The sequence below is a fragment of the Tasmannia lanceolata genome, unplaced genomic scaffold (genome assembly GCF_043159265.1).
Source record: "Tasmannia lanceolata isolate RefF3 unplaced genomic scaffold, GAP_Taslan_0.1 ptg000016l, whole genome shotgun sequence".
Lineage (NCBI taxonomy): Eukaryota > Viridiplantae > Streptophyta > Magnoliopsida > Canellales > Winteraceae > Tasmannia > Tasmannia lanceolata.
In genome coordinates this window covers 19,866,307-19,976,529 of record NW_027518693.1, presented here as the reverse complement: position 1 = coordinate 19,976,529, position 110,223 = coordinate 19,866,307, and the positions used below count along the sequence as shown (strand labels likewise).

Sequence of the window (110,223 nt, the reverse complement as noted above, 5' to 3'; positions counted from 1 at the left end):
TTGATTTTTTTTTAATTTATTTTGGGCGATGATTTTTTCACCCCCTACGATAATGCGGCCCACTTTTAACTTGAATTGTAGGCAGACATTCACATTAGCAGGGGGCGCATTATCCTACAGGGGGCGAAAAAATCATCTCCCTTCTATCCAGTTTGTCCAGGGAAAGGGAAATGATATTTCCACCCCCTTGCCAGCAATTCCTCTTCTTGTCTGTCCTTTCCTAAAATAAATCCAGTTTGTCCAGGGAAAGGGAAATGATATTTCCACCCCCTTGCCAGCAATTCCTCTTCTTGTCTGTCCTTTCCTAAAATAAAGGTTCTTGAGGAAAGGACAAATAAGAGGGATGTAAATGCTCTGAAAGGGCGTGGGAATATAATTTTCCAATGGGAAATTTGGGGGGAAATAAAAGGTTGGGACTTTATGAGATGAGCAGTTAGAGATAGGGCTCCAAAAAGGGGTTTCTCTTGAAATGATTACATGCCTTTTTCTATTGGCATAGTTTGTGGATCTTTCATGTTACTTTATGCATGAGAAATAAATTGGTCAAAATATTTTCATGGAATGATTATAAAGTTAGGAATGATTATAAAGTTAGAAGACCCTTTGATTCAACTAGTAATATCTTATAATTTCATTATGAGGAATTCTAGACTGAAGGGAGCCCCTGCAAAAAAGAGGTGAAAGGGCTCTCCTGTTGGCTACACTTCACCGTCATACATTAATAACGGCCGGAAAGTCAAGCATGATGGTGATATGTAGCCAACGGAGGAGCCCTTTCACCTCTCTTTTGCAAAGGCTCCCTTCAGTTTAGACTTTCTCTTTCATTATTTTCTTTTTTTCTTTTTTTTGAATGTTACATAAAGTGCTTTGATGATTTTCTATTTAGGGCACCCCTAATTTTTATGTAAAATACTAAAAAAAAATAGTGGCACTAGGCTCTTTCCTAACAATTACATTTTAGAGCCACATGGAGTGATCAGGTCCGTTGATATGACCAACAACCACTAGTGTGAACCATAGAAATGGAGCCCACGTGTCGAAGGCAAATGACACTATTGTTTACCATTAGGATAGCAAAGGTTTTTTTTTTTTTTTTTAAGGGAAATGTTACCCACACTACTTAATTTTGATGAGGGCACTCCTCACTTAATTAAAAGTACGGTATGGCCAGCACCATATGATGATCCAAACCTTCCATTGGATGGGCCACAGCCTAAATAGGTTGTGCCCCAAAAATCATTTCCATAGGTTGATCCTAACCCTCCGATCTATAGAGGGTTAGGATCAACCCTCTAACATTCTAATCCTCTTCTTAGATTAAATATTAGTACTGCAAAATTAGTGAAAAGGAGACAAGATAATTTCAAAATAAATTTATCTACTCGGAACTACCAATCACAAACACATTATCCAAGGATTTTTACTCCCGTGATGGACAATCACATCAGCTAATTAAATTTTTTTGTATGCTTGTCCATAGGCCCTATTTGTGGGCTCAATCAAGGGGCATTTTGCTTTCCTCTCATCTTGTCATCGTCCTTTATGTCCATTTTAGGGGTGTGTGTTTTATTATTGCTCGTTATTTCATGTCCATTGCATGGAAAAATCTAGTTTTTTTTTTTGGATTGGTAAGCTGGGGGTTTAGGCGGACCCCTAAAAATCTAGTTTTATTAGTTAGTTTGCAATAGATTGTTGATCATTAAAACATGGAAAATGATACGGTAACCATGAGTAAGACTGATGGGAGAACCTAAAGCCTATGGTGCCACACAGAGACCGACACCTTATTGCTGAAAACTCGTGCTTTCGTTGCTACCACCATTGCAAAAACTTGATCATCATTCAAAATGGAGAGCTCCCTCCCCGTGCTTCCTCCCACTAGCTATCATTTGTCCCGACTTGAGATCCTTCACAACAAAATCCCAACTCCCAAGGCACCTTTTAGGTGATTTCCCTAAACCTGAGGATTGGTTATACGCCACTTGTAATGTGGTGGCAACAACCCATTTGTTTGGTCTCGTGCTTGGTCTTAAAACCGGTTTCCCTAGCATTACTCTTACAAAAATGTCAACTGTGTACATAGCTAGATCGAGCTTGATAAGCAAGATAAGCTTCAGTTACACACGTAGGTGATAAGCCGCCCTAATTCCTTAAGCTAGTAGTGTAACAATTATTTCTCTATGATGAACTCCTTGTCAACAATCTTAAGCATTTGGTAAGCACCTTCATAAAAAATGTGCCTCTATCTACTACATAAATGACAGTTTATGGTGATTAGATCTATGGTTCTAGTGGGCCACCAATAGTGCGGTCCATTCTCTCGTGTCTTGTCATTATTCATGAGAGGAATTCTAGATTGAAGGGAGCCCTTGCAAAAAAGAGGTGAAAGGGCTCTCCTATTGGCTACACATCACCATCATGCATTAATAACGGCCGAAAAGTCAAACATGATGATGATGTGCGGCCAATGGGGGAGCCCTTCCACCTCTTTTTGCAAGGGCTCGCTTCAATTTAGACTTCCTCTATTCATGATCCTAAGCAATTGATCAGCACCTAAAAAAGGAAGGCATTTTTTTAGTATAATAGTCCACCAAATCAAAGAAGATGATTACCACAAAGTAGCAGGGAATTATTATGCTAATGTCATAATGATGCCATACTTTCGTAACATATCGTATTGCCTTCTAATCCCCTAGCCTCACACATGTGCAATGCTCGTCAAGTGCTCCGACATTTTCCCAGAGTCAGCTCACCTCAAGTGGCCTAGCCTTGTACCACAGGCAACGACACTTATAATGTGTTGGGACCCGGGTAGAACTCGCCCTTAAAAGCTAGCCGTTAAGGCGAGGGTGCCCATTCCCATATAAGCCCATCCACATCCTATTAACCTTCTGATGTGGGACCTTTGCTTTCATGTGGAACCCCCAACAATCTCCCCCTCCGCGTGGAAGCTAAGGCTCAGTTCACTTGCGTTCCCGGGAAAGCAAATCCCTGGAAAACAACCTCTTTTTTCCTTGACAAGATAGAATTCTGGTGTTCAATTGCTTTCCTGAGAAAGTAACAAGCCTAGGTGGAAAATGTCAAATAATGACATTGAAATTGCCAAAAATGATGTGGAAATGCCTCTTTTCTCACAAGTGTGGGAAACTAAATCCTACTATTTTGGTCGGATTTGCTTTCCCAGGAAAACTAGTAAAAAAAGGTGGGCAAACAGTTTCTTGGGAAATTTTTTCCTGCACAGTTCATGCGCACATGAACAAGCGCGGGAAACCTTTTCCTACACAACTTCCTTGGATTTCTTTTCCTAATGCCACGTCAGATTTCCGGAAAACCTTTTCTTTTCCTTTCCAAGGAAAACAAGTGAACAGAGCCTAAGTAGACAATCTTGCCCCTCCATGTAGTAGGAACATGGGAACTACAAGATCTTCCCCAAGGAGTTTTTCCATCCTCGGAGGCATACTGGTGTTATTGGGATCTTCTTGAGAGATTTTTCCTTGCTCGGAGGCACACTGGGGTTACAACGGCCCGGCTCCAATACCACTTGTTGGGATCCTGGTAGAACTCACCCTTAAAAGCTAGCCGTTATGGGGAGGGTGCCTATTCCCATATAAGCCCATCAACATCCTATCAATCATCTGACGTGGGATCTTTGCTTTCACGTGTCACCCCTGACAGAATGCTTGCATTGCCCCCACAAAGAAAGCACATAAGAGTCGAAAAGAAAGACCTGTATTGCTCCCATGAATGCTTATAGCTTAAAGAAATTCAGAGGTTTGGAGGTGAAATTCGGATGAGTGTCACACGGCTGTGAGGATAGGGGATTAGCAGGCCCGTGACGATAGGATGATCCTAACCCTCCGATCTATAGAGGGACTGCACATTATAGAAACATCTACAACCTGGTTTTCCTAGCATACATATTAAATAGGAACCCATGTAGTAGTGTTGTTGCCTCACCATATTACAGTGAGCTCGCGCCAAGAATGAATGAGAAACGCTTTAAATAAAAGACAAGAAAAACAAAATTCTCATATTTACAGTTTGTATGAGGAAAACGTGGCCTATCCAATTTCAAATCTCCAACGGCCACCTACATCGAGCCCTAGAAAGCCTAGACGGGCCCAATGGCGTGGGCCCCATCGACTACCCTGCCGTCGGCCAGCTCATACAGCACTGCTCCGACCACCGTCTCTTCTCTCCGGCAAAACAAATCCACGCCCGTCTCATCCTTCTCTCAATCACCCCCAACAATTTCCTTGCATCAAAACTCATCTCTTTCTATTCAAAATCAGGTAATCTCTCTAATGCACGCCACTTGTTCGATGAAATTCCCCAAAGAAACATCTTCTCTTTTAACGCCATGCTAATTGCCTATTCCCACCACAACCAACACTCTCAAACCCTGAACCTCTTCTCCTCTCTCGCCTCGTTGGGATCAATCCTTAAACCCGACAATTTCACCATCACCTCACTTCTGAAAGCTCTGTCTTCGTTGTTTCCGTTCTTGTCCGTACACCCGAGTTTGGGTAAGCAGGTACAAGCTTTTGTGCTGAGACATGGGTTTGATTCTGATCTTTTTGTTTCCAATGCTTTGGTTACTTTCTATGCGAGGTCGGGCGATTTGGGTTCCGCTCGAATGGTGTTTGATAGAATGCCTGAAAGAGATATCGTGTCGTGGAATTCTATGATGTCGGGGTATTCGCAAGGCGGATTGTATGAGGAGTGTTTGAGATTGTACCAGGAAATGGAAGGTTCATCCGGTTTGAGACCAAATGGGGTTACAATGGTGTGTGTTTTGCACTCGTGCGCCCAGTTGAAGGATCTTGCTTTTGGTATGGAAGTTCATCAGTTCATCATAGAGGCCGGGATTGAAATGGATGCTTCGGTTTATAATTCTGTTATTGGACTGTATGCGAAATGCGGGAGTTTAGATTATGCGCGCGGGTTATTTGATGAGATGATCGAGAGAGATGAGGTGAGTTATGGTGCGATGATTTCCGGGTACATGAATCATGGGTTTGTTGATAAAGCAATGGAGCTTTTTAGGCAGATGGAAAACCCTGTTTTGAGCACTTGGAACGCTGCTATTTCGGGTTTGGTTCAGAACAATTGCCACACCGATGTACCGAAACTCGTCCGGGAAATGCAAGCTGCTGGAGTCAGACCAAATTCAGTTACGCTCGCAAGTGTTCTTCCAACATTTTCATTTTTTTCAAACCTCATAGGTGGGAAACAGATACATTGTTATGCCATTAGAAATGATTATGATCGGAATGTTTATGTGGCAACTGCACTGATCGATACATATGCGAAAGCTGGTTTGCTCCGTGGAGCACGCAATGTCTTTGTAGGAACGAGGGCAAGAAGTGTTATTGTTTGGACTGCAATCATCTCTGCATATGCGGCCCATGGTGATGCTGATAGTGCTCTTACCCTGTTTCATGATATGCTTGCTAGTCGGACCCGACCTGACCCTGTCACTTTCACTGCGGTGCTGGCGGCTTGCGCGCATGCCGGGGTGGTAGAGGAAGCTCGGCGGATCTTTGACTCCATGCTATCAGAATATGGAATTGAGCCCGCACTGGAGCATTTTGCGTGCATTGCCGGAGTACTTAGTCGGTCAGGGATGCTTGAAGAAGCAGTAAATTTCATCTCTAATATGCCGATGGAACCAAGTGCAAAGGTGTGGGGTGTGCTTCTTAATGGTGCATATGTTTTTGGTGATGTTGAGCTTGGGAAATATGTTTCTGATAGATTATTCGAGATCGAGCCCGAGAACACGGGGAATTATATTATTATGGCAAATATATATTCTAGAGCTAGGAAATGGGAAGAAGCTGAGAAAATTAGGGAGAAGATGAAGGATAGGGGATTGAAAAAGATCCCTGGTTGTAGCTGGATTGAGACAAGCAATGGATTGCAGAGCTTTGTAGCAAGGGATACATCGAACCTACAATCGCATGAAATTTATGGGATGTTGGAGGGCTTGGTTGGGTTGATGAGAGAAGAGGGTTATGTTTATGCGGATGAATTGGATGAGGAGAGTGTCTGCGCTTAAAAATGAGAAAGACGAGGAGAGTATTGCCAATCTTATGGGCATCATGTTGTCCTTAACCACACTGATAGTGAAGCTGTGGCTTCTGTCAAACTCTGATGATTCGCCTGCCCTTATATGCTTAAATGAATTTCTCTGGACTTGTTGCGTTGTTGAACTGTCCAATCCGAAAACATTGCATTCAATTGGTGAACTGAAACACATGCAGCACACAGCCTTGTCATCAAAGATTTGCTCTGTCATTCTTGGTTGCCCCACGAATGGCTGTTTCCAAGCAGCATCCTCACCCAATACGCTATGCTAAGCGCAATGATGTGATCAATTGCCAATTTCTAATAATTGACCGTTGCACCATCAATGCCAGAGGTTATATGGATTATTTTGGTCACCGTCACATGATAGATACCTATGGAAGAGTAGCCATTGCCAGATTAAATGGAATCACATGTAATTCCATCTTTTACTTCCAGTTGTATTAATGGATGTCCTCCTAGCCGAGTCTATACAAACAGGATACATACAATGTTTTCTGGGTTCAGCTATTTTCACTTGACGCTACGTATGCTGAAGCTCTAAGATTCATCAAGTTCTCAACTCGACTAAATGGTATGCCAAATTGGAATGATTAGAAGTTCTTCACTTTTCTCACAAAAATCATTGCTATCTTAGTCAATTAAGTTATTGTTATTTGAGATTTAGTTGTTTTAAATAAGATCCGAGCTTTTAAGGTGGAATAGGATTTCAAACTTGGTAAGATGAAAATGGTGTAATTTTGTGACTTTAGTTTAAAGGGAGAAAAGGGTGTTTTGTAGAGAGAGAAGGTACTTGTTTTGTAACAGAATTTGTTCTTTTTATTTTTATAGTTAAGAAAGATTTCTTTCTCCTTCTACTTTATATGGAAAGATTGATGAGGTCTTATCATTCATCAAATAGGAGGCGATTTCTGTGACTCTATTTTATTCATTACAAAGTCTGTGGCTCCTAGCTTTAATCTTATCAGTATGGATTACATAATTATCTCAAATATCGAAATTGCTGAGCAATGGAAGACCCAATTGATATGGCAGTGATATTATCAATGAAGCAGCTCAGGGAGGTGACTGTCTATTTGAGGTAAGTATCTATGTTAACTAACATAGTGGAAGATATGCAGTACCTATATCCACTTGATGATTATGTGGAAAATAGTTGTGCAGAAATCATGTTGTCGAAATTAGAGGGTATTTGAGAATTGTTACATCTTACTCGTCGAAACCCAACTTAAATGACTGCACTTGTCGGAGACATAATATGGTCAAAAATTTGTTCAAGGTTTGAATAATTGTTATTGATTATGTGATCTGCAATATTATCATGTGATTCTGTCAAAGGAATCATCGAAACCCAACTTAAATGAATGGAAAAAAAATAATCATGGGTGGAGTAATTGTTATTGATTATGTGTGATCACTTGATGATATTACAGATCTATTTACTAACAGACAACCTAAGGAGTTATCTATCTTGATATCAAGGTTGATGAGGCTAAAGTTTGTCTAATGAAATAACCTGCAATGGAAACCCAGCCTAAATGACTGAAGATACCAAGAACTAGGTTGAACAGAAAAAATAAGTTGCTTAATGATTTGATTGGAGCACTATGACAGATATTAACCCCAAGGCCTCTCTCTATGGTATAAAACTATAAATAATGTTTATTATAATGTGCAGAGGATGAGTCTTATACTCTGAATGATGTCATTAGCCGATTATCAGTGGGGTGTAGAGTTATAGTACATCTTTGATAGAATCACTTATATTCCTACGAGATATAGACAAATCTCTAAAGCACTAACAAAAAAAGCAGGATAAAGCATAAGATCAACAAGTGCAAACCTGTCAGCACACGATTATACTTGATATTATCATGTGTATAATATGCTGTCTTGTTTTCAAATACGAAATAATTGGCTCAAGACACAGTTTTTTTGTTTGTTTGAAAGATGCATTATTCTTAATGCTTTAAACATGTTATAACGCAGGGACAAGGTTTCCCACTGGTATAACTAACCTCTCATCATCCCCAAATACATATCTCCCGATCAGCACTATAGTTGTCATCTTACACTGCCCTCTCAGCCTCCCCTCAATTCCTTTTCGAGATCTGCCTATACGATGACAACCTTTTCTCTTTCCACCCCTTCTTTTGCCAATTTGTCGGCTACTTCATTGGTGGACCGACTCATATACTGAAATTTCGGGGCTAAGAATGCAACTAGGTGACTAATTTCCGACACAATGTCCGCAATCGCCCAAGGGCCGATCAACTTTCTAGTAGCCCACGATATTACGTTTGATGAATCTCCTTCAATGATCAAATGACCACTAACATGATTTGCGAACCACTTCACTCCCCATAATAATGCCTGCGCTTCCGCTTCATTCGAGTCGCATTGCCCCACCGGTCTAGAGTATGAGAGGAGAGTAGATCCGCTTGAGTCCCTGAATAATCTACCAATCCCCACTATACCTGAATTCCCTTTTGAACTTCCTTCAAAGTTCCACCTAGGCGCTTCACTTTGCTTCTTCTTCTTCTCACCAATGATGATCTTCCACTTTCTAAAGATCTTCTCTAAGCTGTAACTTCTTCCATCCTTACCGATGCTGCTCCAAGCTATGATAAGACGTTCAAGTTCAATAAAATCTGTATTGGTGCATTAGTCTATAGACTTGTTCAAATCTTTACTTCAATTTTGAAATGGGATTTTCTAGGGTCCATCGCAAAAGGCATTTCGTGGGACGTGTGTTTCATGAGAAAGCAGCCACATAGGCTCACTTTCCAACAGATTTTGTCATCATTCGTGAGGTGGCTGCTCTCTCATGCAACAGACTTTCCGCGAAATGCCTTTTGCGATGGACCCTAGCAAATCCCATGAAATCCCCCAATGGGAAAATCTTTCACATGTGTTTTGGTAGTCCTCAACTAGGTTTCCTTATTTGTGGTTCTGTCATTACATTTTGGGAAATAATATATCAGCACAACCATGTTTTTATAATTGCAGAAACTGAGTTTGTCTTTTCTTTATAAATTGGCTTGCCAGAGCTTTTTGGTAACTGTAATAACCTTTGACAGCACTTTAAATAATGAAAGACAAGAAAGAGTTGGTGCAATTATTAAAACATGGTTGTGCTGATATCATCTCCCTACATTTTTACCATTTTTACTTACTAGTACAACATGCTTAATGTTGTTGTGACACTATTAAGGGTGTGATCTTATCACTTAAGAGAGCCTCTCCATAGAGTCGTAGTTACATAACAAGTTTACTCTAAGAAAGATACAAAAATCTATAATAATCCATAATCCATAATCCTTTCTCTTTGTTTCTTCTTTTGTGTGATTTTTCTCATTATTTCTTCTGTGATTTTTCTCCCCTTTTCTTCTCTTTTGTGATTTTTCATGGGCAAGTCCTGCTTATGGTATCCGAAGGACCATCAATTGGAGTATACACACTGTCCGCGAAGGGATTGTTATATCCTAAAGACGATCAGCGCTTGAATCTCATGCTCGTGCACCTTCATAGAGTGGGAAGATGATTTCATCCTAAGAATAGCATCAATAAACACGCTCCTTAATCTGGTATTCAGATAAATTTCTTCTAAGCATTGGGTTTTTGCTTCACTGATTTTCATTAAGGACATCATAAGATTTACATGGTTAGTTTTCATTGGGTATGTAGATATCAATCCTCTATTGAAAAAGAAAAGAGTTCATGAAGCTAGTATATATTGGCTGTGTAGATATCAATCCTCTTTTGAAAAAGAACAGAGCAAACTTTCTTTTTCTAAGTTTCCACACAATTTTCCATGGAGATCAGGGATACCAAACAGTGTAAACATTACTCTCCACAATTTTCTTTCTTGAAGAAAATACTCTACAGAAATGTCCCTAGGGTTAACCGCACATACGTAACAGCCAAGGTTTCAAAGGATTGATTTCTCAAATCACATTTGCCCATGGATGATACTGAGAAATCATATATCTAGCCGTTCACAGGTCGTCAATTTTTCATTTTTAGATTATTTTCAAAGGAGAAAACTTGCGAATAAATGGAAAAAAATATGTGATAAATAAAAACTATAGAAAATCAACTGATTAAACCCTGAAATTCTAAACAGGGGTTTTCCGATGGAGCTTGCTATTTTACTGAGACCAGTTTTGGACCAAAACTGTAAGTGAAGACCCGGGAGCTTTATCCATAGAGGAATTGAGGACAATTTAAGCTTTTCAAGAGAGCAACCAGGAGCCCATTTTTGTAAGATGAGAGGCCTCCCCCCAACATTGAGAACCTGGTTTTCGAGAGCGGTGGTGCAATCTTCTCCATTTGAGAATCTTATGAGGAAGAAGTTCTTGGCCATTGGATGGATTTGGAGGTCCCCTTTGGTTTTCCATTTCCGAAGAAGAAAATCACGGAGGGCTAGAAAGTAAGGTTTTTTACCCAACAAGTAACCAAGGAGACAGTTAGTCCATTTGTTTTTGGCTTCAAGGAGATCATTATCTTGGAGGAAGACTTGTGTGGGTTCAAGGGTTTTGTTTAGATTATCAGGGTAATGGTCAAGGGTTGTGGGTTCAGATGGCTCAGTCTGGTCATTGAAAAGACCTTTCCAGCTTTTGGGGGGTGGCTGAATCATACAGGGGGCAGGGGGTGCTGGATGGGTGGCCTGGGGAGAAGGCGGATTTTCTTGGTTTTCAGTTCTTAGATGGAAGTGGACACAGGGAAGAGGGTTTCTCCTGGACTGGGGGATGAGATGGCTCCCTTGGGACTTTCGATGTTCGGGAATGGAAGGAGAGGGGGGAGTAAAGATAAATTTTGGCATTTGGTGAGTGGTCCAGAAATTATTTTTTCAAACTTGCCAGCTGCGGCAAGCCTGGGATTCAATAAAGGGCTCAGACTCTGGGGGGAGGAGATGACTGGTTCGTGAAGGTTAGGATTGACGGGAGTAGGTCCTGCAGCATTCGAAGTGTCTAAGGGTTTTCTAACAATAGCAAGATGGGCATGGCCCAAAGCAGAGATACCGGAGGAGAGAGTGTTCGTCCCGCTTCCATCATCTTCACCGGTGGATTCTAGATAGAGGCTGACAGTAGGAGGTGGAGGAGGCTTGAATAGTTCCTCGGTTTCTCTATCTCTTGGAAGAGGGATTTTCCTTTTCTGTCTTTTCTTCTTTGTAGAGGAGCTAGAATCCGATTGGGAGGATCCATTCTTTTTTGGGTGATTGGATGGGTAGATAGGAAGATATCGGGATGCATCCGATTGAGACTTTCCCTCACGCAGCGCATTAATCCTTTGGAAGATACCTTCAGGGCTTTGTGATGGGTTTGGGATTCTAGGTTTCTCGGGCTGGAGATTTGGGGTTGGGGACAGGGTTTTACTGTCTTCTTCTTCAAGAGTCTTTGCTTTTTGGTAGTTCTCTTTTAGATTACCTAAGAAGCTGAAGAAATTATCGGAGGGAAAATTCTGCGTCGGCCACCCTTCGCCTTCCATTCTCCGTGGGAGAAAGGGGGAATCCTTCCCTGGGTCGGGGGGCTCCATGAATCTCGGCAGGGCTTTTCAATCAGAAACCCTAACGTCTTGCGCAAAACCCTAATTCACTTTTTGCGCAAAACCCTAATTCACTTTTTGCGCAAAACCCTAACATCTTGCGCAAAAAAAAAAAAAAAAAAAAAAAAAAAAAAAAAAAAACATGGTTAGTTTTCATTGGGTATGTAGATATCAATCCTCTATTGAAAAAGAAAAGAGTGCATGAAGCTAGTATCTATTGGCTGTGTAGATATCAATCCTCTTTTGAAAAAGAAGAGAGCAAACTTTCTTTTTCTTTTCCTTTTTCTAAGTTTCCACACAATTTTCCATGGAGATCAGGGATACCAAACAGTGTAAACATTACTCTCCACAATTTTCTTTCTTGAAGAAAGTACTCTACAGAAATGTCCCTAGGGTTAACCGCACATACGTAACAGCCAAGGTTTCAAAGGATTGATTTCTCAAATCACATTTGCCCATGGATGATACTGAGAAATCATATATCTAGCCGTTCACAGGTCGTCAATTTTTCATTTTTAGATTATTTTCAAAGGAGAAAACTTGCGAATAAATGGAAAAAAATATGTGATAAATAAAAACTAGAGAAAATCAACTGATTAAACCCTGAAATTCTAAACAGGGGCATCATCAAATTCGTCAAACCCGTGGTCTTCAAACAGATATTTCATGTCTTTCTCAATCTCTGCAGCATATTCTCCACGGAATTGGAATCTGATAGACAGACACAGCATGTACCAATTTCTTATCATCACCATTTTCCTTCATTCTAAGAGTCAAGCTGAAGGAGATATCCTTTCAGAGAGAGAGAGAGAGTTCAGAGTTATCTATTTCTTTTCTAATTTTGAGAGAAATGCTATTTCGCGGCTCACTTTTGCAAGAGTGAACTATCAAACAGGCTCACTTTTTAGAAGATTTTGTCTCAAGTAATTCATCTGAGATTGCTGTTCTATCCTGCAAAAGTGAGCAGCCAAATGGGCTTTCCTCAAAAATTGCCTAGCAAATCCCTTATTTTCTTGGTGCCTTAATTTTGCTCCCAGAAACTCAAATTCTTTTCTTGTAAATGTATACGAGTGGAAAATGCGATTATATTGTTTATAGCATCTATCAGCCAATAAACTTTGGGAAATAATATCCACACTCCCTAGTTTTAATAATGACATTCCATACGTTATTACCCACTATTTTGCTTGGTTGTTGACAGCATCTTGAGAATTGTTACAGCCATAAAACCTGATTAGAAAATTAAAGAGTGAAGTGCCATTAGTGAGATCAGTAAATGTTTAAACATCAATTCTACAGCACTTCTTGCCACGAAAAGCCATTATATATCATATATCCTGCAAGATTAAAATGTGGATGACAAAATAAGTACCACCAAATCATCTAAACCAGCCAACATGGAAAGACCAAGAGTTCCAAACCATGCAAAGCACTGTAGTTCAGAGTGGAATGTTAAAAACTGCAAGAAACCTTCAAAGTACAGTGAAGAAGAGGGCGGACGCTGACATTTGTAGATTGGAAAAAGCTGCAAAAAAATATGTAGAAAAGAAAATGGAATATTAACTTAAGATTCAAATGAAACTCTGTCCGAGCATCGGACATGCCGGGCTGTCTCAAGCCGCCAAATAAATGGGGAAAGAACACCAATTTATTGATCCAGAGGAAAATTCTCACATAATTTCCAGAATTATTTTCTAGTCTTTCTTTCTGTTCATTACCAGGCAGTTCCAAGCAAGGCTTAAAGAGTGTTGGGGATCAACAGTAGCTAGAACTATGATTAAGCATGGAAGATGCGGCTGACAGATTCGTATCTGGGAACGTTAACAACTGCAAGATGGGGTTTTTTTTTAGAAGAAAAATGAGAATTAGTTCATCTAAATGCTAACAAAACTGCAAGTAAATGTTTTTTTTTTTTAAAAAAAAATGGAATTACCATCTCCCCATGCTGCCATTGTTAGAGGCGTAGAAACCATCTTCTGGGCAATGGAAGAAATATCATTCAGAGTAACTTCGTCGACAGCCTTAAGAAAATACTCGACGGGCTTCCTGCAATGGTAACAAAAACTTTTTGCTTTAAAAATAGCATGCATTACCATAGATAAGCTGACAAAAATCAATGTGATAAGAACGGAAAAGGCCCATGAATTGCATCGTAGGTATCTCCATGACCAACCGCACTAAATCTATATGTTATTTTTTTTTTGTTTTTCTTTTCATAGTTGGTGAGTGTGAGCCAGATAGGCAAAACCATCTGACAAATCGAACTCAGGAATTAGATCTGTTCAATCATGAAAAACTTACAATTTGAAAACCACTTTGGTACCGTTGAAAGCTTGGAAGATTTGAGAGTCCATCGCTGACTCGAACGGAGGGGCCTTCCCAAGTTCCGAGTCGGACTCAACCATGACATAACCTTGTTAGGAACATGTTTTCTTGGATTGTGTCACAACTCGCAGTTGATTAGGTATTTTGTGAGGTTGGAGAGGATTGATTGTTATATTGTGAAAAAAATGGCTCGAAGCCTGAAATTGTCATCGAGGGGGCTGCTTATTATATGGGGCTGTTCCTCTCCAACCTCACAAATACCCAGTCAACTGTGAGTTGTGACACAAGCCAAAAGAAAAAATGGCTCGAAGCTTGAAATTGTCATCGAGGGGGCTGCTTATTATATGGGGCTGTATGCCTAGTGTTTACTTTATTCAAACCCTTCTATGTTACCATCTTTGGGTTCTGATACCTCCAGAGGTTGCAGAAACTCTTGATTATGCGTGAATTGGGTAGCAACAACACCAAATCGCACAAATTGTTTTTTCATCTCCTTGTCATGTTTTTCTCCTTGTTGTAGGACCAGTCCTTGTCGTCAGTTCAACTCCCAATGTTACCAAATAAATTCCCTAATATCATCAAGGGTTTTATTTTCTTGCCCGTCTTCACTAGTCTCAGGACCTGAGGCTTTTTTGGAGGCATAGCTCTAAGACCAAATTGACAAATGGACTGATACCAATTTATGATAAATCTATGTTAGAAATAAATTTTCTTATTTAGATGCTTTCCTTATTTATGTTATTGCCATCTTATATTAGATTCCTTTATTTCCTTTTTTCTATTCTGCTGATTCCTGTTTCCATATTTTGCTTTCCCTAATTTATATATAATGTAGATGCTGTATGGCTTTTGAGAAAGAAATAATCAAATTAGTGCAATTAGCATATTGGAGGCCGAGTTTCCTTGAAGTCAACTCATTGGAGGCCTGAGTTTCCTTGAATTAACTCATCTTCCCTATTTTCTTTTCTGATAGAATGGGGTTCTATCAAGTTGGTATCAGAGTGGTTTACGGGATTGGTATCAAGGATTTGAAGGCGTATTCTATGGCTACAGGAAACAAGAATGGGTTGTCCCCAGAGAACTAGCCTTAAAAGCAAAGTTGGATGCGAGGAATGCGCGGATCGAAGCACGAATCCAAGCCTTTGAGGCAAAGATCGAATCGAGAACCCAACCTCTCAAAGCAAATTTGTTAAAGATGTTTAGAGATTTTCTTTCTCAAAATCCCAATCCTTCTCAGGTGATGGCACCGTCACTTGGCGTGAAGTTAGAAGAGCCTGTAGCTGAAGAGTTCAGAGAGTGCACCGTCGAGAACGCTTACACAATAAAAAAGAAAAGACAAAACAGAAAAAAGGAGAGAAAGAAATCAGATCGAAGAAAAAGCAATAAAGCCTCAAAAGAAAGGGGTTAATGATTATCAGGGTTTTCGAGTCCAACAACGTCGACACTGAAAAATTTGTCATGCCTCTCAACCTTTCCAACGCCATAGAAAAGATCCTCACCTGAAACCATCCGTGAATCAATCTAAAAAATACATAAAAGAAGCTTTGATGAACGGCATGATAGGATCAGTTTGCAATTGGAATGGCCTCAACCATTAATGATGGTGATTAATTACAAGACAAAGAAAAGGCAAGAAGGAGGGAGCAAGAAAAAAGAAAATGAGAAGAGAGAAGAAATTTGGAAAGTATGGCGCAAGATCAATCTCCAACCTTGGGGACAAGGTTGAAAGCAAGGTGGGGGAATGTTAGAAATAAATTTTCTTATTTAGATGCTTTCCTTATTTATGTTATTGCCATCTTATATTAGGTTCCCCTATTTTATTTTTTCTATTCTGCTGATTTCTGTTTCCATATTTTGCTTTGCCTAATTTCTATATAATGTAGATGCCGTATGGCTTCTGAGAAAGAAATAATCAAATTAGTGTAATTAGCAAATTAGAGGCAGAGTTTCCTCGAATTAACTCATTGGAGGCCTGAGTTTCCTTGAATTAACTCATTCTTTCCCTTTTTCCTATCATCGTCTTCCCTATTTTCTTTTCTGATAAAACGGTGTTCTATCAATCTAATTCTCAAAGCCTGATATACAGATCACGGTGTTGAAATTACAGTCAAAACAAGTTTTAATCTGGGATGGTTACAGTCGTGGATTAATCCTTCAAATCTATGTCGAAATATGTAGCAAAAGGTCTTCTAGATAGAAACTCCATCCAAATCCCTACAAGAGAAACAACAAAGTTCAGGAGGTGAAGAAAGCTTCTATCTAGATAGAAGCTTAATGTGCACCTCAAAAGTTATGGAGGTGAAGAAAGCTTCTATCTAGGTAGAAGCTTAATGTGCACCTCACATAAGTTAGGCTTATTTTAGCAAGAGGGGAAGAAAGAAAATTCGATGGAATACACAAAATCTAAAACCACAGGAGGGGGTTGGTGAACCCTTGGGATTAAGAACACACTGCAGACGAGATTATGGTGAAAAATCCATTCAATTCATGCAGTCAATGTGATGTCAAGGAGTCAATGTTTGCACATTGGAATGTGGTAAATGGATTTCTAACTTCTAAAAAGTGGCACCATAAAGCCTTTTGGCTAATGTTAGATGCCTGTTTTATCAGGCTTGTTGCCCCGTAGACTGCAAGCCTTGAAAAATAGATATTTTTGCTAAAGATCAAAGTCTTGACAAAAGTTATATCTAATACCCGAATAATTATTCCTCGCAGGTTGTTCCTAAGTTGGCAACTGTATTAATGGGCATAAAATTCACACCAGGAATAAACAGATAAAATAACAATTTGGCATTCTTTAATCACAAATCTAAACCAGGTGTGAGGTCTTAAGTGGGGCAATCTCTGCCCCTCACTTTTTTTCGAATGATAATCTCCGCCCCACTTTGTATCTTAATATAAATAAAATTCTTCGTTATCTTTTCCAAAAAAAATAAAAAAGAGAGAGAAAAAGAGGAAAGAAAGAGGAATAACATTAGAATATGAAGATTTGGAAGATACTGTGCACGAAGACTCTAATCTACAATACAAAAGCGTTGAGGTAAGACAAACCTCTCTCCATATGTCAAAATCTGGCGCCCAATATCTTCTGCAGCAACCATCTGCAAGATGAAGAATGATTAGCATGTAAAATAAACATCACTAAAAACAAGACAATGTGGATCTGCAAACTCTTATTGTGTGTTTAAAATAAAGTGGAAAAAAAAAACCAAATGCGTACTCTTGATTCCAGGTTCATCAGCACTGCGGACTTTGTTGCCTCTTTTGCACGATCTAGCTGTAATTGATCAACTGCCCAAATGAACTAACAAAATGTAAGGCAAAAGCTAGAGGAAAGACACAGCTCACTCAGTGAGTACTGGAAGATAAAGGGTACAAGCAAACCTTCTCCAGGAGTTGCAACTGAAAGAAGTTCTCTCGCTGCCAACTCAACAGCTTTAGATACAAACTCAGACCCCTAATTAAAAATATAAACACTCAAATCTTAGAAAAGCATAATAAGCAGCAACAACCAGTTAAGCCTATGTAATATTAGAAAAGCCAAGACACAAAATTCATCCAATCATTCAGAAAGAAACATGAACCAGTGACTTAATAGTGCATACACAAAAACAGATATCCACTCTATCAGCACCACCTTGTCTGTAATTAACTAATAGGGATTGGCACAGTGAACTTGTAATAGAGATTTTGGATTAAATACAGATGATATAGAAGATTTCCCCAAACGATGAAATATCGGCATTATTTCCTGTCACTTGATAGATCTTCTTTCCATGCAAGGCAGCTTTATTAATGAAAATAAAGAGAGGAGTAGGGAATGATATGTATCTCATGCTATATTTCAGTATCCCTGATGGTTTGATGGATAGATTGGATAGGATCCAAAGTGATTTCATATGAGAGTGTGAAGACAGAGGCATAGAGCATAAGGATCACCAAATAAGGTAGGAAGAAACGTTCAAATCCAGGAGGAACAGAGGTATAGTAAGGGAAGTAGTTGCCCTTATGGTAAAGAGGTGTAGAAGGTTTTATTATTTTGAACAACGATAGCCACAAATATTTGTCTGGGGATTTTTTGAGAAATTTACAACTAAGGAGATTTTAAATTTTTTGTTAGTTTTAGGTTTATATCAGGAAAATGGAAAAATAAATATTTAAAAATAGAAAAAATAAAAAAATTGTAAAATAATCACGATATTTACATGATATTTGTGCAGTAAAAAAATGGAAATATCTCGATAGTTTTTAAAATCTCACGATACTTTTGGGGCCTTGCCTTTTTAACCAAAAGTTGAGATAAAATCGTGAATTTTGGAAAAAGTTGGGAGATATTTGTGACTATTTGAACAATAAAGAAATTTTATTAAAAAACAACTAGAGCTACTAAATATATCATTCAAAAAAAATCTAGAGCTACTAAATGCTCATGACCAAGATGGTCAAGAGCAAGAAAAACGAAAGCAACCCGAAATAACAGCGACTCATTAAGCAACATAAAAAATATAGAAATTTCTAATGAGTAAGGAAGCTCTAGGAACACCATCGCAGGCAAGCAAATCAGCACCCGAACTGGTCAGTCCATGTGTGCTGGAAAAAGACATATTGACCTCTTATGCAATACAACACCTCTTTTATAGTGTCAATAAACCCCTCCACAGGAATACCTTGGATTGCAACCATCAGATGGCTTAATAGAGGATGCATGGCAACCAACGACTAAACAGTTCATACACGAAAACAGATATCCACCCTATCAGCACCAACTGTCTATCATGAACTAATAGAGATTGTCCCATGAACTTGGCATAGAGATTTTGGATTTAATACAGATGATCTAGAAAATTTTCTCCGAAGAAGGAATATCGGCATTATTTCAGCTGTCGCTTGACAGATATTTTTCCCATGAATGACAGCTTCATTAGCGAAAAGAAAGAGATCATCAGGGGAATTATATGTACCTCATGTTATATTTCAAGATTCCTGAGGGTATGACAGATCGATTGCAGAGTATCGAAAGTGATTGAGAAAGCAAATGCATGGAGCATAAGGATCACCAAATAAGGTGAGAAGAAATGTACGAAATGTACACATCCAAGAGGAACAGAGGCATATAGATTGGAAAATCTGAGGAAGAGAAGTAATTGCCCTAATGAAAAATAGGTGTTGAAGTTCTTATTATTTTGTCTTATGATATATTTGTGATAGTTGCATAGTAAAAAAAATGAAAATATCACGATATTTTATTGAATTTTAGGACAATTTTGGCTTTTTGTAGTTTTAACAAAATGTTGCTAAAAAATCAATCTGAACCACCTGTTATAATCCTACAGGTCAGTCCCATTCCAGTTTTCCAAGGAAATGACAGAAGAGTGGGCCTCCGAGAAGTTCTCTACAAAGAGCGTTGTGGCTGCTCAACGGGGGAGCTACCCCGGTATGGTGTCGCAAGTGGGAGTAGTCCCAAAGGTAGCGACCTTTGCCTGGTTGGCCCCTAAAAGATGGGAAGAATTGGAAAATGGTGAGCTAAAGTTCAACTTTGATGATGCTCGTTGGCAGCCCCGGTCTAACCCATGACTGGAAGAGCAGTTTGGAATTGTTCAAGAAAGGTAAAGGCCCGTGCCCTCTTAGAAGGACCAAAAACTTTTTGGAAATACCTAGAGGAAATTTCAAATTAAAAGAAGATATTAAAAGATGTTAGAGCTCCTAAAAAGAGTCCAGGTAGTTCCACACATTTAGCAGTCCACTGTCACGTAATGCGTAATCAAATTCTCTTGCAGTTTGACAGCTGGTAGAAGACATTGGTTGCATAGTTTTTGCATTGGGCAATTTCTGCTCCTTTTGTAATTCACTGTCACTCGACAGGATTGTGCATGTAAGTTAATGCAAATTTCAATTAGATGCAACTCAAAACAAAATGAAGATTACATACCAAAAAATCCTGTATGTGAAACATATTTACCATGTTCAACAATGTGCTTGATTACAGTATCATAATATGTCCAACGCACCAAGATAAGCTTTGTAGGTTGCTTTCATATGTGTTACTAGAAGGCTATGTTATTTGTCTTGTGCCTCCTATAGATCCAGGTAGCTCCAAAACATCATATAGCATTAGGTCCGCATAGTCCAGGCATAAAACATAAGCACTCAATTGAAAACATTTGATAACAAGCAACAAAACCTCCCATAGTATTGCTTGCGCAAACTCATTCTTGCATATCCATGCAGATATGGAAAGCTTTGAAAGGGTGGGTAGGTATCATCCATGGTGCCCATGTGGCAATTATCAGACCAGAGATCTAGGGCTAAATAAAGGTATCACAGCCATTGGTGATGCTGTCTCTGTGATATACTCACTAAACTAATATTTCTTAGCTTTTACTCTTTAAACCTTAAAATTATGTATCTTGTAATCGCTCTTCCATAAAAGTATGTCCATACAGAACAGAAAGACAATTGTTTCCCCTACAATCTTCTTATCCTCCACAACATAATACAAACTAACAGTTGATTTCAGTTCATCAAAAATGATGGCAAGGATTGACATGTAAAGATATAGAAGGGTTATATTATGTACCATGAATAAAACTTAATACAAGTAGAGCAAAACTACAGCTCTATGCACAGTGGCTACATGAATCCCGAATGTAGTTCTTTGTTGGACACTCAAATCATGAATAGTGACGGTAAACAATTGAAGCACATGTGTGCTTATATATGTATAAATCAAACAGATAACAACCACATTTATTAAAAATAAATTAGGATAAGCTGGATGCCTTACAGTGGTTGCATGAATCCCGAAGATTCCAGTGTTATTGTATATACTGTTGAAAGCAGAAAATGACTGGATTTGTTGAAATTCATTTAAGATACGAAGATCTGTCCACATTTGCACAAGTGAAACGAGATACGTGCATTCAGTAGATAAACATACAAATAAAGACATATGATGAAAGTTGCCACCATATATTTCATGCTAATGCCTTCACTAAACTATAAAAAAAATGCACAGAAAAATCCGCAATAATTCTTGATAATTTAATTATTAAACATAAACGAGCCCATGAACAAAACATAAATGAGCCCATGAACACGAACATCGGATTAAGAACGAATAGAGGCCATAACTTACATAACCGAGAGTACATCCCTTTTCCAGGACCTCCAGCAGAGAAAGAGCCACCTCCACCCATGAGCATCTGTCGGAAGAAGAACAATTTGATATGATATTCAATCTTAATTCATCACAAAAAACAGCTAGACTAATAATAAGAACAAGCAGAAAGATGGACAACAAAATGTCAGATCCTAGACATAGAAAATTCAAACTGCACAACCTGGATCACTGTCAAAGTCATAGCTTCCTTCTCATTGCGCCAACCACCGGGAACTTCAAAAGCAAGGGCAACATGTGTCATCTGCTCTTGCAAATGAAATATATGAAATGTCAAGCTTAAAAAATTGCAAAGGAAACCATTCCCAAAAAAAAAAAAAAAAAACCTAATTGCAAAGGAATGTAGGATGATAACCAAATGAAACCGATAGAACACTCATAATGCACACCGTTGAATCAGCCTGACAACGATAATCGCCTCCAACATACACAGATTTTGGCACCTCTGGTGGAGGAACCTTGGGAAGGTCAGATAGAAGAGGCTCTGCAAATGCTATTAACTCCTCGTGATCAACCCCTGATGCCGCAAGTACCATTCTTGGAGCAGTATAATTCTCCTGAATTTCTCAAAGCAAACTCCAGTCTTAGAACACGAACAACTAATAAAACAAGAAATAACCAAACAATGTAAATATAGACAGATAGTGCACATAGGATAAGGTTCACTCGAACTTACAGCAACAAATTCCTCCAAGATTGTACTATCTAATCTACTTATTGCAGATTCTGGGGCTAAGAGAGGATTTGCCAATGCACCAGAATAGCCAGCAGAATGAATCGCTTCCAACAATAAACCTTGTGGATTGTTAGAAATCTCCCCTATCTCTGCCTTTACTTTCTGTAACTGCAATGACCCATAGTAAAGAACAATCAACACCTGACAGTCAAACAATAAAATGCTAAAAGCAAGATTACGAAAGAATTTTGGGAAATGCAGTACCTGCTCATTAATTTCCCAATCAAGGAAAATAGGGTTCCTCACACAATCAACAAGCAGCTCAACCATTTCAGGTAAGTACGTTTTCAGAGCATCATATGAATAACCCATCTGCTCACGAGAAGCCGATGCCGTAACATTGCCTCCAATTGCTTCTACTTCACGTACAATACGTAGATGGCTCCGGTTTGTAGTGCTCTTGAAGGCCATCCGTTCCAACAGGTGTGTGGCCCCAAATGAAATGGGTGTTTCATAAATGGAACCACAGTCAACATATAATCCTATTGAGGCAGCAGGGCTCTTCTCGATAAACCCAATCAACAACAATTAAAACCAGGAAGTGGAAGTAAATGGAACCAGTGAAGACAATAAATAAAGGATTTCAATATTCATGAAATTAAAGAAAGGAAAAAACACATACTATAGAAGTTTCAGAGGCGATTTTCACACCATTGGGAAGAGTTGTTATCTTTGTCTTAACTAGCTCTACGTAATCTGGCAAAGGAGGTGGGAGCGTAATACCTGGGAGAGAAAAATCTAGAGGTGGGAGTGAACTAGATTTCTCCCCAGTAAGCCAGGTGAAAAGTCCTCCAGAAGAGGAGCTTCTATCAATGCTCGTACTAGAATATCTGGCTGCAGTTATCCTATTGCCCAGACAGTTCTGTGAACAGAAGCAACAGACAGATCATTCAAATGTTATGGATTATGAATGACACGATTGCAATTTTTAAACTTCTCACCAGAACAAATAAATGTATCAAAATGAGATCAAGTACACACAAAAAAAAAAAAACTAATCAATGTGACTCAATCAAAACTCAGGTTGAGTCACTGGGGTAACTCGGTTTCACTTAGAAGTTAGAACTCACACAAAACTAAACCAAGTACTTAAAAAACTCTATCAGGTAAAAAAAAAAAAAAAAAGGCCGGCCAAGTGCACGAGGCTCCGCCATTGCGGGTCTTGGGGAGGGCTAGATGTATGCAGCCTTACCCCTACTTTGCAGAGAGGCTGTTTCCGTGACTCGAACCCGTGACCACCAGGTCACAATGGAGCAACCTAACCGTTGCGCCAAGGCTCGCCCTCTATCAGGTAGATAAACTAAAAAAATTTATCCAGTAATCCATAAACTAGACAAATTAGATTGAAGTAAAAGCAATCCAAATAACTTAAGCGTTCAACCAAGTTTCAAGTCAACTCATACTGTGCCTTTTTTTAGTTCATAAAGCATGTCATATTCGATACAGATCGAATAAGGGGGAAATTTTAAAAACCAAAAAACCTCAAAATACGGGGGAAATTTTCATTAACATTTTCATTCCATGCAAGTAGAAGGGAAGAAAAGAAATTTCAATCATTTAGAATAAAGGAAATACAAAATATTAACTAAAAAGTAATGGAGATCTGTACAATGAGATTGATTTACTTTGTATTACAGCTTTTAATTCATTGAGATGATAAAACTCTACAATCCATGTTTGGAACTGTGTCAGTCTTATTCTTCTTCCTTTCCTGGATAAAATTCGTTGAGAGATCACGAGGGAAAATCTTGTGTGATTCCCATGAGCATTTCAAACCTAAGATACCCAGATGTGGTCGAGGATTTCTCAATAAATGAAATTGAAAATGCTATTTCCTCCATGAAAAGTGATGAATTCGGAGAGCAGATAGCTTTTGCAATGCATTTTTTCTTGACTGTTGGGGATTCAGTGTACTCTTTGTTGTTTTGGAATGACAACGATTTATTAATGATGAAGGAACAAAGCCCGAAGGCTGATGTGGTTGAGAACAAGCATAACAATAACAAAGAAGAAAAGAAAGATCCAAGTAGCAAATCAAGGAGAAATGCCTGTCATGACAAGAAGTCAAGGACAATGCCTATATTTACAAGTGCATTAACTCTACCTTCATAAGTCTCGTCCAAAAGGAGGATGGAAGAGAGGAGTTGAAGTACTTTGAACCTATTAACTAGGTGGGCAGTGTCCACAAAATTCTGACTACGATGTTATCGACCCGCTTGAGGAAGATAATTGATCATATGATCACTAGTCCAAGTGGAGCATTCATTAGTGGGCTTAGTTGCCAATTACATTCCAATGAGCAGTTTGTTTTTCTTCTGGAATGGAACATTTCATTGTTCTACCAATTTCGGAGTTTCGTTTTGGAAAAGAAAAGACAAAATTTTTAGACATAAAAATCTTAAAATTGAAATATAAAATAGAAGACAAGAAGAACATGGTAAAACTAAGGTAAATCATTACTACATATTTTATTAGACCTACCATTTATTAATATCATGTAAACATCTATCTAAATCAACATAAGGTAAGTGTCATCCATATAATCCAGGTAAAGGGAGGTTATTATTATTGCCATTCAAAAATAGAGAGATTTTTATTATTGTTAAACACTCCCACTTGATTGGACATAATCTTTCAAATGAATAGGTCCATAAGGACATCTAGATTTTCTTGAAAAAATGGTAAAAGAAAAAAGTACAAACTGGGACAGACCAGAACAAACTGGAATGACCGAAGCAGTGTCCAGCATCCGAAATTGAAAAGAGCATGGAGTGTCATTGCTTGGAAATAACTACGTGATGAGTAGTGGCTGAGGAAGGTGGGTTTCAACTGCTATTCAATGGAAGCATTTTCTGTCAGATCCTTGTAAGTTATCTTGGCTATAATTAGAGAGGTGGGTGGGTGTCTTTTTCATTTAGGCCTTTTATGATTTGATTGGTAATGCCTTATAGTTCTCGTCTTTCACAGGTCCTTAACTAGTAGAGGTTGATTTTCTACATCTGGTAAGGTGGATTAAATCAGGGGTGTGGTATCCTAAAGTGATTGGCAGACGTGTGGTTGAAGAGGCCTTGGGTCCTGTTCCAAGTCTTTAGCCCTCCCTTTCTCATATGGATATAGAAGAAACTTGGAGACTCGCTTGCTGACAATGGGGTTAACAAACAAAAGACAGTGAGTGACTAACTCCATGTCGATGCCGAGGGGATCCAAGTCTTCCTGATTTTTTTTAATGGTTTCAAGTATTCCTGATTTGTAGATTGGTTTTGATTTGCACTACTTTCCCTCTAAAATTTTTTTTAAAAAATGTATAAATAAGCAGCCGAAAAATATTTATAAACTTCAAATCCCTTAATAAGTATAAAAGAAGTCCAAGACTACATACTTCGCTTTTTCACAACTACAAACTTTCAATAAAGGTTTTTTTAAGTGTAAAAACTTTCTAACACAAAAACAAAACCCAAACACTCCTAAGTCAAATTTTAGCTATACTAAAGATAGCATCTTTCAAACCCAAAATCAGTCCCTAAATATTTTGAACTAAGAAGTTCCAAAATCCACCAAAACCATCTGAAATTCAATTTAAATTAAGAAATAATCCTAATATATAAAAATCAGCCAGTTTCGCTTGTGTTCTGGTCCATTTAAAGCATGCAGGCCCATGTTGAGGTCAGCATGATGACTTGTTGGCATCATCCATATGACACAACAAGGGCCAATTTCAATAATGCTTTCTGGCTTGAAAACCCCACTTTCTACTGGAGTATCATCTTGAATTGAATAGTGTGGAGCTTGGACTACATCACCCACAACCCATTAAAACTCCCTACTAAAATCAAGAAAGAAGAGCAAGAAGGGGCATCATTGAGACCAAGAGGTGATGCCTTATTTGTTATGTTGATGTAGGGTGGGGCCATCAATCGACATTTGTTTTGGTACAACAACTTCCATAAAATTAAGAGAAGATCATTTTGGTGTATGATAGTCTAGACCATTTTCCTTTTCTTCTTTTTTTTCTTTTTTTTTTAATTCTTAGGGTTTCCCGAGAACCCCGCTCGTGCACTGTAAAAGTGGGTTTCTTGAGTTTTCCGTCCTATTTCCAATCTGGAACTTTCTGAAAAGAAAAAGGGATAGCATGGCCTAAGACTGTGAGACAAGATGGCGTAAGATGTGGTTAGAAAGGAAGAAAGCCTCGGTACAAGTTTATAATAGACTAGCATTCCTGGTTCATACTATGCATGGGTGTAAAGTGGCGGCCCCACCTCATGCATGGATTTGGGTGGAGATGGTGGGCCCACTCATGTGTATAAAATGGTGGGCCCTACCATAAGCATGGTTTGGGTAGAGATGGTGAGCAATACCATATCAAAACATGAGGTGTAAAATGGTTGCACTCACCCATGCTATGCATGTGTAAAATGATGGGACTAAGTAACCTTATCAAAACATGTGCTCTAAAATGACGGGCCCTACCCATGCTATGCATGAGGTGTGAAAAATTCATCATAGAGGAAATTCCGGTAAATTTTTCCATGGAAAAATTTTTCTAATAATTTTTTTCGATGGGAAGAAAACGAATGAAAGAAACATGTTTAATACATATTATAGATTATAAGATTTTTAATTGAACTTTCTAGAGTTTCAGAGGATTGAGTTTTCGATTTAGGCAGCATTTTCTAGTGGTCCCCCATTTTAGTTAGTTGGTTTTAGAAAGGGATTTTTGGGCCTTCGTAGGTTAGAAAGCTGGACTTTAATACGATTAACAAGATCACTAATCTATACAAGAGCAACTTTGTGGTAGCTCTTTAACAGTTTTCATGCTAGTTTCAGTAAAACTACTTTCAGCAACTGCAAACAAAATAAGACAACATGAAGCAATCAAAACTACATTTAACATCTGAAAACAAACTAAGATAAAATGTAAAAGCATTAAAATAAAAGTAAATGCAAGCAAACGTGACGAACTATCATGTACCTGAATTCTCTTTCCAGTGACCACACATTTCGGCCCGCTAGCACTGTTCTTTAAGTTTTGGAGGATAAGTCTCCCGCCTAAAACCCAAGACAACCAACGGAAAAACACAATATGAAATAAAATATGCAAATGTAAATAAATCACAGATAATGAAGAAAGAAAAAAAGATGCCGAAAAACACCAAATAAAACAAAAGAAGACAGCAAAAGATCCAATAAACAAGAGAAAAATGAAATTTAGAATTTACTGATACATAGAAAGATAAACTATGGTTCAAGAAAAACCTGATGAAATCGCTATAACATCATAGTTGAAGCAAAAAAAAGGAATGCAAACGAGAGAAGACTACATCAATCACAAAGGGCCCAGTCTGGACTGCAGGAATTTTTTGGAAAAAGAAAAATATTTCTAAATGAGGAAAGTGTTTATGAGATAGAGCATAAGCTTATCTGAGCTTGAGCTCAAAACCTCATGTGGGCCCACATTTTTGGGGTGATCCAAAACATTCATTTGAAAGGCCCTTGCATGGATAGGGTGTGTACCAAAAATCAGGTCATTAGGATCCCTTCCATAAGAGGAGGGAAAAATGGACAGATATTGTTTCTCCACGAATCTGCCCAATTTTTCCCTCTACAAATGGAAGGGTTAGGATGATCCTAACGACCTGATTTTTGGTACACACCCTCCCTATCCATGTAAAGGCCTTTCAAATGAATGCTTTGGATCACCCCAAAAATGTGGGCCCACATGAGCTTTTGAGCTTGAGCTCCGATAAGCTTATCTGAGCTCGAGCCCAAAAACACTTTCTTGAAATGAAATTTCCCATTTGTTTGACACACTAAAAAATGATACGCAACTTTTAATAGTGGGACTTTAAATTTATTATAATATCCCTCCAAATTAACCATAATCATAACATTTACCTCTAAATTGTGGAAACCAAAAAAATTCTTAATAAAAAAATTTTCCATCAGAAATGTTTTTCTTATAATCCAAACAGTGCAAAAGGAAGAAGAAAAAACTAGATTTTGATGAGGAAAGAAGGAAATCGTTAGGCTTAGAGAGAGAGAGAGAGAAATTTGTCTTCTCCAATCATGTCAATAACAAATGCAAAAAGAAAAAAAGAAAAAAAGTAACAATCGGAATCGCATAAATATGAATACAGATTACAAAGTGATTATACTGGAACATAGCCGATCGAAGCATGGCGAGATCGAGATACGCAAAACATTTCGAAGAACGAGAATCTGTAGAAGAAGAGAAGAAAAAGAGAGATTGAATGACTAACCTATTCCCATGTCCGATATTCAACTGATAGCCGAACTAGGGTTTCGGTGGAAAGGGGGAGAAAAATAAGACTAGGTTAAAATACGAAGAACGTAGATTGTTCTTTTCTGTTTTTTTTTCTGATATTATGAGTCATAAGTCATTTCTAACTATCAAAATTGGGTCCCACACTGTGATTTGCGTGTGCTTATAACCGGGACCGTTGATCTAGCGGACCTCACTAGTGACCCACATTATCTTCAAATTCTCATCTGGGATAGTAGTTGAATTAGTAAAGATGGAGAGGTAACTAGATAAGCATTGGATTTGCCTCGAATTACCAAGAAGGGATTTGCTAGCGTCAATCGCAAAAGGCTTTTCGCGGATGGACGCGAGCAAATCCCTACCAGGAAATGTCAAGCAAAATTCCTTTTTTTTTTTTTTGTTGGGATTTGCTAGGGAGGATAGCAGAAGGCATTTCTGGAGCCTCATAGGCTCACTTTTCAACACATTTTGTCTTAATCATTTAATTCACCATAGGTGGCTGCTCTCTCATACAACTTTTAAATTTCTACTGAAATCAGATCTATAGAGGGTTAGGATCAACCTTCTAACATTCAGATCGGAGGGTTAGGATCAACCTATGGAAATGATTTTTGAGGCACAACCTATTTAGGTTGTGGCCCATCTAATGGACGGTTTGGATCATCCAATTATGTCACAATACCGCTTTGTAGAATCCGAAGGGGGCTAGCCCAGGGAAGAAGGGGGGCGAATATATCACTTCCCTTGCATTAATCATCGGAATTATCGCTGTAAATTTTGATGGAATTAGTAAGGTACCACTTTTCGACCTTCCAAATTCCAGAGTAATCTCGTGAGTCTCGTCCAGCTTTCCATTTTTCTTGGGTTTTTCTTTCTCCTCTGTTCACTTGCGTTCTCTGGAAAGCAAATCCCTAGAAAATAGCCTCTTTTTTCCTTGACAAGACCTTAACAAGACATCATTCTGGTGTTCACTTGCTTTCCGATGAAAATAGAATTACACATGTGGAATTTCTGTAATAAGTCAAAAAATGACGTGGAAAAGCCCATTCTCCCCCTCCTTTAAGGCTCTGTTCACTTGTTTTCCCGGGAAAGGAAAGGAAAGGAATCTGAAGTGGCAAAATGGAAAGGAAAGGAAAATAAACTGTGATTTTCCCATGCTTTCTCGTTGTTCACTTGCCCAGAAAGGGAGGGAAAATATGCAGGAAAGTTATTTTCTCGCTGTTCACTTGCCCAGAAAGCAAGGGAAAATATGCAGAAACCCATATTAAACATATTTTGCACAAGATTTTTTTTTTGCATTAAATGCTACCGCATAAACAACACGTACATAGATCCCTAATCCATCCAAATGAACCTAGCAAGCTTCTATATAGGATCCTTCCATTTCAATCTGCATAAAATGAAATGTCGATATCGGCTGTTGAAATTTCTTTACGCAATCTACATTCCAATGCAACTAATTACGCTACAAATTGCAAATTAAAAAAAGGAAACAAAAAGAAATTTCATGTGGTGATAAATGAGGTAAAATTCAAAACCCTAACCTTACTCTTTTATTGTCAACCCTGAGAAATGAAAGGAAAAAAGGAAAAAAGTAAAAAATGAGTCAATCTAAGAAGACACAAGTGTGTAAACAAATTTGTTCTTCCTATTAAGATAGCAAGAGTAAATCAGAACAGCTACATCAAGTTCATTAACAGACCAATTAGTGTAAGAGAAGCCTAACTTTAAGTAAGATACTCCTCATGTTCTTCTATCTCGGTTTCCTATTCATGGAAAAGATTTAAAATATGAAAGAAGCTTGAGTGAGTGATATTCTACAGGGAATTTTCCCTCATATCTAGTGATGACCAAAATATTCTCAACCATGGTTAAATCTTTGAACTTGAAGAAATAAAATGTGTGAAAACTCCATAGGCTTTTTCCCAAAACTAAACATAAATTACAGACTAGAGTAATTGTAAGTTGGCTTAGAAATGGCAGGCGTGAAATTGTCTAAAATGATTTTTAGCTCATTCTAAAGATGAATATAGTGTAATCATGATTCTATCACTATACCAACCAAGCTACAAATTTGCATGCTATTGGATTATATACCTGCCATGGTAAAATATAGAACTCCCAACATCCTGAAGAACCCGAACTTCAATGTGCAATTTGTGCATGTCAAAATGAGACACTTAGTCTGCTGCCCTGTTCAATCAAACCCATTCACCAAAATATCAAAATCCAAGAAGAAAATCATCCAAAAGAACAAATCAATACGGATAAAGAAGAGCCTGCATAGTTCCAACCAAGCTACAAAATTTCTTTAGTTTACAACATTCCATGCCATTCGCCTGTGGTAATTAACAAAATAGAGAAAGCAGAACATTAAGAGAACCAGATCACTAAATCATTACAGCCTAAAGAACACAATTTATCACATAAATTGCAGATTTTCTTTGCTTCTATATCACAAAAATAGATAAGAGGGCACAGGCTCGAGAGAGCTATTAGATGTGTGGTTGATACACGGCGGATGAGAAAAAAACAATGCAAACCTTGATTTCTAGAGTATTAGTCGATTCAGTGTTTTCCATGTATTGAAAGGAACCTAAATAAGAGAAGGGAGAAAAACCAATGTAAGAAAATAGCAACAGATACAGAGAGAAATGTGAGAAAAAAATAGAGAGCAAAAGATTATAAATAAAGAGAGCTCATTTTTTATACATACCTTCATTTCTACAATGGAAAAAAATAAGAAAACAATTTAATAGTTAGAACCCAATAATTTAGAAGAATCATAGACAATGAAGTTTTATCTGAATAATAATCATTGAAGAATCAAATCTTACAAAATGGAGCTATTGAATATGGCACGCCACAGAGTTTAAACAGCTGGACAGGACCCATTACAAATGACAATCCCACAAGAAGAGCTACCATTGAACTCTTGGAAATTAAACAGGCCACTGATATTCCCGCTACCATGTTCAAATAATGAGACGAACTCACCTTGTCTCATTAACAAAACATGGCAGTGCAAATATCATTAGCCTGTAAATGTAGGGATTTGAGACAAACTCACCTTGTCTCAATCCATTGATCAAATTAACAAGAGAGAGAGAGAGAGAGAGAGAGAGAGATAGAAATCTAATCAGGATTTGAAAGTTGGTTGAAGATAGTAAGATCTAAAAGAGAATGCGAATGAAAAATAACGAATCATGATCGAATACAACTTTTACCTGTTTTTGTAGTAGCTGTTAATGACCACAACCACTTTAGAGGGGGGCATATAATGAATTAGAGAAAAATCCATCAAGAAATCCTGCAAAAAATATGAGATATCAGCCTTTCTGATTTCTTATATCCATGAAAATCATATAAAACATGGATTTGAGACATACAAGCAGAGGCATGGAGCAAGCACAGACATGACTCTGTTTTCCTGTCACTATGTGCATGGAGCAAGCATCGGTTTTCCTGTCACTATGATCCGTAGACATAAACTATGATAGCATCTCCTCTGAAGAAGGAAATGTAGCAGTCTTGCTAAAGCTTTTCTGAGTATTTGTATCTAAAGCGCTACTCTACTTGACTTTCAACTCTGAATACATCATGCCCTCTGAATGACCTATCTCATCCTTATCCGAAGTTACAACATGGTAAAGTGCACCTCCCTGAACATCATCTTGAATGCGTAGTGTTTCATCAAAGGATCTTCCCAAGCTCTAACACCAAACCGTCTGTCACAGTAAACAATGTAATGTCGGCATCATCCTGAGACATTATGATACCAGTCATTCCTATGTAATAAGTGCCCTGCTCAATCTTAACCTGCAATTGCTCGAGTTCCTGTGCATCTACATATGAATTGAAGTCAATATCTTCATAAACTAAGTTAACACAAGGTATAGAAGCATCCAATACCCACGTGCTATGGACACAAGAATTTCTACGCATAAATTGAAGTCAATATCTTCAGAAACTGAGTTAAAACAAGGTATGGAAGCATTCATTAATAATACCATAGGTTCTGTGGACACAGGAACTGCCAATGTTCAATATTAGAAAACCATGTACCATCTGATAAGTTCTCTGATTAACCAAAGAAGACATAATAAAACTCTCTCCCAAAGGAGGGAGAATGATTGCTATGAGGACTTCGAGAAAGATGGAAACTCTGTCAGAAGCCATTTTGATTCTTCTCTTCTCTTCTCTCCTCTTCTCTTGCTTTCTCGCTGTTCACTTGCCCAGAAAGGGAGGGAAAATATGCAAGAAAGTTATTTTCTCGCTGTTCACTTGCCCAAAAAGCAAGGGAAAATATGCAAAAACCCATATTAAACATATTTTGCACAAGATTTTTTATGGCATTAAATGCTACCGCATAAACAACACGTACATAGTATGATCCATCAACAGAAATTAAACATAAGTTATAACATTTCTACCAAAGTCTTTGTACACCCAAAATATAGATATACACACATTAGTTCATATATACGGTTCAACAAAAAATACATAAACATCACAAAGCCAAACGGCGCAGAATGCGCCCCAACATCTCCACTCGATCCATCTCGTCCAGAAAAAGGAAGGCCTCAGCTTCCTTCTGATGCCCATGCAGGTGAACATAAGCATCAATGAGCTCACCCTAGCGAAACCATCAATGTTCAACACGGCATCTTTGAGGTCAGGGAGGCTGTGTACCTCACTAGTAGTAATTTTGGCATCAGTAACCATTTTAATGCCCAGTCTGCATATAAAACCATAATGTGAGTCAACATACCTCATAAACAAGTGGAAAAAAGTCTAAAATGCTACTGTCATAGGTACTAACCCCACACCAATGGCTAACCCAAAAAACCAAGGAACAATGTGGATGTCCTCTTCACGCTTGTCTTTCAAATCCTCATGGCTCTCAATATATGCATTTAAGGCTGCTTCTGCCTCATTCCTTGTGGCATAGGAGCGATAAGATGCTCCACTATGCATGTTCACTTGAAGGTGACAGTCTGCCCAACTCTCGAATATGCCCACCTGTCGTCCCTTGAAAACCACATAAAACTTATCCTTCGCCATTACCTGGTACCACATAAACAACACATAACCAATTTTTTCAACAACAAATGATAGATAAACAACGTTTACTTAGATGAGAGGCAAATATCATCCATGGATAAGCAACGCTTAGCCAAAGATCCCAATCTTCACATAAATCTAATATATCTAAACATTACACCCATCCATAAAACCAATAGTTTCATCAAACTATTACACCCATAGTTCCATCCATAAAACCAACAACACATAGTTCCATCAAACAAATACACCCAATATATATATAAATATAACACATACATAGTTCATAAGTAAAAGGTTCATAAGTAACCCATAGTTCCATCCATAACAAGACCCAAGAACAAAAAAAACCATCAATCGAAACGGTTCAAGACATAGACCCAGCCAAACGGCGCAGAATGCGCCCCACCATCTCCACTCGGTCCATCTCCTCCAGAGAAAGGAATGCCTCAGCTTCCTTATGATGCCCGTGCAGGTACACATAAGCATCAACGAGCTCACTTATGGGGAAACCTCCAATGTTTAGCACTGCATCTTTCAGGTCAGGGAGGCTATGCACCTCACCAGCAGTAATTATGGCATCAGCAACCCTATTAATGCTGGAGGACACAACCTGCAACTTTGATAGAAGTGCAGCATTAGGACGCTTCTTTGACTTCTTCCCACCACTAGCAGAAGATGGGCCCCTGATAGGAGAAGAGTCACTGTAGCCCATGCTAACATCTACGCCAGGTGTAGATGAAGAAGTTCTACCACGAGGCGGAGTACGGAGGAAGCTGTCGTCCATATCATCGAGCCCAACCGGAAGGGTCGATGAAGAAGCACCATGTGTGTCCTGCGTCGTTTGAGCGGGATCCCTTCTTACATCTCTGACATCCTCCCTACGTGCGTAATCATCATCGCAGACAGCTTTCATTTCTTCGTAGAGGGGATACCGTTTGCTAAAGAAGCGTTGGTGTTCTGGATGCAACTGTAAAAAAAGAAAGGAATTGTCACGGAATATTATTTAAACATGTAACTTATAAATGGAGGAAGCGATATACGAAAAATAAATATTACCCTCAAGTATTCATTCTTAACTTCTTCGTCAACCGATAACTTGCATATGGTTTCATCCCAGCCAAAGCCATTGAGATTTATGATGTAGTTCAGAGTCCTATATGTTGTCTTCAGTGTCTTCAATTGATTTTTCACATGCTTTTTCGTTAGGGTCATGTTGAGGATAGTAACCAGTCCTTCGCAACAGCAAAATAAGCGCACTCTTTGAACCCAGCACCAGTTTTCTGCCCCTCAGCTATCTGATTCTTAAGGGCTGCCAAGAGAGTCCCATCCATAGTCTGATTCCATGAGACATTCACCTTCTTATCCGTTGTACCTGTAGTTGCTGCCATCTCGCCTGTAAATTTTCGAAACACTTCATAAAAAAATATTCAATCATAGAATTATAGATAACCAATAGGCATAAGCAATCATAGAAGTTACATTAACTAATATTGTAGCAAACATACAAATTACATAAACATATCTCAACCGAGCACACCAAATGAGTATCTATAAAAATAGTACACCACAAAGAAAGGAATATAAGCTACAGTTCCAACAAAGTACACATCGAAAATGTAATCACAGGTGCGCAACTGTTGCGACCATGTCGTTTCCTAACGACGACGACGTACTTTGAATCATTCCACATCTGATTCATGATTGTGGTTCGAATGTTACGACCTTCCCTTAAATCCTCGACCCTGGTAATAGGAGGAGGAGGAACATGTCCTTCCTCCTCTTCCTCTTCAGGTGGAAGCAATGCTAGCTCATCGTCAACATCCTGAATGTAGGCATCGTTAGGCATCTCCCTCCTAATGTGGTTGTGAACGCAGCAACAGGCCAACACTATGTCGATTTGCTTGTCATATGAGTACATGGGTGCTGAATATAATATGCCGAATCGCTTCTTCAGGACACCAAAAGTTCGCTCGAGTACATTCCTCGCCGAAGAATGCCTTTGGTTATACAACTCCTCGGGTTTTGTAGGTCTGCGCCCTCTAATCTGATTGAGATGGTAACCAATACCTCGGATTGGAGTTATAAAATGGGACAGGCACGGATACCCGGCATCACCAAGGTAAAACTTTCCTACAATCAAAGAAAGGATTATCCTTAAATTATCTATATACTACGGGAACTACATCGGTACAAACAGAATAATAAGGTAACTATTACCTGGCAAAATAGGAATCCCGTTCTGCTTTGATATGGTAGATGCTAACACCCGTGAGTCCGATGCCGACCCCTCTCACCCACAAAGGACGTACGTAAACTTTAGGTCAAAGTCGTAACAGGCTAACACATTTTGGGATGGGAAGTGCTTACGACAAATATATCTTTTCTGAGTATCGTGAGATACTTTTGCAGGAATGTGCGTCCCGTCAATTGCACCGATACAATCCTATAATATGGACATTCAGATGTCAACCATCACTGTGAACAGGCCTCAATTACTAACAACCTACAATCGAAATACGTAGCTATCGTAAACGTACCTTAAAGTAAGGCATGAAATTAGGATTATCAAGGATTGCCCGTGGTGTCTCCCTTGATGGACGTACTATGAACATGTATTGCAGAATGAAAATAGCATCGAGAACCTTATTAAAATACTTTGAAACAGTTGCCCCAGACCTTCTTGTGGTTGCCCTAACAGTACGATTCCTTTTCGTTGTGTGCAATCACATTTAAGAAAATCATAACTTGTTCCTCAACAGTGCAATGAGTTGTGTCTTCCAGCAAGGTAGTGTTTCTGAAAAGGCCTACGAAGGTGCGGAAGCACCGAACATCCATACGAAGAAGAGCAACACAATGGTCCTCTGCATTCGTGATACGTCTAACAAAGGTCCTACGGGTTAGGTAGCCGCTTTCGTAAGGTGCTCTTGTAATATTCTGCTCTAGGTATAGTCGAACCCTAAGCGTAACTGCAGCTGCCGCAAATATTACTATAGCTGCAGCTCGAAGGATCAACATGCGCCTATCTGCTGGCTGTCGAGGCATGAGGGTAGCCCTACGAAATACTAAAAAAACACATAATTGAAGATAAGAACCCAACCACCAAAGATACCATAACCACAGTCACAACAATTGAAATAAAACTCCCACATCCAGCAACAATCATCCACAACGACAGACACCCACATTAAAATCCCCGAAAAAATACAAAACCCTTCTTTACCGATTGCCGAATAAAACGGCAAGTAAACTGAAAAATGCAAGCAAGCATCCACCAAGGCATTATATATTGACACCCCTAATTGAAGCCCTATTTTCCAAAGTACTGTAAAAAAAATTAACAGATAAACACTACAATAAACTTCAAAAAAACTGAGCCCCTACTAAAATCAATACAATGAAAACCTAATTGAAACCCTATTTTCCAAATTCCGAGCCCAGATGTCCCAAATGCAGGCCCTATTTTTCCGTTTGCTAACCAACCCACGTTCAACCCAAACACAAACATGGAAAAAATGAAAAAAAAAACACAGAAAGGCGTAGTTGCAAAAAATAGGAAAAGAAAAGAGAAAAGGAGGGGCGGGAGACGAGATCTAACCTGTTTTAGTTGGCCGGAGGGGAGAGCTCGTCGAAAAAGGTGAAAGCACCGGCCGGATTCGTCGAGAAGAGGACGACCGTACAAATCCGAATCCTATGAACCGTAAAAAAAAACAACACCCAAATCTGGATTTGCAGAAAAAAGGAAAAAAAATGACAAAAGGAGGTAGAGCTATACGAGATCTAACCCTTTTTTGGTTGGCCGAAGGGGAGAGCTCGCCGGAGAAGGTGAAATCGCCGGCCGGATTTGTCGAAACCTTTTTTTGGTTGTCAAAACCCTAATGAAAAAAATACCCAAAACCGAACTCTCAAAGCAGAATAAACCCTAAAAGCTTACAAATCGGAGCCCTAATAACCTTAAAAGCTTATAAAACTTAAAAAAAATTCACCACTAACCCCACAGAAATGAAAAAAACAATAACGCATTCCAAATTTGAAGAAGAAAGAGAAAAAAAAGGAGTAAATGAGAGAGAGAGAGAGGAGATCTAACCTTTTTTTCCTCGCCGGAGATGGTGACGGAGCCAGTGGGTTTCGTCGGAGGGTTGCAGCGAGAGCGAATGTTTCGAGGAGGGGAGCCCGACGGATTTTCCCGAGAGTTTATCCCTCCCTTTTTCCCATCTATTTCGTGGGAAATAGATGGGAAAATTGCAAAGGAGTTTGACAGAAAATTTGACTTTCCACGTCAATTTTTTACCTTTCATACATTTTCCACGTCCTCCTACCTACTTTTTCGAGAAAGCACGCGAACATACGAAAAAATGGTTTCTCGAGAAAATTTGGGTTACTTTCCCATCTTTTCTTTTCTTGAGAATACAAGTGAACAGAGTCTTAGGGATTTTATTTTCGACCAAAAATACACGGATTTCGTTTCCTGGGAAACTAGTTCAAAAAGAAGGGCACGCAGTTTCCTTGGAAACCTTTTCCTGCGCAAGTGAACAGTCCAGAAGCAGTCCCGGGAAAACTTTTCCTGCATAGATTTCCTGAATTTCTTTTCCTAATGCCACGTCAGATTCAGAGGAAACATTTTCTTTTCCATTACCGGGAAAACAAGTGAACAGAGTGTCGGTTTTCTTGAATTCGTATTTGATTCCTGTATAGTTTTATGCAGTCGACAAGCTGGTTGTACTTTTTTGCTCGTCTCTTTCGTATCTCTTCTTCTTCTCTTTCTCTTTGTTTGCAGAAAAAATGCAGGAGGTTCTTCCACCTGGTCTGGATATTAACTCTGAACAACCACCTCTTTTCGATGGAACAACTAGGTCAATCTATTCTTACTGTAATGTTATGTTTTCTTTCTTTTATTTTGATGGGTTTTACCCATTTTTATGTTTTTTCCACTCCTCCTTCTGGGTCTTTCAAAAAATCAGAAACTATCCAGTCTTATGTTTGTTTTCAAATTTTTCTTTGGCATTAGCTTACTACCTTTTGTTCTTTTTGTGAAGGTTGTATACATCTTACCATTGCCCTTTCGCGCAGCGCGTATGGATTGCTAGAAATTATAAGGTTTTGGTTCAGTTAGTTAAATTCATATCTTGTTTTGGTATTTGGAATCAAGTTGTTGTGGCTAATTACAAGCTTCTTTGGAATTTCTGTTACTCCAATTCAAGGTTGCTGAGTATTTCTTGACAGGCTAATTTGAGTATTGCATCAGTCTATATTCATTTTAAATAAGACTAATTTGAGTACTTTTTTTCTTCTACTTTTTCCTTTCCCTTTCTTTGCTTTTTGAGAGAGAGCAGGGATTGCAGGATATTATAAAATTGGTTCCTATGGATTTGTGGAATAAGCCTGCTTGGTACAAGGAGAAAGTCTACCCTCCAAATAAGGTGATACTCTTAGAACAAATCGGCTTCTATTTATCTTTTTGACACTTTTAACAGAGATATTGATAGAATTATTGGATTCTGTATGAATTTATTCTGTTTTTATGGTTTTCAGTTTTTATTTTTCCCTCTAGTAGTTATGGAATAGATCATCAAGAGCTTTGCATAATGCCATAAGCAAAACGGCCTTAGAATTTTTTTTTATTTGAGACTCTTTCCTTGTTTTGGGTCCCACTGGAATTAGAAGATATTCTAGGTTATAGTTATTTGATATTTAAAGTTGATGGTGATCTTTGCCTTCTTTCCGCTGGCTTCCACGGCGTCATTTTTTATATGTGAACAGATATAGGAACCCCACAAGTAGTAGCAGATACTCATGTTTTGACAGGAAAAATATGCACAAGTAACCACCAGACATTCCTTGCTCTTCATAATGCTAGAACTTTTCACTCCAACACTACCTTTGTTGCAAGTTATTTATTTTTCTCTTTTTTATTTCATATTTGTTGTGATTTTATCTTAAGCACAAGTGGAGCCTCTGTATGCTAAAATGTTCTGATCAATGGCTACATCTAATGCTGCCATGTATTGTGTTCTTAACCACAATTCTTTTGAAAATTCTCAGCCACATCATATTAATCCAAATTTCAAAGTGAGCAGACGAGCCACGGAGCAATCAGATATCATCAATGGCTATATCTAAAGCTCAACAAAGACACATCATTTTGCAGATATTGATGATTTGCTAAACGACATCAGTTAGATACTGCTAGTTTTCTAGATTATTTTGGCATTTGCAGATATTTACCTGTGGCTATTGACGGCCATACTTTTCCAAAATATTTTTGATTTTGAACTTGGTATAGCCTAATTCTCAAGGAAGTAACTTGTTGAAACTTATATTTATGCACAATATGATATTTAGTATTTAGTACCATTAAAAAAAGGTATTTAGTATTTCCTTTATTCCAGATTTCTTCTGTTTGGGCTTAATGGTTACCTCCATGTTCTGTTTTGAAGCTTATCACTCAATGACATAGTAACACCTCTGGACAAGATTACTGTTCTAATCACATCTGCATAAATTCATCTGTTCTTTTTCTATTGACATACTTAACAACAATTTTTATCTAGACAGGAAAAATAACACTGCCTCTGATGAAATCCTTTTCCCAAACACTGCATATTTATAAAATTTTCTTTCTACAGGTTCCTGCACTTGAGCATAATAACGAAATCCGAGGGGAGAGCTTGGATCTAATTAAATATATTGATAACCACTTTGAAGGCCCTGCACTTCTCCCTGTTGTAAGATGAGGAAATTTTATTTGGAACTTAGATGCTAATCATTCTTTATCTTCAACATTTTGACAATGCCGCATTGAAAACTGTAGGGTCCCACCAAGAGAGAGCTTGCTAAAGAGTTGCTTTCTTACAGTGACTCCTTCATTAAAGTCATCTTTAGCTCATTTGCTTCCAAGGGAGATGCAGAATCTGAAGTTGGTGAGATTAAAAACATTTTTTTTTCTATGCATTTTATTTGACTATGCAAGAAATTAAATTACAGACTGACTGACAACAATAATCTGTATCAGGTGCATCTTTCGATTACATAGAAAGTGCACTTTCTAAATTTGATGATGGTCCTTTTTTTCTTGGACAATTTAGTATGGTAAGTAATAACTTTACTTTGTTACTCTTTATAGGCTAGAATTCTCTTCATTTTCGTTTAGATTCCAATACTTTTCTCCTTTATATGTTTGTTTACCAAATACAACTGATGCTTGCAATTTTTCAGAGCGTTACAGATTGCAATAAACATCGATCAGTGTTTTTTATTTTATCCTTGGATAGGCTTGCAATCGACTATCCTTTGTTAACGTCGAGAACAGCCCCAATGAATAGGGTATATACGGTACAAGCAGGTTACCTAATCCTAGGGGTTTCTTCAAGCTATCATTATCCAAGTATGATAGCCAATCCCAAGAGCAGCTTATTCAAGGATTTCTATCCCTGTGGGTTCAGCCCCATGTGTTCAAATAGTATGTGCTGAAGTAGAAATGCTTCCGAGGGCATGACTTGTAATACAATGAGGCATACTCACTATTTCATGGTGGTCCCTACCATTGGTTGCTTCTATATCATCTCTCTGATATGATCTATGTTGGATCTCCAATGGAACAAAAATCATGCTTATCTTCCAATCCTAACACACAATAATAGGTATATTTGGTTGTTGAATGCAAATGGTCCAAAACATGTATAAGCAGCAGTCTGCATTCAATGACCAAAAATACATATTATTGGATGTTAGGATTGTCTGGTTTGGATGATTTTGGGGCCAATGGAAATTGAACATAGGGCCTATCAGATGGATGCTCCCGACGAATCAAAAGTGGGCCCACTATGCTGTTGTGGGCAGGTCTCATTGTATTCTGGGAGGTTGTGTCCCTACTCGAGTAACCGTACTTGTCACTGATAGTATGTATTTTAGGGAATTGTTGAAGAAATCGAGTTTGTGTAACTGTATAGAAGAGTTGTGTTTGAAATTTAACCTCTAACTCATGGGGTACAGATATACAAGGTATTTAGAGAAAAATATGTGGTTTTAGTTCACATGCCTTGATGAGATTTATTGTTGCATAGTTCAATAGTATTCCATGATTTCTCACACTGTTAGATCTCCATGTTACTGCAACTGGATTAGTTGTTTTCTTAACAAACAAAAGATATTACATTTTATTCTCAATAGATAGAGATGAAATAAGTAGTAAAGAGATTTTTATTATTTTCTAATTCTCATTTCCATGGCCCAATGTTTTGATTCATGAATAATATGTAACCATCAGGTAGATATTGTGTATGCTCCATTTATTGAAAGATCTCGGATCTTCTTCTTAGAAGTGAAGAAGTACGACAGCACAACAGGCAGGCCTAATCTAGCGACATGGATAGAGGTATGTTATAATATCATGCTTTGATTGATCCAGTTGCTGACAATTTTGGTCATCCGTTGAATGGACTGAAATCAAATGAAATGGGAATGGTTCTATAGAACATAGTTTTTTTGGCGCACGTTGGATGAAAATAACGAGAAATTATATGGTGTAAGGGCTTACAACAATAAGGCCTTTTGTACGGTGGAAGTACCACCCTTGACTTTTGATCCAACAGCAGCTCCTCAAAAAGCTCAAAAAGTGAGCTGCTGTTGGATCAAATATCAAGGGCGATACGCCTACCGTTTTGTTGTAAGCCTTTACACCATATAAAATCTCGAAAATAACATAGCAATTCTTATTCAAATTATGAATAGTAATACCGTAATCGTATTTGACTGGACAAATATAAATAGAATATTGATTTGAGAGGTATGACGTAAATGGACCAAATGGGAATCTTTGGAAAAAAAATATCTTCTATCTTTCCTTTTTTTTTTTCACAATTCCCTAAGCACATCTTTATTGCTCTTACTCTAAATCATATCTACCATAATTCTTGAGCCACCCATGAGTTGGGAACTTGGGATAATCTTGTTTTCTTTTTTCGAAGAGCACTATATATCACTGTTTTAAAACTCCCCAAGTCAATCATCGACTCTCCCAAGTCAACTCCTTTTTACCTTGTGCTATTTCTCATCCAAATCCAAATTCTGCCCTATCAAGCCAGTCAAAAACTCCTCTGACTATCAATCATTGGCTCCCAAGTCGTTCATTTTCTTGACCGAGTTTTCATCAGACTCCAAGTTTTTAAACTCTGCCATACATATGCCATTCTGATTTTATTTTGGTCTGCATTTAAGCCTACTGCTCTGTTGTGTATCCGCTTGGTTTTAGTTATTCTATGTACAATCATTTCCTCTCCCATTTTGAAGAGTTCCAATTTATTCTTTTCATCACTTCACCCATTCTCCTTTCAGAAGTTCATCATTATCATGTTTTGTTTTCACGGGAAAATAATTTCTATGCAACAGTTGTTTCCATCTTATGACACGAAAAGGAAATGTAAGGCATCATTCTGCACTTAAATGAATAGATTTTGGTAGATTCATATGTAAAATATCGTGGAGAGGAAATTGAATAGATTCAAATATATATATATATATATATATATCACCACCCAAAGTAGTTTACAAATTGCATCCTTCAAGCAAAGTCTGAAACATTTATGTTCTGATATAAATCAAAGCATGTTCGGATGTTCCTAAACTAAACCATTTATGTTCTGACCTTTTGTATGGTTTTTGATAGATGCACATCAAACTCTGAAACATATTGTGACCAAGCTGGTACTGATATAGCCAAATTCATTTTTCTTATTGTTATCTTCTCGTCTCCTTCACCACAAAGTTTCTCCTACTTGCAGCCTATTGTTATATCCTTTAATATATCTTGTTAACTTACCAACTTCTCCAAAAGCTTATGCTGTTGGAGAAAGGCGTTATTTATCTTTTATACTTTAACACTTCCCCTCACGTGTGGCCCACTCGGCAAACACGTGGCACATGTGGTCCCACTTTAGGCGGACCATCGCATGTGGATTTTTTTTGCTATCCGGGAGGCTTGAACTCGAGACCTTTGGCTCTGATACCATGTCAACTTACCAACTTCTCCAAAAGCTTATGCTGTTGGAGAAAGGTGTTATTTATCTTTTATACTTTAACATATCTCCACTTAGTTGTGAACGAAAATCTGAATGAAACAAAGAAAGCAATAAATAAAATAAATAAGAAACACATAATCCAAAACGAATATGTTTCCCATAACCCTAAAATGGAGCTCCTTAGAGAATATAAATACATGGTACTATTACTAAAAATACCCCCAATAGCATAATAAACCTAGTGGTCTGCGGCTCGGTCCACGAACCATCGGGCAAGGGGTGCACTACCCCTGCACCCCCACCAGCCAGGGCCACAGCCATGGCCCTGGACCCCGCTAGTTGGGTAAACTATACGGTACTATAATGGAAGAATTCAAGACATATTAGTACATTATTGAGCAAATATTATTTGCAAAGAAATGATGTCTGTACTCCCTAAATATCTCTACAACGGTTTCATAACCAAGCTCTGTTATTATCATTCATCTACGTTTTTTTTTTTCAGCCTTTCTCAGTTTATCCACGCACATTCTTATTGTTTACATATTGTCTAACTTTCCTTGCACTGTTTATTATTCTTTGTATTATTTACTGTCATACGCTTCCCCTCTTATCACTCTTGAGTGCACTTCATACTGATTGTATCCATTGATCAAGTGGACCGCCATTACTTCAATTTATTGCCTTTGGTCTCATTGTGTTTGGATTATCATAAGCTGCGTCGATAGCTCAAGTCTTGCATTGCTTGGCATAAATAACATTGGTATATAAATCATTCAATTAATAATAATAATAATATGTGAGAGCTTATTGTAGGAGATGAACAAGATCGACGCTTATGTACAAACACGACAAGACCCTAAGGAGACAATTGAAACGATGATGAAACGGTTCTCGGTGAGCTCTGTACCACAACTCGATAACTTTAAATTCATGTTAGTTACAGAAAGAAGAAAAAAATATAGCATGACAAACTAAGAGAGTAGGTACTTGTTTCTACCCAAAACTTGCTAACCCTGTTTTCCATTTCTTTTGCAGGTCAAGTGAAAATCTCTCTCTCTCTCTCTCTCTCATATGTTTGTGTATGTTTAAGTGAATTTTGCTTTGTTGTCTTGTTATACATCACTTTTGACTTCACCTAAGGCACAATGTTGTGGTATGCTTGAAAGATGAACAATTTAGCCTTAATGAATCCATTTTAGTTGGACATGTGTTATATTTCTCTTGAAATACTTGAGGCATTGGGTCCCACATGTTGAAATATAAATGATTAAATAACACCAACTCTAACAGCTTAAGCTTCTGGAGTAATTGGTTGTTTCACACCACATGAATATAGTAATGCAAGTTGAATTATGGTTTCAGAAGAATCTAAAGTAAGGGTCTATTTTTGTTATCAGAGGAATTTCCTGTCTACACAGCCATAAACTAAAGCTCACATTAGTATGTTTCTTAATAACAAGTAGAGGATTCAGAATATTTGACAACAACGTTCCTTTTTTTCATTTTCTTTTTTTTTTAGTAAGATGGGATGGAATCAACTATTCACAACCAAATTTAAAGGATGATCCTCTGTAACCTCCCATATGTAGATGTACAACACTTTATACTGTGTTTGTAAGTAGGTGTGTGTATTTTTTGTAAAATACAATGAGGCCTACCTTCAAAGATTTACACCATTCAATTGGACCTTCGTTTAGAGATCCAAACTGTTCATTTGTTGGGCCGCAATGAGAATAGATTGTGCCCCAAAACCCATCTCCATAGGGTAAACCTAACCCTTCAATTTGTGTACAGATGAAACTATCCATAAATCTCATTTAGGGTAATTTAAAGGACAATCCTAACCACCAACTAAATGGTTTGGATCTTTGAATAATGTGGGCCCCACTTTATTTTAAAAAAATTACATGCACCCACGTAACCTACCCCAAATAACATGTATTTATTAGAAAATTTATCTTGGCCCACCTTTTTCAAAGATCCAAACCATTCATTTTTTGAGCCCCATTGTAAATAAGCATGTCGCCAAAAATAATCTCCATTGGATGATCCTGACTCTTTCATCTATAGAGGTTTGCGTATGGTGTTGTCCGTCTACAGATTGAAGGGTTAGGATCATCCTATGGAGAAGATTTTCCGGGCAAGCCTATTTACGTTGATGCCAACAGATGAATGGTTTGGATCTTTTAAAAGAAGTGATTTGCTAGCGTCCATCATCGCAAAAGGCATTTCGAGGCTGGTCTGTCGCATCTCAGACCAGCCACCTAGTGACTGACTGAAGAAAACAGCTGTTGTCTCCATTGAAGAGGTGGCGGGTCTGATGCGGCATTTCGCTATGGACGCCAGCAGTTCCCTTAAAAGAAAGTGACCCAAGTGAGTTGCTATAGATACTTTGTGGTGCGGGTGGGTGGGGGTTGTAGAATATTCAAGGGATGTCGTATTCTACACCAAGTCAGAGATTTCATATTCTTCATAAAATGATCCAAACCGTTCATTTGTTGGCCAGATATCATTTTCATAGGGCAATCGATCCTAACTCTCCAATCTATAGATGAATGGACGGTTTCGATGATCCTACAATGTGGGGCTGTACCGTACATTTTAATAAATACGGGTTCATACGACCACACATCATATAAAATCTAGACTGATATAAAACTTCCAATTTTTAGGTTTGGGGTGCTGACTCTTCTTTCTCTTCCCGGTCTACTTAATAAAGTGTTGAACATCATAGTTCTGAATGAAATGTACAGAGTTTGATTGTTTGCTTATTTCAGATGTTTTTGCAAATTTCTCAGTACATGTGGGATTTTTCTGACTATTATAAAAATTAATTCATAGATTAAATTTTCTGCTGTTATGTTTTAATAGAGGGCCAGGATATCTTTTTTGAAATTTAATTTGTTTTCGTATGCATGCTTATTTATCGTTCTCCAGATGCTGCTTAATCTTAAAGATTAACTGGCATGATGTCATCACTTCAAACACACAGTACATATAGTCTGTGTTCATTACACAATTCATGTTAATTTGGTTTACAAAATCTTCTCTGTTTCATGTTTCTCATAAATATTTGTGTACAGACTATGACCAAGAGAAAAGAGATGGAAATTGAAGCACTCCAAGCAATACTTATGGATGGCATAGAAGGTGGTTCTATTTCTGATCTTTCTATTGTTTTTTTATAGGCTGTTTGGATTGTAGGAAAAACAGGCGAGACGAGATTGTAGTAAATATGACTGGACATGAGGTACCTAAGACGGATATCTTTCACTATCTTGGTTTAATTCTACACAAGGAATGAGATATTGAAGAGGATGTTGACTATAGAATAAGAGCAGGTTGGTTGAAGTGGAAGCTTGCTTCATGAGTTCTGTGCGACTGTAAAATCCCTACCAAGTTGAAGGGAAAGTTTTATAAGACAGCTGTGAGGCCAGCCATGTTGTATGGCTCATAATGTTGAGCCACCAAGAAGCAGCATGTGCATAAGATGAGTGTAGCGGAGATGCGAATGCTTAGATGGATGTGTGACCACACAAGGTTAAATAGAATTAAAAATGAAGATATTTTGTAAAAAGGTGAGGGTGGCACCAATTGAGGAGAAGATGAGATAGCACCGTTTAAGATGGTTTGGACATATCCAACGTAGGCCTTTGGATGCTCCGGTGAGAAGAGGCGACTTGTGCCAAATTGATAGAGTAAAAAGAGATAGGGCCAGACCGAAAACAACTTAGGTAGAAACAGTGAGGAAAGACCTGCTAGCTAGGAACATAACGGAGAACATGACATTGGATAGGATAGAATGGAAGAAAATAATCCACGTAGAAGAACCCAACTAGAGCCAGGTAGATTCCTTTTAGCTTCTTCATGAAAATTTTCTAAAGGATTCATTTTAGCCGACCCCAACTAGTTTGGGACAAAGGCTTTGTTGAGTTGAGTTTAACGTGATCTTCCCTAAAATTTCGAACAGAAATTTCAGGAAAACAAAATTTCGCCCGAAATTTCAAAATTTCGGTCGAAATAAAGTAACGTTTCGAGTTAACCCAATTTCAGTTTCGAATTTCGATTGAAATTTAAAACCTTGGATGGAGGTACCAGCCTTGTTATTTGATCCAACAACAGCTTCTCTTGCTGGATCAAACATCAAGGATGGGATGATGAGTAGGTGTTTGTACGCCCACTCATCATATAATTTCTCTATGTATAGATTGTGAGAGAAATCAATACAAAAAAGACAATTCAAACTTTGTCATGGTATCAAAGCTTCGGGTTGCCATTTCAGCCTTTTGAAATCATTGTCTCCATTACTGCAGTTCCAATAGTCTTTCTCGATCAATCTTCAGCTGCATCATTGCTAATCGCTGTCATTACCCCTTTTCCGCCTAGCTTTGAATCCGGATCTTCATCATGGTAGCTTCTTGTGAATCCGAATTCCCATTGATTCTATTCGGGTTAATGAATCTCTCAGGTTTTTCACAATGACTCGACCTGATCTGACCCGGGATAATTTCTCATGTAGTTTGGAGTTATGGAAAACCCGACCTGCCCGACCCGAGTTGCAACCATAACTGCTATACCAAAAATTTAATTGATTGAAATACACTGGAAAGTTTATTGAAAATTTGGTTCCATTCCGACGTTGGTCTGAATGCTACCAGGTGCCAGAAGCGGAATCACGACTAATCCCCTTACTGAATTCCAATGCTTACCCAAACACTAGAATTAGACTAGCCATTTTTTGGTTTGTTTTTGTTTGTGTCTGGGGGGTTTGTAAATTTTCACGTGCTTGCTTTCCTCTTCCTACGGATTTGGGAGAAAAAAAGGCTTGCGTTTGGAAAATTTGTAACTCACAAGAACTGTGAATAGTAAATGACAACCAAACAGCGATGGAAAAGGAAAGGGCATTGATAAATCGACTCCCCAAATGGATAAATCGACTCCCCATGTGTCTATCTCTCTCCTCTTTCTCTCTCTAACCTAGAGGAGAGAGAAAGACACATGGGGAGTCGATTTATCAATTTGGGGAGTCGATTTATCACTCCCCAAAGGAAAATGTGAACATTTTCTACTTTGATTCTCCCAATTTTTTATGCAATCAAATGTACCTTGAGTGCCCTTATATGAAAGGGGCATCACGGTCTCACCCTTATCAATTGAGTCGAGACTTTTAATCGAGCATGATGAAATAGACGTCCTTCAAGATGTCTTTAAGCTGCTGATTTTTTTTGGGGCCTCAATCTGGCGTACGAGATCTCTATTCGGCACCAGACTTTGAACCAATAGGTCGCCCAAGATAGCTCATCGGATCAACGGCCTCGATGACTAAGACCATACACCAAATGTGGTATTGTAGGCAACCATTGGAAATTTGATCACAGATATTTTCGGGTTTATAGACGATGGCTGCGATAGTCATCCGATTACTTTCACTCTTTGGACCATATTTTGATTATTTTCCTCCCCATCATTGTTTACATCCACAACCATACTTTAATAATTTCACAAATGCAGCTTCTCTTTTCCTTTTTAAATGGTTTGTAAGAGCCTTTTGAGAACTGTAACAAAACCTGACAGCTCTTTGAATAATAAATGACAAGATGGGACAGCCCAATTATAAAAACATGGTTAATGATATCATTTCCCTTTTTAGAAATAAATATTAGGGAAATGATTTCAGTGCTCCAATGTTTTGATAAACAGGCGCTCCAATTTTTATCATGTAGTATTTAAAGGGCTGAATATTATAGTCTCAAAAAGCTCTTAAAGACCTTTAAATACTACACGGCAAACAAGTGGAGCGCTTGTTTATCAAAACAATGGAGTGCAGAAATCATTTCCTGTGACAAAAATGCGTGAGGTATCTTGTTGTGTTGTATTTAAAGGGTTTGTCAGTAGAATATTACGGTTCTCAAAAAGCTCTTTTAAGCCCTTCAATTATCCTATGAAAATGAATTTTAGCGCTCCCATGTTTAAGCCCTTGCGCATCTTCATCAAAAACTTGGAGTGCTGAAATGATTTCCCAATATTAATCTGCCTATAAATTCTCTCTTTTTGTTGGGCCACAACATAAATAGTTGTACCCAAAAGAATGAATTTTGAGGAGGACCTATTTATGTTGTGGTCCAATAAATAGACGGTTTGGATCATCCTAAGGAGGTCCTTTTGAACAATGCTAGATAAAACGGCTACATACATGATACGGCACCTTTTGAACAATGCTAGATAAAACGGCTACATACATGAAACAATATAAAACCTCAGTTCTAAGCATCTTGGATTTGTCGATCATGGAATGCAAGAGTAAAATGCTAATGCAAATCCAAATTTCTTCTTTCATACCATATGTCATTACTGACGTCTCTATCAATTTGCCCAGGCTATATATATACTTCATTTGGAGCAACAGCATCACTCCTCACAATTTCTAAAACCCACATACCATTTCTAAATCCCTCAATGGCAACAGGGTAGTTTCATGAATCTCTTCCATACTACAATTTTTTTCTTGGGTTTTCTTAATTTCATGTGTTTGCTTTAAAATTTCTGTATATTTAAGTTTTATTCAATTGGTGGGCTAATGGTGCTATTGTTCTTATTCATTGTTCTTCTTTTGTTTGTTTAGAAAAGTACAAGAGGTTCTCCCTGATGATCTGAATTCTACCTCAGAGCAACCCACTCTTTTTGATGGAACCACGAGGTCAATCTGTTCTTACTGTAATTTGTTGTTCTTTCTTTGATTGTTATGGGTTTTACTTGTTTTGAATTCTAGGTTTTTGTTTCTCTTTAAGGCCATGTTAGGATTACAAGAATTTTCTGGAAAAGTTTGGACAGGAAAAATATTTCTAAAGATGCATGGAACCCAACCCTATTCAATTTTTACTTAGAGGAGCCTTGGATTTATGATAATATCCCTTTAAATTAGTTATAATAATATCATTTTCCTTCAGAAATGTTTTTCTTCCAATGCAAACAGGGCCTAACTGTCTTCATCTGTTTTGAAAATTAATGTCTCTGCTGTAGTCAGCAAGCCTTTTTCTGATTTGGGTCTGTTGGAAGGATCTTCAAACTGTTCTTTTATTCTTTCTTTTTAGGTTTTCCTTCATGAGACATTATTTGCGAGACTGGGTTATTTTCAGATTCTTCTTTTCATTATCTGACTTGCAAATTTTTTTTTTTGGAAGGCTGTATACATCATATATATGCCCTTTCGCACAGCGTGTATGGATTGCTAGAAATTATAAGGTTTGTGAATTTGTGCTCGGTTCCCTTGATGACTTTCTTGTAGTTGTACTGAATTCGACTCTTTATGATCTACATTGGGTTATCATTCATTTCTAATTTGAGTTACTTGTTTTTCTCTTTCTTAATTGAGAGAGCAGGGATTGCAGGATGATATAAAATTGGTTCCCATTGATTTACAAAATAGGCCTGCTTGGTACAAGGAGAAGGTCTACCCTACAAACAAGGTGCCTTTCTTTAATATATAATAGAGACTGATGGGAGTATTGGCCCTTTAGTTGTAGTTATTTAGTTATTCTCCGGTTATACTTATAGGGTTTGTCTTATTGTGATAGGTAGGATAACTCAATGTCTAAAAACTCATATTCAATCTAGAAATCATACATTGCAATACCCAAGCCACTCCAGTGAGTCAATGATTCACTCGGTGATTTTTTCTATTGACTCAGGTTGAATCGAACAAGTTTTGATTGCCTAAGGCCTCTAACTTTGTCGAATCCAGCCATTCCGTGATTTCCTTGGTGGATTTTTTAACATTGATATGGATAGGTTGTTATGATCCAGTTACTCCATCATAACTGTTGAATAATGTATTAGGTTAGTTTAGACATTACTTGTATTAGTTAGGGGTATTGTAGTCATTGTATGTTGTTGCCCTAGTTTGGGCCTATATATACATCATATTCATGAGGAGCTCCCTAGTGGAGACTCTCCATCCTTCACTCCTCTTCTTCTTCCTCTCTTCTAACCCTAATCTCATTTCTAACAATAACAACTGGATCATAACAACCTATCCATCTCCATGGAGTAACTGATGCATCGGAAGCAGAAGTTCGAACGGTGTACCAAGGGATTAAGCTAGTGGATCATCATCAATTCGATTCCTTGGTTGTGGAAGGGGATTCACTAAATGTGATCCGTTGGTTAAAAAGATCACAAAATCATCCATGGAGATTCCATAGTTATTTTGATGAAGTTTTTGATTGGATTGGATCATCATCCATACCATTCTCGCATGTGAGACGATCTGCGAACACTGTGGCGGATGGTTTGGCTAGAGAGGGTGTATCCAAAGAATCTTTAGCTTTTTTTATTACCTTCCTCCTTGATTTGCTGTCTTTTGCGAAGAGTTGTTTCTTTGCCTTCTCTCTTTCTAATCTCACCATCTCGGTCTCTTTTTAATATATTCTTGGCTACTATTAAAAAAAAAGGTTGTTATGATCTAGTTTATTGTGTTGTGCCTTTGTTATGATTCAGTGTCTTGTGTTGTGGTTATGTCTAACCATGTGCCCTTAGAGAGTTCTCGGAGATGAGGAGAGCACACCCTCACCTACCAAAAATGAGACTTTATCTCTGGCATGTAAATTGTTATTTGCTGATTTGGTTAAGGTATAATAATAGGAAACTTGTTTATTTCACACATGGTAAAAAACTCTATGCAGTCTATTCATTTTATTCTTTGTATTTTTCTTCTTGAATTGAACAACAGAAATCAGTCTGTTTCTTCTCATTTTCTGCTCTATTTTTGCCTTTGTCGATGATCATATTACTTTTCTAAAATAGGTTGGGTGTTAGACCTTTTTCACTTTGTGATTTCCTTAGGACAAATTAAATCACAACATTAAATGGAACAGATCATCTATGGCTACAGACAAGGCCAAAACCAAAAGAGCCATTGATTTTGCAACATATGTGGGCAGATACATTTAGAATAAATCTGATCAAAATAACCATCAGAAGTCTCCTTTCTGAGAGTAACCACTGTGATTTAAAATAATGTTTTGTGTAGTTTCTAATGTTTATGATGAGGTTTTGTTAGATTTGGATGATTGTGTGGCAAGGATCATGCCAAAAATGCAGGAGTTAAAGCTGTTTGGTTTGGGTTAAAAACTTGGGTGGCTATTGGCTACTTTAGGGTGTCGATAAAAGGTGATTTTCTTACTACTATTAGGTAGCTCAAAGGAAACTCTAAGCCCCCTTGTCTTCTCGTTGACCTTTCAAGAGAGATGCAGGGAATTTTGTTATGCTTGACTGAATTCAAGTAGTATGCTTCCTATTTAGGGTATTTTTTTTCTTTCCAAAAGAGTATTTATAATGTTAAAGGAGCTTATTTAAATAAGAGTGTGTACAACTTAAAAAAACATCTGAAGTTTCAATAAAACTTTTTGTGAATCTTTTCCCAAAAATTTAACATTAAATTTACATGAATAGAACATTTGAAGCTATAAATTCCTAAAACATGTAATTCTAATCTGTCATAAAGTCTTCTGATTACCTTTAATCCTTACATACGTCAACCTCTCTCCCTTAAACTGCTATGACACTTCTCATCCTACACATTTGTTGTTCACTTCCAATGAGGCTTATTGCATGCTTCATGCACTTCCCGCACATTTCATCTTTACTTTCTTTAGAGCTTTTCACTTTTGTCTTTTCTAAAGCCTTCGCTTTCTACGTTCACTTTTCGCACTTGCTTCTCACTCTGGCAACTATGGTTAAAAACATTCAAAATAATAAATTAAATTGTAGGTTCCATGAGGAAATTTATCTTTGTCGTTCTCTATTTCTACAACTTCATAATGCTCATCTTGTTTGCTGCTTGCGCAAAGGCCTTGACAAGCTGACACAAATCAATTTAACTTATGCAGAGAATTAAGCAACTAATGTCTAGGTTTCAGCAATGCAACCCAGAAAATTTCACAGTTTTGAAATTAGTAACTGGAATATCTGTCAAGGATGTCAAACTGCAGAAAATTCAAATATGGCACAACACAGCACAATACTGGAGAGGAAAATATGGTAGAAGAAATAAGATCGTGAACAGTAACACTGACTGCAGTCCATATAGATAGACCTAACCTTAATTACGACTTTTGATACTACTAATCAAGCTCTAATTTTTCTCAAAATATGATCTCATCTGCCCATGCTTAAACTGCCCTTCCCGTATATGCGGGTGATAATGTGATTTTGGATATTTAAGATAATGAGCTCAATTTATTTCATCTTGAGATGCACCTACACCACATATGAATGGTCTTGGACACCTCAGATATTTCTTTGACATAGAGGTTGCCTGGTTTCAGCTTGGCTACATCCACTGTCAGTCCAGACGTGCTCAACACCTCATCCACTTGTAAAATTTATCTATTTGATTTGTTAATGCTATACAAGGTGAAAAAGTGAGGAAATTGATTTTGTGTGGGACAAGCTGAAAGTCAATTCCATTCATCATAAAAAGCTAATACATGGTGATATACATGAAGAGCATAACGACCAAAAAACATGGTGATATAAGTCTGTAGAGAAAGAAATAAAGTCCACATGTTGAGATGATTATCTTCAATCATTTTTGCAGGTGCCTGCATTGGAGCACAATAACGAAATTAGAGGAGAGAGTTTGGATTTGGTTAAATATATTGATAGCCACTTCAAAGGCCCTGCGCTTCTGCCTGATGTAAGATGAAGGAACTCTATTTGAACCTTGATTTTAATCCCTATTTAGCTTCGAGATTTTGAAAATGTTTCTCCGAATGACTGTAGGATCCTGCCAAAAGAGAGTTTGCAGAAGATTTGCTTTCTTACAGCGACACTTTCTATAAAGCCATCTTTAAAGTATTTGCTTCCAAGGGAGATGCAGTCAATGAAATTGGTGAGATTGAAAACTTTTTCTTATATGCACTTAATCTTAAAACAAAGCATGATATCTAATTACAAGCTACTTTCTTCATAACGTGTCAGGACCATCTTTTGATTACATAGAAAGTGCACTTTCCAAATTTGTTGACGGCCCTTTTTTCCTTGGACAATTTAGTTTGGTAAGTAATACCTTCATCGTGTTACTCTTTCTAGGTTAGTTTTCATTCATTTTTTTCCAATTGCAATGTTTGTTCTGTATTTTTTTTGAAAGGCGAACATAAGTGTGTATTACTCCATTTGTCTAACTGTGTTCAACCACTTAGTGTCAGGCATAAGTTTTATTTTCTGCATTACATTTTGCCTCACATTCAGTTTGAGAATTTAATACTTGTAATGTAGGTATATTATTTTGAAGGGAAAGGGATGGTAGTCGGCCAAAAAGCCCAATCCTGTGGCTCCCATTGGTGGAATGATGAGATCCACTGAAACAATGGGACCAATCTTTGGGGTGGTCTGGCGGATCACCATTTTGAACCTTTTCTTTTAAGTACTCTAATTTTGGATGAATTATTCCGAAAAGGAGAGTGCGTTGGTGCTGAATTTCACATTTAGTGTTGACTTGTACCTGCTTCCGAAGAACTTCCAAAAACAATTAAGAACCCCTCTTCCTATTTGGAATTGGGAAATCAATCTGAATTTTAGATTCCAACTTTCTATTCCATGATGATATATATTTTTATCTAAATTATGTCAGTAAAATTTATAAAAGTGCCTAAATGTTCTCTCACATCAGTTTTTGTTGTAAAGTTCTGCAACGTCTTGATTTCTGAATCTTAATTTGCGTCTTTCACAATAATATTCTTTGTGAGATATCTTGGTTTTCTTGCTAAACATCATGATTTACGTAAGAATATAAGATGGGGAGTGATAAATCGACTCGAGTGATAAGTCGACTCCCCAAATTGAAAAATCGACTCCCCATGTGTCTTTCTCTCTCCTCTAGGGTAGAGAGAGAAAGAGAGAGAGATAGACACATGGGGAGTCAATTTATCCATTTGGGGAGTCGATTTATCACTGCCCTATAAGATATGGTATTTAATGATTTGAAAATGTCAGTTTCAAATGTTAAGAAATAGTAATATAAGAACTCCTAGATATACGACATAGAACCGATATTTGTTCAGATATGATTGTTTTTATTCCATGTATTTTATGTTTTTCTTTTTTCTTTTGTTAACATACACATGTAATTGTTTTGTCTTGTAAAAAATGACTCACAATAAAAGCATATTGTAAACTCTTTTCGTGAATGTGTGCTTGTAGCCATCTTAGGTGATGGATACTTGGGGAAGATAAATAATATTAATTCACATGCTATCATGGGAGTTTCAAATTGTATATTACAAAATGTTTCATATATTGTTCCATGATTTTCTCCACAGTCTGAGTTCTCCATGTTATTGCAAGTAGAACAGGTTGTTAACCGTTATTTTCAAAATACAATGGTGAATTGATCATTTCAAAAGGTTGTTGGCTATTATTTTCAAAATACAATGGTGAGTTGATCATTTCAAATATAAATGTGTAATTAGTGGAATGCAGTTTCCTCTTATTTTTATATTTTCCATGATCCAAAATTACTACTAATTCATGAATAAATGTCTATCCTTCAGGTGGATATTGCATATGCTCCATTTATTGAAAGAGCCCAGCTCTTCTTTTCGGATGTGAAGAAGCATGACATTACAGCAGGCAGGCCTAAGTTTGCAACATGGATTGAGGTATGTTAAAAATGTCATGCATGTTCCGGAGTCTGGAAGGAAAAATTTTTCATAGGATTTTTTTTTCATTTCCAAAATTTAGAAGAAAATGATCAATTTTAATGATATCCTTAAAATTAAAGGTCTCTGTAAATAAAACTTGAATTCTGGCTGTTCAAATTACCTTATTTCCTATGTAATCAAACAATGGAAAAGCATGAAATTTTGAAAAAAAAAATCTTTTCCAAAAATTTTATGCAATCTAAACAGAAAATCTTGAGAATTTCCCTCACAGACCTCACTTCACATGGAGGAGACTAGTCTTTGGATAAGCAGCACAGAAAAGAAGTTGCAAGAACTTGCACACTGAAGAAGAACCAGCAGCCAAAGAAGTTAAAGTTCTGAAACTCGGAAATTTGAAGAAGAAAATGATATTCAGGAAAAACTCAAGCAGAAAAGAAGTAAAATTCTTAAAATGTGTGGAAGGCTGTCCGTCCTTACTTATTGACAAACATCCAAAGTCCTATCTCTACATAAATTTGACAACTTCAGCTATGAAATATCCTGAACCAACCCGATAACTCAAAGCCTACAAATTGCAGACTTTTTCAAACTAGAACACCCTAGGCGGTGGCAATTGAGAGGTTGGCACTGAGCATTCTTAGTCAGACAGGAAGAGATCTGACCTTCTAAATACTCCTCAAAACTCGTAGACTTGCTCGACCCTATGCAATTAGGATATAATCCAGCCCAAATAAAACTCCAATCCTCTACAAGACTTCAGTGTTTGATCTAGTTTTGCAGAGTTGCACTCCAGTAGGAATGCTTCAAAACCCAATCTAAAGCCTTCTAACAATCTTCAAAAAATTTACCATAAAACTCCCCTCTTTTTTTTTGGTATGTAAGCTGGGATCGAACCTCCAACTGCCAGGTTTAAGAACAAAGCCTTGACCATTGCTAGAGGCTCAGTCCCAGAAAAGTCCCCTCTTAAAAACCCTTGGCACTTCTGATCACAGTTTATATGGCTATGCTTGTAGTAGAGTTTCAATTATTGGTCAACTTTAACATGAGAGGGATTTAAAACAGATGCAAAATAAAATTAAGAAATAATTTGCTTGTTGTTAACTTAAGAACATGCCTAGAGACTAAAATCTAAGTTTGTGGTGATCTTGAAACGTAGTTCCCGGCACGGACCATTATCATTGTGAATCTGTGGTTACACTAATGTTGGACCAGGGCTCCTACATTGACAACACCGTGTCAAACTCTGGTTGCATTTCTTGTCAAATCTCGTCAATCCTTGAAAATTTTGAAACTATTTTCTCATAACTGAATCTTCTTATTGACTAGTGCTAGCCATCTTGTGAATTTGGACTATTAATATGTTTTGGACTTGATATTTAGGTTCCTGACTGACAATGCACACGTGTAGTTTTTCTCAGTCAAGTATTCTAGACTCAGCGAAAATTAGGCTCTGTATTTTTAATTTTTAATGATTAGAATGCCTGTTATTCTCGTCTCTTTTGGGATGGTAAACGCTTTTGATGCAATACTGTAGTCAAATTGCAAGTTACATGATATCTAGCATAATTGTAGCAATAAGAGGACATCATTGTAAAGTCTAGAAAGTGTAGTTCCACATGGAATACTGATTTTTGTAGGGTATTTTACCTGGGGTTATGGAAAGTAATATTTTCCTTTTCTAACATGGAAATGCAACTGTCAAATAATAGTAGCAACAAAAAGTTTACACAGCCTTTAGTCCTAATCTTAAAAAAAAAAGAAAAAAAGAATAAAGATCCAGATCTCTACTATTCTTGCCGCAGAGAACAAACCCCGCACCCTTACCATACATGAAAATTATTTCACTTACACCACATTATGTTGGGTTCTCTCAATTTTCACAATGGTTGGCATTAATGATGTGTGAAACTTGTTTTAGGAGCTGAACAAGATTGAAGCTTATGTACAAACCCGATGGGACGCTCAGGTGTTGCTTGAAATAATCAAGACACGGTTTGTGGTTATGCCTCTTCACTATACACATTAATAACTTCAAGTTGATGTTAAAAGAATACGTAAAAACAAAGAGAGATCCTATTAGGGGTGCAAAGAGAGATCATATTAGGGGTGCAACTCGGGTTGAATTTTAGCAATTTGGGTTGAGCTTTTTCCATTAAATTGGGTTTGGGTTTGGATTGATTCTGATTCATTTTTTAACAAAAAGCAAAACCCGACCCAGCCCAAGTTGCACCCCTAGATCATATTGGTTTTTCCCTCATAAAGTTGCTAAATCTTTCTTTTCAATTCTTTTGCAGTCAAAATAAATAATTGGATCAGCGTAAGATAATGATGGTCATTACACAGAAGGATGTTTGCTATGATAATACTTTCCATAAAAAAAATATTACTTTGGATGTTGAATTTTCTTAATTTTCTTCATTAAATCTTGTTTGTTATCACCAAACACTGGTTATTGGTGTTTGGTTCGTTCAATGCATAGTATTTGCATGGCTCTTATGTAGAAGCATTATGTAATGAAAACTTATTTTGTTTCTGTCATCTCATTGTAAGATAATCTAGCAGTAATATTTGGTTATGGAATGGATTCTGTATTGAACACTTATTTTGGTTTCTTTTCTCTCTGTCTGTTAATCTTAGTATTCTTACATGATGAATTGAGCACACAGATTATATGAGAAGTGAAGGTAAAGATTATCAAAGTTTCTACACATGCAATTTTTTAATGTTTTATAAGCCTAAACTCTAATGCAAAATACCCTCTTCAAATTCAGCTGTGCATTTATTTTGGACCACTTGGGTCCTACTCTTTTGTTTAAACTCCTTTGAACTGGTTGTTGACACTAACCACTGTAACTTTCCAAGAGAAATTCAAGACTAAAAAAGGTTGCAAATATCAATTTCTTTCCCAAAAATGCTGACAAAAATGTTTTTTTTTAAAGATGCAGACAAAAATGTTATGACAAAGGCTAAAGAACATGGCATTACATATGCAAAACAATTAAATATTCTTGCTGCGGCACAAACTTTTGCCTTTCATTTTCGTCTCCTACTAAAACGATCATATGTTTTCCAAGTAGATTCTGTCATGTCTGCCTCCAAAAAAAACAACAAGACTAGTTCTTAATTGATTTCACATCTTTGTCCTGCAATCCCCCTAAAAGCTAGCCGTTAAGGGGAGGGTGCCCAACTTTTTTTGATGGGTAAGCTGGGGTTAGCTGTACCCCTACCAATATAGTAAATAAGGAAAGATGATACAATTTCAGGAAAAAGAACAAGAACGAGAACAAGATCACTGCTTGATCCTTAGAGCAATATCTAAGAAAGAGGGTAGAACAACCAGGGTTATGACACCCTTGAAGACAAACTCAAAACAGGCAAGGGAAAACAAAATACACGAGCTGGAATTGTACAATTGGTGGGGCCTGTGAGACACGTTATCCCTAGAGCCGGTCCCCATACTCAGGTGAAGCCATGTTTACGGACTCCTGTTAAGCCCTTCCATGTCCATTCACCTTTCCGATGTGGGATGCTTTCGTGTAGAACCCGCAACAATCCCTCCCCTCGCCACCCACATACACACCGACACGCGCGCGCGGAACCAACGTGTGAACTACAAGACCTTCCCTGAGGGATTCTCTCCACCTTGAGGGGACATTGATGCTACCTTCCCGAGATCTTTTCTGAGGGATTTTCTCCATCCTCAAGGATATATCGGGATTACCATGCCCGAGCTCTGGTACGACCACTTGTTGGGACCTAGGTAGAACTCAACTGTGAAAGCTAGCTGTTGAGGGTGCCCAAGTCCTTATAAGCTCTTCCACATCCATTCACTTTTCCGATGTGGGATATTTGCTTTCGCGTGGAAACTCCCAACAGCTTCCACAGCTCATTTTGAAAACTTCATTGTCCTGAGAAAAAAGAAGGCTTTTTGGAGAAATTGGGCTTGGCAAAAACCACATTTACTTCATTATTAAAGGATTTCTAACATGGGTTTTCAGTTTTTTCATCTTCATTATAGAAGAGAGACTAGGTGGACACCCTTGAGAAAGAGTGGAAGACCCAGAATTAGACAGACACAACCTCTTTCCATCTCGGACTGATAGCCAGAGCTTGTAAGAAATTGACCAAAGAGAACAGAGGAGTATCATTGTCTAAGGCCTTATATAACTCCAAAGCATCCTTCTCATCACATGTCTATCAATCCAGACGCTAGCTGGATTGAAAAAAGACCAATGAGGTTTTATAATCACTGAACTGAAAAACATCAAGCACCAATATAACAGTTATTTTTTTTCTGAAATTGATAGTTTAGTAGGCGTTATGAGAAATTTAGGAATTAACTTAGACCTGCTTGAAGAAGCTTTTCATGTTTAATGAGATTACTCTGCAAATACAGTCGGGTTCCTTAATAACTTTTATCAAAACACATTTCACTAAAAGCATTTCTTCAAACCACAGTAAGTACAAACATTTCTTATAAGCACAGAAAGTACAAAGAGGAAGAGTAAAAAAGATCAATGGGAACTGGCTAACAAGGCCTGAGATCGACGCTCGTTACGGAATCCATTTCCCATAGAATCATCAGCAGACCAAACAAAGATTCCATGAAGCTTTCCTTCACTCTTAAGCCTACTGCACGCACTAAAGAACCCACCATAGGGAGACAAACCGCCGCTACCATCACTAATGAAGCTAACTAAGACTTTACCCCCATTGTAATTAGAGCTCTGAGTATTGAAAAAGTCCAAAAACTGCGATACAGTCGTCCCCTGATCATATGCATAGAATTGGAAATTGACATAGTCTATAACATGCCGATATTTTACCACAAAGCCAAATAATGGCTCTGAACTTGGTCATCATCAAAAGGAGCCATAGAATCAAAAGAGATTACACCATTTTTCTTTAGTGTCGTCACAAGCCGTCTGATGCATTCTGCAAAGGTGTTGGGATCGGCGCTAAAGTGCTCATAGTCAATATCTATACCATCTAAATTCTACTGCTTGATGATTTTTGTTAGTGAGGAAACTGCATTTCCAACCCAAGAATTTATAGTAGAAGGGTTGAAAAAAAGCGAAGACTCCACCTATGCTATCCCCACCTAAGCTCAAAGCAACCTTCACATGAGAATGCTTACTCTTTATTGAACGAACTTGCGATGGACTGAGGTTGTCTGAGTCCCAAAACACATTGAATTTGGGGAGGGAGAACCAGACGTGGTGTAGCCAATGGCGAAGGAGAGAAGGAAATGGAAGTCGACTCTGTGGTTTATTGGGACGTCGGGGAATTTGACGTTATTGAATTCCGATCCAATGTATTCTCTGAAGAGATTGGAGGGTGGGGCTGCTTGGGTTGTGGAAAGAGCTAGGAGAGCTTGAAGAAGGAAGAAAAAGGAGAGGAGCTTAGAGAAATCCATGGTAGAGGCTGTTCTTGTGTTGTGTTTGCAGCCCCATCCTCCAATCTCTTCCGAGAATACATCGGAGCGGAATTCAAAAACGTCAAGTTCTCCGACGTCCCAATAAACCCCGGAGTCGACTTCCATTTCATTCTCTCCTTCGCCATTGACTACACCACTTTGAGTTATCCCTCTCCCACCGCGTCATTTTTGATATGTGAACAGATATAGGAACCCCACAAGTAGTAGCAGATACTTGGAAAAATATGCACAAGTAACCACAGACATAACTTGCTCTTTATAATGCTAGAACTTTTCACTGCAACACACTACCTTTGTTGCAAGTTATTTATTTTTCTCTTTTTTATTTCATACTAGTAAAAATGCACGTGCGATGCACGTGCTATCCATTTAAAATTGTACAGACCACATCATAGGTTGATCTAAACCGTCCATGTGATGGAACACAACATCAATAGGTTGTGCCCGTAAAATCATTTCCATAGGCTGATCCTAGCCCTCCAATCTATAGAGGTTCCCATGATTGTTGTTCCTCTTAAGGTGTCCAGAATTCATCAATATTTTTACAGGTGTCTTGCATTCGTAATATCAACATTTCTGTAATTTGACCCGCACATAGTGAATAAGGAAAAGTAGATTATTCGTCATCGTTAGGAGTGCAACTTGGGTGTCAACCCGACCCAATTTGGGTTGGGTTGGGTCGGGTTGACCCGATTTGATATGGTACCAATTGTTGACCACCTCAACTCAAGCCGGGTTATTTTGGATTTTGAGAACCAATAGTGAGTCACCAATAATCAGTTTTTAATTCACAATCGGTTCTCAAAATCCAAACCAAACAGGGACTAACAATTAACAAAGGGAAATATTATCCGCACTACTATATTTTGATGATCACACTCCTCACTTTATTCAAGTACGGTATGGCTCGCACCATAGGTTTATCCAAACCGTCCATTGTGGACTGTGGAGATTATTTCAATGTTGACAAAGAAAAACACACATATACATAACTTCTTCAGATGGAGCCCAAATTCGGGTTTCGGGTTGGGTTGGGTTGCCCGACATCCGAACCCGACCCAACCCGATTTCCAATTGGGGTTGATTTTTCCCAAGCCAAGCCAAGCCAACCCGATTTGCGAAAAAGCTTAACCCGACCGAACCCAAATTCGGGTTGAACCCGTCGGGTTCGGGTTGAACCCGTCGGGTTCGGGTTGAACCCAACCTGCGTGGGAACATCTAAGTAACAACGACGGTTTGAAATTATATATAGTGCTAATGTTCTCACTACCATATTTTATAATGGCACTACTCACCGTATTTTGATGATCACATTCCTCACTCTATTAAAATGTATGGTATGTCCCGTACCCTGTGTCGGTACTTTTCGTATGTAGATTACGATTTTATCTTGAAATAATTTCTCATAGAGATAGATGTTAGATATCAGCAAAGGGGTTAATGGTAAAAGAGTAATGCTGACGTGTAAATCCCAGACAAAAAGAAAAGAAATTTCTTTTGGATGGGCCACTTCCTACATAGGTTGTGCCCCAAATATAATTTTCATAGGTTGATCTGAACCCTCCAATCTATAGAGGGTTATAGGTTGATCTAAACCGTCCATGTGATGGAACACAACATCAATCGGTTGTGCCCGTAAAACCATTTCCATAGGTTGATCCTAGCCCTCCAATCGATATAGGCTGATCCTAGCCCTCCAATCGATAGGCTTTTCCATAATTGTTGTTCCTCTTCAGGTGCCCGGAATCCATCAATATTCTGCAAGTGTCCTGCATGAGTAATATAAAGTAGTTCTTTCGTCATTGTCATATCTCTTTACCTCTTCTTGGTAATTTTTTGCCGCAATTGTCATAGACAGGTACCCTTTGTCGGTACTTTTCGTATGTAATGCTGACGTGTGGATCAAAAGGTAGGACAAAAGCGGAAATACGGCAAATGACACAAATGCCCTTACATGTGGGATACAATTGGAATTATGGCAGTGGGACACAAGCGGAAATAACAGCAAAGGGTGGAAGAACTTAATCCATCATTTTGCCTTTATATATAGTAGTTAGATTTGTTGTGATTTTATCTTAAGCACAAGTGGAGCCTCTGTATACTAAAATGTTCTGATCAATGGCTTCATCTAATGCTGCCATGTATTGTGTTCTTAACCAGAATTCTTTGAAAATTCTCAGCCACATCATATTAATCCAAATTTAAAAAAGAGCAGACGAGCCACGGAGCAATCAGATTTCATCAATGGCTATATCTAAAGCTCAACAAAGACGCATCATTTTGCAGATATTGATGATTTGTTAAATGACATCAGTTAGATGCTACTAGTTTTCTAGATTATTTTGGCATTTGCAGATATTTACCTGTGTATCTCCTACATCTATGGCTATTGACAGCCATACTTTTCCAAAATATTTTTGATTTTGTACTTGGTATAGCCTAATTCTCAAGGAAGTAACTTGTTGAAACTTATATTTATGCACAATAAGATACTTATTATTTAGTACCATTCAAAAAAGGTATTTAGTATTTCCTTTATTCCAGATTTCTTCTGTTTGGGCTTAATGGTTACCTCCAAGTTCTGTTTTGAAGCTTACCACTCATTGACACAGAAACACCTCTGGCCAAGATTACTATTCTAATCACATCTGCATAAATTCCTCCGTTCATTTTCTATTGACATCCTTAACAACAATTTTTATCTAGAAAGGAAAAAAAACACTGCCTCTGATGAAATGCTTTTCCCAAACACTGCATATTTATATATATTTTTTTCTACAGGTTCCTGCACTTGAGCATAATAACGAAATCCAAGGGGAGAGCTTGGATCTAATTACAGATATTTATACCCACTTTGAAGGCCCTGCACTTCTCCCTGTTGTAAGATGAGGAAATTTTATTTGGAACTTAGATGCTAATCCTTGTTTATCTTCAACATTTTAACAATGTTGCACTGAAAACTGTAGGGTCCCACCAAGAGAGAGCTTTCTAAAGAGTTGCTTTCTTGCAGTGACTCCTTCATTAAAGTCATCTTTAGCGCATTTGCTTCCAAGGGAGATGCAGAATCTGAAGTTGGTGAGATTAGAAACGTTTTTTTCTATGCATTTTATTTGACTATGCAAGAAATTTAATCACAGACTGACTGACAACAATAATCTGTTTCAGGTGCATCTTTCGATTACATAGAAAGTGCACTTTCTAAATTTGATGATGGTCCTCTTTTTCTTAGGACAATTTAGTATGGTAAGTAATAACTTTACTTTGTTACTCTTTATAGGCTAGAATTCTCTTCATTTTCATTTAGATTCCAATACTTTTCTCCTTTATATGTTTGTCTACCAAATACAACTGATGCTTGCAATTTTTCCGAGTGTTACAGATTGCAATAAACATCGATCTTTATTTTATCCTTGGATAGGCTTGCTATCGACTATCCTTCGTTAACGTTGAGAACAGCCCCAATAAGTAGGGTATACTATACAAGCAGGGTAGCTAATCCTAGGGGTTTATTCAAGCTATCGTTATCCAAGTATGATAGCCAATCCCAAGAGCAGCTTATCCAAGGATTTCTATCCCCGTGGAGAACAGACCCTATGGGTTCAAATAGTTCGTGCTGAAAGAGGAATGCTTCAGAGGGCATGACTTCATTGTAATACAATGAGGCATGCTCACTATTTCATGGTGTTCCCTACCATTGATTGCTTCTAAATCATCTCTCTGATAGGAACTATGTTTGATCTCCAATGGCACAAAATTCATGCTTATCTTCCAATCCTAACATACAATAATGGGTATATTTGGTTGTTGAACGCAAATGGTCAAAAACTATGTATAAGCAGCGGTCCGCATTCAATGACCAAAACTACATATTATTGGATGTTAGGATTGTCTGATTTGGATGACTTTTGGGCCAATGGAAATTGAACGTAGGGTCCACTATGCTGTTGTGGGCATGCCTCATTGTATTATGGGAGGTCGTGTCCCTACTCTAGTAACCTACTTGTCACTGACAGTGTGTATTTTCGGGAATTGTTGAAGAAATGGAGTTTGTGGAACCTCTAACCTCTAACTCATGGGGTACAGATTCAAGTTTTATAGAGAAAATATGTTGTTTTAGTTCACATGCCTTGATGAGATTTATTGTTGCATAGTTCAATTAGTATTCCATGATTCTCACACTGTTAGATCTCTATGTTACTGCAAGTCTGCAACTGCATTAGTTGTTTTCTTAACAAACAAAAGATATATTTCCTTTTATTCTCATTAGATAGAGATGAAATATGTAGTAAAGAGATTTTGTTATTTACTAAATCTCACTTCCATGGCCCAATGTTTTGATTCATGAATAATATGTAACCATCAGGTAGATATTGTGTATGCTCCATTTATTGAAAGATCTCAGATCTTCTTCTTAAAAGTGAAGAAGTATGACATCATAACAGGCAGGCCTAATCTAGTGATGTGGATAGAGGTATGCTATAATATCATGATTTGATTGATCCAATTTCAGACAATTTTTTTTAACCGTTGAATTGATTGGAATCAAACGAAATGAGAATGGTTATATAGAAAGTAGTTTTTTGTTGTTGTTTAGGCGAACGTGAGATGAGAATAACAACAATTCTAATTCAAATTATGAATAGTAATACCGTAATCGTAATTGACTGGACAAATACAAATAGAATATTGACTGGAGAGGTATGATGTAAATGGACCAAATGGGAAATTGGGAATCTTAGGAAAAAAAGATCTCCTATCTCTTTCCTTTTGTTTCACAATTCCCTAATATTTTACATCTTTATTGCTCTGACTCCAAATCATATCTCCCATTCTCCTTTCAGAAGCTCATCATTATCATGTTTTGTTCTCACGGAAAAATAATTTCTATGCTACAATTGTTTCCATCCCATGACATGAAAAGGAAACGAAGGCATCATTAAATTGAATAGAGAAAAGTATTGGAAGCTCATCATTAAGTGAATAGATTTTGGTAGATTCATATGTAAAATATCGTGGAAAGGAAATTGAATAGAGAATTTTATATGCTATGGAATTGTTACCATTTCACCACCCAAAGTAGTTTACAAATTGCATCCTTCAAGCAATGTCTGTTATAAATCAAAGCATGTTCCTAAATTAAACCATGTATGTTCTGACCTTTTGTATGGTTTTTGATAGATGCACATCAAACTCTGAAACATATTGTGACAGAGCTGATACTGATATAGCTAAATTCATTTTTCTTATTGTCATCTTCTTGTCTCCTTCACTACAAAGTTTCTCCTCGTTGCAGCCTAATTTTATATCTTTTAATATATCTCTACTTAGTTGTGAATGAAAATCCGAATGAAACAACGAAAACAATAGATAAAATAAATTAGAAACACAAAACCCAAAATGAACATGTTTCCCATAACCTTAAAATGGAGCTCCTTAGTGAATATAAATACATGCTACAATAACTAAAATACCCTCAATAGCATAGTAAACCTAGTGGTCTGGGGCTCTGTCCATGAACCATCATTGACTCCGCCAGGGAGTGATTAAAAACATGAATTTTCCTAAGGATTTTGATGAATTCTAGCTTTGCCGGAGATGAAAGATTTTTTGCTAGGGATAGAAACCTTCACTGCAGTGTTAATCTCTTGCAAAAGCTCTGTGGGGATTAAAGAATAGACTGTCCAATTTGAACAAGACTCTAGGTCGGGCAAGGGGTGCACTACCCCTGCACCCGCCAGCCAGGGTCACAACCATGGCCCTAGACCCCACTAGTTGGGTAAAACTGTACAGTACTGTAATGGGTGATCACTCATGGAGGAATTCAAGACATATTAATTAGTACATTATTGAGCAAGTATTATATGCAAGGAAATGATATATGTAAACCCTAAGTATCTCTACAATGGTTTCATAACCAAGCTGAATATCTACTTTTTTTCAGCCTTTCTCAGTTTATCCATGCACATTCTTATTGTTTACATATTGTCTAACATACCTTGTACTGTTTATTATTCTTTGTACTATTTACTGTCATACGCTTCCCCTCTTATCACTCTTGAGTGCGCTTCATACTGATTGTATCCATGGATCAAGTGGACCGCCATTTGTTAAATGTATTGCCTTTGGTCTCATTGTGTTTGGATTATCATAAGATGCGCCGATCTATCAAGTCTTGCAATGCTTTGCATACATCACATTGGTATATATCATTCAAATAATAATAATAATTGGATTTATAATCTGCTAGGACTTATTGTAGGAGATGAACAAGATCGATGCTTATGTACAAACCTGACAAGACCCTAAGGAGACAATTGAAACGATGATGAAACGGTTCTCGGTGAGCTCTGTACCAAACCTTGATAACTTTAAATTCATGTTAGTTACAGAAAGAAGAAAAAAAAATATAGCACGACAAACTAGTAGAGTAGGAACTTGTTTCTACTCAAAACTTGCTAACCCTGTTTTCCATTTCTTTTGCAGGTCAAGTGAAAATCTCTCTCTCTCTCTCTCAAATATTTGTGTATGTTTTAGTGAATTTTCTTTGTTGTCTTCTTATACATCACTTTGACTTCACCTAAGGCACAATTGTGGCATGCTTGAAAGATGGACAATTTAGCCTTAATGAATCCTTTTTAGTTGGACATGTGCTATATTTCTCTGGAAATACTTGAGGCATTGGGTCCTACATGTTGAAATATAAATGATTAAATAACACCAACTCTAACAGCTTAAGCTTCTGGAGTAATTGGTTGTTTCACACCACATGGATATAGTAATGCAAGTTAGATTATGGTTTCAGAAGAATCAAAGTCCCAAGGGGTCTATTTTTGTTTTCAGAGGAATCTCCTGTCTACACAGCCATAAACTAAAGCTCACATTAAGTATGTTACTAACTAAACGAAGAGGATTCGGATTACTGACAAAACAACATCCCTTGTTTTTTCATTTTACTCTTTTTTTTGGTAGTAAGCTGGGATGGAATCAACGATTTGCAACCAAATTTAAAGGATGATCCTATGTAACCCTCCGATATGTAGATGGGCTACACTTTATACGGTGTTTGTAAGTAGGTGTATGTGTTTTTTTTTTTGTTTTTTTTTTTAATACAATGAGGCCCACCTTCAAAGATTTACACCATTCAATTGGATCTTTGTTTAGAGATCCGAACCGTTCATTTGTTAGGCCGCAACGTAAATAGGTTTGGATCTTTGAATAATGTAGACCCCACTTTATTTTATTTTTTAAATACATGCACCTACGTTCAGACCTCAAATAACATGTATTTATTAGCAAATTTATCTCGGCCCACCTTTTTCAAAGATCTAAACCGTTCATTTTTTGAGCCCCCAATGTAAATAATCATTTTGCCAAAAATAATCTCCATTGGATGATAATGGGATTGAAGTAGGAAGAAAGATAATATCCAACAGAAGCTACTCCTTTTGTGAAAACAGTAACACAGAAGAACTGGTAACAGAAGAAAGCTGCTATTGCTCCTTAAAATATCATATCAAATTTGAATAATAAAAGTCCCCCTCACGTTCTGTTTCATTCTCCTTTTATACATAGTATAAGAGATCCAATTAAAAGAGTCCTAAATGCTTTCAAATAAAAAGTACTTATCAGTTAAAGTCCTACCAAATAACAACTACTAAAATCACCTATCACAAGTAAATTTAGACACCAAGCTACCGACTAAAAGAAGATAAAATCAGAGAATGAAATCTCTTAGATAATCTGGTTTCTTTGTAGACCTTTTTTTTTTTTTTTTTTTTTTTCTGAAACGTTGGTGTGGGACCCTCTATAGAGGATGTGTTTGCATCAATCTCCCCCGGTTGAAAAGGACTCGTCCTCGAGGCCGAAATATCATCACCACCATCTCCATGATAAGCTTCCAAATCAGCCACATTGAAAGTTGCGGAAACTCCCATGTCGTCAGGTAGATCAAGCTTGTAAACATTCTCACCAATGCGCTTGAGCACACGAAACGGTTCATCGGCTCGGTCTTGCAACTTTCCATGCTTGCCTCTTGGAAATCTCTCTTTGCGCATATTGATCCAAACAAGATCTCCTTCTTTAAATTCCACACGCCTTCTATGCTTATCACCTGCTTCTTTGTATTTTTTATTGCTCTCCTTAAGCTTCTTTCGAACCTGCTCGTGCAATTTTTTGATATATTTAGCCATATCATTTGCATCCCCACTAAAATGATCTGACACGGGTAAAGGAACCAAATCCAATGGGCTATTTGGATTCTGACCGTACACTGCTTCAAATGGACTCATACTAATTGATCGATTCTTTGATTTGTTGTTGACAAGCTCAATCTCAAGACCGAGAAAAGGCCTACGACCTACAAGCTTGCGTGGTTCAAGAAAGGAAATGAGGTACTTGTTAATCAACGTTGTTTAGTTTCCTTTTCTATTGGAAAAAATTATCAAGATGCTCAATGGTGTGATGTGGTGCCGATGGATGCTTGCCACTTGTTGTTGGGTCGACTGTGGCAATACGATCGAAAAGCTGTCCATGATGGGTACAAAAACACTTACACATTTATTAAAGATGACGTGAGAGTGATTTTGGGTCCATCTAAGATGGAAAGTATTCCTAAGCCTTCAAAAGGGGAGGGAAGTAACTTTCTATCCATGGCCGAATTTTTGGAGGAATCAAAAGAAAATAATGGAATTTACTTGTTGTTTGTTAAAGAGGCTAACGAAGAGAAGTCGATTCCACTATTACTTGAGCCTTTTCTAATGTTGTTCCACATGAACTACCGGCTGGATTACCGCCGATGAGGGACATTCAACATCATATAGACCTTATTCCGGGCTCAAGTTTACCAAATAAGGCAGCCTATCGAATGAGCCCTAGTGAGCATGAAGAGCTCCATAAGCAAGTTGCCGAGCTTATTAATAAAGGGCTAATTCGAGAGAGCATGAGCCCATGTGCTGTCCCAGCATTATTAACGCCAAAGAAAGATGATTCTTGGTGTATGTGTATCGACAGTCGAGCGATTTATAAGATTACGGTCAAGTACAGATTTCTGATTCCCCGCTTGGATGATATGTTAGATATGCTCTCGGGATCTAAAATCTTTTCTAAGCTTGATCTTATAAGTGGCTACCATCAGATTAGAATTCGACCAGGTGATGAGTGGAAGATTGCTTTCAAAACTCGAGATGGATTGTTTGAGTGGTTGGTAATGCCGTTTGGGTTATCAAATGCACCGAGTACTTTTATGCGACTGATGAATCAAGTCTTCCGACCGTTTATTGTCATCTAGAACACCCACTTCATCCACCCGTCAAGTTCTTCGACTAAGTTTACGTACCGACGGTTTGGGCACTCTGTTGCTATATGGCCGAAACCCGAGCACTTGAAGCACTTAGGCCCGCCACAAGTCTTTGGCTTATTGGAAGTGTTAGAGCTTTGACCCATATTGGTTGCCTTTCTAGTTGATACTGGGTTTCGACGCATGATCTCGGGCTAAAAAATCATTGGACGCTTTGACCATTGTTTCTGTTGCTTCTCGACATTAATGGCCAACTTATACACGTCGTTGTAACTCCAATAGGGGTGTAGCATCACCACATCTCCCACATAACGAGCAATAGTTTGCTCTTCAGGCTCCGTCACAATGCAATGCATTGTTAGTAAATCAAACTCTTCCGTGTAATCATCTACGGTACGATTTCCTTGCCGAAGATTATACAACTTCATATAATTGTCTTGAGGGTAGTTTTCCGGCAAAAACTTCTTCTTCATCTTTTCCCAAGAACTGATCTTCTCTTCGTCATGTACACTACCTAGCTTTGATACTAAATTGGTGTGAGCAGAAGAAAGAAGAAATCAATAATCCAAACACAATAGGGAACAAACCCCAAGAAGAAGCTCAATCTTCTCTACACAAAAAGTATGATTTTTTATTCAATCAAAAAACTCCCCCTCAAAGTAACATAGGGTTCTTTTAATAACCAAAATAAGAGTCCTAAAACTACTACTCCTAAAAAATAGAAAACTACTACTTTTGGACTGATGATAAAAGTAAAATTCCTAAAATATTGCCTAAAATCTATTGATGATAAGCTTTTTCTAACTAAAGAAAGGAAGTAGCAAGATATGTTGCTTCTCCATAATATTGTTGCCGAATTCAAGAGATGTGCGCTGCATCAGATGATCCTAACTCTTTGATCTGTAGAGGTTTACGTATGGTGTTGTCCATTTACAGATTGGAGGGTTAGGATCATCCTATGGAGAAGATTTTTTGGGCAAGCCTATTTATGTTGATGCCAACAAATGAACTGTTTGGATCTTTTAAAATTAGATCCAAAATAAGGTGACCAAAGTGAGTTGCTTTAAATACACTTTGTGGCGCGCGAGAGAGAGAGAGAGAGAGAGAGAGAGAGAGAGAGAGAGAGAGAGAGAGAGATGTTGGCCCCACCAAGGATGTGGAGAGAGAGTGCTGTTTGACCTAGACCTGGCAATCGCGACCCGTGCTTGCGGGTCGACCCCGCAAATTTGCGGGCACGGGTCTGAGTTTTAGTGACCCGTCAAAACTAACCCGCTAGTGACCCAACCCGCAAAAACACGGGTCGGGTCGGGTCAACCTGCGGGTCACTTGGCTTTTTTAAGGGTGGTGATTTTGTTATGCTAATCTAGTTAGATGGCTTTTTTTTTCTAATGCAAAGGATGGTGATTTTGTCATGCTAATCTATTTTTTAAGGGTTTGATGCCTGAATAGGTTATGGCTAGCACCATAGGTTGATCCCAACCCTCCGATTTGAATGTTAGAGGGTTGATCACTTGATCCTAACCCTCTATAGATCGGAGGGTTATGATCAACCTATTGAAATGATTTTTGGGTAAACACCTATTTAGCCCGTGGGCCATCTAATGGACAGTTTGGATCATCCCACGGTGCAGGCCATACCGCCCTCATCAAAATCCAGTGATAACATTTCCCAAAATAAACAACTATTTGAATTTGCGAGTGACCTGCGGGTTGACCCGGCCCGACCCACCCGTTTGCCAGGTCTAGTTGGACCCCACCAAGTGTGTGGAGAGTGATGTTAGGCCTACCAAGGCTATGAGCGGAGAGAGAGAGAGAGAGAGAGAGAGAGAGAGAGAGAGAGAGTGCTGTTGGACCCCACCAAGTGTGTGGAGAGAGTGATTTTAGGCCCACCAAGGCTCTGAAAGGAGAGAGAGAGAGAGAGATGTGAACCGGTCAAAGAATAGGGCACGCTTTTCTTGTAATTCACATTAAAGCAAACCGGTCAAAGAATAGGGCACGCTTTTCATGTAATTCACATTAAAGGTGTCGGTTTAACCTCCACAGGGTGCGATTTATCACTGCCCATAGTTTTCGTCTCTGGCTCTGTTCACTTGTGTTCTCGGAAAATTGAATCATGGGAAAACATCTTTTTTTTCTCCGAAAAAGCTAAAATAGTAGTTTTCACTTATTTTCCCGAGAAACTAACAGGATGAGGTGGAAAATGTCAAAAAATGACATGAAAAATGTCACAAATGACGTGGAAAAGATTCTTTTCCCGCAAGTGTGAGAAACCAAATCCCACTATTTTGATGAGATTTGGTTTTCCACTCTTTTGCCACAAATGTGAGAAACCAAATCCCAATCTTTTGCCACAAATGTTTAATTGGCAAGTGAACAGGCGCGGGAAACCTTTTCCTACATGGTTTCTTGGGATTTCTTTTCCTCTTGCCACATCAATTTCTCAAGCATTCTTTTCTCGGGATTTCTTTTCCTTTCCAGGGATTTGGAAGGAATTGATTATGGCTTATTCAAGGGATGTCATATTCTACATCAAATCAGAAATTTCATATTCTTCATAAGATGATCCAAACCGTTCATTTGTTGGGCCGCAACGTAAATAAGTTGTGCCCCAGAATTCATTTTGCCAGGGTGACCCTAACCCTCCAATCTACAGACGGAGTGCACATTATGGTATAGACCAGAGGGTTAGGATTATCCCATGCAGATGTGTTTTAGGGAACAACCTATTTGCATTGTGGCCCAACAAATGAATGGTTTGGGTCATACTAAAATTCAGGGATCCGGCTCGCATCTAAAGTTAAAAATAAAATCACTACAATTCATCGATTAAAATCACTACACTATGCAACAGATACATGCTTGCCCTCCCAAAAGAAATCAACACTCATGAAAAGAAGGTTTTTGCAATTTGTTAGAGGTCCTTCAAGATGTCTTTAAGCTGCTGATTTTTTTTTGGGGGCCTCAATCTGGTGTACGAGATCTCTATTCGGCACCTGAACCATGAGGTCGCCCAGCGAGCTCATCAGATCAACGGCCTCGATGACCAAGACCAAACACCACATGTGATATTGTAGTCAGCCATTGGAAATTTGTATCACTGATATTTCTAGGTTTATCTCTGATGGCTGCGATTATCATCCGATTACTTTCACTCTTCGGACCATATTTTGATCATTTTCCTCCCCATTTTTTAAAGGGAAATGATATCAGCACAAACCATTCTTTAATAATTCCCACAAATGCAGCTTGGCTTTTCCTTTCTAATTGGTTAGTAAGAGGTTTTTGGGAACTGTAATAACCCTTAACAGCTCTTAAAAAATACATGAAAAGATGGGTAAGTGCAATCCTTTACTAAAAGGGAAAATCCCTGAAAAATCGTTTGCTTCTTTCCTGCTATTTCCTTATGTGTCCCGCCTTAATTCCATAAAACTCCCGAGTATGTACTTTTTCACTACTTTTTCGTCATTTCCGCGTCTCATATGCCCTTCCACAAGAGTTAAAAAAAAAAGACGCAAGCTGTCTCCTTTTTTGCCTTTTTTTCCGTAATTGTCATAATTTTTTCAATTTTATTTGTAGTGTTGGCCGTAATTGTCATATTTTAGTACCCTCATTCGGTATTTTTTCCATTTCCCCTTAAATTTTCATTTAAAACTTAGTACTCGCGCATGATTATTATTATTTATTGCTAGCCACCTTTGCACAAACCGTACTTCGCAGCAAAGGATGTGCGAACAAGCAGAAAAGTACGATCGGCGAAGGTGGCTAGCAAATCCCTATAAAAAAAATCTTGATTATTATTTATTGCTATTATGTATTGCTAGCCACCTTTGCATAAACCGTACTTCGCAGCAAAGGATGTGCGAACAAGCAGAAAAGTACGCTTGGCGAAGGTGGCTAGCAAATCCCTATAAAAAAAATCTTAAAAACATACGTTAAAAAACAGGTTGACCTGAGGGTCGGCTGCGGGTCCAAGCCCAATGACCCGTAAAATTTCTCGCGTCACTTTGACCCGGCCAGTTTGACCCGTTTCCCCATGATTTAGAGGGAAATGATGTGATTATGAGAGTTTTTATATATAGTGTAAGTCCTTACAGTAAGTATTGGTTTTCAAAAAGCATTGTATGGCTTACATCTTAGGATGATCCAAACCGTCCATTTGATGGGCCACAATGTAAGTAGGTTATGTGCCAAAATTCATTTCCATAGGATAATTACAACCCTCCAATCAATAAATGTTTCCTAAATATGCCGTTCCTCTATAGACTGCATGGCTAGGATCATCGCATGGAAATGTGTTTTTTGGGAACATCCTATTTACGATGTGGCCCATCCCATCAATTGGACGGTTTGGATCATCCTATGGTGTAAGTTACACAATACTTTTTTTTTTAATTGGGAGTGTAAGAAATATGTTTTTGGTTTGCAAGCTTTGTCACAAAATTCTTGTTACAATATATATGGTGTAAGCCCATGTAGTGAACTATTTTTTAATAAGCCGGTAGGGGTCCCCACAAAACCCCAACTTACCTATCAAAAATTGGAGTGAATATTTTACCGCCTACACCATAGGATGATCCAAACCGTCCATTTGATTATTCCGAAATGATGATCGCATCCCTACAATCTATAGATAAATGACATAATTTGGAAACCTAGCAACTGTGTTGGGATCATCCTATGGAAATGATTTTTGGCATACAACCTATGGTGTAAGTCCGTACAATCAAGTATTTTTCAAAAGAATCGTACGCCTTGTATCATAGGATGATCCAAACCGTCCATTTAATGGGCCACAATATAAATTGACTGTTCCCAAAAAATAATTACATATGATAATTCCATGCCCTTCTTTTAGAAAAACTTCCTACTGTATCCTATTAGCTAGGGGCATTTAAGTCATTTTGATGCTAGAAGTTTCTCAGAATGAGAAATGATTTGAGGGTACAATCGTCAATTGCATGCGAAAAGTACCAACATATGGTACCTGTCTATGACAATTACGAAAAAAAACTACCAAAAAGAGGTATAGACATATGACAATGACGAAAAAACTACGTTATATGACGCATTCGGGACAAGTTACAAAATATTGACGGATGCCGAACACCTGAAGAGGAACAACAATTATGGAAACCTCTATCGATTGGAGGGCTACGATCAACCTATGGAAATGATTTTACGGGCACAACCGATTGATGTTATGTTCCATCACATGGACGGTTGGATCAACTTATCCCTCTATAGATCGGAGGGTTAGGATCAACCTATGAAAATTATTTTTAGGGCACAACCTATTTAGGCAGTGGCCCATCTAATGGACGGTTTGGATCATCCTATGGTACGGGCCATATCGTACATTTTAACAAAGTGAGGAGTGCGATCATCAAAATACTGTGAGTAGTGCCATTATAAAATATGGCAGTGAGGACATTAGCACTATATATAATTTGAAACCATCGATGTTCTTGGATATTCCCACGAGGGTAGGGTTCAACCTGAATTTGGGTTGAGTCGGGTTAAGATTTTTCGCAAATCGGGTTGGGTTGGGAAAAATCAACCCGAATTGGAAATCGGGTTGGGTTGTCGGGCAACCCGACCCGACCTGAAACCTGAATTTGGGTTCCATCTGAAGAAGTTTTGTATATGTGTTTTTCTTTTTCAACATTGAAATAGTCTCCATAGTCCACAATGGACGGTTTGGATAATCCTATGGTGCGGGCCATACCATACTTTAATCAAGTGAGGACTGTGATCATCAAAATATAGTACTGCGGATAACATTTCCCTTTGTTAATTGTTAGTCCCTGTTTGTTTTGGATTTTGAGAACTGATTGTGAGTTAAAAACTGATTATTGGTGACTCACTATTGGTTCCCAAAATCCAAAACAACCCGGCTTGAGTTGAGGTGGTCAACAATTGGTACCATATCAAATTGGGTCAACCCGACCCAACCCAGCCCGAATTGGAAATCGGGTTGGGTCGGGTTGAGGAAATTGCAAATCGGGTTGGGTCGGGTTGAACCCAGCCGGGCTGGACATCAGGTTGGGTCGGGTTGGGTTGGAAAAAAGGGTTCCTCAGGTTGGCCTCAACCCGACCCGAGTTACACCCCTAACGATGACGAAAAAACTACTTTTCCTTATTCACTAAGTGAGGGTCAAATTACGGAAAGTTTGATATTACGAATGCAGGACACCTGTAAAAATATTAATGAATTCCGGGCACCTTAAGAGGAACAAAAATTATGAAAACCTCTATAGATTGGAGGGCTAGGATCAGCCTATGAAAATGATTTTACGGGCACAACCTATTTATGTTCTGTTCCATCACATGGACGGTTTGGATCAACCTATGATGTGGTCGGTACAATTCTTTGTCGGCTCGTGCATTACACGGGGCCCTTGCCTTCAATGCTGCAATGTCCCTGCCATTTCACTAAGTCGAATTTGTCTAGGGTACTTTCGCCATTTCAGTGCTGCAATGTCCCTGCCATTTGCCATGTTATTTGTGGGAATTCTTATTTCTGTATATTTTTTTATTTCTCAGTCGGAAATCCTGATCAGGTGCCTATGGTTTTCAAAAGAAAATCCGTATAGACTATATAATATCTATTCTAACTTAATTTACATTTTATTTTTATCAATCTTAGTAGGTAAAATTGTTACTAAGAGCCCAGTCTCTTTGATGGATCAAAAGCTTCGGGAAGAGTTGTGCGTGTTCTGCTAATGTTTTGAAATAGGGTTTGGAGATTTTTATCATGCTTTTTGTTCTTTGGTTCTTAGAAACCGCTAGATAGCGAGATCTTATTCGGTGGTGGAAGCTGGCAATTGGAGAATTGCATGTTGATAGGTTGCTGAAATGATAGAATTAGGTTCTGCTGGAACTATCATTATGGTTTGATTTTTTATAGATTCGAAACTTGATGCAGATTTGCTTAGGTTTGTGATATGTATATGATACGTTTACAGTCTTATCTCTCTGCCTCTCAAACACTCTCTCCTCCCTGCAAAAAAATATCCCCTTTCTTTCAAGAAGAATGCTGAATTGAAGGGAGCATCTGGAGAAACTCAGTTTTAGGCAAACATTCGATCCATGCCACCCCACAACATTTATTTCTTCCTCCAATAAATCAAAGAAGTTTATTTGTTCTTTCAAAGAAATTTTTTTCCTGTTTCTTCTACTAATTGATCATGTTGCCATTTCTTTGATTATTCTAATATAAAATTTCTTCTGAAATTAACAATAATTACGTAGTAATATTGAACAATATTTTTAAAAAGTTATACTAATTCATTAATAAATATTTTACTAGTTATAAAAACATGGCTGTGCTGATATCATTTCCCTTTTTAAAATAATTATTTCCCTTTTTATATGGTGTGTGGTAGTATAGTCCCTATATGGTCCACTCCATAGGATGATCCAAACCTTCCATTTGTTGGGCCACAATATAAATAGGTTGTACCCAAGAGATCATTTTCATAGGATGATCCTAACCCTCAGATCTGTAGAGGTTCCCTTAATATGCACCCTTTATAGATCGGAGGGTTATGATCATCCTATGAAAATGATTTTTGCGTAGGACCTATTTATAGACAGTTTGGATCATCCCAAGGAGGTCCATACAACACCTTATGAACAAGGCTGGATATACAGCCAGGTACATAAAATCTCAGTTCTAAATATTAAGTCCATTGCAAAGGCAAATCCACCTCTGCATCTTTCATACGTCATTACTGACGTCTCAATCTATTTGCCCAGGCTATATATAGGTATATACTTGATTTGGAGCAACAGCATTACTCCTCCCAATTTCTAAAACCCACATTCCATTTCTAAATCCCTCAATGGCAACCGGGTAATTTCATGGGTTTGCTTTAAAATTTCTGTATATTTAAGTTTTATTCAATTGGTGGGCTAATGGTGTTATTGTTCTTATGCATTTTTCTCTTGTTTGTTTGTTTAGAAAAGTTCAAGAGGTTCTCCCTGATGTTCTGAATTCTACCTCAGAGCAACCCATTCTTTTTGATGGAACCACGAGGTCGATCTGTTCTTACTGTAATTTATTGTTGTCTTTCTTTGATTTTTATGGGTTTTACTTGTTTCACTTTCAGGGTTTTTGTTGCTTTAAGGCCATGTTTGGATTGCAAGAATTTTCTCAAAAAATGTGGACGGAAAAAATATTTCTAAAAGCTCCTACAGTTTTCACACACACAAAAAAAAAATGAATTGAACCAACCCTATTCAATTTTTACTTAGAGGAGGAGCCTTTGATCTTTGATAATATCCCTTTAAAATAGCTATGATCATATCATTTCCATAGGATGATCCTAACCCTCGGATCTATAGAGGGTTAGTATCAACCCTCTAACATTCAGATTGGAGGGTTAGGATCATCAACCTATGGAAATGATTTTTGGGGCACAACCTATTTAGGCTGTGGCCCATCAAATGTACGGTTTGGATCATCCTATATTGCGGGCCATACTGTACTTTTACTAAAGTGAGGAGTGCCCTCATCAAAATACAGTAGTGCTGATAACATTTCTCTAAAAAAAATCAATGTCTCTGATGTAGTCAGCAAGCACTTTTCTGATTTTGGTCTGTTGGAAGGATCTTCAAACTGTTTTGTTCTTTCTTTTTTGGTTTCCCTTCATGGGACATTATTTGTGAAACTGGGTTATTTTCAGATTCCTCTTTTCATTATTTGACTTGCAAAGTATTTTTTTTTGAAGGCTGTATACATCATATATATGCCCTTTCGCGCAGCGTGCATGGATTGCTAGAAATTATAAGGTTTGTGAGTTCGTTCTTGGTTCTCTTCGCGACTTTCTTGTAATTGTACTGAATTCAAAATCTTTATGAACTACATTGGGTTATCATTCATTTCTAATTTGAGTTACTTGTTTTTCTCTTTCTTTATTGAGAGAGCAGGGATTGCAGGAAGAAATAAAATTGGTTCCCATTGATTTGCAAAATAGGCCTGCTTGGTACAAGGAGAAGGTCTACCCTACAAACAAGGTGCCTTTCTTTAATATATAATAGAGACTGATGGGAGTATTGGCCCTTTTGTTGTAGTTATTTAGTTATTCTCCGGTTATACTTATAGGGTTTGTCTTATTGTGATAGATAGGATAACTCAATGTCTAAAAACTCATATTCAGTCTAGAACTCATACATTGCAAAATCCAAGCCACTCCAGTGATCAATGATTCACTCGGTGATTTTTTTTTCTATTGACTCTGGTTGAATCCAACAAGATTTGATTGCCTAAGGCCTCTAACTTTGTCGAATCCAGCCATTTCGTGATTTCCTTGGTGAATTTTTTAAGATTGAGATGGATAGGTTGTTATGATCCAGTTACTCCATCATAACAATTGGATCATAACAGCGTATCCATCTCCATGGGGTAACTGATGCATCGGAAGCAGAAGTTCGAGCGGTCTACCAAGGGATTAAGCTAGTGGATCATCATCAATTGGATTCCTTGGTTGTGGAAGGGGATTCAGTAAATGTGATCCGTTGGTTAAAAAGATCACAAAATCACCCATGGAGATTCGATAGTTATTTTGATGAAGTTTTTGATCGGATTGGGTCATCATCCATACCTTTCTCGCATGTGAGACAATCTGCGAGCACGGTGGCGGATGGTTTGGCTAGAGAGGGTGTATCCCAAGAATCTTTAGCCTTTTTTTATTATCTTCCTCCTTGATTTGTTGTCTTTTTGGGAAGAGTCGTTTCCTGCATTCTCTCTTTGTAATCTGACCATCTCGGTCTCTTTTTAATGTATTCTTGGCTACTATTTAAAAAAAAAGGGATGTTATGATCCACTTTATTGTGTTATGCGTTTGTTATGATTCAGTGTCCTGTGTTGTGGTTATGTCTAACGCTGTGTCCCTCACCTACCAAAAATGAGACTTTATCTCTGGCATGTAAATTGTTATTTCCTGATTTGGTTAAGGGATAATGATAGGAAACTTGTTTATTTCACACTCGGTAAAAAGTTCTATGCAGTCTAGTCATTTTATTCTTTGTAATTTTCTTCTTGAATTGAACAATATAAATCAGTCTGTTTCTTCTCGTTTTCTGCTCTATTTTTGCCTTTGTCGATGATATATTACTTTTCTAAAATAGATTGGGTGTTAGACCTCTTTCACTTTATGATTTCTGTAGGACAAATTAAATCACAACATTAAATGGAACTGATCATCTATGGCTACAGACAAGGCCAAAAGCAAACGAGCCATTGATTTTGCAACATATGTGGGCATATATATTTAGAATAAATCTGCTTAAAATAACCTTTAGAAGTCTCCTTTCTGAGAGTCACCACTTTGATTTAAAATAGCCTTTTGGGTAGTTTCTGATGTTGGTGATGAGGTTTTGTTAGATTTGGATGATTGTGTGGCAAGGGTCATGCAAAAAATGCAGGAGTTAAGATACTATGTATTACCCAGATACAAAGACATCTGATACGGCAAGGATGCATTATAGGATCTCTGTTACTCTGTATCTCGTACATTATTCTGTTGTTTTTGGCTGATGATGAAAAGTAGTATTTCAGATCATATTTAAGGAAGAGATCTCATGTTGTCATGTCAAAAGAAGTACTTAAGCTCAGGTTTAGACGTGCAATGCAGAGTTCTACAGATATGAAACAGTGGTTTTAGTTCAATCCGTCTAAAGCAAAACATACATGTCAGAGAGAAGGGATGGAAGGTGGAAAAAAGGGAGATTGGCTTTGCCCATCTTGTGCATATTGCAACTTCCAATGGCGGAGGTGTTGTCGCTGGTGTAAGCACCAACAAACAAAGCATGATCAATTTTAGATGGAGGGAGAAGTGTCGATGGCGCCTTTCGGGGAAAAAAAAGAAAAAGAAAAAAGATTGACTCAGATCTTATCGAAAACCATACCAATCTAGAATCCTCTACGGAAGATTGTCGATGGCCGGATTCTGGGTTGATTTCTTTAATGACTGAGCGTGGATTTTCTCTTCTATCTATCTCGGGCAAGGAAGTGGAAAGGAGGATGGAATATCTAAAAGCTTGCTTCATAGGAAGGAGAAAGGAAAACTCTGGGACACTCATTGACCTGTGATTATGGGCCAAAGGGGTTTGGGACATTCCTTTCCTCCCTTGTCCATGTACTCTAGCTAAAAACAAAGTGTTATTTATGTTCAACTTAGAAGAGGAGGCTGTAAGATTGTTTTAGGATCAAAAGTTTGGGAAGACCAATTACTTTCGCTAGCCCTTTGGAACTTTAAATTCCCTCAAGACAAGGTAACCTTCTGGGTTAATTTTTATGGTATCCCTCTCCATGTTTGGGCCACCTCAACGGTTGAAGCCCTGGGAAACACATTTGGGCGAGTCTTGGAGGTGAAAATGGAAGGAAGCGATAACCAATGTATGAGCTTCGTCTCTGCCAAAATCGCTGCCCCACAGTGGCAGGTTGTTCCCCCTCTTATCTTAGTTCGGGTTGGGGGCAAGTGTTCCCAATTCGTACTGAAATCCAGATTTCTCTCCCTGATTCTGGCCAAGTTCTAGTTGGTTCAGGCACTTGCTTGGGCTCCCTCCCGGGAATGGAATCTTTGCCCTGGGGAAGACAGGCACCGGCAACTGGGTCAGATTCTCCCTTGTTGAAGAATCTGGGATGGAGATCCATTTAACCCTTGGGATCTGCCCCTTTGAATTTGAATTCAAATTTCAAACTTGGTGGAGGTCTCTCGGGATCGTCCCGCCCTGATATGGGCCCCACTCTCTGGATAGAGGGCGCCTATCAGTCAACTAGGTGTTTTGGGCATGATAGATTGGTTTTGGTAGCTTGAAAGGACAGACTTGTTAATCTAAGGAAAGCGCTTATAGCCTCAAAATTTGGGATATCATTCGGGCCAGGGTCCAAACCTCGAAATTTGACCCATAGCTTGGCACAAAAGCTAAGCTCTAAATCTAAGGTACTTGGCCGCCTCAAATTCCCTCCTGAAGGTTTGATAAATAAAATGGATTCCATTGCGGCCTCCTTGGCCAGCTTTGGTCGATTCCCCTAATCCTCTAAGGTTTGCATGGCCCTTGGATGAAAGTCATTCGTGATACCCTAGAGCCGGATAGGGGGTTGGATCCAGCGTGGAGTACTGATAAAATCATTTTCCTTAGTTAGTATTGGGTCAAAGGTGGGATGGGCAGGGGGGCTTGTGTTTTGGAAAATGTGTAAGTTATCTTCAAATCTTTGACCCATGTAATTGCTTTCAAACCTTATCTTGGGAAGGCGAGAAGGCTCCCTCAGATGGGATGGCTCGCCAAAAGTAATAATTAATTGTAACTACAAAAGGAGTTCGGGTTGGGACACCTAGGTTCAGGTCAGTGGTCTTATGGCGGTAATACAAATTATAATATGAACTGACTGGAATTCGCAGGGTTTCATGGGTATCTTTCACATCTAAGTAAGTAAAAATGGAAGAACAAGAGCCCTTGCAGCAGGAATCATGCTCATGCCCAGGGGGCGCAAGAGGAAGTTGTTTATGGAGATCATGGTGCTGGAAAAAAATTCTTCACTGGATGAGAAGCAAGGTTTAAAATTTTGGCTTCGGTAACTGTGTCAAACCCCACAAAAAACCGTAATTTCGGACGAAATTTTGTAACCATTTTAAAAATAAATAAATAATGTCATTAAACCGAAATTTGGTAAAGGGCGAAAAATGGAATTTCGGAAATTTTCGGTTTCGGTCCCCACCGGTATCCGAAATTTCGGATTTCGGTCGAAATTTTAAACCATGATGAGAAGGATGATTTATGACGAAAGGAGAGCCTCCATCAACGACCTCACGCATCAAGAAATCTCTGGAAAATTACTAGAGGAAAGGCGTAGGCGGAAGAGACTATGGGAATATTTAAGGGAGGTGGTTATTTCTCATCTGGAGGAACAAATTGAAACTCGAAGAAGTCCTGGCTTTTTGGAAAGAAATCCGGATGCGGTTTTCATGGATCTGCCGATTACCCACCTTCAAAGTCTACTGGACAAACTTGAAAAATGCTCCTCTTAATTGAGCTCTGCATGGTTGGGGTGGTAATGAGATTTGGCGGAATCAAGCCTCCCTATGATCTGATGGAGGGAATGGACTATGAATCCAATACATAAACAACTATGAGGAAATATATTGTGTTCATCAATTAGGAGTTCCAGGTCACAAATATACTAGGGGGCCATTTTTAGGATGGGTGAAGAAGAAGTTCCCTAAAGGAATAGAGGCCTCATCGGTCATCAAGATTTTGGTGGAGGCCTGCAAAGGACTTAGCAAAACTTCTCCATAGGTGACTACATCTCCAATGAATGGAGTAGGAAAGAATACTTTGGAAGGTGGATGGGACTTGATGATTTCAGAGCTGTTTTTGGGAGGAACCGGAAGCCGGTTGGGAGGGCCAATCGCTGGGTTTATAGTTTTCTTTTTTTGTTTTCTCCGTCCTGGACTGTCCTAGGTCTTCATACATTGTAATACTTGGGGGACTACTGGTCCCACATGCATGTATTCTTCGTATGATTTTAATATATTTTTGTCATCTTTCAAAAAAAAAAATGCAGGAGTTAAAGCTGTTTGGTTAGGGTTAAAGACTTGAGTGGCTATTGGCTACTTTAGGGTGTCGATAAAAGGTGATTTTCTTACTACTATTACGTAGCTCAAAGGAAACTCTAAGCCCCCTTGTTTTCTCGTTGACCTTTCCAGAGAGATGTAGGGAATTTTGTTATTCTTGACTGAATTCAAGGTGGCACACATTCTCCATGATGGAATTTCCTAGGCTGATTGTCTGGCCAACCATCGTGTTTCGTGTTCTTTTGTCTGGTTTTAATATCTTGTATCTTTTGCCCTTCAACTTGTTTAATAGTTAAAACAATAATTACCAAAAACTTCCTAGTTGGATAGGAAGATACCAGAAACTCTTTTCGTAAGCTAAATTCTTCTCGCTTCCCAAATTGAGCGGAAACATGCTGCCCACACCCTTCCTCTCAGTTAAGAGTATGCTTCCTATTTAGAATATTTTTTTTCTTCTAAAAGAGTATTTATAACGTTAAAGGAGCTTATTTAAATAAGAGTGTGTAAAATTTAAAAAAACATCTGAAGTTTCAATAAAACCTTTGTGAATCTTTTCCCAAAAAATTTACATTAAATTTACATGAATAGAACATTTGAAACTATAAATTCCTAAAACATGTAATTCTAATCTGTCATAAAGTCTTCTGATTACCTTTAATTCTTACATACGTCAACCTTTCCCCCTTAAACTACTATGACACTACTCATCCTACACATTTGTTGTTCACTTCCAATGAGGCTTATTGCTTGCTTCCAAGGTTATAAATTTCGGTTTCGGTGTCGGTTTCGGCCACCACCGAAATGTTTCGGTTTTGGACTGAAATTTCGGCCGAAATCATGTAAAAATATGAATATGATGTTGTTTATTTTTTTAATTTCGACCGAAACTCTAAAATTTTGGTGTCAATTTCAGTGATTTTGGTTGAAATTTTGGCTATTTCAGTGGAAATTATAACATTTCGGTGTGCATTTTTAAAATTTTGGTGGAAATTTTGTAAAAAAAGTCCAACAACATTTCGGCGGAATTTCAGAATTTCGGTAAAATTTCGGCGAAATCTTGTAAAGAAACGACTTCATGTGAATTTCGTTTCAGTTTGTGCCGAAACCGAAATACTTCGGGAAATTTAAAACCATGCATGCTTCATGCACTTCCCGCACATTTCATCTTTACTTTCTTTAGAGCTTTTCACTTTTCTCTTTTCTAAAGCCTTCGCATTCTACGTTCGCTTTTCGCACTTGCTTCCCACTCTGGCAACTATGGTTACAATATTCAAAATAATAAATTAAATTGTAAGTTCCATGAGGAAGTTTATCTGTGTCGTTCTCTATTTCTACAACTTCATAATGCTAATCTTGTTTGCTGCTTGCGCAAAGGCCTTGACAAGTTGGCGCAAATCAATTTAACTTATGCAGAGAATTAAGCAACTAATGTCTAGGTTTCAGCAATGCAACTCAGAAAATCTCACAGTTTTGAAATTATTAACTGGAATATCTGTCAAGGATGTCAAACTGCAGAAAATTCAAATATGGCACAACACAGCACAATACTGGAGAGGAAAATACGGTAGAAGAAATAAGATCGTGAACAGTAACACTGACTGCAGTCCATATAGATAGACCTAACCTTAATTATGACTTTTGATACTACTAATCAAGCTCTAATTTTTCTCAAAATATGATCTCATCTACCCATGCTTAAACTGCCCTTCCCGTATATGTGGGTGATAATGTGATTTTGGTTATTTAAAAGTAAGGAAATTGATTTTGTGTGGGACAAGCTGAAAATCAATTCCATTCATCATAAACAGCTAATACATGGTGATATATACATGAAGATCATAATGACCAAAAGACATGGTGATATAAGTCTGTAGAGAAAGAAATAAAGTCCACATGTTGAGATGATTATCTTCAATTATTTTTGCAGGTACCTGCATTGGAGCACAATAACGAAATTAGAGGAGAGAGTTTGGATTTGATTAAATATATTGATAGCCACTTCAAAGGCCCTGCGCTTCTGCCTGATGTAAGATGAGGGAACTCTATTTGAACCTTGATTTTAATCCTTATATAGCTTCAAGATTTTGAAAATGTTTCTCCGAATGACTGTAGGATCCTGCCAAAAGAGTGTTTGCAGAAGAGTTGCTTTCTTACAGCGACACTTTCAATAGCTCCATCTTTAAAGTATTTGCTTCCAAGGGAGATGCAGTCAATGAAATTGGTGAGATTGAAAACTTTTTCTTATATGCATTTAATCTTAAAACAAAGCATGACATCTAATTACAAACGACTTTCTTCATAAAATGTCAGGACCATCTTTTGATTACATAGAAAGTGCACTTTCCAAATTTGGCGACGGCCCTTTTTTCCTTGGACAATTTAGTTTGGTAAGTAATACCTTCATCATGTTACTCTTTCTAGGTTAGTTTTCATTCATTTTTTTTCCAATTGCAATTTTTGTTCTGTAATTTTTTTGAAAGGCTAACATAAGTGCGTATGACTCCATTTGTCTAACTGTGTTCAACTACGTAGTGTCAGGCATAAGTTTTATTTTCTGCATTACATTTTGCCTCTCATTCAGTTTGAGAATTTAATACTTGTAATGTAGGTATATTTTTTAAGGCAAAGGGATGGTAGTCGGCCAAAAAGCCCAATCCTGTGGCTCCCATTGGTGGAATGATAAGATCCACTGAAACAATGGGACCAATCTTTGGGGTCTGGCGGATTTGAACCTTTTCTTTTAAGTACTCTAATTTTGGATGGATTATTCCGAAAAGGAGAGTGCGTTGATGCTTAATTTCACATTTAGTGTTGACTTGTACCTGCTTTAGAAGCACTTCAAAAAACAATTAAGAACCCCTTTTCCTATTTATTGGAATTGGGAAATCAATCCAAATTTTAGATTCCAACTTTCTATTCCATGATGATATATATTTTTATCTAAATTATGTTAGTAAAATTAATAAAAGTGCCTAAATGTTCTGTCACATCAGTTTTTGTTGTAAAGTTCTGCAACATCTTGATTCCTGAATCTTAATTTGCGTCTTTCACAATAATATTCTTTGTGAGATATCTTGGTTTTCTTGCTAAACATCATGATTTACGTAAGAATATAAGATTTGGTATTTAATAATTTGAATTGTCAGTTTAAAATGTTAAGAAATAGTAATTTAAGAACTCATAGGAGGCCAGAAGGCCCAAGATATGCGAAATAGAACCTATATTTGTTCATATATGATTGTTTTTATGCCATGTATTTTATGTTTTTCTTTTTCTTTTTTTTTTGTTAACATACACATGTAATTGTTTTGTCTTGTAAAAAATGACTCACAACAAAAGCATATTGTAAACTCTTTTTGTGAATGTGTGCTTGTAGCCATCTTAGGTAATGGATACTTGGGGAAGATTATGTAATATTAATTCACATGCTATCATGGGAGTTTCAAATTGTATATTACAAAACAGTTTCATATATTGTTCCATGATTTTCTCCACAGTCTGAGTTCTCCTGTTATTGCAAGTAGAACAGGTTGTTAACCATTATTTTCAAATTACAATGGTGAATTGATCATTTCAAAAGGTTGTTGGCTATTATTTTCAAAATACAATGGTGAATTGATCATTTCAAACATAAATGTGTAATTAGTGGAATGCAGTTTCCTCTTATTTTTATATTTTCCATGATCCAGAATTACTTCTAATTCATTAATAAATGTCTATCCTTCAGGTGGATATTGCATACGCTCCATTTATTGATAGAGCCCAGCTCTTCTTTTCGGATGTGAAGAAGCATGACATCACAGCAGGCAGGCCTAAGTTGGCAACATGGATTGAGGTATGTAAAAAATGCAATGCATGTTCCGGAGTCTGGAAGGAAAATTTTTTCATAGGATTTTTTTTTCATTTCCAAAATTTAGAAGAAAATGATAAATTTTATTGATATCCTTAAAACTAAAGGTCTCTTTAAATAAAACTTGAATTCTGGCTGTTCAAATTACCTTCTTTCCTATGTAATCAAACAATGGAAAAGCATGAAATTTTGAAAAAAAATTCTTTTCCAAAAATTTTATGCATCTAAACAGAAAATCGTGAGAATTTCTGTCACAGACCTCACGTCACATGGATGAGATTAGTTTTTGGATAAGCAGCACAGGAAAGAAGTTGCAAGAACTTGCACACTGAAGAAGAACCAGCAGCCAAAGAAGTTAAAGTTCTGAAACTCGGAAATTTGAAAAAGAAAACGATATTCAGGAAAAACTCAAGCAAAGAAGAATTAAAATTCTGAAAATGTGTGGGAGGTTGTCCGTCCTTTCTTATAGACTAACATCCAAAGTCCTATCTCTACATAAATTTGACAACTTCAGCTATGAAGTATCCTGACGCAACCCGATAACTCAAAGCCTAGAAATTGCAGACTTTTTCAAACTAGAACACCCTAGGCGGTGGCAATTGAGAGGTTGTCACTGAGCATTCTTAGTCAGACAGGAGGAGATCTGACCTTCTAAATACTCCTCAAAACTCGTAGACTTGCTTGACCCTATGCAAGGAGGATATAATCCAGCCCAAATAAAACTCTAATCCTCAACCAGCCTTTAGTGTTTGATCTAGTTTTGCAGAGTTGCACTCCAATAGGAATGCTTCAAAACCCAATCTAAAGCCTTCTAACAATCTTCAAAAATTTTACCATAAAACTCCCCTCTTTTTTCCGTAGGTAAGCTGGGATCGAACCTCCGACCTCCAGGTTTAAGAACAAAGCCTTGACCATTGAGCTAGAGGCTCAGTCCCATAAAACTCCCCTCTTAAAAACCCTTGGCACTCCTGATCACAGTTTATGACTATGCTTGTGGTAGAGTTTCAATTATTGGTCAACCTAACATGAGAGGGATCTAAAACAGATGAAAATAAAATTAAGAAATAATTTGTTTGTTGTCAACTTAAGAACATGCCTATAGACTAAAATCTAAGTTTGTGGTGATCTTGAAACGTGGTCCCCGGCACGGACCATTATCATTGTGAATCTGTGGTTACAGTAATGTTGGACCAGGGCTTCTATATTGACAACACTGTGTAGAACTCTGGTTGCATTTCTTGTCAAATTTCATCAATCCTTGAAAATTTTGAAACTATTTTCTCATAACTGAATCTTCTTATTGACTTGTGCTAGCCATCTTGTGAATTTGGACTATTAATATGTTTTGGACTTGATATTTAGGTTCCTGACTGACTGCACACGTGTAGTTTTTTCTCAGTCAAGTATTCTAGACTCTCTGAAAATTAGGCTCTGTATTTTTAATTTTTAATGATTAGAATGCCTGTTATTCTCGTTTCTTTTGGGATGGTAAAAGCTTTTGATGCAATACTATAGTCAAATTGCAAGTTACATGATATCTAGCATAATTATAGCAATAAGGGGACATCATTGTAAAGTCTAGAAAGTGTAGTTCCACATGGAATACTGATTTTTGTAAGGTATTTTATCTGGGTTATGGAAAGTAATATTTTCCGTTTCTAACCTGGAAATGCAACTATCAAATAATAGTAGCAACAAAAAGTTTACACAGTCTTTAGTCCTAATCCTATAAAAAAAAGAATAAAGATCCAGATCTCTACTATTCTTAGAAGAAAATGATAAATTTTAATGATATCCTTAAAATTAAAGGTCTCTGTAAATAAAACTTGAATTCTGGCTGTTCAAATTACTTTATTTCATATGTAATCAAACAATGGAAAAGCATGAAATTTTGACAAAAAATTCTTCTCCAAAATTTTTATGCAATCTAAACAGAAAATCTTGAGAATTTTTCTCACAGACCTCACGTCACATGGAGGAGAATAGTTTTTGGATAAGCAGCACAGGAAAGAAGTTGCAAGAACTCGCACACTGAAGAAGAACCAGCAGCCAAAGAAGTTCAAGTTCTGAAACTCGGAAATTTGAAGAAGAAAACGATATTCAGGAAAAACTCAAGCAAATAAAAAGTAAAATTTTGAAATATGTGTGGGAGGCTGTCCGTCCTTATTTATAGACAAACATCCAAAGTCCTATCTCTACATAAATTTGACAACTTCAACTATGTAGTATCCTGATGCAACCCGATAACTCAAAGCCTAGAACACCCTAGGAGGTGGCAATTGAGAGGTTGTCACTGAGCATTCCTAGTCAGACATGAAGAGATCTGACCTTCTTAAATACTCCTCAAAACTCCTAGACTTGCTTGACCCTATGCAAGGAGGATTTAATCCACAGTTTTGCAGAGTTGCACTCCAATAGGAATGGTTCAAAACCCAATCTAAAGCCTTCTAACAATCTTCAAAAAATTTACGCTACCCCCCCTTTCTTTCTTTTTTTGTGTAGGTAAGCTGGGAATCGAACCTCCGACCTCCAGGTTTAAGATTAAAGCCTTGACCATTGAGCTAGAGGCTCAGTCCCATAAAACTCCCCTCTTAAAAACCCTTGGCACTCCTGATCACAGTTTATGACTACACGTCTACGCTTGTAGTAGAGTTTCAATTATTGGTCAACCTTAACATGAGAGGGATCTAAAACTGATGCAAAATAAAATTAAGAAATAATTTGTTTGTTGTTAACTTAAGAATATGCCTATAGACTAAAATCTAAGTTTGTGGTGATCTTGAAACGTGGTCCCCGTCACAGACCATTATCGTTGTGAATCTGTGGTTACAGTAATGTTGGAACAGGGCTCCTACATTGACAACACCGTGTAGAACTCTGGTTGCATTTCTTGTCAAATTTCGTCAATCCTTGAAAATTTTCAAACTATTTTCTCATAACTGAATCTTCTTATTGACTTGTGCTAGCCATCATGTGAATTTGGACTACTAATATGTTTTGCACTTGATATTTAGGTTCCTGACTGACAGTGCACATGTGTAGTTTTTTCTCATTCAAGTAATCTAGACTCTGAAAATTAGGCTCTGTATTTTTAATTTTTAATGATTAGAATGCATGTTATTCTTGTCTCTTTCGGGATGGTAAAAGCTTTTGATGCAATGCTATAGTCAAATTGCAAGTTACATGATATCTAGCATAATTGGAGCAATAAGGGGACATCATTGTAAAGTCTAGAAAGTGTAGTTCCACATGGAATACTGATTTTTGTTAGGTATTTTATCTGGGGTTATGGAAAGTAATATTTTCCTTTTCTAACATGGAAATGCAACTATCAAATAATAGTAGCAACAAAAAGTTTACACAGCCTTTAGTCCTAATCCTTAAAAAAAAGAATAAAGATCCAGATCTCTGTTATTCTTGCGGCAGAGAACAAACACCGCACCCTTACCATACATGACAATTATTTCACTTACACCACATTATGTTGGGTTCTCTCAATTTTTCACAAGGGTTGGCATTAATGATGTGTGAAACTTGTTTTAGGAGCTGAACAAGATTGAAGCTTATGCACAAACCCGATGGGACCCTCAGGTGTTGCTTGAAATAATCAAGACACGGTTCGCGGTAATTCCTCTTTACTATACACATTGGTAACTTCAAGTTGATGTCAAAAGAATACGTAAAAACAAAGAGAGATCCTATTATGGGTGCAAGGAGAGATCATATTAGGGGTGCAACTCGGGTCAAAATTTATCAATTTGGGTTGAGCTTTTTCCATAAAATTGGGTTGGGTTTGGGTTGATTCTGATTCATTTTTTGACAAAAAGCTCAACCCAACCCTGCCCAAGTTGCACCCGTCTAGATCATATTGGTTTTTACCACAGAAAGTTAGCTAAATCTTCCTTTTCACTTCTTTTGCAGCCAAAATAAATAATTGGACCAGCGTAAGGTGATGATGGTCATTACACAGAAGGATGTTTGCTTACTTTCCATAAAAAAATGGTTCTTTGGATGTTGAATTTTCTTAATTTTCGTCGTTAAAGCTTGTTTGTTACAACCAAATACCAATACACTGGTTATTGGAGTTTGGTTCGTTCAATACATAGTATTTGCATAACTCTTATGTAGAAGCATTATGTAATAAAAACTTATTTTGTTTCTGTCATCTCATTGTAGGATAATCTAGCAGTAATAAATGGTGAACGAATGGATTCTGTATTGAACACTTATTTTGGTTTCTGTTCTCTTTGTCGGTTAATCTGATATTCTTACATGATGAATTGAACACACAGATTACATGAGAAGTGACGGTAAAGATTATCAAAATTTCTACACATGCAATTTTTTAATGTCTTGTAAGCCTAAAATCAAATGCAAAATACCCTCTTCAAATTCAGCCATGCATTTATTTTGGACCACTTGGGTCCTACTCTTTGTTTAAACTCCTTTGAACAGGTTGTTGATACTAACCACTGTAACTGTCGAAGAGAAATTCAAGATGAAAAAGGGTAGCTAATATCAATTTCTTTCCCAAAAATGCTGACAAAAATGTTATTTTTTTAAAGATGCAGACAAAAATGTCATGGCAAAGGCTAAAGAACATGGAATTATATAAGCAAAACAATTAAATATTCTTGGTGCGGCACAAACTTTTGCCTTTTATTTTCGTCTCCTACTAAAAAGATCATATGTTTTCCAAGCTGATTCTGTCAAGTCTGCCTCCAAAAATACAACAAGACTAGTTCTTAATTGATTTCGCATCTTTGTCCTGCAATTCCCCTAGAAGCTAGCTGCTAAGGCGAGGGTGTTCGACTTTTTTTTTTTCATGGGTAAGGTGGGGTTAGGTGGACCCCTAAGAATATAGTAAATAAAGAAGGATGATACAATTTCAGGAACAAGAATAAGATCACTGCCCAATCCTTAGAGCAATATCTAAGGAAGAGCGTAGAATGGGGTTATGACACCCTTGAAGACAAACTCAAAACAGGGAAAAGAAAATACACAAGCTTGAATTGTACAATTGGTGTGGCTTGTGAGACACGTTATCCCTAGAGCTGGTCCACATACTCGGGTGAAGCCATGTTTACGAACTCCTGAGTCGATAAGCCCTTCCATGTCCATTCACTTTTCCGATGTGGGATGCTTTTGCGTAGAACCCACAACAGTCCCTCCCCTCCCCCACCCACACACACCGACACACGCGCGCGGCAGCCATGTGGGAACTACAAGACCTTCCCAGAAGGATTCTCTCCACCTGAGGGTGCATTGAAGTTACCTCACCGAGATCTTTCTGAGGGATTTTCTCCATCCTCAAGGGTATATCGGGATTAGCATGCCCCCAGCTCTGGTACCACTTGTTGGGACCTAGGTAGAACTCACCTGTAAAAGCTAGCTGTTGAGGGTTCCCAAGTCCTTATAAGCCCTTCCTCATCCAATCACTTGTCCGATGTGGGATCTTTGCTTTTGCGTGGAAACCCCCAACAGCTTCCGCAGCTCATTTTGAAGACTTCATTGTCCGGAGAAAAAACAAGGCTTTTTGGAGAAATTGGGCTTGGCAAAAACCACATTAACTTCATTATTAAAGGATTTCTAACATGTGTTTTCAGTTTTTCCATCTTCATTATAGAAGAGAGAGACTAGGTGGACACCCTTGAGAAAGAGTGAAAGACCCAGAATTAGACAGCCACAACCTCTGTCCCTCTATCGGACTGATAGCCAGAGCTTGTAAGAAATTTACCAAAGAGAACAGAGAAGTATCATTGTCTAAGGCCTTATATAACTCCAAAGCATCCTTCTCGTCACATGTCTATCAATCCAGCCACTAGCTGGATTGAAAAAGACCAATGAGGCTTTATAATCATTGAGCTGAAGAACATCAAGCACGAATATAACTATTATTTTTTTTTCTGAAATCGATAGCTTAGTAGGTGATATGAGAAATTCAGGAATTCACTTATACCTGATTGAAGAAGCTTTTCGTGTTTAATGAGCTTACTCTGCAAATACCATCTTTTCGTAATATGCATAGAATTGGAAATTGACATAGTCTATAACATGCCCATATTTTCGCCAAAAAGCCAAGTAATGGCTCTGAACTTGGTCATCATCAAAAGGAGCTATAGAAGCAAAAGAGATAACACCATTTTTCTTGAGAGTCGTCACGAGCCGTCCGATGCATTCTGCAAAGGTGTTGGGATCGGCGCTAAAGTGCTCATAGTCAATATCTATACCATCCAAATTATACTGCTTGATGATTTTTGTTAGGGAGGAAACTGCATTTCCAACCCAGGAATTTATAGTAGAAGGGTTGAAAAATGCGAAGCCTCCACCCACACTATCCCCACCTAAGCTCAAAGCAACCTTCACATTCGAATGCTTACTCTTTATCGAACGAACTTGCGATGGACTAAGGTTGTCCGAGTCCCAAAACACATTGAATTTTCCATTGGTTGGGGAGGGAGAACTCGAAGTTGTGTAGTCAATGGCGAAGGAGAGAAGGAAATGGAAGTCAACTCTTGGGTTTATTGGGACGTCGGAGAATTTGACGTTATTGAATTCCGCTCCGATGTATTCTCTGAAGAGATTGGAGGGTGGTGGGGCTGCTTGGGTTTTGGAAAAAGCTAGGAGAGCTTGAAGTAGGAAGAGAGAGGAGAAGAGCTTTGAGAAATCCATGGAGAGGATGTTTTTGGGTGGTGTTTGGAGTGCAATGGAAATGGATATGGGAACATATGTATTTATAGAGTTGTGATAGAAGTGAAGGCCATATACAGGGATGTGTTGGGCTCTAGAAGGAAAGAGACATGGAGCGTGCCGTTTGAGTTATTGTGAGTGTGTTATTTTTGTATTCAAAAGGCTCTGCCGTTTGAGTTATTCTGAATGTTCTTATTTTTTATCCAAAAGGTAAGGTGATGGTCACTAAGCAGATGGATGGTTTCCTTGATAATAATATTGTACTTGGATGTAGAATTTTTTTTTCCTTTATTATATTACAGTTTGTCTATTATCACTGACCCTGCTTATCATGTTTGGTTCATTCAATGCCTAGTGTTTGTATAAGTCTATGTAGATGGAAAGGATTTTGTATTGAAACGCTTCTTTAGTTTCTGTTTTCTCTTTATCGGTTAATCTAGCGTTCTTACATGATGAATTGAATACAAAGATCACAGTATGTGAGCGAGTGCTCTTGTAAGAGTTTTTATATGGTGCCGGAGCCCGTGTGGGCGGTACCGCACTTGATATTTGATCCGACAGCAGCTCATTTTTTCAGAGGCTGCTGTTGGATCAAACATCAAGGGTTGTACTTTTTGTTAGTGATTTTGGATTTTCAAAATCATGTATTAGTGTTTTGGAAAATGTTTTATCAAAAGCGTTTGGGAAAAAGAAAATGTTTTCTTAGAAAGATTTGCTTTTACAAAAGGATGTAGAAGTGTAGTTGAAAAGATAGTCCCGTACCGGATGAGAGAAAAGAAAGAGAAGGGCTTATAAAGCACTACACTTTTCTATTACTTGTTTGATTGCACATTGGGTTGAACCCATGGTTGGACCAGCGGGACGGTGCAACGCACCGTTCGCACACGCGCACGCGCGTGCGCGCCGCGTGGGCAATGGGCTATAGGGCGCATAGTGGCGCTTTATTGGCACTTTTTTAGGCGCACTTTGCACTTATGAAGGTGGACCGGTTGGATGGGTGGGTCAAATGGTTCGTAGGCCTATCAAGCCGAACGGTTGGGTTGGGCTTCGGTTCGGGCCTAATGGTTGGCCCAACGGGCCCATAACTTCAACGGTCAAAGGGTGTGATCAAATGGGTTGTGTCCCTTCCCCCAACGGTCAAGTGCCAAGGGGGTGCGATCCACACCATAGATGGTTGATCTAACGATGACTGGGTTGGAGAGAGGTTTTACTCAAACCAACAGTCACATCTAGGATCGATCAGGACCGTTCAATATCAATGGGTACGATCTAACGGTCAAATTTCAAACATTCTGGAAAGGTGCCCTGTAGAGGTGTTTTTCACACTGAAAAGACACCAGGTGGTCTACAAAATGTGCAGAATTCGATCATTTCAAATAGAAAAAAACGAATTGGAAATTCTGACAGACTTTACACTCTCTTCTACACTCCTACAAAATCCCCAAGTATTTCTACATACTGTTTTCTTTTGTTTACTGTTCTAGATACTGTTTTTCTGCAGAAACATTATCTAGAAATTTCTCTAAGGCTTGAAATTTCGAAAGGGCATTTCGGGTTTGATTCTGCTAGTGCTACGCGTCATCAAACATTAGTAGGGCTTCCCTACTAGGCTTCATTATATTTTGGAGGCAATTCGTGGATCCCCTTTGCACACTACTAGTAGGGGCGAATCTTGTCTTAAGGGAAGTGATATCACGCCTTGAAGCAACAAGTTTCTGTTTTCTATTAACAACTGTACCCTCAATTTCTTCAACACTTTTATCGTACCAGCCACATAGGACTTGACGGCACCATATAATTTCCGGCTCATGTAATCTTTAATTATTGTTGTGCCCAAGTCCTCATTTACCCAAAATGCTGACAAAACAATGTTAGAAGGGTATAATGTGACAAAGGCTAAAGGTAAGATAGCATCACAGAAGCAAAAAAATTTAATATTAGGAAAATGATATGGAGACCGAGAGTACCAGGGATGGAGAGACCAACAATGAGAATGCGCCATGTGTGCAGTAAAAATTTAATATTTTGTTGATTGTGATTTTTTGGCGACAACCCATTTGTTCAGTCCCCTGCTGGGTGGGTACTCTCAGTCTCTCTACCATTTCTATGCGTAATAAACTTTTGCCTTTTATTTTCGTCTCCTACCAGAAGGATCATGTGGCTTGCAAGAAGATTCTCTCAAGTCTGCCTCCAAAAATATAAAGACTAGTTCTTAATTGATTTCGCATCTTTGTCCTGCAATTCCATAACTGACATGGTCACCGAAAACATTGGATAACTAAAACAGTTTTGAAGAGCTTTTCTTGGGAACCGCGTAGAACTCACGCTTAGATGCTAGCCGTTAAGGGGAGGGTGCCCAACTCCTGATAAGCCCTTCACAGCCGTTCACTATTTCGATGTGGGATCTTTGCTTTCGCATAGAACTCCAACAATCTCCCCCTCTGCGTAGAAGCAATGTGGGAATTACAAGATCTTCCCCGAGGGATTTTCTCCATCCTTGAGGGTATATTGAATTAAGAGATCTTCTCCGAGGGATTTTCTCCTTCCTCAAGAGTATACTGGGGTTACCATGCCCTGGCTGTGGTACCACTTGGTGGGACCCAAGTAGGACTCACCTGTAAAAGCTAGCTAGTAAGGGGAGGGTGCCCAAGTCCTTATAAGCTCTACCACATCCATTCACTTTTCCCAATGTTAGATCTTTGCTTTCGCATGGAACCCCAAACAGCGTCCACAACTGATTTTTGAAAACTTATAGTCTAGAGGAAAAACCAGGTTTCTTGGGGAAATTAACTAGGCAGCCCCAGCCTCTTTCCATCTATCAGCCTGATAGCCAAAGCTTGTAAGAAATTTAACAATGAGAACAGGGGGGTCTCTTTGTCTAAGGTCCTATATAACTCCAAGGGATCCTTCTTGTCACATGTTAATCAATCCAGCCACTAGCAGGATTGAGAATGACCAATGAGGCTTTACAAGCATACACTTGAAGAACATCAAGCCCCAATGTAACTGAGATTTTTTCCTACAGTTGATAGTTTAGCAGCTGATGTGAGAAATTCAGAAAGTAACTTAGACTTGATTGAAAAGGTTTTAATGTTTAATGAGCTAACTCTGCGAATACAGTTGGTTCCCAAGATGGGTTCCTTACAACTTTTATCACAACACATTTCACTAAAAGCATTTCTTATAGCCACACAAAGTACAAATAATTAATTATAAGCTTATAACCGCACAAAATACAAAGTAGAAGAGTAAAAAACATCAATGGGAGCTGGCTAACAAGGCCTGAGATCGCCGCTCGTTACGGAATCCGTTTCCCATAGAGTCATCCGCGGACCAAACAAAGATTCCATGAAGCTTGCCTTCACTCTTAAGCCTACTGCACGCGCTAAAGAACCCATTGTCTGGAGACAAACCGCCGCTACCATCACTAATGAAGCTAACTAAGACTTTTCCCCCATTGTAATTAGAGCTCTGAGTATTGAAAAAGTCCAAAAATTGTGATACAGTCGTCCCCTGATCATATGCGTAGAATTGAAAATTGATATAATCTATAACATCCCCATATTTTCTCCATAAAGCCAAGTAATGACTCTGGACTTGTTCATCATCAAAAGGAGCTATAGAAGCAAAAGAGATAACACCATTTTTCTTGAGAGTCGTCACGAGCCGTCCGATGCATTCTGCAAAGGTGTTGGGATCGGCGCTAAAGTGCTCATAGTCAATATCTATACCATCTAAATTATTCTGTTTGATGATTTTTGTTAGGGAGGAAACTGCATTTGCAACCCAAGAATTTATAGTAGAAGGGTTGAAAAAAGCGAAGACTCCACGCACACTATCCCCACCTAAGCTCAAAGCAACCTTCACATTCGAATGCTTACTCTTTATCGAACGAACTTGCGATGGATTAAGGTTGTTTGAGTCCCAAAACACATTGAATTTTCCATTGGTTGGGGCGGGGGAACCCGACGTGGTGTAGTCAATGGCAAAGGAGAGAAGGAAATGGAAGTCGACGCTGGGGTTTATTGGGACGTCGGAGAATTTGACGTTATTGAATTCCGCTCCGATGTATTCTCTGAAGAGATTGGAGGGTGGGGCTGCTTGGGTTGTGGAAAGAGCTAGGAGAGCTTGAAGAAGGAAGAGAGAGGAGAGGAGCTTAGAGAAATCCATGGTAGAGGCTGTTTTTGTGTTGAGTTTGGAGTGCAATGGAAATGGATATGGAAATGTCTGTATTTATAGACTTGTGATAGATTGGGCTATAGAAGAAAAGAGACATGTGTGCCGTTCGAGTTATTCTGTGTTCATATTTTTGTTTTCAAAAGGCTCCAGATTTCCGGCAGGGTTTAGACACTTCTCTTTGTTGTCCTTGGCCACATCCGCATCTTAGATTCATTAATTGAATTTTTCCTTTGACCACCTATTCTTTGGGGGCAGAGAAAGAGACAGAGAGAAAGAGAGAGAATATTACTTAGAGGCAATGTTGCATGGAGAAATTATAAGATGAATGGTATAAACACGTAAAGGAAGTACCACCCTTGATATTTGATCCAACAAATATCAAGGATGGGAAGATGAATACAGTGTTTATATGGCCATTCATCATATAGTTTCCCCGTCGCGTGAGTACATGAGTACTCTTACGAGATCTCAGTGTCCGATTTGACTAACCTCGAGAAAAAGGACTCATTGATTCATCAATATATTTTAGGGGAATGACATTTCCCACGCCATAAACGGATAAAATCCCCTCCTTCAACGGTTTCTGTGAGAATGGTTTGCTGCTTGATGATAAATTCACCCGAACGTTTTTCTTTGCCTTTAAAACTTAGCGACTAATGTTAAAAGGGGGGAATTTTATCTTGGGGGGGTTAGCGTGGTAATTTAATCCAATTCAAATTTTATTCCTTTAACATGATAATGATAACATGGTTATAAGATAATAATTGTAAATTTGTTATAGTAACCCAAGAGTCTGTTACCTTGCTGAAATTTTCCTACACTTGAAACTTCACTATTCTAAAATTTCAGTCTGCAGACTGCACTAATCTCAGTTCGCCACTATTTTGCACAAAAATTCAGTCGCCTAGAATTTCCAGAGGTCGCCTAATTTTATCCCACAGAAAAATATAAAACTCTGGACACAAACCTTCAGAAAATTGTTTAGATGAAGTCAAATAATTGGAATAGTGTAAGGTGATGGTCACTAAGCAGATGGATGGTTTCCTTGATAATAATATTGTACTTGGATGTAGAATTTTTTTTTTCCTTTATTATATTACAGTTTGTCTATTATCACTGACCCTGCTTATCATGTTTGGTTCATTCAATGCCTAGTGTTTGTATAAGTCTATGTAGATGGAAAGGATTTTGTATTGAAACGCTTCTTTAGTTTCTGTTTTCTCTTTATCGGTTAATCTAGCGTTCTTACATGATGAATTGAATACAAAGATCACAGTATGTGAGCGAGTGCTCTTGTAAGAGTTTTTATATGGTGCCGGAGCCCGTGTGGGCGGTACCGCACTTGATATTTGATCCGACAGCAGCTCATTTTTTCAGAGGCTGCTGTTGGATCAAACATCAAGGGTTGTACTATTGTCGTACCAGCCACATAGGACTTGACGCTCGGGCACCATATAATTTCCCGCTCATGTAATCTTTAATTATTGTTGTGCCCAAGTCCTCATTTTCCCAAAATGCTGACAAAACAATGTTAGAAGGGTATAATGTGACAAAGGCTAAAGGTAAGATAGCATCACAGAAGCAAAACAATTTAATATTAGGAAAATGATATGGAGACCGAGAGTACCACGGATGGAGAGACCAACAATGAGAATGCACCATGTGTGCAGTAAAAAATTAATATTTTGTTGATTGTGATTTTTTGGCGACAACCCATTTGTTCAGTCCCCTGCTGGGTGGTACTCTCAGTCTCTCTACCATTACTCTATGCGTCATAAACTTTTGCCTTTTATTTTTGTCTCCTACCAGAAGGATCATATGGCTTGCAAGAAGATTCTCTCAAGTCTGCCTCCAAAAATATAAAGACTAGTTCTTAATTGATTTCGCATCTTTGTCCTGCAATTCCATAACTGACATGGTCGCCGAAAACATTGGATAACTAAAACAGTTTTGAAGAGCTTCTCTCATGACCGAGGGTGCCCAACTAGCCGTTAAGGGGAGGGTGCCCAACTCTTGATAAGCCCTTCCACATCTGTTCACTTTTCAATGTGGGATCTTTGCTTTCGAATAGAACACCAGCAATCCCCCCCTTCACGTGGAAGCAACGTCGGAACTACGAGTTCTTCCCCGAGAAAATGTTCTTCCCCGAGGGATTTTCTCCATCCTCAAGGGTATCCCAGGGTTACCATGCTCTAGCTTTGGTACCAATTGTTGGGACTCAAGTATGACTCACCTGTAAAATCTAGCTATTAAGGGGAGGGTGTCAAGTCCTTATAAGCCCTTCCACATCCATTCACTTTTTCGATGTTGGATCTTTGCTTTTGCATGGAACCCCAAACAGCGTTCACAGCTCATTTTTGAACACTTATAGTCTAGATGAAAAACCATGCTTTTTGGGGAAATGCAGCTTCTCTTTTCCTTTTTTAAGAGCCTTTTGGGAACTGTAATAAAACCTGACAGCTCTTTAAATAATGCATGACAAAATGTGTCAGCGCAATTAAACAAGGGAGTTTTGATGATTAGTCCCTACGTGGCAAAATAATTGCTTTTTAGTCCCTAAGAAAAGCATATTAGCTGAACAATCCTACTTTTTCCCTAAAACTCACGAACTTCAGTTTTCTCTGCTAAAAATTTTAAAACGGCAAATTTACGCCAACCCATTTAATCAGTTTCAACGTTTTTTTATTTCCCTTCTAATATTTTTGGAAAAAAACTAGGAAATAAGCAACAATATTATCTCTTCCAATATTCTCATAAAAAATCATCAACCAAAAAAATCATGTTAGGAATTAAATAAATTAAAAATCAATCTATAATAAATTAAATAGGGTCAGTTTGAGTTATCTTTTCTACATAGATAAATAAAGTAAGAAATTTTAGGAATATTTTTTGTTTCTAACTTTTCTAAGATATTTTCTTGGTTGGATTGCAAGAAAATATCTTTGATGGAAAATTATTTCTATGGAAATTTTTATCATTGAGGAATTATGTCTGATTAATTTAGAGCAATAACATCATAAACCGAAAGCCCTAGCTGAATAATTGAATAGGGTTGGTTTGCCTAATCTTTTTTTTAGGGAAGTGATATTTACACCCCTTTTGATCAACACCCAGCCTCAGTGTATCAATGACAAAAGGCCCCATGTGGAGAAAGAGAGAGAGAGAGAGAGGTAAGAATGTAACTCCTTTGTGTTTGATTTAATGCTGATTTCATACATCTGGGGTGCCGCAAAAACCCAGCTTGCCTATCAAAGGGGGGTGTTGGGGGATAGATCACATGAAATGTGGCACGTGAGTATCTCAAAATTTGCACTAGTTGGATGATCCTTAACCGTCCGATCAAAGAATATCTGAGTCACCCAGACTCATGCCCTAGTTACAGCTAATTCAATGCGTTGTGATCAATGATAGTAAATTCTTACAAATTTGGCAGGGTGGCAATGTGCAGGTCGAGGGTCATATCTCAACTCAAGTCAAGTCAACTCAACTTGTTATGCCTAAAATCGGTAACAGATACGGCAGTGACGTAAGTGCTGAGCTGGAGGACTCGAGGAACCGAAGTGAAGTAGCTGAGTCCTGCACAAGAGCACACGAGGTCAGAAGACCAACCCGGAGTCGTTGCTCCGGACGGGCCCTTCGACACTCAAGTCAGTATGAGTAGGAGTGCAGAGCTAATAATTTAGGATTGGTAGGTTAGAAGTTATTACCCCTTGTTTTGAGCCTTGAGAGGCCTTTTATAGAGGGAGACCTGGGGTGGTTGGATTACCTACCCCAGGACAGGTGTCGGCCCTTTTGTGGGTTTAGGTTTACCTACTCTTAGGTAATTACCGGATTGCCCCTGGGCCGATGCTGGATTTGTGGTCGGCCCTTCTGGGGCCACGTGTCGACAGGTAATTAGTTGTTGTTTTTCATACCCCATCACAACTAAACTCACCCACCAACCAAAAACACAACAGGACATTACTCGTAAAATTGCCATGTATGCCATGTGAGGGATGTATTTGTCATTATTCGAAAGGTAAAAGGTACGTGGCTCACAAGGCAAGTCTATCTTCTTGAAACGGGTGTGTCTTCATGGAAGCTCTAGAAAATAGTAATAATGTATCATCCGGTTTGTTTGAGATTTTTACAACTGATTGTGACCCCAAAATCAATCATTGGACTCAAATTTAAATGTGATTTCTAGTTCAATAATCGGTTTTAGACTGACAATCGATTGTCAAAATCTCAAACAGTGACAATTGTGATTCTCATTTCTAAGCTGTGGCTCATCTAATGGACGGTTTAGATCATATGGTGCGGTCCATACGGTACTTTTAATAAAGTGAAGAGTGCCCTCATCAAAATACAGTAGTGTTGATAACAGAGGAAGACCCCAAAGCATTTGGCCCACAATCATACGGTGGGAGATAGATGACACTGACAGCAGATGTCGGAGAGAGTTTATATACGCAGGGGCCGTAGGGTGCGAATTTCTGTGGGCAGGGGCAGCAAAAAAAAAGGGTAGTGGGGCCTACCAATTTGGATGATCTAAACCATTCATTTTTTTCGGTCCGGAGTCGAAGTACCCCCAAAAAATCTTCTCCATAAGATGACCTTTAGAAACAAATTCCATGGGAACCTCAACAAATCGAAGGGTTGGAATCATTCTAAGAAGAAAGTTATATAAATCGAGGGGCTAGATCATTCTAAGGGAGAAACCTCCGAAAAAATTCCAATGTACAACACTAGTGTAAAGAGAGATGAGTGGACCCATCAGAGTTGCTTGTAGGGGAGACAGAACAGTGTAATAGACAGAAAGCAGAGTCCCTGTGTGTCCAATAAAAATTTAATATTCGGGATATACTTAGGGAAAATTATCCTAGTGCATAGGGCATATGTGGGACTTCAGTGTCCCCATTTAGGCTTGTAATCCGTATTGGTCTTTTGGCATCTCCTTTCTCTCATGATTGATTTCAATCTCTTTCCGAGTGGTGCATTCATGCATATATCTATCTTAAGACAATATATCTAGGGTATGATCCCTGCAATTTAATGGGAAGAAAAATAAATAATATAAATGGACCTATAAGGTATAACCAAAAACACAAATGGTAGATGAGAGTATCTCTACATTAATGTCAGAGATTCTTCCTATCAATTGCAGTTATATTAATTAAAAATGATCACAAATTTATAATATTGCAGTTATATTAATTAAAGATGATCACAAATTTATAATATTGCAGTTATATTAATTAAAAATGATCACAAATTTATAATATAGCATTATGAGGTAACCAATCACACTTCTCCTGAAGATGTAGTAGCCAAAAAATAGTGTGATTCACTAATCTCCTTGTGACTCCTAAACGAAACAATCACACAGCATCAAGTGCCTTCAAGTCGACATAAAAAGGGCTAATGGTCAAGATTAATATCATTAACTTCACAATTAGACCAATCCGAGATATTCAACCCAAGGAAGCTATAAAAAAGAACTGTAAATTCATAGAGTTCTAAAAAATACATCCCTAGTAAGAATGCAAAACTATAATTTGGATATGGGTGAGAATGAAGCATACAGGTAGGATCTATGGTATAATGTCTCGTGGCTCTAGAACGTGTGAAATCTTCTATATTTTGGAGAAGAATTTATTACCAAAGTGCACAAAAGAAAATGTAGATTGCTAGATCAGTTGACAACTCCACCTACATACTACAAAATCAGATCAGGATAGAAAAAAATATTTTCCATTTTCTCAGTTTCCATGAGAAGGGTAGTTTGGTCATTTTAAGATAAGGGCATTATTGTCATTTTCCATGAGACAAGGGAATTTGGTTATTTGGCAAACTTCAATGTAGCTTTCAATTTGCACACCAAACCTTGTATCAGTATAGTTATCTAGCCAGTGTGATTTTCGGATGGTGATCTATCAACAGATTGATGGAGCAGATCAATTATTGAACCATCGACGTGTCCAGTATATATTGCACAAAGAAATGTTTCAATTTAGTTCCAGTTTGTAGTTAATCCGTTCTCATAATCCAGAAGAAACATGCTGCCTTAATTTTGAGCCCAATAATCATTTTAGGACTAACAATAGGTTCCCAAAATCCAAAAGAAACATGGCCTTAATTTTGAGTTCAATAACAGTTTTGGACTCAAAATCGATTCTCAAAATCCAGAACAAACAGGTCCCAAGTCCCCCTTTTTAAGATTTTCCGAACCGATTGTTACTCCGAAACTAATTATTGGACTGGAAATTAAACGTTATTTTGACTCTAATAGTTAGTTTTCACTCTCAACTAGTTCTGAAAATAAAAAAACAAACAGGGCCTTAATGTTGAGTTCAATAACACCTTTGGACTCAAACTCGATTCTCAAAATCCAAAACAAACAGGTTCTTAGTTCCCATTTTTTTAGATTTTCAGAATCGATTGTGACTGCAAAAGTAATTATTGAACTGAAAATTAAACATTATTTTGACTCTAATAGTTAGTTTTGCCTACAACTTAGATAAGGCAACATAGCTCAATTGGAATGACTTTAGGCCAAAAGGGATCCCAGATGTCTACATAACCACTATCAAAACCATAATGAACAACCAAGATAATCGGCAAATTAGCCATGTCTTTATATTCATATTCTTATTGAATATAATTTTTCTATAGTTTTGTTATTCAGAGTGTAAACTAAGTCAGTTCATGAATATTTTAATAAGAGCTAACATCAACTGCATATTTTCTTATGGTACCATGGAAGCTTTTGTTGGTGTCCGTGATGATAGAAATCTAGAGACCCAACCATATGACAAATAAATGCAATTAGAAACAAATTCAATAAGAATGCCATATGTCGAAGAGACAAATAGGAATTCTCGTTAGAAGGGAAGGAATCCCTCCCCCACCCAAAATAAAAAGGCAAAATCTAGCCAATATGGCACACCATAGAGTTTAAAGAGGTGGACAAGACCCATTACAGATGACAATGCAAGAAGCAGTGCTACCATTGCTCTCCAGCTTACCTAGAAGGGAAAAAAAAGAATAAGCTGATATGAATGAACATGGAAAGAATTACAAGCTACAATAAATTCTCTGTCATTTGTTCTGATAGAAGGAAAATCAAGAAAGTTTGGTAGGCGGTGGCGTGGGAATATAGAGGGTGGAAAGTTCTCTAGGAAGACAGGGCGAGACAGGATTGGCGTTTAAAGCGGCAAGGTTTGGATGTATCTTGACGGGATTGACGTTAGAAGGGGTTAGGTTTTTTTTTTTTTTTTTTTGATAGGTAAGCTGGGGTTAGGCAAGACCCCTACCAGATATCATTGATAAGAAGGGGTTAGGTTTGGATGTAGCTTCAAGGGCAAAATGGGTCTCAAATGACGAAAATACCCCTCAAGAATTTAAATCAAGTGATATCAATCGAATGGATAGGGTAAAGCCGTAGGAAGCGGAGACGATGTGGATGAGAGAACGATGTAGGATAGAAAGGGAATTTTAGTGAAAGGGTGGAAGAAATACTCCATATAACCAAACCTCTGTAGATCGGAGGGCTAAGATCATCCTAAGGAGATGATTTTTGGGGCACAACCTATTTACATTATGGCACATCAAATGGACGGTTTGGATCACCCTGTGGTGTGGGCTGTGAAAGGGTGGAAGAAAAACTCCATATAACCAAACCTCTATAGATCAGAAGGCTAAGATCATCCTATGGAAATGATTTTTGGGGGCACAACCTATTTACATTATGGCACATCAAATGGACGGTTTGGATCACCCTATAGTGTGGGCTGTAGAGTCCATTTTGATGTTGGTGTCAAAAAGCTAAAGAATGGCTGAGGCAAAAGCAGTAATAGGTGGAATTCTCTTGGACGTTTGCACTCCCAAAATGGGAAAATAATAATAGCGGCAATTCCTATTGGAGCTGTAAAAGAACAAAGCAATTTAGTGGTGCTTAAAGTGGCAGGATTTGGCAGTTTCTTCAGGCGTAAAGTGGTTGAACTGAATACCGAGAATACCCGGAATGAAAATCGAAAATCCCAGCGAAAACGGTAGTTAGGATTTATTGGATACAGCAGGAATTAAAGCAAAAGGATGGCGTGAATCGTTATGGATTGAGGCTTTTAGTATAGTAAGGATAAGGATAAGGATTATAGAATGAACGGGTGCACAAACACGTAAGGATGGTATAATGGAGGTACCACCCTTGTTATTTGATCCAACAACAGCTTCTCAGAGTCCGAGAAAGAAGAAAATCTAGAGACAAACAGAAGCAATGAAGATTCTGGTACCCATGGAGATTGTCAATGCACTGAAAAATCAAATGTAGACCAAGAAAAGGTGACTGAAGATGATGGTGATCCCCCAAGTTTCAGAAATTAAGGAAGAGCATGAGAGCAAGGAAATTTAGCCAAAAGATGAAAGAAGCCTTTGATCATTAGGGGCTTACGTATGGTGTCTGGCTCTAGAGTTTGGTTTTTTTACGTTTTGATTTCTAGGGTATCATGTCCTTGGTTGTTTTGCCCCCATCCTTATTCATTGTTCTAAGGATCGGGGAGTGGTCTTGTTGCTTTTAATGTACCATCTTTCTTTTAATTAAAATTCTGGTACGGGTCCGCCTAACCCTAGCTTTCCGATAAAAAAAAAAAAAAAAAAACAACAGTTTCTCAAAAAGTGAGCTGTTGCTGGATCAAATATATATCAAGGATGGGATGCTGAGTAGGTGTTTGTACGTCACTCATCATAAAATATCTCAATGTATACATTCTCAGAGAAATCGTTCCAAAAAAGACAATTCAAACTTGTCATGGTATCAGAGGCTCACAGCTTCGAATTACCATTCCAGCCTTCTGAAATCATTTTGTTTCCATTATTTCATTTCCAATAGTCCTTCTCGATCCAATCTGCGGGTGCATCATTTCTAATTGCTGTCATTACCCTTTTTCCACACCTCCTAGCTTTGAATCCGGATCTTCATCATGGTAGCTTCTTGTGAAACCGAATTCTCATTGATCCTATTCAGGTTTATGAATCTCAGGTTTTTCCACAGTGACTCGACTTGACTTGACCCAAGATAATTTCTTAGGTAGTGTAGAGTTATGGAAAACCCAACCTGCCCGACCCGAGTTGCAACTAGGGGTGGATATGGTTCCGGTTCAAACCGAGGAACTGAACCGAACCGGCGCATTCGGTTCGGTTCGGTTCCGTATCTACATGGTTCGGTTCCGGGTTTGAGATCCTGGAACCGGTGGAAATTCGGTTCGGTTCTAGGTTTGGGATCCCGGAACCAAGAACCGAACCGAGAACAGACCCTCAACTTAAAACCCAATGCCTCAACTGATAAAATCACCCCACCCCCTTTCAATTCATCCATCTTTAATGTTTTGCTTTGCCTTTTAAATTTTAATTCACCCCCTTTTAAATTATGTCTCTGATGCCACTCACTCTTAAGTTTCACTGGATATACATTGGATTGCACTCGTCTTAAGTTTACTATGACAAATTAGAGTGATGTGGACTAAGGATTGCATAATCTGTCTTAAGAAAGTGTGAAAGAATATACAATGGATTGCATGACTCAGAAGTCAGAACCTGGATATACATTACATTGCATGACTCAGAAACTGGATAAGTGGATATACATTGCACTTAGGTAAACCCAGAACCATACCAAACCGAACCGATCAAGTTCGGTTCTGGTTCGGTTCAGTTCCAACGATATATGGTTCGGTTCTGATTCCAATTTCTCGGGACCGATTATATATGGTTCGGTTCTGGGTTTACCCCAGAACCGAACCGAACCATGTCCACCCCTAGTTGCAACCTTAACTGCTATACCAAAAATTTGATTGATTGAGATACGGTGGAAAGGTTATTGAAAATTTGATTTGATTCCACAAGAACTGTGAAACAAACAACGCTAAAAAGGAAAATGTGTCATTTTTACTTTCATTCTCCCAAATTTTTATGCAATCAAATGGACCCAGAGTGCTCTTATATGAAAGGGGCATCATGTTCTCACCCTTATCAATTGATTCTAGACCTTTAATCGAGCATAATGAAATAGAAGTCCTTCAGGATGTCTTCAAGCTTCTGATTTTTTTTGGGCCTCAATCTGGTGTATGAAATCTCTATTCGGCACCAGACTTTGAACCATTAGGTCGGCCAGCAATAGCTCATCAGATCAACGGCCTTGATGACCATACACCACATGTGGTATTGTAGACAACCATTGGAAATTTGTATCACTGATGTTTTCGGGTTAATGTCTGATGGCTGCGATTATCATCCGATTACTTTCACTCTTCGGACCATATTTTGATTATTTTCCTCCCCATTTTTTAAAGGGAAATGATATCAGCACAACCATTCTTTAATAATTCCACAAATGCAGCTTGTTTTTTCCTTTTTAATTAGTTTGTAAGAGGTTTTTCAGAACTGTAATAACCCTTAACAGCTCTTAAATAATACATGACAGGATGGCCGGGTTAGTGCAATTATAAAAACATGACAGGATGGCCAGGTTAGTGCAATTATAAAAACATCGCTGTGCTGATACTATTTCTCTTTTTTAAATAATTATTTTTCCTTTTTAGAAATACATATTTATCTTCCTATAAATTCTCTAATTTTTATATGGTGTGTGGTAGTATAGTCCCTGATTGGCCCACTCCATAGGATGATCAAAACCTTCCATTTGTCGGGCCACAATACTCAACTCAACTCAACAAAGCCTTTGTCCCAAACTAGTTGGGGTCGGCTAAATAAATCCTTTAGAAAAAATTCTTGAAGAAGGTAAAAGGAATCTACCCGGATCTAATCCTAGTTCTATTTGGGTTCTTCTACGTGGATCATTTTCTTCCATTCTATCCTATCCAAGGCCATGTTCTCTATTATGTTCATAGCTATCAAGTCTTTTCTCACTGTTTCTACCCAAGTTATTTTCGGTCTGCCCCTACCTCGTTTTACTCCATCAATTTGGCACGAGTCGTCTTTTCTTACCGGAGCATCCCAAGGCCTACGTTGGATATGTCCAAACCATCTTAAGCGTTGCTCTCTCATCTTCTCCTCAATTGGAGCCACTCCCACCTTTTTACGAATGTCTTCATTTTTAATTCTATTTGGCCTTGTCTGACCACACATCCATCTAAGCATTTGCATCTCAGCTACACTCATCTTATGCTCATACTGCTTCTTGGTGGCCCAATATAAATATTAAATATTAAATATTAAATAAGTCCTCCCTGAAAATCATTTTCATAGGATGATTCTAACCCTCTGATCTATAGAGGTTCCCTTAATGTGCAGCCCCTC

At 38.1% G+C, this 110,223-nt stretch overlaps 6 protein-coding genes, 1 long non-coding RNA gene and 3 pseudogenes across 12 annotated transcripts; 5 read left to right on the top strand and 5 right to left on the bottom strand.

Moving 5' to 3' along the window:
• The first annotated feature begins 3,711 nt into the window (after positions 1-3,711).
• LOC143848159 (pentatricopeptide repeat-containing protein At2g37310-like) lies at positions 3,712-6,938 on the top strand. The gene has a single exon (XM_077357015.1). It carries the CDS (start codon positions 4,046-4,048, stop codon positions 6,056-6,058), a length of 2,013 nt encoding a protein of 670 aa, XP_077213130.1. The 5' UTR covers positions 3,712-4,045; the 3' UTR covers positions 6,059-6,938.
• A 5,930-nt stretch (positions 6,939-12,868) lies between these two features.
• Positions 12,869-28,286, bottom strand: LOC143848388 (mitochondrial-processing peptidase subunit alpha-like). Of its 5 annotated transcripts, none has more exons than XR_013235385.1 (16): positions 28,130-28,286; positions 26,842-26,918; positions 22,495-22,734; positions 22,077-22,373; positions 21,813-21,980; positions 21,526-21,693; positions 21,300-21,380; positions 21,095-21,161; positions 20,744-20,841; positions 17,344-17,416; positions 17,180-17,250; positions 17,011-17,060; positions 13,568-13,680; positions 13,309-13,461; positions 13,105-13,159; positions 12,869-12,971 (listed from the first exon to the last, which is right to left on the bottom strand). XR_013235385.1 is itself a non-coding variant. In XM_077357324.1 (14 exons), the coding sequence occupies exons 1-14, from the start codon at positions 28,137-28,139 to the stop codon at positions 13,412-13,414; spliced, it is 1,563 nt and encodes a 520-aa protein (XP_077213439.1). In that variant the 5' UTR covers positions 28,140-28,286; the 3' UTR covers positions 13,173-13,411. The 5 variants fall into 5 exon arrangements, 1 of the variants encoding a protein (XP_077213439.1); XR_013235384.1 differs by having other exon boundaries at positions 13,353-13,461; XR_013235383.1 differs by having other exon boundaries at positions 12,869-13,159.
• A 5,297-nt stretch (positions 28,287-33,583) lies between these two features.
• Positions 33,584-34,431, bottom strand: LOC143847990 (uncharacterized). The gene is made up of 2 exons (XM_077356759.1): positions 34,276-34,431; positions 33,584-34,186 (listed from the first exon to the last, which is right to left on the bottom strand). Exons 1-2 carry the CDS (start codon positions 34,429-34,431, stop codon positions 33,584-33,586), a joined length of 759 nt encoding a protein of 252 aa, XP_077212874.1.
• On the top strand, positions 34,430-44,279 carry LOC143847989 (glutathione S-transferase L3-like). Its single transcript, XM_077356758.1, has 11 exons — positions 34,430-34,441; positions 34,567-34,593; positions 38,005-38,069; positions 38,253-38,313; positions 38,550-38,636; positions 39,843-39,941; positions 40,028-40,136; positions 40,229-40,305; positions 41,483-41,590; positions 44,049-44,129; positions 44,271-44,279. The coding sequence occupies exons 1-11, from the start codon at positions 34,430-34,432 to the stop codon at positions 44,277-44,279; spliced, it is 735 nt and encodes a 244-aa protein (XP_077212873.1).
• A 5,228-nt stretch (positions 44,280-49,507) lies between these two features.
• LOC143848527 (glutathione S-transferase L3-like) lies at positions 49,508-64,191 on the top strand. Of its 2 annotated transcripts, none has more exons than XM_077357478.1 (10): positions 49,508-49,702; positions 49,858-49,932; positions 50,417-50,477; positions 50,615-50,701; positions 53,833-53,931; positions 54,018-54,126; positions 54,216-54,292; positions 55,787-55,894; positions 57,816-57,889; positions 64,116-64,191. In XM_077357478.1, the coding sequence occupies exons 1-10, from the start codon at positions 49,578-49,580 to the stop codon at positions 64,165-64,167; spliced, it is 867 nt and encodes a 288-aa protein (XP_077213593.1). In that variant the 5' UTR covers positions 49,508-49,577; the 3' UTR covers positions 64,168-64,191. The 2 variants fall into 2 exon arrangements, with proteins under 2 accessions (XP_077213593.1, XP_077213594.1); XM_077357479.1 differs by lacking the exon at positions 64,116-64,191 and adding an exon at positions 58,192-58,255.
• LOC143847849 (chitinase 2 pseudogene) lies at positions 60,412-61,313 on the bottom strand (annotated as a pseudogene).
• A 1,173-nt stretch (positions 64,192-65,364) lies between the features above and the next one.
• Positions 65,365-67,953, top strand: LOC143848528 (uncharacterized). Its single transcript, XR_013235409.1, has 3 exons — positions 65,365-65,805; positions 67,594-67,674; positions 67,818-67,953. It is a non-coding gene; the product is annotated as an uncharacterized LOC143848528 (long non-coding RNA).
• Positions 67,954-78,359: 10,406 nt separating this feature from the next.
• On the top strand, positions 78,360-92,042 carry LOC143848413 (protein IN2-1 homolog B-like). The gene is made up of 10 exons (XM_077357356.1): positions 78,360-78,484; positions 78,593-78,667; positions 79,362-79,422; positions 79,561-79,647; positions 86,137-86,235; positions 86,322-86,430; positions 86,520-86,596; positions 87,937-88,044; positions 91,603-91,683; positions 91,981-92,042. The coding sequence occupies exons 1-10, from the start codon at positions 78,474-78,476 to the stop codon at positions 91,987-91,989; spliced, it is 717 nt and encodes a 238-aa protein (XP_077213471.1). The 5' UTR covers positions 78,360-78,473; the 3' UTR covers positions 91,990-92,042.
• A 2,008-nt stretch (positions 92,043-94,050) lies between these two features.
• LOC143847988 (chitinase 2 pseudogene) lies at positions 94,051-94,731 on the bottom strand (annotated as a pseudogene).
• Positions 94,732-98,007: 3,276 nt separating this feature from the next.
• Positions 98,008-98,919, bottom strand: LOC143847819 (chitinase 2 pseudogene; annotated as a pseudogene).
• Positions 98,920-110,223: the final 11,304 nt, after the last annotated feature.

Coding starts and splice junctions, on each gene's coding strand:
- LOC143847990 (XM_077356759.1), bottom strand. CDS start 34,431: ATGACCCTAACGAAAAAGCATGTGAAAAATCAATTGAAGACACTGAAG. Junction 34,187..34,275: donor TTAAGAATGAATACTTGAGG/GTAATATTTATT, acceptor CTTTTTTTACAG/TTGCATCCAGAACACCAACG.
- LOC143848388 (XM_077357324.1), bottom strand. Junction 21,162..21,299: donor TGACTTTGACAGTGATCCAG/GTTGTGCAGTTT, acceptor TTCTTCCGACAG/ATGCTCATGGGTGGAGGTGG. Junction 17,061..17,179: donor TGATGAACCTGGAATCAAGA/GTACGCATTTGG, acceptor TTCATCTTGCAG/ATGGTTGCTGCAGAAGATAT.
- LOC143848527 (XM_077357478.1), top strand. CDS start 49,578: ATGTCATTACTGACGTCTCTATCAATTTGCCCAGGCTATATATATACT. Junction 50,478..50,614: donor GGATTGCTAGAAATTATAAG/GTTTGTGAATTT, acceptor TTGAGAGAGCAG/GGATTGCAGGATGATATAAA. Junction 57,890..64,115: donor CTTGAAATAATCAAGACACG/GTTTGTGGTTAT, acceptor TTTTTTCTACAG/GTTCCTGCACTTGAGCATAA.
- LOC143848159 (XM_077357015.1), top strand. CDS start 4,046: ATGAGGAAAACGTGGCCTATCCAATTTCAAATCTCCAACGGCCACCTA.
- LOC143848413 (XM_077357356.1), top strand. Junction 79,423..79,560: donor GGATTGCTAGAAATTATAAG/GTTTGTGAGTTC, acceptor TTGAGAGAGCAG/GGATTGCAGGAAGAAATAAA. Junction 88,045..91,602: donor AGTTGGCAACATGGATTGAG/GTATGTAAAAAA, acceptor AACTTGTTTTAG/GAGCTGAACAAGATTGAAGC.
- LOC143847989 (XM_077356758.1), top strand. Junction 38,637..39,842: donor AAGTCTACCCTCCAAATAAG/GTGATACTCTTA, acceptor TTCTTTCTACAG/GTTCCTGCACTTGAGCATAA. Junction 39,942..40,027: donor GCCCTGCACTTCTCCCTGTT/GTAAGATGAGGA, acceptor TGAAAACTGTAG/GGTCCCACCAAGAGAGAGCT.